Here is a 144,179-nt window from a genome sequence, read left to right on the forward strand (position 1 = left end):
AAAAGCAATGTCATAGTATAGTTTCTGACCTTGTTTACACATCATTTATTTTGATGTCATACAGAGGTGAAATCGTTTCCCGATCTCTGGAAAGTTCGTGTGTCATCAAAATTGCTGTATACTTCTATCAGCTCTTGCAGACACTTTGCTAATCTTTACTGTATTTATTCTGTGCTGTTACTGTCTTTGTCATTAGATGGTTAGTGCAATAGGCAATTACATGGAAAGGGGGTGTTTTTTTCCCACAAATAACTGCTGATGATTTCCTCCTTTTATGAGGAAAAGTGTGAATGAACTGCCGCCACATGGAAGAAAATGTAGTTTTTATGATGATATCACATAGCTGATGCAACTGTCCTGTGTCCAGGTACAGTTGCATTCACCATGCAAGAGTCCACTTGAATCGCACCTGAGATCACCTCCCCAAGTGGGTTAGGGCTGAGTACCCAGGTTTGTTACACTCAGACTGACCAAAATGAACCAGAATTTTGACTCAAGGGCACTTGGATCCAGCACCAGGCTCCTAGGGTGAAAGCCACCTTAGTGCACAACTCTTTTGTGAAACTTTAACCAAGCATCCCATGGCCCATTTGCCATGTGATCTCACTGGCGAATCCATCTTGCAAAGCTCCTGTCTGAACCGTTTGGGCCCGGTTAGAAAGTGACAGGACCAATCAGCGACCAGGGGCAGGTCATTGAGGCGTGGCGGAGTCATGACGTAAGCAAGCAGTAACAAGAGGCCGGTGCAATTATGGTGGAAGAGATTAGCGTGGATGCTGCTAATGCGCCAGTTTTATCATAACTTGACAAAACATCTTTGTTAAAGGAAGAAAAATGAACAGCAATGAGTTGTTTTGTTTTCAAAAACAACTAAAGTCATGCACTAACATGTCTATAGTCGCCATGGTTTGTGTTAATCCTTGGTAGCTGCGCACATCTCGGTCGCCTAAGTTACATGTTTTGTTGCTCTGATTGGCCCGTAAAAATGTGACAGATAGAACATTCATCCAATCACACTCCGAGGTTTTTTTTTTTTTCATATCCTCTGCCCTTTCCCAAACGCTTAGTATTGAAGGTTTTCCAGGCATGTCAGATTAGGCTTCACCGAGAAGCAACCATATTCAAACATATTTACGTAGCTCCACTGACTACTGATGAGAAAACAGCAACTAAACCATGATTTCTCAGTGAATGATTCTAACTCCAAAGTGTCACACATTTCCTGTGTTTTCTTGTTTAATATGAGCACAGATAAATGCCTTAAAGAGACTTTGATCAGGGCTAATGACGCAGGTGTGTCATCCAATCCAAATATGTTTTCTTGTGGGCATTTCAACAAAGTCCAGTTGTTTTCTCTGTCACTCTTTTTTTTTTTTTTTTTTAAGATTTTTTTTTGGCTTTTTTGCCTTTATTAGATAGGACAGTGGATAGAGTCGGAAACAGGGAAGAGAGCGGGGAGAGACATGCAGGAAATAGTGCCACGGGCCGGATTCCAACCCGGGTCGCCTGTGTACATGGCGCGCGCCTTAACCACTTGACTACCAGCGCACCTCTGTCACTTACTCTTACGAGCTTGTAGCAAATGGAATCCATTCAACTCAGGTGTGGCGTCATTCCTGACATACGACTTTTGAGGTAAATGGAACGCAGCAGATGTCCCCGGATGATGACTTGGTGCAACATTTTGAGATTTTAATGAAAATCAGTAGGTATTCATGATATTTTCATGGCACCAGTTTCAAACCAGTACACCCAAGAAGTCATCTTAGAGGTATCAGGGCCAATTGGAGCAACGGTGTAGAGTGCAAATCAACACAGACAGACAGACAGATGCACAGCCAGTTAAAGTGGTAAGAGATCTTCTTCATTACAGGCACAAACATCCACTTTGGCTCACTGATGAACTACTTAGATTATAGTGTGAGGTTGGTTGGCCTAATGTAATGTTGCTTATGAATGTAATGTATCAGGGCACTGTGAGGAATTTCTGCAAACATTGCACTAATGTCTGCTCTTACTTAAAGATGACTTGATTTAATCTTAGAGAACAAAGGCCAAAGTCAGTAGTCCTCATGTTCCTCCCTTGTTTACGTGGTTTCACACACCACACTACCACAGAAAACACTCCAGCCACAGCATTTTAGCATCCTACTCATGTCAGAGTAAAATAACCTTCTTGTAAAAATGTTGAGGCTGGGGCTGGTTAAAGAGGATAAAAGTGCGTTCTAAATGTACTTCTGGCTCCTGAAAAGAAGACGGCGATGGCCGAATGATGAACTCAAGGATATGAAACTGCAGTCCTTAAAGAAGGATAATCTTTTATGGTGTCTATATCCACTTTGTTTTAAAAGAATCTGCAATTTCTCTCAAGTATCTCACTGGGGAAAGAGAGTTGTAATATCCTGACTGATTATAAGCCCTAAATCTTTGCATAAAAAATCAGTGAGATAGTTTCACTCCTAGAAAACATAACTAACGCAGTAGAGGTCAAATAAAGTATGTGCACATTTTATCAAAGGGAAATCCACCCAGGCCCGTTCACTGTATTTTTGCATTGACTGGCTTTTTACACAAAGTGGCAGCATCATTTAACACAGATGAAGGTAATTGGTTATAAAAAGGAAAGCAGCATTTGACTGGAGGAGAGTCCAACAATGACGTTAGCAGCAGAGGGGCAGAGAGCGGCCCTGTCTCCCTGACAGTATTAACCGGACTGAGGACGCTTGTTAATGGCTCGTAGATGATAGATGAGATATCGTCTGCTGAAAAATACAGAGGGGGATGAAATCAGGCCAGCAATATTCACTCCATGATTCATTTTCCCCCCCTGCTGCCATCCATTTTTTGCACAGAAAGATTGCTCCCTACAAATCATTCATTAGGAGATTTAATTTTACTGGAATATATCTGTACAGGATGTAATTTTGTTTCGTCCGAGGAGGCTATTCATTAGAAAAATCTTTTAAAATAGATGTCAGCCGCTGGTCTCCTGCCAGAGCTGGTTAAAGATTTACTGTTTCAACGTTATTGTTGCTGACTTAAGAAGTTAACTTCTGAATGTCATTGCTGGGATGTGGCTCCAGTCCAAAGCTACATGTGTGCGCGCGGGGAAATTAGGCAGGCTCATTGTTGCACACACAGACAATTACACCTACCTGTGACCAATCATCTTTATCTAAGCTGCACACGCAGAGGAAGGGAAATTTGCAACCAATTATGTGACAGTTTTCTTATCTAATTCTCAGTGTTACTATGTGTGAGCAGGCGTTTGAACCTACACCTTATAGCAATAGGAAGACGGGCAGCTAATGAGCTGACAGGGGGAGAGGGGGGAGGCGACAGTGTGCTCGTGGCTCGGGTATCGATGAATCACAATTTTTCCCATGTCTACTCTCTCTCATAAGCAGCTACAGATTCAAAAACGGGACCAGCATGCTGGCACAGAAGCAAATGGTTTGATTTATTACATGTGACGCGTGTGCTCGAGGGTATGTATATATGTAGAGTCACTCAGGTAGACCCCTCTGCATTCCTCACAGCTCCCATCACTCTGTGTATGTGTTGGTATTCTGCACGGCTGGCATCACCTCAGATACACCGAATCAATTGCCTCCACCCACAGCAAGCATCCACCCCCATACTCATATGTGAAATTAAAGCCTCTGGGACTGAGTTTAAGGCAGCCTTGCTCATTGATTGCAGTCTATTGTAACAGCAATGGAAATATATTCAGATAATTATCAGGCTCATTTAGGTGTGTGGCTCACTTGTGAACCTGATGCTGCTTTGGAAAAAAAGACAAGGGAGACAGAAACAGGGAGACAGGGACAGAGAGGACGAGAGACAGAAATAGAGGAACGAAGAATATTGAGAGACAGAAAGAAACAAAGACGAAGAAAGAGAAAAGGAGCAGATAGAGAAAAAAGAGGATACAGACTGAGAGAGAGAGAGAAAGAAGTACGGACAGAGACAGACACAGTCAGTATGTTTGAATACAGTTAGTATGACTTAAACTGGACTTAGAAATGTTTGCAACAAAAATATTCCCCCTCTTCAAAGTGGCTTCTCTAATTTAACAGAGATCCAGCCAGTATGTGCTAGTAGTCTTACAATTAGTGAAATGGGGATCATCTGAGTTCAGTGAATGTGTCTCAAGTGACCGTATTAAGACGCCTGTGTCTGGAAGGTCCAGTCATTGGTTAATCAGTATTCCTGGCTACCATTACACCATGAAGACAAAAGAACACTCCAAGCAACTCTGAGAAAAGGTTATTAAAAAGTATAAGTCAGGGGATGGATAAAAAAAATGCCTAGGCAGTGATCATCCCCTAGAGTTCAGTGAACTCCATCATCAAGAAATGAAAGTAAAATGTCACATGAGTAAATCTGCCCTGATCAGGTTGCCTCATAAACTGAGTAACCGTGCAAGAAGGAGACTAGTAGGAGAGGCCACCAAAAAAAAAACCCTTTGACTACTCTGCAGGCGTTCCGACCTTCAAGCTTCAGGAGCTGAGATGGGAGGGACTCTGCATACACATTAAAGAGTTTTTTGTGTATATTTGTTTAATAATAAAAAAAAATACCCATTGGTGTTTTTTTTGTCAAAAACCCAATTATATTGACCATGATTGATTAATAAAATCAATTAAAGTGTACTTTGTATTCACTGTACACTGATAAAGTATCTGGAGGAGGCCCTCATTTAGGCGGGCCTGCATGCTCCACAGTGGGTTTTGATCAGGACATTGATAAATGGTAAGAATAGCAGAAATCATGTTGTCTGTGGGTATCACCACGAGTTAGAGGGATGCACTTCCATCACTACTTGTTTGGATAAATGTGTTTTTTCCCCAGTATTATAAAACAGAGATGAATTTTTTTGATATTCGTTGCACCCAGGTTATTTATCTACATCAGCCAAACTCATGAAGGTATCCTGGCATGAAGTGAAGCCACTGGCAGTACAGATGAATAGATGTGAATTAACCACGAGCTAAGAGGCCAGCTAAAATTACAAGTGAGTAGTAATGTGTCCTTCACAAAAAAGCCAGTTCTAGGAGCTGGCTCTTCATTGTGAGGAAAAAGCCCACAGTTTCTTCTTTTGTTGAAGATGGTCAACAGAAATAAAAGGCTTAAAGACCGACTTTGAGAACTGAGCTGAGGCAAATAATCTGTCTCTGTAAAAAGAGCCAGAATTCAATCATTATGTGGGAGGCTGGATTGATATAAATAAGTGCTGAACTACTGCAAATCATGCCAGCTGACAGGGCTAGTATACAGAGTATCTGCACCAGTGGTTGCCAAAGGGTCAGTGTGTGCCTTGAGGCAAGTCTGTGTGCCTTGGGAATTTGTACACCCATGACATTACACTACAGCTATAAAACATTTGTTACATGTGTTAAAGAGGCTGTTTTGCATGGAAATGAATATGATATGTCCTGACATGTTTGATAAATTGTGTGCTTTAGGTAAAAAAGTTTCTAAACCACTAACTTAAAACCAATGCAGATGAAGGCATCCCACACCCATTCTGTGTGCAGCGATTCAACATCAGATCATGCTGTGTTTTTACCTGGTTGATATCACTTGTGGGGATTGCATCATTGTCACAGTTTTATATTATTTGTTTATTATGTCTTGTAAAGCATTTTGTGATTCCTTTCTGTGAAAGCACTAGTCCATCCATCCATCCATCTTCTTCTCCTTATCTGGGTACGGGTCACAGCGGAAGCAGGCCCAGCAAGTCAGCCCAGATGCCCCTCTCCCTGGCAACATTTTAATGCTCTTCCTGGCTTATTCCGAGGTCATCTTAGGCCAGATGAGATATTTAATCCCTCCAGCAAATCCTGGGTCCGCCCCAGGATCTCCTCCCAGTTGGACATGCCAGGAAGACCTCCACAGGGAGTTGACCAGGAGGCATCCTGATTAGATTCCCAAACTACCTCAACTGGCTCCTATTCGAGGTGAAGGAGCAGCGGCTCTACCCCGAGCTCCCCCAGATGTCTGAGCTCCTTACCCGTTCTCTAAGGCTGAGTCCAGCAACCCCCCTGTGGAATCTCATGGCACCTGATTGAACTTGCGATCTGATTCTTTTGGTCATTATCCAGAGTTCATGACCATAGGTGAGGGCTAAAACATAGATCGACCAGTTAATTGAGAGCTTTGCCTTCTGGCTCAGCTCCCTCTTCTCCATGACGGTGAGGTACAACATCAGCAGTAACACTCATGCTTCTAATCCGCCTGCCAATCCTGGTCCATTTGATAAGTTAATAGGACTCAAAAGTATTAGAGGCATCTGATTGCCTAAAAAAGAAATAAGCAATACTCACAGACAAAACTATTTGTAAAGTATCAGGTACTTACCCATTTAAAGGTATACCAACTCAATTTCACTGTTACATTACCTGACCTTACCTTACCTGACACGTCACACGTCCATCTGGACAACCTTCAATACTAAGCGTTTGGGAAAGGGCAGAGGATTTGAAAAAAAAACTCGGAGTGTGATAGGATGAACGTTCTGTCTGTCACATCTTTACGGGCCAATCAGAGCAACAAAACCCGTGACGTACCCACTACCGAGGTGTGTGCGTGTGCGCAGCTACCAAGGAATAACACGAACCATGGCAGCTGTAGACATGTAAGTATACGACTTTTGTCGTTTTTGAAAAGTAATCAACTCGCTGCTGTTCTTTGTTCTTCTTTTAATGAAGAAATGTCGTCAGGTTCTGATAAAACTGGCGCATTAGCAGCATCAATGCTAAGCTCTTCCGCCATAATTGCACCCCGGCCTCTTGTTGCTGCTTGCTTACGTCATGACTCTGCGGCGCCTGACAGTACTGCCCCTGGTCGCTGATTGGTCCTGTCACTTTCTAACCGGGCCCAAACAGTTTAGACGGGAGCTTTGCAAGATGGATTCGCCAGTGAGAAACAAGGAAATGGGCGTATCCATCTGCTTTGCAAGGTTAGGGTAAACTTGAATCTGTAAGTATCACTAAGCCTTCCTACACTTAAGAATTATGTTTAATTTCAACTTATACAAATGTTAAAGTACTTTTCTCGAAGCTACATGATTGTCATCCCCAGCAATTTTTAGTTGTCTTACAATTCCATACATTTAAACTTCAGTGTCAATAACTAATGACTGGACGGTGCATACTGAACCAGAAGTGCTCTTCTATTGTATTCAACACTATCGATAGTTAAAGGTAGAGTTATTTCTCACAGGCAGGACTTCTCTAACTGAGTGTGCAACTTCACCCATGGTGCAACAGTGTCTACTGTCCAAAGGCATTTCGGGGAAACTCTGCAGTCTGTCGAATAACGTTCGTACAATGACGAAAACTAGTTCAAGTGACTGAGTACTGTTTACTTAAACCTACAAATGAGTTCCATCAACTCATGAAATAGAGCTGAATTACATATTTTGGATTTTTAATGTTAACACAACTCTTTTTTTTTTTTTAGATCTTACTGTTCAGTCTTACAGTGTACTCTTCTCATCATTATGTACGAATATTACCAAAATGCAAACAGGGTTTCAATTATGACAACATACTCATAAAAAAGAGGCTAACATCAGGCTTTAGAATGATACCGAGTACAGTATCTGTATGTTTTTGAGTATGAGTACTTAGGCTTTGTACTTGTATCGGAATTGGTGCATCCTTAATAGAAAAGGCATGTCAAATTTCCCCTATGAGTTATTTGTAATTTCATGCCATTTATTTGTGTTGCCCTTGGTGTGGAAAGGTCTTAAGACTAAGATTATTTTATTATAGTCTCCAAAATCAACACTGTATAGATAAAGAAAAGAGACAAAGGGGGAGAGACAGAAGAAAAACAGAGAGATGACAGAGACAGTGAGGGACAAAACCAGAGACACAGTCTGGTAACAGAGAGAGGTTTTTTTCTCTAGCAGTAGCTCCAGAGAGCTTCAGAGCTGACAGTAAATTCACTCATCAACCAGTTTCGTTCCAGTGTGAGGTGAAATTATCCAATATTTCACGGTCTGCTCCTTTGAAGGTGGCATTACTCAGCAAAGCTCAATGTGCCACGGAGCCCGAACGTAACAGCGCTCAAACTCTCGGCATATTTTCATGGGTGGATGGCGAACCTGTCCAACTTGCTGCTGCTGCACGAAGAAATGATTTGAAAGTTGCCTTTTTTCATTGTCAAATCTGCAGTAAACAAATCAAGAGAACAAGCAGCTTCATTTCACACCCCTTTATCTTCCCGTGGCGGATAGAAAAAAAAAAACAAAAGAAGCGCGGTCATGCTTGTTTTCCGAGGTCAAGGTTTATCTGCACACCAACATGCGGGAGCTCATTGATCTCATTAAGAGTGTGCGAGGAGAATATCAGAAAATGATGAGAACTTCATAGGAGGTCAGCCGAGGATCAATATTAAATCCTATCTCATTTATAATCCTGCCGAGCAGAGAGGCTCCGCGGGGCTTAGCTGCTTAAAGAAGACGCCGTTTGACAATTCACTTTAATGCTCGTATGAATAAATGTAATGGCACACAAGCGCTTTGAGACCATTTTTTTTTTTATTGTCTGTTTGCAGGCACTTTAGTACTGTTTGGTTGTCAACAAACGCACTATAAATACACTGATGGATGATGGAGAGAAGAGGCTCATGATCAAGGAAAGCAGTGACGTAGAGGCAATATGAAATTAAAATCAATTCAACATGTCCTCTGCTATTTTTAAAGAGATTTGGCATCTCTTATCTCGCTATCTCCACCCTCTCAGACGCAGCATCTTCAGATCAGGGATTAAGCTTCTCATTATACATATCACTTAGAGGATTAACCCTTTCCTGCACTCTTATCTCCTCGAGTTATGAATCTGACCGCTGATGGATGTAAAATTCGACATGGAGCTTTCGTAAGATTGATTTTGAGACTGATTCCATCAGGCAGCTGCGATAAATCTCCCAAACTTTGTGTCCTCCTCTCGCTCCCAGATCCAGGAATTTAACCTCTGAGTTTGTATGTTCCTGAGCCAATTAAGCTGTGAGATTTGTTTGAAGTCCTAGATTGAAAAGAGAGAGCCCTAACAGAGAAGGGGAGACCACAGGGGTCCAGGTTCCCAGAGCCTGCATGTGTAATCCGGCCTAACATGCATGCAAATCTCATCTGTGCCCGCACACAATGGCTCGTCTGTGTGCAGAGAGGGGAGGAAAGGGAAGGGAGAGAGTGGAAGTGTGTGCCATGATACTGTTGCAGACGGAGCAGAAGGCACACTGAGGTTCACAGACTGGTAGGAGGCTTTTATCGGGCTTGATATTTAAACATCTGCATAATTAATCCAATATCTGTGCAGCTCTCTGAGGAGGAAGAAAAACACAGCATCGCCTGTGGATAGGAAAAAAAAGAACATTGTAAATTCTTGGCAGCGCTCTGAGTGCAGCTCTTCTTCTCCGCCGTGTAAAAACAAAAGTTGGCAACCCAGATCTCGAGGGAAATTAAGAATCTTTGTCTTATCCAGCCAATTAAATGAAATACACCTTTTTGTACATGGCTGGAGCTGCCCCCCGGAATCTATTTATGACTCTGTTGTGGATAACACTTCTACAAGCTGCAGGAAAAGGCTTGAAATCTGGGGGTGTAGGCTGAGAGGCGTTTTATTTTCCCAGAATCAGAAAGAGCGAAATGACTCTCCATCTGTCTTGATCATATAGATTTATAGGATTAGATTCTTTCATGTGAAACACTGGATTAGATAGTCAGGAATCCTTTGTTTGTGTCGTCTGCTCTCCTCTTAGAGCTCCTTTCTTTATCCGTCTTATTGTGAGCGAGGGTGCTTCTGTATGCACGCCACGCCTTGAACTTTATTACATTTCGATAACTTCATACATGTGTATGCGTCTATTCTCCCGAGCTAGCACCTCTGCTCTATTGGGACCCCCGCTGGTAGACCATAGCTCCGCAGGGGGCCTTCACTCCAATTTGCCATCGTTTGTCACCATTTGTTCGTCCTGACAAACAAAATGTTGGCCCTCGGTCCCCCTCCTGTTTGGGCTCAGCTGCCGTCTTCTTCTCATGCTTTTATTTTAGCGGGATCTTTTGTAGGAAGAATTCGGCCCTTGAATGCCAGCGGAGGCAGACGTGCGCTTAAAATAGGCAAAAATCTCCATCTAATTATTTCATCTGACATTAATATTGTATCATGTAACTGTTGCATTATTGATGGCATGTTTGTCTCTGACTATGATATGTTAATTAAAAGATAAACTGGAGCTGTGGCGGTTTGACAGTTGCTTTATCCAGGAGTCGAGAGATTTCTTTTCTCCGACCTTGTCTTCTTTTCTTTTGTTGCTTCATCCTCCTCCAGACTCTCTGTGCTCCCAAGTATCTCTATTACAGACCCTTACAGTTCAAGGTAATTACATAATGCACTGTAAAGACGGTGAACTCCAGACTTCATCCATGGTAAAGAATGTTGTTTAGATGTTTCAGGCAGATATGAGCTCCTGCTCACAGCCTCCTCCATGGACAGATAGCTGAAGCTGACTTCCTGTCTCATATCACGTACTTGCATCTCAGTTGGTCTTGCAGAGAAACTCAAACATGTTAAATTGCTCTCTGCATCCATAAAAACACAGGAAGGTCAGGCTGTTAAGGGGGCTTTTTGAGGCTTCCTGGAGGAGTTAAGCCCCTCTCTGGATGGTTTGCAAATGGATGGGCCGTAAACTTTAGGTGACTTTACGGCGTTAAAAGCAAGGGGCGATCCAGTGGGGGGTTTGTTTTACCCTCCTTCTCCCACTCCTCTGCTCTCAAAATTTTTAGCAAGAGTCAAGAGATGAACCAACATGAGTGGCAGGATGTTTGTCTGGTCTGTAGAGCTGTGGTGACAAATCAGTCAGCAAATGGTGTTTCCACAAATACACCCCTGAAAATTCAACACATTTAAAGAAAATTTCCTGCAAATCCCCCTAACATTTTAGTAGAGTTAGTTAATAGTTTCACAGTTGGTATGTTTATAGGCATAGTAAAGTGGCCACAGTGGCTAAGAGCTATAGTTAGAGCCCTGTTAAACAATTTAAGCAGACTACTACCCTTGACCCTGTATACACACACAGTGGGAGAATCAGAGACTTGATCATATCCCCCTTTCAGCCATTAAGTATGGACTTTCTCTCAGTTGATCTTTCTAACAAGTTAGAAGACAGCTTGCCAGTTATTTGTTAAACTGTGAAAACATGCACAGACCTAACAGCTCCGTACTTTTTGTACGCACTCTGTGCTTAACTTTTGGTACAAATGACATGAGCGCCAACCTAAGCTTATACACTGTAAGACTGAACAGCTGAAGGTTATTAAAAAATGATTTGGGTTAGCTTAAAAATCCAAAACAGCTATTTCAGCTCTATTCTTCAGAGTTAATTAAATACATTTTTAGTTTGAAGTACTCAATCACTTAGTATTTTTTCTTAATTATGCTCAACATGAAAACTGAATTTTAGAAATTCACCTTGCCTGGAGTCCACCTGTGGTAAATTAAACTGATTGGACATTATTTTGAAATGCAAACACCTCTCAATAGAGGGCCCCACAGCTGACAATGGAGCAAAATCAAGCCATGAGGTCAAAGGAACTGCCTGCAGAGCTAAGAGACACAGATCTGGGAAAAGCTACAAAAAATCTGCTACACTGAAGGTTCCCAAGAGCACAGTGGCCTCATTAATTCTCAAATGGAAGAAGTTTGGCACAACCAGGACTCCTCCAAGAGCTGGTTGCCCGGCCAAACTAAGCAATGGGGAGAAGGGCTGAGTAAGAGAGGAAACCAAGAACCTGATGGTCACTCTGAGAGATCCTGTGTGGAGATGGGACAAAGTTCAAGATGGACAACCATCACTGCAGCCCTCTGATACAAAACACATGAAACACACACAAAAAAATTCTGGACTTTATGTTCTTTATTTACTGATGAACAGAACTCGTCCTGAACCCTGACCCCAAAACTGAGGTACGAACTGAACCATAACCTTTGTGAACTGTTACACCCCACATAGCAATCCATATTTTTACAATATAAACAACAAAAAATGACATGCTAGAAAGGAGAAAACATGATACAGCCGTTTAGCATGAAGTTCACTATTTCATGAGTATCTCAATCTCATGTGGTGTGTTCACACCTTCGCATAACTCGTGAACACTTCCGGAAATCTTCAGACAAACTCAGACAGTTTTATTTTTCCCATAGACTTTACCCTCCATTTTTCCTGTTTTCTTGTGAATTTTGTGCATCATGTCAGGGCAGACTGATATGATAACGCAGCTGGAAGTATTTTGTAAAATTCACCAAGAATAAGAGGGATGAAATGGCAATATTTATTCTCTGCGACCAGCAAACGTTCATAGACATAGACATAGCACAGTTCACATGCACAGTTCACATGCATGTAATGAAACTGGCTCACTGTGTTTCCAATTTACTGCTACTCTCTGCTGTTTACTGATACTGTAAATGTGTTAAATGGGAGGAAAGAGAGATAAAATTTGGCATTACAGTAGTCTGTGGCTTCATCGCTCCACCAGTCTGACAGCAATAGTCTCCTACTGTGAGGCTGTTTGCCTGGGATTACATTGAATGATTAGGAGTTGTACTGTATGTATGTAAGCACTCTGGTTGAGGAATGAGTCTACATATGACCATAGCATCAGGCTGAATGCACGCTTCTTTGGTCAACAAGGCCATGGCGACGAACAAGTTGGCAAAGATTTAGATAGGAGATTCCCTGGTATGGAGGCCCAGACTGCTTCCTTTCACTCTCACAACAAGGGACGAAGAGCAGATGTCTGCTTTAAAGCCACACACTTTCTCAAGCTGTAATTTTTGTTTGAAGTGAGCCTCGAGGAATGTCTCATTTTCAGCCCTCGCATACCTTTATTCACATCTTGAAGACTCTCATTACGTGAAATGAAGAGTGTCAGATACGGAGGAAGCTATTAAGGAAGAGCAGCGAGCCCAGTGGTCTGTCGTAATTGGAGACACTAGTGCTGAGATGAGCTTTATATTACCAACACCGGAGTAAATACTGACCTTGCTGTTTCCATGTTTGTGGCCCTGAGGGTGTTTTAAGTCTCCTGTTGTGATTCATAGATATTTAATGGTGGAATATAAATTTAGTGCAAGGGAAAATGTACAAATATGTTGGCTTTTGCCCACAAGGAAGAAAAATAAATACCAATCATTAAAAGGATTTATGTTTAGGATACTCAGGAGCTGAAAGGATAAAGTCAAGGTGATATATTATAGTTTTTTTTTTTTGGTGTTAACAAATCCCACTGTAAAAAAACGTACACAACAGTGAGCTGCAACATTAAACTGGGTGACATATTTTCCTTCATTACAATCAACATGACCACCATGGCTTATTCTGAAACATACTGTCACGCTTCTGTAAATAATCTCTAGAGCACCAAATGTGTGATAATCCACTCGAGAAAATAATCCTTAATCCTGCTTCACTGAAATATGGTAAAACTACTGTGACCCAGCTGTTTTGGGACATTTCATAGCCTAATTTAACTGCAAGCTAAAGAGGTCAAAGTATTCAGACAGCGCTGTTTATCAGCTGTGGAACAGTTCAGATATCTCCTCTGACATCAGATAAGGTGAGCTATGTGGCGATTTCCCTATCTTTCTGAACACAACAAGCAGACTTCTGGCTGTAATTTCTGAACTATGTTCCAGACAGATGTTGGTGTTTCTTTCTTAAGATCTAATTTTTCATTCTTTACTTTCAAATGCCAGAAAGATTGATCAAAGGGAGGGTGAGACTGATAAATATGCACCCGTAAATCTTTCATGTTCATGTCAAAACAACGAACTGGAAACTGAAAAACAGTAAAAATTTCTTTCATTCTCAATTTATCAGCAACTTAAATGGAAGTGGTTGATTGCTAACATCAGCGGTTGTCACCTATAATGAGCAAAATATGTTGTTTGTAGCGGGCTAACTGTAATCATTAGCTCAACAAGGCTTTTAAAAAATAGCAATCAAGCTTGCTTACTTTAGCTTACATCTGGGTACATGCTAACATTAGCAGTTATTAGCTTTAGGTCACTAATTATTTTAACCTGCAAGCAGATTTTTTTTGGGTTAAGGCTAACAATATCTGTAATTACTTAGAAAATCTGTTTTCAGTTGCAGGCTAACTGCAATCAAGCTAGGAAGTGGTTGATTCAAATATTAGCTGTTGTCTTGTGCCAGCTAGCTATCAACAAGGTTTATTATATAGTCATGCAGCTAAGTGTGGATCCAGATGGACGCTAACATTAGCAGTTGCCACAGGGTTTCCTTTAGTAACTGTTGTGACCGGCTAGTTAGCAAATTTTGGAAAAGATTTAGTTAAGGCTAACATTAGCCGTTGTCTACCTGTGGATAATGACCTGTGAAATAATGTGGTGAGAGTGTATATGGGAGGGTATTCCCCTGGATACTTGGGGGTGTAGCGACCCCTTGAACCCAAGAGCTGATGAACTGATTCCTCTCACCTGTGTAGGGAGGTTAGGGAGCACCACGCTACTTTTGAAAGCTGCAAGGCTTACTGTTGTCTGGGGCTGTGGCTCAGGGTGTGCAATCTCAGTGTTGCTAGAAGTTTTAGATTAAAATAATATTAATAATTCAACTTTATTCATAAACAAAGTCTGGCAGTTATTCATGAAATAACCACACTGCAAACATCACAGACCAAGAAACAAATCCAGGATTTATTTATGTATCAACCTGTTTTGGAAGTAGTTAGCATAGCTAACATAGCTATGCTAGCTAAGTAATTGACATTATTACATAAGCCAATGTAGTTAAGTAAGCTTTAGCAACATGAGCTCTATCAAACATAGCTTCTTAGATAATGAGCCACACAGCTAAAGTTATTGCTTTGTGAGCTAAGCTTTAGCTAATTTAGCTTTGTAGTTATAATCCATTTAGCTTACACAACTAACAGATCTAAGTAAGCAATATCAGTCCATCAACTCGGCTACAATTTAGTTTGTCCATGTGGAGTTGCTGTAGATAACATAGCGTCATCAGAAGGTGTAGGACCCTGGACAATACTGGCAGTGTGGACACATCTGGTCCCTGCAGTGGGTGTGGTTTAATCCTACTGATGTAGCTGCAGCAGCAGTTTTAAAGACCCCGTAAAGTGAAAATAGATGTGTATTTAGGTTTGTTTTAGCTTCAAAATCATGAAAAATCAAGGCAGTAATATCTGTTCCAGGATGGTTGGCTGTGTCTGTTGAATAAGCTGAAGCCCCGCCCACTCAGGAGAAATATGATCCTCTTAAATCAAAACAATGCTACTATCTGAATTGAGGAAAGCCTGCCTTTTTACCTTTTGTTGGCCTTAGAAGAATATACGAAGTCAATTTTCTAGCTCAAATCTCTGTTACGATACTTTAAATGATCCATAGACCACTGTGGCTGATAGATTTGACAAATTTACCTCACAATGAACAAAAAACAGCATTTAACTAAGTGTTAACTTTCAATAAAGGCAGTGACATCAGCTAACTACAGACTGTACTGAGATGAACTGCTCTGTGATTTTATATTGTTGTGTTAGAGGGGCGGGGTCATTCCCCACTGTGGGCTCGTGACATCATTGGCCCACATATTGGCCCCGCCCAGATTAAATCCAGCCAGGAAAGAGGTGATAAGCTTTCTAACAGTCTAAATCCAGATTTCAGCCACATGTAGATCTCAGTGTTTTCACATGTTTACAGCAACCATATTCCATCATATCTAGTGTGTTAAAACAAAAAGTCTGGATTTCACTTTACAGGGTCTTTAACAGAACTGGTGAAACATGTCTAAAAGAAGAGCAAAGAACCACACAGAAAACTTTTCTTGGCAGAAAAGATGTTTTTGCTCTTCTCCCTACTGGCTTAGACAAGAGTTTTATTTACTCACTGGCTCCTCTGGTAGTTAACAAAGTTAGCAGCTGCCTGTCGAGCTCTCATTATGTAATTAGATTACTCCCTGGGGCTGTTCATGCCTACTATGTCTCATAACTGTCACTCTGATTGGTCCGTCCCTCTGGGATTTTTTTTTAAAGGTTTTCCTAGATAGATGTGAAACGTATGGATATGTGAAACAGTATCTGGTGTATCAGGTTATGTTGTGAAAAACTTGCCATTGTCTAGTGATAGGGGCCAAAGCATTTCCTGTACACCACTTCAACACCTGACCATGGTTTTATACCATTTGAAATGACTTAAAGCATTAAAAACAAGGGAGCATCAAAGCCATCATGGTAAGAGTGGAGCCAGTTTGAAAAAAAATCTAAATATCCATTTTATAAATGATGTGCTGAAGAGGGAAATGTCCGGTGCTCAAGAAAATAAGGGATTTCACCCCCTGGGGACCATGACTGTCTGTTGAAAATTTCAAAGCAATCCATCACAATTATAGGTGATATTTTAGTTTAGACCAATGTAGTTAACACTGCCATCCAGAAAGCAGCCAAGGCTCATAAATCAAACCTTATACCTATTTATGACTCATTTAAACAGATTAACACCTTCAAAAGGAGCAAAGGGGCTCGGGGCTGAGAGCTTCAAAAGGGGATGGAAACCAAGCAGAAAGTGCTGTTTTTTTTGTCATTTTTCATCACAAAATAAATGCTGTTGTTATTTTATATTAATAATATGAACCTAACTTTTATCTTTTAATGTCTTTGAGTAATTAAAAATATAGCAGATGAAACTAAAGAAATTCTTAATGCATCTTTAATGCTTTCCAAAACCAGGATCCTCAAGACGATCACTTATCTCTGAGTGAGCAGTCGTTTGATATGAAAACCCTCCACTTTGATATCTGAATTATTGATTTAAACGGCTGTAATGAAACATCGTCAGCAAATTCACTTTAACAGACAGGAACAAGCAGCTCGTTTCGTCACCCTTTAGTTGATTAATGTGTTAGGTTGATTTTATTGGCATGGAGGCCCACCCAGGGGGTTATTATGTGGAGTGATCTCACTTTTTAACACCCCCACCACCCTCCTCAGGGAGACTGTTTGGATTCAGGGTTTTGAAGGTTTGTCTTTTCAAACCACACGGCTGCCACAATGTCCTCAATCTGATGTAAGTCCATGAAATATTGATACTACTGGATACACAAACCCTCAAAATTAGTGCTCTATTTAGAGGATTGTTGTGTAAAGGTAGGCTCTTTTAGGTTGAATACTAGCCAGTAATGAGAATTATAATATATTCGCCTGTTTGTGTCAGTGTCAAAGGCTCTTTTTCAGGGAAGAGCAATCAGTGAGTCTCCTACAAAACACTTCTAAGTTGAATTAGCTGAGGTGTTTCTCGCCTTCATTTCATAACCATCCACCATTTTATAATCAAATGGCTTTCATCAAGAGCTCATCTAGTTGTTGCAAACTATGTTAATGTGTTAAAATGAGCAAAGGATCCACCAGCGTGCTTGCAATCAGCACAGACTTTCATTACTGTATGTTCAAAAGTAATGGGAAGGCACTGCTGAGGAAAAAAAAACACAAGGCGATTATACAGTAAGTCAGCACTAGGAAAGATCTGCCTCCTAATTAAATCAAGCGTGCCCTTCACTTCACTAAACTTCCATATCTTGTTTTCATCGTGAAGCAGCTGCCTGTAACCTGCACAGGACTTTTTGAAAAATTTAAGCTCACAGAATTAGATTAAACTCTGGTCCTCGCTGGATTCATAAGCATGCCTAAATGGAAATCACTCAAGAAAACGTTGTCTTTCATAGAGACAGCAGGTCAGCTCAACGTGGAACTCTAACTGCAAACTGCAAATGTTAGACAGACTTCAAATAGAAGCTTAACCACTGCTTTTCAAAAAAGGCTTAAAAACGTCATCTTATTTTTACTCACTTATGTTCAGGGAAGGAAACATTAAATTGGAGCACATTTTATATGAAATGCAGCACATCAGAAAAGGTTATTAGAGAGCAGTGTAAGAGTATTATTGAAGGACAATGAACGAGCGTTTTGTTGTCTGCCTGCCTGTTAGGACGTGGTGGCAAATCCACTTTACATGGAAAAGTGGCTGGTAGCTTTGGTTTCTCTTCTTTTTCCAAAATAAAACATAGCTTGTTATTCAAAAAGAAAAAAAAACGTTATCAAACTTTCCTGTTCTAATTCAACAGAGGTTCAGCCAATTGGTGCTTGTAGTCTCACAGTTAATGAAATGGGATCACCTGACTTCAGTTAGCTCATCTCACATGATTAAACACCTGTGTCTGGATGGTCCAGCCACTAGATAATCAGTATTCCTGGCTACCATTACACCATGAAGACAAAAGAACACTCCAAGCAACCCTCATGAAAGGTTATTGAAAAGTATAATCAGGGGATGGATGCAAAATAATTTCCAAGGTTCGGAACATGCTCTGGAGTCCAGTTAAATCCTTCATTTAAAAAAATTGAAAATATATAGCATATGTGTAAATCTGCCTGTATCAGGCCGTCCTCACAAACTGAGTAACCATGGAAGAAGGATACTAGCAAGAGAGGCCACCAAGACCCCTATGACTACTCTGAAGGAGTTGCAAGCTTCAGCAGCTGAGATGGAGTCTCTGCATACAACAGCTGTCTACAACACCAGTCAAAGCTTTATGGGAGAAAACCACTGTTGAAGAGCAACTATTAAATCTTGACTAGAGTTGGCCAAAAAATGGTCAAGTGGTTTTTGTGCACATCACCACAAGTACACCATCCCCACTGTGAAGCACGGTGGTGGCAGCATCATGCTGTGGGGCTGCTCATAGATATTATATACATAGACGCCTCATTGACTGTGTTTGCCCGCTGCCGCTATACATCAACGTGTCCACCATATTGCCAGAGGCAAGACCGTTCCAAAAACAAATGCAAGTATATTGGGGAGGAAGGATTTTGTTATTGTTTGAAATGTTATTCCACGCAATCTTGTCAGCACCACACAGCACAGGAGTGAGGCATCTTGCCCAGGAATGCCTCTGGTAAAATGGTGGCGGCATTGACATATGGCCCACTGGCCAGTGCGGCGTCTACGTATATTATGCCTATGGGGTTGCTTCTTGGCCTTGGAAGGCTAGAGGGTAAAATGAATACAGAAAAATCAAATAGACAATCTTATTCAGTCTGCAAGAAAACTACAGCTTGGTAGAGGATTATTTTTCAGCAAGATAATGACCCGAAGCATACAGCAAAAGCTACACAGAAATGGTAGACAACAAGGTGAATGTTCTGGAGAGGCTGAGTCAAAGCTTGGACCTTAAAACCAATAGAAAATGGATCGATTTTAAAGCAGTCATTAATTTTCCAATAAATTTATTTGTTCAATCAACATTACTGTAGAAATGTTTTTACTTTGACATTAGAATGGATCATGATTTATTTATTTATTTTTGGGCCTTTATTAGGTAGAGGAGGAGGACAGTGGACTCAGAAACAGGGAAGAGAGTGGGGAAAGACATGCGGTAAAGGGCCACAGGCTGGTTTCGAACCCTGGCCGCCTGCGTAGATGGTGTGGGCCTTAAACCACTCAACCATCTGCGTGCCCTGGACCATGATTTATTTATAAAATTAATAAAGGGTAAAACACCCAAGGGGGTGAATACTTTTTATAGGCACTGTAGGTCAAATGGGATAGCACCCATGCAGGTTCTCTAATCCCAAGGTAGAAGTATCACTTAAGCAAATCTCAAATTTCTCTCTATATATGTTTTGAGACATAAATGATGATGTTTCAGATTGAAGTGTGTCAAATGACACCCACGTTCAATTTAAAATACACATTTGTGAATGTAGTTCAACCTTGCTTGAGTGCCTTCACAGAAAAGAGGAAGCCTGGAGTGGCTCTCCCCTTTAAGGACCTTGACTCCTGTGATTTAGTCTTAAAGCTGCATCCCCTTATTTTATGTACTTTCAGAAATTTGGAGGATTTATAGAGATGAAAAAAAAACCACTTTCAAAACTCAAACAAACATGGGTCCTGGTTGAGTTCAGCCATTAAAGTGGGTGCACTTTTGTTTTTACAGATGCCAAGTACTTGATGCCCAGGGTTACTGGACTCACAGCTACGTTTATTGTTTTTTTTTGGGGGGGGGGGGGGGTTTGTGGTCCCACTCTCTTGCAATGTGTCCTTTCTCTTTTTGGCTGAATAAATGCAACTGGCCAAAATGTAACCTTCTTCAAATGCAGCTGAAAAATGTGGCCTCCTTCCCCAAACCAGTGAATAATAGGACATACCCTGATTGTCACTGAACACTAATTGAAACAAGTTGATGGGGTCAGATGATGATCCTGAAGACCAGACCATTTCAATTTCAATTTATATGAATGCCAGGTCCTTGTAAGCTTGGTCTAAGGATAATACTGAATTGGGTGCACATGTATGGCCTATGCTCACATCGTGGCCATTTTGTACTTTGTCCACCACTGGGAAGGGGTTAGGATACCAAAAGTCAAAAAAGTGATCCACCAAACCTGATTAGAGAATGTTGAAAAAGTTGAGTAAACAGTCTGCTTATAGGAAAAAGCTTGTCCTCCCTGAAGGCACTCTATCACAGCTAACGTAGCTAAGAGTAAAGCTAACAAAGCTAAAGTAGCTACGTACGCTACATAGATAACAGCTAACAGCAAAAGTTCACAAAGCTAAGTGAGTTTCATAGATAACGTAGCTTACATAATTTTCCTGGTACATTGTTTTATATGTTTTTGAATCAAACTTCATTCATAAACAAAGAACTGCACTGTGACATTCATGAAATAACTACAGTACAGATTAAACAACATTTCATAAATAAAACCAAGGAAAAGGTCAGAGGCCTAAGCCGCAATAAATTTCATATAGACCTGTTTTAGAAGAAGTTGGGCTAATGGTAGCTTGCTCTAACTTTGTAAGCTTTCGCTAAAGCTAACAAAGCCACACTAGCTACATAATTAACATTACTACATAAGCCTGGCTACATTAGGCTGCATTAGCTTTGGCAACATGAGCACATTGACATGAAGGAGGCTTTATGAATGTTCATAAATGTTGTCATTAAGTGTCATTCGGCCATCATGTCCCCTTTAATGCAAAGTTGACATCCCTTGTTCTGTTTTGGTTCTTTGCACCATAAAGCCTCGCAAAAAGACTGCAAACAATAGGGCGTAGTGGGGTAAGATCCAGTTTTTACTTACGTGGCTCTCCAGGAAAGGAAAAAAGCTGCAGGGCAACTAGACAGAGGGCAAGGTATACTGAAAACTTCCACTCTTGATTTGGGATACCCAGTTGTGTAGTGGTGTGTGTAGAAGTGAGTATACTCTTCATTTATTGCATTAAAGACATAATTGACTGAATGACACTTAATAACAACATTCATAAACATTCATAAAGTCTCCTTCATGTCAATGTACTGATGTTGCTAAAGCTAATGTAGCTTTGTAGCTATTGTCTTATGTAGTAATGTTAACTATGTAGCTAGTGTAGCTCTGTTAGCTTTAGCAAAACCAGAAACATTCATAAGCTCCTTTAAGGCAATGACAGGTATCATGTCATGATTATGACAATGTCATGTTAGTCATACCCCTTCAAATAAAGTGTTACTAAAGTAGCTAAAGCTAGCATAGCTATATCCGTTACGTAGGTAACATAGCCATATAGATCCATGAGTTCTAGCAAACATAGCATAAGGTCATGTAGCTAATTTAGCTTTGTTAGCTTCAGCTACGTTAGCTATCTAACCTATGTATCTTACATAGCTAATTCAGCTACATCAGTTTTAGCCTTAGCTACTTTTGATGGGTTTTCATGGAGGACAAGGTGATTTTCTGTAAGCAGACTGTTTACATGCTCTGCTTTATTACATGTTTTTTCATATGGTTTTGCAGGTCAGTTTTTTTTTTTTTTTTTTTTTTACTTTTGGTATCCTTAATTTAACTCTAAACCAGAATTTTAATCATATTTTATTCTGAAACTTTAGCATGTATTCCTGTTCTGACTGAGGCAGCATCTCACAGTAGTTGTCTGCAAGGGCAGGCATCTAAGATCTGTGGTCTGCAAACTCCTCTCTCTCTCTCTACTTAATATTTGCAGCTCCACTGGAAGCATTCCAGTCTGTCCCCAGCATGTACCAGAAGCACCAGATATGCACCGGGTCTGTTTTCATCAGAGGCCACTGCCAAAACATGTTAATCTACACAGAGCAGATCCAGGATGTCCAATCAGTCGGAGCAAACTGCTACGTACCTAGAATGCAGTGCAGGGGAGTATATGGAATTTAAGGGTTACTCTGCAAGCTGCTGGAGTGCAACAAGTCAGCCAGTTATTTGTTGCAGTTCATAGACAGTTTGTGTTCTTGATGCAAGCTAAGGTTCGATTGAAAGCAAGCTGCGACAGTTTCTTTGCAGTGATCCCTGCTCAGTTGGTTTGTAATGAAACAAAGTTTGATTGGTGTGTTCACATGTGTACAAAGAGAGAACACCCACTCGTTCTGGAGCAACCTCCCCAAACAATCATAATATATAAGCGATGTATAATGTGTCACTTCTTTAATGGAAGTGTGGTTGTAATGATAATACCAAAGAGTTGACCGAGTCCATGGTAGAAGGGCCTGATGTGGTAACTAGTGCTGCTATTATTGTTTAATTATAGCGATGAAATAGAACCCAAAGTTAGGGTAAAAAAACAGACACTTTCTTCATTGTTCATAAAATCACCCAGGGGTTTACAAAGAAAGGTTTATTTCGCAAGTTCTTCTGTAACAGATGAACTTTACTGCTGCTTCGTGCTATTTTCAGGCTGACCAGCGCTCAGTCTGATGTCCTAGTTGGGTCAGTCTTGGCTTAATACCAGGATTTCTCAGATGGACACCCTCTACAGGCTTTCTGATACAGCTCTGGAAATCTCCTCCATCTGTGTCCAGCAAGTGGCAGGTGAAACAACCGAGTCACACATTGCATGCAGTCTGGTTTACTAGAGAGAAACGTATCCAAAAGAAGCAGATTTTTGATTCGATTTAATTGCAACAAGCAGACAAAAAGAATGGCTAAATAAAACAAGGTGAAGAAAAGTTAAAAAAAATCCTGCGTCAGGTCTGTCTGCAGGACCAGATATGCTCTTGTGTTTTGATTTATGAACAATTCATGTCAACAATTTCTGATGAAATTTGAGGAAAACTGGAGAATCTCTACACGGGACGGCTCTCACAACACAACATCTGAAAATTTTATGTTTGAGTCAAAAATACAACTTTGTATTGAATTATTTGGGTCAAAAAATGAACACATCATGTCATCTGAGTTGTTTGGTAATATATCACCTGTAGACAAGTGCCCTGTTGACATCACTGTGACATCATCAAGGTTATTAGATAGAACGGATAGATCTCCTGCAACAGAAGCATAATACAACATTATACAAGCAGGGTCGAACTCCCATTGACTAGCAAATTTATTTGACATTTTAAATATTGGATTACCTCTTAAGGCTGACCTATAATAATCAATATGACACCAGATTATTATAAAATGTACAAAATATGACTACAGAGGCCATAAGGTTAATGTTTTTATGATTACTTTTTGTGATTTAAAAAGCTTTATCTTCTTTATTCTTCCTCTTTACCTCTACACATCCGCAGTCACACTCACACACATACATTGCATACAGTATATAATCACTCCCACTGTCCCTGTTTCACTGTCTGATTGCTTACAGAACAGGAAAAACAGCAGGAGCGTCTCTTCTTCTGCAGCCCTCTAAAATCAGATTACAGAGCATCTGAAATCCTGCCAGTCCTTTGATGACAAGCACATGAAAACTCTCAAAAAACTTTTCTTCTAAGAAGCGTGTGTAAACAGAAAAGCTATTCAACCTTCAGGTGTCTTGTGTTGTTTAAAAAACAAGGATTAATCCAGCAAACTATCAAAAAGACAAGAGAATGTTTCCTCCTGATAATAGGCTGTTTAACAAAATGGACGGAAAATCAGTCACTTGGGAGTGAAGCCAAAATATGAGAGTACAAAATTAAAATACATGTCAAAGAAGCTTTTATCAAACCCAGAAACTGTACTGATGGTTTGTTACTATCATGCAGATTTATGTCAAAGTATTATTTGTGCATATTTTGATCTCGTCAAGCCACAACCTTTTATCTCTAAGTATCTACTTTTCACTACTTTTTGAAGGGGGTGGAACTCAGGGGTTCTTCCCAGGGAAACCTTCGACAATAAAAGTACATTTTAAGGGTATCTAATAAACTCTGGGTGCACTGATTACATTTTAGATGCTCATCCTAATTATTGAAATAAATTTTGATGTATCCTAAACCCCAAATCATATGGTGCTGGACCGTTGCATGGTGTCATAAAACACGCCTCTCTTGCCAAACCTAGCACACACTGGCAGCAGTCAATGGCAATCTCCCCACCAGCTACTGCATAGCCAGGTGCTTGATACCAGACAGGGCTGGACTGCCAGTCTGGCCTGGACAAAGGAATGTGTGTAACATTATGTTATATTTTGACCCACTGTGAGGGGCCAGTCCGAGCCAAAAATGCCTGGACAGAATTTTCTCCCCAGTCCAACCCTGTTACCAGATTGGAAAGCCCACTTGGTGATCAACTCCCTGCCTCACTGGGTAAGTAAAAGAAAAAAAAAAAAAAACAAGTAGTACAGCGGGACCTCTCACTTGGTACACACCTCAAAAAAAGATGGTGCTAAATGTCTTGTTCTCTCTTGTTTTCTCTCAGGAAAACCCTCCACCAGCCATACCGGGAATTATGGGCGTAGCACAGGGGGGAGAAAGGGTACTGATTACCCAAGCCCCCAGTAGGGAGGGACCCTTGAGAAGCCTGTAATGAAAGGAGTATTTTTATTCATTTTTTCTTGGTAATTGGTGTCATTATTGACTCAAAAGCCACTAAATCAGTCAACAGACTTAAACATAAACTGTGGGGCCCTGCTGCTCCCTCCAAAATGCCCAAATGATGTAGTCCAGCACTGCGAAATAACTCAAGTAAATTTACTTAAACCATATTAAAAATATTACTCATAAATGTAGAAATTATGGTTCAAAAGTACATTAAAATGGATAGATATTTGTAAAAATGACACACCATTTGTTGCTTGGCTGGCCAGTTAAGGGGGGGCCCTGTGTAAATTTTTTCTGGGGGCCCTAAATCCCTAGCTATGCCCCTGCAAGGAATAGAGCGGTGGTGTAAAGTGCTGTGGCATGGCGTGCCTGCTCGTGTCTGGCCACTGCCTACCTTTGCCTTTTGGAAAAACTTAATAAAGTATCTATACGGATCAAAATAACACAGACAGCAAGCCCTGTTATTGGTCCAGGGTAATACTGGTACCGGACAGTCTAAGATCATTGCTTACAAGCATATTGTGAATATTCTAGATCAGGGGCTCTCAAACTTTTTAGCCCACGACCCCCAAAATAATGTTGCCAGAGAGCGGGGACCCCCTATTTTTTTCCTTTTTTACATTACTTTGATTTCAGCATAAATCTCACTGAAGGACCGTGCTTTTATTTTACATTTAATTTGACATTTCACTGATTTTATGCAAATATTTTTATTTTTTTGTCTTGTGGAAAGCATCCAATGACCCCCCTAAAGGGGTCCCGACCCCCATGTTGAGAGCTACTGCTCTACATTGAAATAAGTAACTGCAGATAACAAGACAAATCTACTTGCTGTCATCTGAAAATATCAGGCGTGCATTTCCTCACCCATGTCTCTGTCAGTGGCTGAACGACTACAAAAAGTTCCCCATCCTCTGCCTGTCATGTCCTCCCATGTCTCCTCTCTTTTTTTCTTTGTTGTAACTGCAGTATAATCGCCTCAGTATTTATCAGCTCAAACATGACATGCTTGTTTCAGTTGCCATAGTTTCCTGTACACAAACAAGTAGGAAATGTGTCGGTGGGATCGGGAACTGGCATTAAAATTGCACTGTCAAGTGTTGTTTGGGTTAAGGTTGTGGAGATGCATCAACTCACAAGTATGGTGCTCACAGTGGTGGAGGTCACTATGGTGTAGATTTGACACAAAAGTATAAACCAGGCTTTACATTGTTTTCAATCAGATTACTAGAGTAAAGGAGAAAAGAGGAACAAAAATTGAATCAAAACAAGTCAGCCATTGAACTTTCCATTAACATATTTATATGCTTAAATCAACACAAGAACCTGTTTTGCTGTAGATGGTGCCAACATAAAGGATCTTTGATCTTTTATCACTAATGTGAGCTCTTGTCAGCAGGAGAGGGATGGCCTTAATTCCACTGTTCCATCCTTTCCATCTTTGCTCCAACTGGCATCACCAGTCCAATGCAGTGCCTATATAAAGTACTTCCCCCTTTACTCTTTAATTGATTTTAAAAATCAATCATGGTTAATTTATTTAGCCTTTTTTGAAAAAGTGAATGCATAAATATTCACCCTTGTTAAAGTGACAGACCTAATTTAACAGAGGTCCAGCCAATTGGAGCTAGCAGTTTCACAATTAGTGAAATTAGGATTACCTGAGTGCAGTGAATGTGTCTCAAGGGATTGTAGTGTAAAAACCCTTGTCTCTGGATCGTCCAGTCAATGGCTAATCAGTATTCCTGGCAACCATTACACCATTAAGACAAAAGAACACACCACACAACTCAGAAATAAAGGTTGTTGAAAAGAATGAGGGGATGGATACAGAGACAATGACCCAGAGTATACAGAGAAAGCTACACAGACATGGTTTAGACAACAAGGGGAATGTTCTGGAGTAGCCTAGTCAAAGCCCAGACCTCAATCCAACAGAAAATTTTTGGCTGAAGTTGAAATGGGCTGTTCACGCCTGATCTGTGTGCAACCTGACAGAGCTTGAGCAGTTTTGGAAAGAAAGAAGAATTGCAGTGTCCAGATGTGCAAGCCCGAAAAGTGCGTCTACTCAATACTGACTTGAAAGGGGTAAAAATGTTTGCAGTTATTTTAATTGACTTTTTTAAATTGACATTACTTTGTAGAAATCTGTTTTTACTTTGGTGTTAAAGAGGTTTGATGTTATTTTTTTGTCAAAAAAGCAAAATTATATTGGCCATGATGGATTTATAAGATCAATAAAAGAGGAAAACATCCATGGGCTGAATAGTTTTATAGGCAGTGTATGCCACCTGTCTGGGGTGTATTTTGGATGTACTGTGTGCAACAAAAGGAGCTGAAGACCCTGTCCTTTTTAGTACAATGTCAATGGTCCAGTCTGAGCATCTTTTTTATAGTCAGCCTTGTAAAAGGAAATTAAACGAGGTCCGCCACAATGGAGTAGCATGCAACTTCATTAACATACTGAGTGTAAATGATGTGAAACAGTTAAACCGGTTTAATTATCTTTAATTAGGAAAGATTTAACAAGTTTTCAAGCATATTGCAAATTGGAATAAGGCCTTATTAGAGTGAAATAGATTATAAACTGCGAACATGTCATGCATTATAATGCTTTCCAAAATATTATGCACTTTCTAAAGGCTGATTGGATTAGCTGTTTGACCTACAGAGGAAGTCAGCAGCTGTGCGTGCAATATGATTTTAATGAACGTTACAGATTATTCTTTAGGGAGTGTATACATTTACTGGAGGCATTATTAAAATGTTTTGTTTCACTTAAAAGCGTGCTATACTGATGATTCTGTTTGTTAATAAACTGTGCTATTCAGCTAATAGCTCAGTAAGTGGGTCTAAAGGGACACATGATGCAGCATGATTCTGCCACACAGATGAAGAAGGATCTAACAGAGACTGAGACAAATATGATTGTAATTAGCACGATCGTTGTGTGTGACATAGTAGTGCAAAACAACATGACACAACTGTTAGTTTACCATCTGTAAAAGGCAGCTATTATAAAGTGAAAACACACATTAATGATAAAAGCAGATAGACTTATTTAAACACGTCCACATATTTGTGCTCTATTCAAACATGAAGCCTCTCTGTGCTTGTAAAAACACAAATCCACTGCATTTAAGTGTTTCTACTTCCCCTCCCGGCTGTACAGTTTATTTTAGTGGGAATTTACATTTTCATTAGCATCGCGAAAAAGCCCATTTACATGTTTCAGTGAAGTCAGCTTTCAAGTTGGTTGTGTTAGTTCACTTAGCTGAGTCAGTCTGGCTGAGAGCTTGAAATCATATTTACTGTTCACCCAAAATATTATGCTTTTTAAAAATCTTTGTGCTGTATAGTGCACATTGCAAAGCCATATGTTTGTTTTGGCATAAGATTAACATTTGGGCTTTAATCATGGAGGTATTTTCGTACTTGCAGGACATGTTTTCAGCCAAAAACAAGTCCTCAAGTCCCTCTTCTTTCTCTTCCTCTTCCTGCTGAATCTCCCATCATGTCCCGACTTTTCATTATCCTTACAAATCTCCCAGTGTGCTAACAAGCGGCTACGCTCTGTGAGTGAACAGACGGAGCTCAGGGGGGAGAAGAGGATCAGAGAGACTTGGAGCTCTTGGGTTGGTGTGTGCTTAGAGATTCACATCTTTTTTTTTTTTTTGCTCCACATACAGCTGGGGCTCAATTAGTGTCCATTTTTTACTAATTAAGAACACTCCGGCTGAATCAGTGGTGCAAAAACGAACGTTGTTTGTGAAATCAGATGCTGTATCCGGCGTGCTGCCCCTGAGGCAGGCTGGAGGCCTTTTTACTGTACACTCCTCTTCCTCTTTTTCTCTCTGTTCTTGTGTTGAGAGACGAGGAGAGCAAATAAGCATTCCCAGCGGTTTTCTATAGCCAGGACGTCTTTTCTTCCTACCCTTGTTTACACAAAATCAAACTTGCAAGAAGTGCAGTTTTTAACAAATTGGGGAAGAGCGAAAGTGTCAATATTTAATTTGACGTCTCATGTCTTCCTCTCTTTTTTAAAGTGGAGCCCTTGATGCTGAACGTCTATTTCTGCATGACATCCATTACTGTAGCAGCGTGCTAAAGCCCTGCTAAAGGCATGGAAGTGCAGTTTTGTGCATATTTCCCTAACAATGTGAGGCAGAGTAAGCTTGGCACAGCAGATAAATCCTAAAGGACTTGAAGAAGAGACCCACAGTCACAGACATTTACAGTGTGAAAATACCCTCTCTGGTGTCTGAAGTTAACACTTTGTAGTATGATATGTGTTAAATTGCTACCACAGAAGAGAGAGCTGGGTCCGAGGCTGTCAATCTCTGCACACCATCTGCGTATGGTATTAATTTCCCAGACAAGACGCCGGTCCTTCTGCAGAAGGGTCAGACTTCTCCAAAATGATCTGTCAACCCCTTCATCCCCTGTCGCACTCTTATCAATGCTGCACACTTCCCTCTACACTGTTGCCATGGCTACGGTTTTGGCAGGGAAGAGCGGTATCAAAAGCGCTGTGGAGTTTAGTGAAGACTCCTCTCCACACTTACCTCTGTTATGTTGCTCTAATCCCTTCCTTTTGATCTTCTTTTGATGGAGACATTAAACCTGGAGGAATTCAGGATGTAGCTTACAGAACCTTATGCTTCTGTTTGACTGGATGAGACGCCGATTCTCTGCAGACCGGCGCTCTCGTCCGGCCGCGCTGCTCTCTTCCTGCTAACAGATATGGCCTCATTATCTGCAGTCCGTAGATAGGGAACCCCTCACAGTCCTCTTTCTTCTGCTCCAGTCTTTGAAGCTAAAGCAAAACAATGAGCTGCAAAATTTCAGCTTGAAGAGCTCTTTAAACAGTATCCTCCTCCTACAACCCAGATTCCAAAAAAGTTGGGGTGCTGTGCAAATAAAACAGATGGAACATAAACAGAATATCAGATGTTGAAAGTGAGACGTTTTAACATTTAATGAAAAATATTACCTCATTCTGCATTTCATAGCTGCACCACATCTCAAAAAAGTTGGGACAGAGCCATGTTTACCATTATGTGGCATCCACTCTCCTTTTAAAAACAGTCTGTAAACATCCAGGAAGAGAAGACACAAGTTGTCCAAGTTTTGGGGGAGGAATGTTGTCCCATTCTTGTCTCATGTTGGATTCTAGCTCCTCAACAGTCCTGGGTTTTCTTAGCCGGATATTTTTTTTTTCAGATGGGCCAATTGTTGTCGTTATTGTCAATCGGTTAAAGGTTTGGACTGCAGGCACCCAGACTCTTCTACTCTTAAGCCATGCTGTTGTGACTGATGTGGTATGTGGTTTTGCATTGTCTCACCCAGCTATGCAAGGCCTTCCCTGACAGAGACATTGTCTGGATGGGAGTGTATGTGAGAGAGGTCTATCTGCAGCCCATCCATCTCTGACAGTTACTGTCATAGACCGTTCCTAACTAGCCACTAACCTTGATGAGCAGATGGATTGGCCAGATTCCAGGGTTTAAGTTGAGTTTCTTAAGGCCAAGCTTAAACATTTAGATATTGTTCTTGGGATCAGTTAACTCTTGCATGTCTGTATGAAGTATTGTACAAGACCTGAATGACTTCCCTCTGAAACTGCACTTGTTTGCATATCTGGATTGGCTTCATTTCTCAAAACTGGAGGATGCTGCTTGCACATCCTCCACAGTTCCTGTGCCAGGTAGGAAGTTGAACGGCATAATATCAGGAGATATGAAAGAAAGCAAAAATAAATAAAAGCTTCAACAGGACGAGTACTAGAGAAAGAAGCAGGTGATTTTAGATGGATGAAAAGACACCATCTATGTTGTATAAACTGAAAGAAGTAACCACATTGGAGTTCAGGGATGGAAAGAGAAATTTGATTAAGTAAGTGCTACATGGGTGGGGAAAAAGTTTTTAAAAATCTTGAAACAAGTGTGTGTCCCTCTGGTGCTCTTCAGTGTGGGGATCCAACTTAAAGTCACTGAGGAGAACTAAGGCATTAAGAGGGATTATTGATTAAAAATCCTTTATTTCAGCAGGGCCAACATGTTTCAGCTATACAGACCTTCATCAAGGCAAGTAGATGTCCTCAAAATTGAGTAAAAATTTGAGGATCTTCAAAAGCTCAAAGTCTGACCAAAAACTCATGATCGTAGACCTGTTGCCATATTTAAGCAAAAAGTTGAAGATGCCAGAAATGCCAAAATTGTCATGATCGCTGAACTACCGCCTAATTTGAGTGAAAAATCAACATTTGCAGAAACAATACAAAATTGGACCAGGAAGTTATGTTGCCAGATTTGAGTGAAAAATTGACCTGGATGGAAACTAATCAAAATTCGACGAAAAAGGCCTGACCACAGATCTGTGGCAAATTTTCAATGAGAAATCAACAATGGCACAAACGACCCAAAATTGGATCAAAAGTCATGACTGCAGATTTGTCGCCAAATTTGTGTGAAAAATCAATATTGGTGGAGCAGACCCAAAATTACCAAAAAGTTATGACCACGGACCAGTCACCAAATTTGAATGAAAAATCAGTGATGGCAGAAATGACACAAAATTTGACCAGAAGTCTTGACTGCAGACTTGTCACCTTGAGCAAAAACATTGACAATGGCTGATAGGCTCTTACCTTGCTGAGCAGATGGATTTGCCTGTTTCTGTGTTTCTCACCGGGGAATCCATCTTGCAAAGCTCCCATCTGAACAGTTTTGGCCCGGTTAGAAAGTGACAGGACCAATCAGTGTCAAGGGGAGTACTCTTGGGTGCAGCAGAGTTGTGACATAAGCAAGCAGGTCGGTTCAATGGTGGAAGAGATTAGCGTGGATGCTGCTATAGCATCAGTTTTATCAGAACCTGACATTTCTGACAGAAGTAACAAAGAACAGCACTGATCTGATTTTTCCTTTCAAAAACGACAAAAGTCTACAGTCGCCATGGTTCGCGTTATGCAGCTCTCTATGGAGTTTACTCCTCGGTAGCAGTATTACACCCTGGTAGCAGCTATGACATCATGTGCTTTGTTGCTCTTATTGGCCCAGAAAGATGTGACGGACAGAACATTCATCCAATCACCCTCCAAGTTTTTTTTTTACAAAGGCATCCAGATGGGTGTGTAAAGCACATCCATCTGATGTGTCAGGTTAGATAGACTCACTTTATTTGACCAAAAAGTCATGACTGCGGACCCATGGCCAAATCTGTGCGAATAATTGAAATTGGCAGAAACAACTCAAAATTTTACCAAATGGTTAGGGCGTGTGGACAGCCTAGCGGTCTAAGGCACTACCCATGTACGTGGGCGGCCTGGGTTTGAATCTGGCCTGTGGCCCTTTACCACATGTCTCTCCCCACTCTCTCCCATTTCCAACTCCATCCACTTTCCTCCTCTATCAAATAAAGGCATGAAAAGCCCAAAAATAAATCTTAAAAAAAAAAAAAAAATTACCAAAAGGTCATGACCACGGTCATCGAATTTGAGTAAAAATCGGCACTGGCGGAAACTATTCCAAATTTGACCAAAAAGTTACGACAGCAGACCTGAAGCCAAATTTCAGCAAAAATTCAACAATGGTGGAGAAAAACTAAAATTGTACAAAAAAGCACGACTGTGGACCTGTCAGAAAATTTAAAAGAAATTTGAAAATGGTGGAAACAACTAATAGTTTGACAAATAAGTAACGACTACAGACAGATGGCCAAATCTGAGCTAAAAATCAAAAATGGAGAAGACAACTCAAAATTTGACCAAGAAGTCATGAGTGAAAAACTGATGTTGGCAGAAGCAACTCAATCTGACCAAAAAAGTCCAGCATACATGCCCTGATGAAATTACCGAAGAGTATTAGGGCCACTGAAAAAAAAAATGTTTTGAGATGATTTTTTTTTTCTTTTTACTTTAATCTCAGAATTCTGATTTTTTTTCTCACAAGTGAAAAAAATTGTCTCATTTTTTTTTTAATCCTGTATGGCACAACACTGTTGGGATGTTTTTATTAGCCTGTAGCCCTGATGAGATAAAGGCTTTTATTAATCAACAATGCCCCTGAGTGCCTTGAAATCTCTTCAATGACTTTTATTTTATTTCTTCTAATTTTTTTTCCAAAGAATTACATGTCTTATATAACCTTGATTTTGAAAAGTGCTCCATAAATTAAGCTGTCATATTTTTTGTTGTTATTATTTAATTATTATTAGCACCATTATTATTTTGCTAATTTTGGAGTCTTGCACTTTGCAACATTACACAAGCAAACACTGTTTTAAACTCCACTGCATTGATTTTACAGCTTTAGTTACTATAATTATCCTTCTCCTTACACTGCTGTTTTTTAACCTATGCTCTTTCACCGCTGAGAGCTGATTGCCATCCAGCATCATGCTAAACCCTGAACACCTCTCTCTCTCTCTCTCTCTCTTTCTCTGCCCTCAGACCCAACGTGAAGGAGTGATGAGAAGATGTGTACGACTACATCCCACAAATATTTCCTCTCTCGCGCTCCTCTCCTTCATTCTGCGCCCTGTAGCCCTCTGTGAGAAACATCAATATCACTGACAGATGGTTCAAACACTGCCAGTGTGAGGAGAAAAAAAGGGAAATAATAACATGCAGCAGGACTATTTGTGCTGTATGTGCAGCCTCATCAAGACTAATCTGAATCCTGAGAATTTCCCTTTCTGCTTGTGTTGATACCAAATGAGGCTCTGATTCCTGAATATTCATACACTGACGCTGCATGCACGCACGACTGCCTGATATAAACTATTGCAGCACATTAGAGTCAAAGGCATCGTAACAAATTCACTCTCACCTGTCACATTAACGCTAACGACTCACAATTAATGTTTGGGGAAGTGCATGATGCAAGCATGAAGCACACACACACATCCGGAGCAGACGTGCAGCTCTGCTTTAATGACTGGATTTGATCTCAAACGCATCATCGTGCACCGACATGTTAAGTGTGCCTATTTGTCAGCAACGGGCTCACAAAACAAAGTTGCCTGTGTGACTTGTTGTGGTGAATATGTTGGAGATTATATGGGCTGCATGATGAATAGCTGGTGTCAGGTGTTACCATGGGGATGATTACTTGAAAGCAGCCAAGGCAGTATAAGCATTTGGGATTTCTAGCTAACCCATCAAACGCTTGGCAGGCCATTTATTTCAAATATACAGGTAGTTTCAGGGCGATAAGATGGGCTCTGTGTGCGTGTTTGTGTTTCTTTGTGCTATAGACAGAAAGAAATCATTTCAGTCAAACAGCCTTTTTTTCTGTTTAATTACAGACCAATGCTGGCACATATCAGTGTCAACATCAGCGGCGGTGAAGCCCGTAAGAGGACAAGTCAGAGCAACACATCGACTCGGAGAGGGGAAGTGTTTTTATTCCTTGTCTCTCCTCATCTTTCCAGCGAACTGTGCAGCCCTCCACATGTAGACAAGAGTCCCTGAAGCCGGCCTTTCCTTGCTCTGCCTTGTTGCTAACACGCTCCACAGGCCACAACAAAGGGGCGGCTCTGACAACAACCTCTCCAAACTTTGACTGGCAGCCCTGCGGTGTGATCCGCCGCCATGCTCAGCACGGATACTTTTCAGATTTAGAGAGATAGGAGTTAAGCTCAGGATCCACCAATCCCCCCCTTTGGTCTCCTTTTCTTTTCTTTTCCAATTTGGGACATCTGCTCTGAGACCACAGCATCACACGCACCCCCCTCCCCCCTCAACACCACGTTTACTCAAAAGCCTAAAGTCTAACTCTTCCTGCTCCTCTCTATCCCTGGCCTTTCCCCTCCCCTGGTGGGGGGATTTGTGATTCAAAGTGGGCTGAGGGACATAAACCCCTCTATCTCATCAGCAAACATACAAATGCATAATCTGTTCATTCTTCCCAGCCCATTCACATGCATGCTAATGATCTCTGCGAGCCTCCTCTTTTCAGGAGAGCTCCCTGCTCTCTTGCTTTGAAACACACCCCAGCAGTCACATGTGGTCACTCTGATGCTGCATCAGGATGGATTTTGTTTTGGTTTTACAATGGACACTGTCACAGTTGTTCTTTGTTTTTTCAACACAGAGCAACATGGCAGCGCTGTCCTGGCCTTCTAGCTGAACACTAACATAGCTCTGATTTATTATGTCAGTTCAGCAACTGTTCAGTTAGAAAAAGTGGATTTTTATGTGTTTACTCCTGTTGCAAATGATTATTTGTCCAAATAATATGGTGTGCAGTGTCAAAATTATTATTTCACTGCTCCCTACTTTAAAACCAAACAAGTTGAAACACTCAAAATATTTGTTGAAACTAATTGCGTAAAAGTTTCAAAATAGTGAAAATAAATTTTTGGTGTATGACTCAAGTTATAATATGTAGTTTACATGTTTCTAAACCACTTATGCCTTGAACACTTATGTCACCTAAGGTAAGATAATTTTATTGGCTACATGTAACAAGATTGAAAGGTGCACTATGATTGCAGAATAATTTGAGTACGATAAAAAATACGTAGAGTGATCAAGCACTATTTACTTAAAACTAAAACTGTGTGGGCAAGGGTTAAGGTAATGTGAGGATACAAAAAGTTAAAAGTCAAAAACCTGACATGCATGACCTGATAACAAAAAGTTTAATCAAGATGAGTAAAGAGTCTACTTACAGAAAAAAGGCTCATCCTCTATTAAAATATTATAACGTAGCAAAGGTAGCTTACAAAGCTCTGTTACCTGCATAAGCTATGTAGCTAACGTAGAAACACAGCTAACACAGTTAGAGACAAGCTCACAAAGCAGCTACCTAAGCTACGTACTGTAGCTCCATTATCTACATACCTAAATTAGCTTAAGCTACATTTTCAAAAGCTCATATTGCTAAAACTAATTTAGCTATAGATAGCAGAGCTATATAGCTAACATAGCTATGTAGAAATTGTCAATAAAGCTAGGCTCACAAAGTAGCTACCTAAACTACGTACCTACATTATATATAGAGCTATGTTAGCTTTAGCTACATTTGCAAAAGCTCATATTGCCAAAGCTAACTTACATATCTACATATACATATCTATGTAGCCAATGTAGATAAAAATTAGCTCACAAAGCAGCTACTTATATCCCTTATCTATATAGCTATGTTAGTTTTAGCTACATTTGTGAAAGCTCATATTGCCAAAGCTAACTTACCTATAGATAGCAGAGCTACATAGCTTACATATCTATGTAGCTAATGTAGATAAATATTAGCTCAAAAAGCAGCTACTGATCTACCTTATCTATATAGCTATGTTAGCTTTAGCTGCATTTGCGAAAGCTCATGTTGCCAACGCTAACTTAGTTATAGATAATGGAACTACATAGCATAGTATGTAGCTAATGTAATTAAAGCTAAGTTTGCTGATCACAAAGCAGCCACTTAAGCTACATATCTACATTATATATAGCTAAGTTAGCTTTAGCTACATTAGCAAAAGCTCACAAGCTAACTTAGCTATAGATAACAGAGCAACATAGCTAAAATGGGAATGTAGCTAATGTAGGCCAAGCTTAGCTCACAAAGCAGCTACTTATCTATATTATCTATATAGCTAAGTTAGCTATAGCTATATTTTCGAAAGCTCATATTGCTTAAGCTAACTTAGCTATTTATGATGAATCAATGTAGCTAATGTATCTAAGTTAAGCCTAAAGAACATGTCACCGTGCAGGTAACGATCTCAGTCTGGAAAATAACTGTAGCACACCAACACATGCATTATGTAGTCTGTTTCTGTTGTGTTATTTAAGTACATTTTCAGTAAAGTTTGGGTTTATCTTTGGAGACATGATTTTTTCATCTGCAGAGGCACTTTCTATGGGTAAAGAGGTCTACTGCTGAAAAATCATACTGTACCATGAGCTAATATATGAAAGTATACAAACAAAACTAAAGTGTCCCTGTTTGGAGGTTAAAAAAATACTGTCCCTGTGTTCTAGGATGGGCTGCCTCTGACAGAATACCCACAGCAAACACTGACAGCAAGCAGACCAGGGAGCGTTATTGCGTAAGCAATGTCTTTGCATAAACACTGTAAACAGTGTCAAAAAATCTTCACCATAGAAGTATTTAATAAAGGTACATTTTCAGTGGCCTGAAATGCCATTTGTGTGTGCAGAAGGTCAAAAACGCACAGAAAAACCTCCATCTTCAAAAACACCTGCCTATGTAAACTAGGGCTGAGTTTGCTGAGTTGTGAAAAGTGACGTTTTTTTTATGTTACACAAAGGAAGGTGGCAAAATGACATAAATGAAAACAGCTTGTCAAACAAAAAATGTTAAAGAGGAATACAAGCAGCAGTTCAGTCTCATAAGAGGAGAGTTAGTTTCAGCTTCACAGATCCTATAGCCAATATTCTGGTTGAATAATGGCTGACTGGTGGATTGCCATAAAACAGTTCTACCAGTTCTGATAAAACTGTCTCAACCTCAGTTGCTTTTGTGCAGAAATAAATAGATGAAGCGATGATATCTTTTACAAATGCTCTCTATAGCTTTAAAGCTACTGGGGATTTTTCAAAAACATATCCTTGATACCACAACATATTTTCCTCCTCACATTTTTCTAACTTTGATAATATTCTCGGGGCCAGATGTGGCCGTGGAGATGCCAGCTGATGATCACTCTTCTTCGGGGGCCCCTTTTTGACAATTTCAAGGGAGCACTTTAAGTTTTTGGGCATGTTTAGGCCCCAAGAATGTGGATTCAAAGGAGAGAAAAAAGATTAAATGGACCAATTACAATAGAGTCCTCACAGTCTGGGTCCTCAGGCTCCATTAAAAGTCCTTCACGGTGACTATAAGCGTTTTCCCTGCACTGCTAAAACACAAATTGTCTTTTCACTTTGGTCTTAGAGCCAGTGTGACTTCAGAGAGCTGAACTTCTGACGTCAGCTCTGTCTGTGTTCCTCCAGCTTCTGTAACTCAATGCAATCTCTTTCATCAGTCTTTCTGAAATCTGAAAGCGGTTCTTGAGGTTTTATTTCCATATTCTGAGGCAAATCTCCAACCACTACAACGTTCTTTTAATCAGACACTGAAACCTTTATAAGCTCACACAGTAATCTTTATTTAAGTCCATTAAAATTACAAAGCCTACAAGAGCAATTAAATCTTACAATGACAGAAGTGGTGGTGCTTGTGTCACCATAACCCAGTTTGTCTTTGTCCATTATATTCACCAACAAGCTCAGTTAAGATGAAGCTGTGGCTCTTCTCCCTGCTGTCTTCAGCACTTTTCTGTGGCCTGCAGTTATTACAGACATGTTAGAGATCGTCTCTTCTGTTGAGCCGTGACAGCTAACCTGTGATTTTGAAGGGCTTAGGGCAAATTAAGTTTTATAAAAATGTTTCAAACAAAAGGAAAAACGAACGTAGCTGCTCCTTCATATTTTGTATTTAAAAACATTCCTATCCGGACATTTGAAGAAAGCCCCTGAAAAAAAGCTGAATTATAATATTCAGTTTTAGGAAGATTTTTTTTGTTTGTTTGTTTTACTAAATATTTGTGGATTAATTTTAGCTTTTTATTCTTTTGATTATCATGAAAGTTGTTCCATTATTTTTGCTATTATTCTCTCAATGTAAAATCCTAGTCCTGCCTCCTGATCATCAGTTGTTCTTTTATTTAGAAAACAGTTTTTTTTTTTTGTATTGACCTTTTGCTTGAATTTTGAATGAAAGGTCATTTTCCTTATTTTTCTCTGCATGCTCTGCACTTACAGCTCATCCTGATGTGTTAAGTGCTAAATGAATGCATTCTCATTGGTTGATTTATTGATTAAGGTTGTTCTGGGGAAAAACAGCTGGGACTCCAAGAAAATTCTGGTCCCGGCCATGGAAAAATCAAGCATATACTGTATTGTTAAGGGAGAGCGGTCTGGATGCAGACCATAGACCTCAGATACTCCCTCTTGCAGACCATTACTTTGAGATACCACATCTGTCAGAACGGAAATACAGGCTTAAACTTTCAAAATAAAATTGGGTTAAACTTTCTGTTGGAGCGCAGGTGGCCGAGTCGTTAAGGGCGCGCCCCATGTACGCGGACGTGAGGGTTCAAATCCAGCCTATGGCCCTTTACCGCATGTCTCCCCCTCACTCTCATCCCTGTTTCCAACTCTATCCACTGTCTTCATCTATCAAATAAAGGCACAAAAATCTCCAAAATAAATCTTAAAAAAAATAATAATAATAATTCTGTTAGGTTAGGTTAAGGGTTAAGATAATGGTTAGGATACCAAAAGTTAAAAATTGAAAACCAGATTGCAAAACATTTCATAAAGCCAATAAACAGTCTGCTTACAGGAAAAAAGCCTGTCCTCCATTAAAACACTAACATAGCAAAATTAGCTTCCGTAGCACCCATGTGGATAACGTAGCTACATAGCTAAAGTAGCTTACGCTAAGGCTCACAAAGCTCATGGATATACTATCAAAGCTTCCAAGCTAATGTTAGCTTCATTAGCTTTGTAGTTACGTTAACCACATAATTTACATAGCTACATTACCTTTTGCTACATTTTCTAAAGCTCACATTACTGAAGCTAACTTAACTACTCTGGCTTAAAAAGTAAGGTTAACTATGTAGCCAGCGTAGCTACGTAAACTTTAGATAACGCTAACAAAGGTGAAGCAAGCCCCCGCTCGGGTCAGACCTTTGAATTTTTCTGTTTTATGTATGAAATGTTTTGTCTGTATAGTTTGAAATGTGGTTATTTGTTGATATAACTGCCAGATCTTATGAATAAACTTGAATTGAAAAAAAATCAAAACCGGAAAAATGTTATATCTGCAAATTACAGACTTCTGTTTTGACAAAGACGGCATCTCACAGCAATGGTGTGTGAGATCTTCCTATGGTCTACAGTCAGACTGTCTAGTGTTAAATTTTTCGATTATGCATTTATAGACTAGCACCCGGGACTGTTGAGCAGCTAGAATTCAAGATGAGACAAGAATGAGACAACATTCCTCTCCCAAAATTCCAGCAACTGGTCTCCTCACTTCCCAGATGTTTACAGACTGTTGTTAAAAGAAGAGGGGATGCTACATGATGGTAAACATGGCTCTATATCTACTTTTTTGAGATGTGTTGTTGCCACCAAATTCAAAATGAGCTAACATTTTCATGAAATGGTAACACGTCTCAGTTTCAACATCTCATATGTCGTTCATGTTCTGTTTAGAGATTAGTAAATTATTGCATTCAGCTTTTTTTTACATTTTACGAAGTGCCCCAACTTTTTTGGAATTGGGGCAGTATTAAAAATAATAAAAAAGTTGCTCACAAAAGAAAGGAAACTCTTCTCCAGCCCTGGCGCTGGGCTAGCAGCCTGCAGCCACTTTCCTGATCTGCAGCCGCCCGTCCTTCAAACCAGTCTGAGCACTGACACCCATTAATCATTGGCTCCGGCTTCAGAGGCCATTTAATGGATCACACTCTGCAGAGACAGAGCCCCAGAAGGGCGGAGGTGAGGAGGTCTCTGTGAACGCAAAGTGCACAGTCATGCTGATCATCAGTCCCACTGAAGACCTCCAGGAGGGGCGAGCAGGAGAAGTGGGAACGAAGAGGCATGCTTTAGCATCTCTGTGGTGTCTGTGTGCATGTTTATTGTGTGTAAGTGGTTTGTGCATTTTTAATTAAATGTGAGTAAATCATTTGAGGGGAAAATTGAGTATTTCTATAATGAGATATTTTAATGTTTAATTTTAATTTAATCTATAATAGATATTTATAATGTCTATTAGACATGATGCTGCGGCAAAGATTACAGCTGTGTTCAGTGCCAGCTGCTTCACTCAAACATTTAGATATAATACTAGACCAGGGTTAGGGAGTGACGGATTATCTTTAACAAGATTACAATAATCTGGTTAGAAGAAATGGAAAATGTAATCCATTAATTTGGATTAAAAAAAGAATAAGGTCTCATAAACTGTGGCTTTATAATGAATTATAGATTTAGTGTAATGTCAGAGGAAAGCTGTTCTCTTTTTACATTGTTGTATAATTCCATGTATGTTTTTAAGTTTGAGACATAAACTCCTTCAAGTCTGTTGGTACAGATCTGAATCATTAAAGTCTTTGTTAGCAATGAAAAAAGATTGTTTTTTAGGTTTGTTGTATGAAATAATGATGTGTTATTAACCAGCAGTAATGGAAAAACATCTTTAAATGTTCAAAATTAAGCTTCAAAATAACAAAACATGAAGCTTTAAATCTGCTCTAGGATGCTGTAAGTGTGTCGGTTGAATTTGCTGAAGCTATGTCAACTAACATAAAAGAAGATCCTCACTCAAATTTAAAAAAAAAAAAAAAATGCTACAAACTGAATGCTGCTGGACCTGTCTGCTCCATGTTTGGGTCACAATCACAGAATATTTCTCCTGCTGTCAGCGGTGAAATAATAGCTGCATGATCCTTGTGATTAAGAGACACCAATTTTCTTGTTTTTGTCACTGGCAGGCCGTCGACAGAAGTATGTTCAGTACCAAAATGTTTGAAACTTAGACAGCGTGTAGGAGTTTGTCTGCAGAGTTTGATCAATTCTTCTCCAACGCAGCTATCATGAAAAAGATGTTTTTTTAACGGTGTTGGATTTTTTTCTGTACTTTCAGTACCCTTTCATGAAACAACAGATTGTGGCTTAAACATGGGAACATTTTGACAACCTTACAGCAAAGAACATCACAAGGTAATGCATCAACAATAGGAAGGTGCCTTTAAACTGATTTAAAGCTGAAATTCTGAAACAGAACTTGGTCCAGACCAGAGTGTGCCAGTCCAGGCAGGTACAAACATTTATTTGCAACACCCCATTCTAAAGGTGCAGTGTGTAAAATTGGGGAATGTCAGTAATATCTAACTGTCAATTTCTAGATGCAGCGATCACTTCTGGTGGTAATTGTGTCAACCAGTGGAATTAAAAAGGAGCATTTGTTGTTTTTTACCCTCTGTGCTTCTGTAGAAACATGCAAGATGCAAAAATCCAAGATGGCAGACTCCATGAAGGGGACCCTCCTTACAATAAATGGTTTATTCTAAGTTAATAATAAAGAAAATTTTATATATTAACATGATTAAAAGCTAATTTAGGTAGGCATATCAGTTTATATTGTTCAATTTTACCAAGTTTGTTCCACTAAATGCTACATGGCTAAATATTACACACTAGTGTTGTAGTACTCGAGAACGGTCTTGTTCTGAAGACCACATTTTGAATGTCTTGGTCTTGTGTACAACTCGTGAGCAGTTTTACTCAGTCTTGTAACAGTCTTGGTCTGGCTGGGCTCATGATTTTCCATAAAGACCAGTTGAGACCAGTTCTGATCTGCTATTCTTCGACTTCATTAATGTGATAATAAGGAGAACTTGCTAAAACAACAAATAGCTATACCTGCAAAAACTCATCAGTCAATCTTATTTCTTGTCAGAAATACCTCTGAACACTTACTTTAGGCCTCATTCACCTGCCAAATCTAAAGAAACATCTCATTTTCAGATATTTAAAAGAATTCTGGACTTGTCAGTGGCTTTAACATACATACACCGCTTTCCACATTATTAAGTAAATTACATTTTTCTCTTATTTTCCTAAATATTCATGCAAATGACAGTCAGAGTATTTTTCAAGTCATCAGCCATTTGAGCATAATTCAAATGTTTTTGAATAAACTTCATAATGATAACTGTTATTTTTTTAAAATAAAACCCCCAAAATGCACTTTTCCTCATTATTAAGCACGACAGAGTTTTAAAACATTTTTTTGGTCGTAAAGAACTGAAAATGGTCATTTGTTGAATTTGCAGCATTAGGAGGTAATATTTACTGAAATCAAAAGGTTTATACACGACTGCAAGCCTCTGGAGGATCCTACACCGTGAGGTTGGTGGGACTCCAGAGGCACCAGCAGCTTCAAATGCCTGTTTGCTGCCTTGTAATGACATTTTAGAAGCTGCTCTCTTAATCCGATGAATTTGTCTATCAGAAACCTTCCTCATTATGCCTTTATCTGCACGAACCTGTCTGTGCTCTGAATCAGCCACAAATTTCTTCACAGTACGTTGATCACGATTAATTTTTCGTGAAATATTGAATGTTTTCATTCCTTGTCCAAGGCATTACACTATTTGACACTTTTCTGCAGCAGAGAGATCCTTTTTCTTTCCCATATTGCTTGAAACCTGTGGCCTGCCTTATAATGTGGAAAAGTGCATTTTGAGGTTTTAATAATAAAAAAAAAAAAAAGGTTACCATTATGAAGTTTATTCAAAAACATTTGAACTAATTATGCTCTAATGGCTGATGACTTGAAAAATATTCTGACTGTCATTTGCATAAATATTTTGAAAAATAAGAGAAAAATGTCATTTGCTTAATAATGTGGAAAGTGGTGTACAAGGGTTATTCTTTATTCCTTCTGTAAAAAACAACATTTTAACATCAGGTGTTTATGTGACTTTTGCTGCCAGCCTCAAGTTGACACCCAAGGAACTGCGTTTTTTTAAAGAAAAGTTATTGCTCTTAAGCACTGGCTTCATTGCTCAACACTGGAGAGTGCTGCTTGGATAGTAGAGCAGGTGTTAGCTGTACAGGTTGAGACCAAGGTTAACCTTTATCATGCCACTGAAATGCAGCTGAAGTATTTCTTGAACATGATTTGCACAGTGTTTAACTATGACACAAAAGCTGGCATGTGGTTGGACTTACCTCACTGCCTCCCACGGATCAGAACCATTCCCTGCTCAATCATACATTATATGGTCAAAAGTATTTGGTCACACTTGTTTATTATCTAATTCAGGTGTAGGACCCATTTCCACAGGTGTATGAAATTAAGCACCTAGCCATGCAGTCTCCTTTTCCAAATGTTTTGATATAAATGGGTTGTTCTCAAGAGCTCAGTGACTTTGAGTGTGGTACTGTGATGGATGCAACCTTTGCAATTAGGCGATTCATGACATTTCATGGATATTCCAGTCAAGTGTGAGTGATATTATTAGAAAATGGAAGCGTTTAGGAATAACAGCAACTCAGCCACAAAGCAGAAGACCACGTCAAATAGCAGAACTTGGTCAACGACTGCTAAGGCGCATGGCGTGTTTAAGTTGCTAACACTTTGCTATTTCATAGCTCAGTGGTTCTCAGCTGGTCTAGCCATGGGACCCACCAACACCTCCATAACCTGAAATCTTGACCCAAATTTCCAACCTTTTTTAACCATTAAAATTAATTTGATTAGAAATGTTATAGTTTGGATTCTTGATAAAGCAAAACATTTACCCGAACAAAAATACTGGGCAAAACTTGGGGAGGACATGCATGCAAACATGTCATTTCATTCAGTTTTGAATTGAATTTATCTTATTTGATCAGGACGATGCAGCACAACATAGTTTTATAACAGAGCATGAATCTGATGTGCTGCACAGAGAGTTTAAAGCAATTGCTAATTTCCAACTCTTGTCCCTAGTTGGGCCTTTAAGTAAACATTTCATAACATGAATAATAGTTAACTGCATGATGTACAATGATAATGTAGATTTTGGTTGTGTTTTTAAATATTTTAAAAAATGAAGACATCCTCATATAAAAATCTTTTTATGATAACATTTCTCTCTAAAATAACTAGATAACTAAGTCCAAATCTCAAGAAAACAACCAGAATTGATTACTTTTCCAGTAAAACAGAGTGAAATAACAAATGGAAACATGTTGACCTAGAAGTTCTGTACATCTTTGCTACTTTGCTGCAATTTGCTTTTCCCAGTTCATGACCCAATGACAGCAGCTTTGTGACCCACTTATGGGTTCCTACCCACCAGTTGAGAACCACTGCCATAGCTGGAGCATTCTGAACCTCCACTGGCATCGATGTGAGTACAAAAGCGACTCCTTAGAATGGGTTACCATGGCCGATCAGCTGCAAGCCCCACATCACAAGTTGAATGCCAAGCATCTTACGACACTGGACTGTGGAGCAGTTGAAACATGTTCTGTGGAGTGACGAATCATGCTCCCCTGTTTGGCAGTGAGATGGGCGAGTCCTGGTTTGGCAGACTGACTACATTGGGCTAACTGTGAAGTCTGGTGGAGGAGGGATAATGGTATGTGGCTGTTTTTTAGGATTTGGACTCAGCCCTTTATTTCCAGTGAAGGGCAACCTTCATGTTTCAGCAAACTTAGATATTTTGGACAACGCTATGCTTCCAACCTTGTGGAAACAGTTTGAGAAGGGCCCTTTTCTAATCCAACATGGCTGTACCCCACAAATCAAGGTCTATAAAGACATGGCTTGGCCCACACAGAACCCTGATCTCAACCCCACGAGCACTTTTGGAATGAACTGGAATAAAGATTGCAAGCCAGGCCTTCTCGTCCAACATGAATGGGCACAAACAAACACTCCAAAGCCTTCCAAGAAGAGTGGAGGCTGTAAAAGCTGCAAACTCCATATTCAAATACGTGTTTGAATGCACTGTAATTACAATCCCTGTTGGTGTAATAGTCAGGTGGCCGAATACTTTTGTCCACATAGTGTATGTCAATACCTTGTATATTAAGTGAATCAATGAATCTCAGGTGAATCATTTTTCTGACTGTGATCTCTGTATGCACTGCACCATGACGCTGTACTGTATCTCAGAAGATTCAATTAAAATACAGCCCATTTTACATAAAAATCACTGCTGAAAAGACTTTGATTTCCATTTGTGCTTGCGGTGCAGAGATGCAGAAATTCCTCCACATTGAGGGCACGTCGTTGTTAAAAAGCCCTGATATTTTTGTGTGTGTATGTGTGTCTCTCCTCACAGTTTGGGCTTAGTGCAGCGTGCCGCTTCACCATAAAGAGGGTAGTTTTCCATTGATGAGCCGGCGCAGGCAGCTTCAGCAGCAGAGGCAGCAGCAGCAGCAAATCACTACTCTGTTAAAAGGCCCTGATGCGTAGCAAACTCTCCTGCCAAGCCTCCTCGCTCCAAATCTGCCTGCTTGCAGACCCCCTGTAATTGGAGGCATTAAACTTGCTTTGGACAGGATGGCAAATGAGGGCTTTGAGCTTTGGAGGAGAACACACTGGTGCATTCAGAAGGGGTACACAAGGAGAGGCAGCTAAATCTGAGAAATCCCTACCAGTCTAGCAGAACTGTGTATGAGTGAGGGGTGAAGAAGAGTGCATGGCTATCTATGTGATCGTGTGTTTGCAGTGAGTTTATGTGTCATCTTTTTCCTGTGTGTCCTGGAGTTAATGTGTGATCATGTCCATCCGGTTTAACAGTCAAGCTGCTGTTAATCTTGCAGTAATCGTGGGGATCACTGGGCCGATGATGCACGGATTTGACGATGAACTGCACACTGTCCGGTCAGTGACGAGCAACCAGCAGCCATGAAATAAAACCTGCTCTGTCATCCTGCCATCACATCCTCAGCTTTCCCTCCACCAGGCACGCTCATTAAAATCTCTGTGAGGAACTGTCGCTGCAGATTCCTCATCACTTAATGGTCTGTAATACGATAATGAGATATTTTCCTTTAGGTTTGCTGCCATTTTGCATCATCTTTGAGTTTGCAGCGGGGGAGAAAAATATGTCACCCGGCTCTGCTGAGATGTGCTGTGAGCCAGAGCCAGAGTGTCCTGCAAAAGCTGGAAAAGCATCAAATGTTTAACGGTAAACAGGATGCAAAATCGCACTTTTGACATTGTGTCAGATCTCAGGAAAATACCAAGCAAACACATTTTTAAAAAGGCTCCTCCTGTGTTGTAGAGCTCATTAAAAAAGCTGGAACTCCAACAAGATAGATGTAAAAAAAATACAGCTTTTCACTGGAAGACTTCCTCCTAAGAAGCCTTGTGTGCATATTATTCATCTCCAAGGTCAAGCGCGTCTACACATCTTTCTCTATGAGTGGCGACACCACCACAGAGCATTTATCTGCGATCTAGCCACGAAGCTTTGACACAGATGATAAATGTCGAGCTTCCAGAGTCACCGAGGGGAATAGCTCTCAGCGTCGCATCGTTTGTGTATAAACACATTTCGTTCTGCTTCTGAAGGCCTTCATGACCTGGTGTATGTGCATCCTGTGAGAGCAGCAGAGATGATTAAGGAACATGCAGAGAACACGACGGGACCAGCGCTCCCTTCGGTTGCTGATCATACAGCCACAGTGGGAGCAGAGAGTCCAAAAACGGGAACCCCCCAAGGCCCCCAATAGAAGAGCATCCGCTGTGTCAATAAAAACAGAAGGTGACAGCTTCACTCATGTGCTCCAGTTAGGGAGAGAGACCCAGTTTGTGTCCTGGCTGGCAGATTAAAGCCAAAACAACACTGACTCTTGGTGTGAAGCCAGATTATCTTTGCCTCCTTGAAGCTTCTCCAGCGTAGACTGAAATCCCCAGAATAGTCCTGTGGTCTCGCTAATTGGTGAGCTGTGTTGACCATCCTTTGATTAACCTTAAATCTTAATGAATTCAATCCGGAGCTGCTGAGATTTTCAGACTTAGGAGGCGAAACCATCTCGCTATTCCCTCTTTTTATCCCAACGCCCGGGTAAACCTGAAACTCGAGCCTTGGTGAACCCGCTGAGAAATCAAAGAGAATACCAGAGATCTGTTTAATAATTTATTTGCATATGATTATCGTAAAAATACTGAAAGAGAAATGCTTATTTTTGTTCTAGTTTTCCAGCATTATTTTTTCTTTTTACAACCTAATACACCTTTAATTGCACAGGAAAAGTCTGCCCTAACAGACACACATTTTCTTCTTTCATTGTGACATATAGTTTCAGATATGTGATGATCATTAAACTGGAATTTCTCCATTTGTTTGCTCCTCCACATTAAACAAACAAGCATATAAATGAGGGTCATAGAGAGGCCACAGTCAGGTCCGATTGCTGTGAATGCTGAGCCGACTGCTCTAATAGAAATATTATTTACAGGCAGTTGTTATAGATAGGAACTGCTCTGACAGCTGAAGAAAACACGTCAGGAGAAATGAACCAATGGGTGAATTTGCTTTACATAAATGTTTGTAGGTCAGGTCAATATTAAGGATTCAGACTTGTTATGTGGATAGTGACCTTTTTAATCCCACTGATCTGCGACACATTTACACCACAGCACTACCACAGCGCCTTTTCTTTTTAAAAACAGCAATCTCCACAAAGTCTCCATAGGTAATTACCGTCTTGCAGAACATTTTCCCATTAATTTGCTCATTCATGTCTGTCTGTTTTTAATGTGTGAAAAAACAAGCAGTGTAATAAAAAAGTTAAGCCCCAGTGCTTGTAAAAAAAACGCACAAAAAACCACCTCTTTGCAATAATAAGATAATAACTTAGCATTCAAAAACAATGCGTATATGAATCAAACAAGGTTAAGAAAAACCTGGACGTTCAAGTCCGTTCAGCAAAATGCCACCAAAGCAAACAGCGAATGTGGAACTTATTTGTACTTTTCTCATGAAGAAGTTTCCACTTTGGCATGCACATGACGTGTCCCGCACAGTGTCAGTTCCATCTCTGCTCCGACCCAGAGACGGTGTGAAGACTCGGATGCTTTGTACACATTTGTAACAAGTTTGTCTCCCAGTATGTGTGGAAGACAGAGTTGAAGAGGAAGCAGATGAAAGGTGTGTTTTCCTTGTTCCTTAAAATCAACAAAATAAAAGAACAGAGTTGGTTGGGTTTAAAGAAAAGAAAAAGATCCAAGGTGTACAGGAAGGTTGTCTTTAAAGTTCATTTCAAGCAAATGCTTGCTTCATCTTGGCACTGAGTCCTCAATCTGAGGGCAGAGAAAAGGAAAGACTTACTCCCAACCAGCAGAAAACACATGCAGACATGCAAACACAACCTGAGAAGGGGCAATAGGAAGTTTGGTTTATGTCAATAGTCACAAATCCACAAGTGTCAAGTAATGAACACACACACTTCGATAGAAAGTCTCTTTAAATGCACATGAAACCCCCAGTTGGAAGAGAAATCTCCAAAGTCGTCCTCGTTCTCCGTCTTCCTTCTTTAATCTTCTTTCTATGTTACATCGGGCTCTTGGCATCAGAGTTTTTCAGGTAGTTTTTATCCGCTCCGTATCCTCGGCTCACACTCGGATGGGGAGAGTTTGACTCATCTGTTGCCGAACGATTTCCTGACTGCTGTCTGGACTCTTCCTGTTGTGTCCTGGCAGCGTCCCCCCGAGCCGCAGCAGGTCCCTGCCAACACAAAGCACCCGCACAGGTCAGCAGCAGGTTCACAGGCACTTTAAACAAAAGATACAGCTCATTATTACTTTGCTAAGTGCTCTCATTGAAGGTGGATAAAGGTCTAATCCATCTTAGTGTCAGTGTCGCTAAATTCTGCAGAGTATTTGCACCTTAGACCTCGTGGATATATACAATAAAACACAGAGGGCTTTAAATCTGCTGATCTAGACCTTCATCTGCGATAAATAAAGTCCAACTCAAATGCCGAGCCAAATCTATTCATCACATCTCCAGTTTTAATAAAAGTTCAACATATTTCTCAGCTATCTTGGAAAAGACGTCGCAGCCTGGAGTGTCCTTTGTTCCTCGGCCAGTGTCCTTGTTTTTAAGGCCCTGGTGGCTGAAGATACTCTACAGATAGTACTGCATCTAATATCCTCTCCCTCCTTTTGTTATCTGCCCCGACATCAGCCAGCAGCCAATGGCAGGTGAGCTGGAGATGCACACACAAACACGGGGGCGCTCCCTTAATCATGCTCTGACAACAAGATATGTTCCCTCTCCTTTGCCCGCTCTGTCTATCACTCTGCTGTTGCATACAGACGAAGCCGAAAATTAATCATCGGCATGTCATCTGCAAACGGTGACATGTAGCAAAAAATGAATACACCGTATACACACAAATATTCCCTTCCTATTGGCCCATCCCAGCATTGGGCGCACCCTTCCCTGATGCATTAAAAAGCTCATTAGCAACCTAATTAAACACATTCCTCTCTTTTAGCTTCTCCTCAATCTCCCTTATTACTCACACTTCATCACCTCCTGCTTTTCCACATCAGCAGCTCTGGCTGCTGTCTGTCCTATCACCTACATTCCAGCATCCAGCCAAGTATAGAGGGAATTAAACCGAGGTCAGCCATTACATTTCCACACACAATTAGCTTCAGTGAGCCCGAATCCTGGCATAGGAGTCGCCCTTGGGGCTCCGTGTTAGAGTGGAACTGTGAGCCAAGGAGCTGGCACCAGACCTGGATACTGTATGTATGAATTCATCCTTTTGTGAAACAGGAAGCCATCGCACAGAGTTGAAGATGTGTGCTTGATTCATTATACATCACTACAGAGCTGAGGATCCTGCATCTAAAGCCGGCACTAATCACACTGTTGACTTGATGCCAGGCGAACAAAACTCAGAACAAACACGTCAGTAAAAGTGGCTGCAACACTCAGAGTCTCTGCGCACAAACAAAGTTAAAAAACAATCGTCAGCTTGAGGACAGCTACCTATGAATAAGTCAGCTACTTCACTTCTAAGTGAAAAAAAAAACAGGCAGATGTCTGTCTGGTAAACCAAAAAAAAAAAAAACAAAACAAAACAAAAAAAACCCAAAAACAAAAAACACTTTAGCTCAAAGAAAAAATCTCTAAACTCCATCAGATAGCATGAAACAAACCAAACTCAACAAGCATGGAGACATTCAACACCACTCAACTCTGCACCATGAGGGGTCTTCATCCCTCACTTCACTGCCGTCGTATGCAATACAGAGGACCATCTCATACAATGTGAAAGGAGTGAATTGCATCATCCCTCTTTGTGTTAAAACTATCCTGCTGTTAGTGGAAAAAAACCTCAAAAGCACTTGGTGCTTATATGGAGAGCCCAGTAGCAGAATAATGCATATATACTTTCAACAAAGGTCAGCTACAGTAGCAGCCAAAACTTCAACAAAAACACAGCCAGCTCATGATGAAAGTTTCTGTAAATTTGTTATGAAATATTAAAATATTTCTACTGAGATTTTGCTTTGACTCTAAGCTCTGTTTGCTGTTGTGAGCGGAGTTTTTTTCCACAATTGTCCCTCTTTACATAGCCTTTAAACCCAGAGTTTTATGAGTTTTTGCTGCAGCTATTTAAAAAGTAAATTCAGCAAGTTTGTCTGAAAAGTTACTAAATCTCACAGCAAAGTTGCCAAGCTGGCAAGAGAGAAGTGCCTTTCTCTTCTTAAAAGGAACTGAGATAACAAAAAAGTAACAGTTTCTATCTACCCTGAAACTCCATTAACTTCAGTGTAAGAAGAAACTGTGGCACAAAAACTGGAGTTCTTTAGTTTGACAACAGTGGATGCAGTTTCCTGTATGCCTGCAGACATACTCACCCTGAGTAGGAACTGGTCACCACTTTTAGGCTGGCAGCGTTGCGGAGCAGCTTGTCCAGGGTGCTGACGATGCGGGAGAACTTTGGCCTCAGGTTCCTCTCCTTCATCCAGCACTCGAGCATCAGCTGATGCAGCACCATGGGACAGTCCATGGGCGGGGGCAGCCGATAGTCTTGCTCAACTGCTGTCATCACCTGAGGGACAGAAAGGTCAAAGGTCTCTATCATAATATATTTCCTTATACAGAGTATGTAGATAATAAAATCTATCTATCTATCTATCTATCTATCTATCTATCTATCCTACATTGCAAGCAAGCCAACTATCTGTATAGATAAAAACATTACATAGCTATCAGTCTTTCTATTAAAATTACAAGTATCTAGATAGTTTTCCTAATTTTTATCTGGACAAAAAAATTCAAAATTTCTAAATAACTGTACTGTTGTCTATCTTTCTAACTAGCTCACTAGGTTGCTAACTTTCTATTTACCTAAAAAAAACAACAACAATCTTTCTGGTTAACTAACTAACAAACCAATTAACTAACTCACTGACTAACTAACTGGCTTTCTTCCTATTTAGCTAACTAGCTATCCTTTAACTGAGTAACTAACTAACTAATAACTTACTTACAAACTAGCCTTAAGTAAAAAAAACTAACTAGTAAGCTAATTATCTATTTAGCTAACTGCCTTTCTATCTAGTTATCTAACAATCTTTCTATTTTGCCATCTTTCTCTTTAGCTAACTGACAATCTCTCTATTTAGCTAAGTATCTTTCTTGATGAACCTTTCTATTTAGCTAACTATATTTAGCAAAGTACCCTTACATTTAGTTAAGTCTCCTTCCATTTAGCTCTCTCTCTTTCTATTAAGCTTACTACTTTTCTTTATGTTAAGCTAACTACCTTTCTATATAGCTAACTGTCTTTGCATTTAGCTATCTAACAATCTTTATATTTAGCTAACCTTCTCTGTATGTAGCTTACAAACTATCTTTATGTTTAGCTCACCAACTATCTTTATTCTTAGCTAACTACATCTATATTAAGCTGTCAAGCTACAGTTTGTTTGCTCATTGTAATATAGTTTAACTATGTTTGTATTGACCTCTTTTTATATTTAGCTAAACTAACAATATTTCTATTTAGCTAACAAACTACAGTTTATCGGGAAACTAAACTAAATAGTAATATATTTAAACTACCTCTCGATTTAGCCAACAATCTTTCTATCGAGCTGACTATCTTTTTATTACGCTCACTGACTATATTTCTAGTTAGCTAAGTATCCTAAAATTTGGCATACTATCTTTCTATTTAGCTAAGTATCATATTTAGCTAACTTTCTTTCTATCTAGCATGTAACTTTATTTGTAGTTAGCTAAATTATTTCTAACTAGCTAAGTAGCTTAATATTTTGCTAGCTAACTTTATATTTAGCAAGCCTTCTTTCCATTTAGCTAACAAACTATATTTATATTTACCTGACAGTTTTTATATTTAGCTATCTATCTAGTTATCTTCCTATTTAGTGAAATTTCTTTCTATCTTACAAACTATTTTTATACTTAGCAATCCCACTTTGTTTACATTTAGCTATATTTTTATTGAGCTAACTACCATCCTTCTTTGTAGCAAACAACTATTTTTCTATTTGGTAAACTACCTCCTATAGCTAACTATACATACTAACTTAGTATCTAGCTAACTGTCTACCAATCTATGATCACATTGAGTAAAATGTCAAAAAATGTTCTCAAATGCCTGGGAAAGTAAGAGTTTTTGTCATGTTGTACTTTAACACCCAGAGTTTCCTGCGAACATCTTTATTCTAATTAATAATGAAAACGTTGAATAAAAATATATATCTGACATTAAAAAAGAAGCAGGAGAAAAAAAGGCAGTTTGATCATTGTCAATTCTGCTAAATGCAAAATAGCAGTTAAGACAGCAGTACCCTGTCAAAATAAGTCCAGGGTACTGCGATAAAGTCTACTGCAGTTTAGTAATAATGGAAGAATGTGATTTAAAACACATTTATTACTTAAGTTTAACGTCAAAAAGGTTAATTGAATATTTTAATGAATGCATTAAAGTGTCCTTGTCATCCACCTAGTCATGCTAGCAGAGAGAATAAGTGGCATTAGTAATACATTTACAGTGCAATATTCAGACCCAGACTAAGTTGCAAATACAGATTAAAAAATTTTCATGTGGTGCTTTAACAAAGTGTCAGCATTTGCCTCTGAGTCATTTGTATTATGCTCACTCTGTTTGGCCTTTGTTAGTGCGGTGAAAGAAAAATCTTTAGTTTCTGTGGTTATTATGTCCTACTTGAGAAAGTGTCTTGGCTCATACTGCCTCACACTCCAATCTTCTCTTCAGCATCTTTACAAAACTATGAAAAACAGTTTTCTCAAGGATTCTCAAAGTTGCTCCTTCAAAACTGGCTTGATTGATGGGAGAAACAATAAGTGGAGGATGAAAACATTGGCTCATTGATTTGATTTCGCCTAGCAACTGCTTTCCCCTCAGTAAGCTCTGTATGGGTTTTAAACTCCCCACAACAATAAAAAATTGCCATTTGGGAACAATAAAACATTTCTGCTGCACTCCTCTCCTCCTGCTGCTTGTCCTTTGATTTTTATGTCGCGCTCCTAGCTGGCGAGCACCTCTGTTTATATCTCACATTTGTTGACTCTGTTGCTTATTGAGCGATGACTGAGGCACAAAAGGCTATTGGGAACAACAGAGGGCCTTGACTTTGAAGCTTTCATTACTGCATGCGGGTTTTGTTATGAAAGTTATACATACATTACCGGCATTTTCATCCTAGCTCCTTTTTTTTCTTTATTGCTATCAGCTTTTACAAGTTGCTTTTTGAAGCACAATACAGAGAAGGTATTCCAGTGGGAATAAAGGTGGAGGTGTACACATTGCTTCAGTGCTTTTGTTCAGGGCGGAGGAACCAGGAGGTTTCTTTCCTGAGCTTGCTGCTGTAGTTGGGATGTCTGTGCGGTGCAGATAGCCTACAGGTAACAACGCCTGAAAATAATAATAAAAGCTTTTTCCTGAGCATTTCTTTGTTTGTGTGAGGAGTTTGGCTTTTCAGTATGGATTTGCAGAGTGAGGAAAGGCTGAAAATAAGAAGGTAAAATGTAGAACACAGCTGCAAAAGCATCTGCAATGAGGAGATAAAGACAACAGGTCCAACATGCACTCTAGAAATCAAAGTCACAGAAGCTCAGCAAAACTCTAAGCTGGACTGAAACTTTAGAGTCTTTCACATGTGCACTGAACTCTTAAGCAAGACTAGGTTAAAACCTATTTGGCTGACTGCATCTGTCTGGGATGCCTGTGGAAATGCCTGACTGAATTGTGTGTTCTGGCAGAATGACTTTTTGTTGGCTCCCAAATGGCTTTTAATTTGATACCACTTCAGCTTTGACACAAAAAAATACGCTTTTTTTGAGCCGTGACTGATAAAACTTTATGTTATTTTTTCCAAAAACTGTTGGACTAAATCCTTTTATTGTCAGAATAGCAAAAATTTTACATAATGCTTGATTTAAAAACACATTTTTTTAGACAATCAGGCACCAGTTCTACGACTTTTAATATGTTGAATGCTGTGATTTTGTTTTTAGATAAAAAAATAAAACAGTGTGAGTAGTCTTCTGTTATTTCCATAGAAATAAAAAAAATAATTAAATAAACAACCCTTCTTTATCAAAATATTTCCTAAATAATCCCTAACTCTAAATGGAGCATGGGGACAGTATATAAACCATAAAACTGAAAGAATGACTACATTTCACATAATGTTACAACCAGGCACCATCCTTATTAATATGAATTTATTGTTACTGGTTACTTAAACGTATATGGTTACATTTTCTACTCTTTCTCTCACTCTCTGTGGAGACTGAAGGAGCCCTGAGTGGAGACTACACGGAGCCCTGAGCAACATCACCCCCTTCCCCGATTTTCTTTCAGCACATCTGATTGGCTAGACAGAAACACGTGCCCAAACATAGACACATCTAGCCAGCCACAGCGCTGATGTTGGCAGAACGGTGAGTACATATCCTGACTCTTTTCTGTGCTGTTTTGTACGGGGAGGGGACATATCACTACAGGAGACACGCAAAACATCCAAGACAAGCTGGCTGGTTTTGAAAAGAAAAGGGGTCCAGGCGTTCCTACAGCGACATCCAAGCTAACTGTTAACGCACTAGCAGGCCCTGTAGCCCATCGTAATGGTTGGAAACTCATACCAAAGGCGATTTGGAGTACAGCGAAAAACATCTTTTCTGTAATGGAAAGCTTTCAGTGTTGCTCTCTGTGCATGTTTTAATAAAGACATGTTGTCCAGACAAAACCGCCGCTGCAGCTAAGCCCAAGCTAAGCACTAGCAGGCCTTGTATATAATCACCCACAACAACTAACCCTTTCCACGTAACTATTACATACTTGTGCCGAAGCAGGTCGGCAGAAGAGCAAAAACATTGTTTTCTGTCGCGGAAAGCTTTCCATGTTGCTCTCTGCGCTTGCTTTGATAAAGGAATGCTGTCCATTTCTGACAAAAGTGCCGCTGTGGCTTATTTGAGCAAAGCACTACCCTAGCAGGCCTTATATACAAGCACTCACACAAGTAACCCTTTCTGCCTTAACTATCACATAGTCATGCCGAAGCAGATCAGCAGGAGAGTGAAAACATCTTTCCAAACATGAAAAGCTTATAGGGGTGTTTTTATCTTTCTGTCATACAGAAACGTGTCAAGTTCTGGTAAAAAGGAGACAATGCCAAAGCAAGATCTGAGGTATTTAGCCCAGTGGAGGCAGCCATTAGAGGGCCGTCAGTCCAACTAAACCCCACCTGTAGCCCAACTCTGTACGTATGACTCTATTTACCACAGTGGAGGTAGCTATTACCGATGGCTTTCAGTACAAGCAAACCCAGCTCTGTATGGTAGGACTCTGAAAGTAAGATCAGTCAGTCAGTCAGACACAGACAGAGCCATCTGTAGGGCTCACCTCAGCGGTCAGCGATAAAATGCATCGTTTAAGTACAGATGTTCAGATATGTTGACTTGAATTTATGCCGGCTTTTAATAAAACAGCAACAAAAAGTCTGCATAAAACTGAAACAAATCAAAACAGATACATGATTTTCCTTTGCTTACACCAAAGCAAAACATATCATAGCCATGCTTTAGAAATCAGAGCAAGCTTATGGATCAGGCTCAAGGTTAATAACACTCTTTTACTTTGAGCGTTAGAAATAATGTTGAGAAAACAAGTTGTTTTATGGAGTTTCTGGAGATGGAGAAAAGAGGCACTGGAAAAAAAAAATTCTTCATGCCAGAACTGCAATTATGAATTTATAAGGTTCTGAATTAATCCAATATGTCCTAAGATCAATATCTTCAAACATACTTTATTTCATTCTAAATACTAAGAATGCCCCAATTAACTGGCTGATTTTGATCAAAAATACATGATTGCATAACCTGACACGCCAGATGGATTTGACCTACTCTTTTTTCAGTGTCAAATTTAAATCACATTACATTATTTTGCAATTAAAAAAAAAAAAAACGCTGCCTTTGTTCTAGACTGTCCTCTTTTTATTTACATTGTGGAAATCAACTGGTTAAAAACACTACAATGCAGGCTTAACCCTTTAAAGCCTGATACCCCAAATAATAGCCAGAAAATTCTCTCTTTTTGGAACTGAGAAGTTTTTTTAACCTTTTAACAAAATCCAAAAAGAAAAGTTTCCATAATTTTTCAGATATATATTTTTGTATCAAATATGACACATGAAGCATTTTTTTAAACTTATAATCGCTGAAGGGGAATCTTTAACCATTTATCGGATTGTCTACAAAAAGTTTTTTAGAGAAATTATTGATTATGTTGATTAGAGCGGGGACTTACAAAAGTGTGTATCTGATATGATACAATAGGCTTTAAAAGATAAAAGGATATATTATCTTTAATACATTGTAATATATTTCTTAATGTCAAATAATAATTTACAGCTCTCTAGTGCACATAAGCAGTGATAATTTTGTTGACTAAAACCAGAAAGAATGGGAAAGTTCAGACAAAACTTCATGGAAAAGGGGTGGGGGGGGGGTCTGGGCTGTCTGCTCTGATGGTGTCAAAATTAGATGTACATGTATTTGGTAAAGTCATGAGACCTGTCCTGAAAGATGAGTAAAAAAAGAGGATCTGCTGATTTTTCAGAAAAAGAAGTCAATTTTTATGAGTGTTTTACATTTATATAAATTTTACAGTATGGTTGATTTAATTAGCTCAAAGAAAGTGAATGTCTTGACTTGAGGGGACTGTGGATCAGTTGGTAGTCAGTTGTCCTGCAATTGGAAGCTTGTGGGATTCGATCCCCAGCTCCTGCCATCACATGCCACTGTGTCCTTGGGCAAAACACTTAACCCCAAAGTGCTCCCACTGGTTCGTTGGGGGTGTGTATGTTGGTATGGAAGCATTTAAATGGGATACTAACGGCTAATTCTCCAAAGTAACCTCTGCCATCATTGTATGAATGTGGTGTAAAAGGGTGTGAATGGGTAGGTGTAGCGTTTTAAAAGCACTCTGAGTAGTCAGATGACTAGAAAAGCACTATACAAGCCCAAATCCATGTGTCATCTTTCAGGTAAAGACTAGAATAAAAGGACTTTTTACCGACTGAAACTTGAGTTTTCATCAACTAAAATTAGACTAAAATTGTTAATGACTTAAATGTGACTAAAAGTCAAAGGCATTTTTTATGTAAAGATTGTGAATACAGTTAAAAGCTGCCAAAATTAACAGTGCAGCACAAACTGGAGTAAATCCTGATATAAGAACCTCCTTTTAACAAATAGGGAATGTGTTGTGAATCAGGAATAGGTTTAAATCAAAAACTGATTCTCAAATCAAATAATGACCTCCAGAATCAGAACCAAATCGTGAGATATTGATAGATTTCCCAGCTCTGTTGGAAATGTCTGTAGAAACCTGTTTGCTTTGAATATTTACTGATATCATAATAATGAGCATATTAACCTTGTGACTGCCTCGGGGCATCTTTTTTGTTGATTTCACTGATACTTTTTTGTTGCAATACTTGAAAAGGTATGTTGAAATTCTGGACATATCATATAAAAGAAGTTAATTCATGTGCTGCCATACATGTTAGAGAAATATGCTAGTATTAGACTGTATCTGACCGTAACAACTAGAGCCACAAGGTGAGTAAAGTTGCAGCCATTTTCTCTGTGTTGCTCTCTATTTTTTCACCACAAGACTGCCCTTCTTCTGATCAAAGCATGCATGCGTGTTGTATTATGACATGATGACAATATGTACCAGTGCTCAGGGCTGCTTGGGCCTGGACCAATGTGAGTACAGGTCAGCGGGAGACTGAGGAAAGGGGGCATTCATGCTGTGGCACAGTATGGGGCAGGAGCCCTGGTGTGAGTGTAGATCGTTCCAAGTTTTGAGATTGTGATCAATCATACCACTGAAAGGTAATTCTAGAAAAATCGTTGCTGAAATTGTGCAGACTTCATGTGTAAAAGGAGCTGTAGACACAAAACCCACAGAGGGAAACCTAATGTTTGTTTGTAACATGAAAAGCTCACTCACATCCTGGTTGCTCATGTCCCAGTATGGCCGCTCTCCATAGGACACCACCTCCCACATGACGATGCCGTAGCTCCACACATCGCTGGCAGACGTGAACTTCCTAAAGGCGATGGCCTCCGGCGCCGTCCACCGGATGGGAATCTTTCCTCCCTGCTCACAGAGTGGGGGTTGAAAAACTACAGTCACACAGTAGTCTCATGACAGCAAACACAGACATGCAGAAGCTAATGCAAATTTCACACAAGGCTTTGCACGCTAACGCAAATATTGGCACACATGAGCAGTCTCACATGCTTCCATATGTACATGTGAGACGAGTGAAGGGGACAGAATTAACTCACTCAATTAAACATGTATACAAACATGCAGCCACACACAAATACTGACCAGGGAGCTGGTGTAAGTGGGGTCAGCAGATGTGTCGTCCAGAAAGCGTGACAGGCCGAAGTCTGAGACCTTGCACACCAAGTTGCTGTTGACCAGAATGTTCCGGGCAGCAAGGTCTCGGTGGACGTAGTTCATATCTGACAGGTACTTCATCCCAGCGGCGATGCCACGCAGCATCCCGACCAGCTGTGTCATCGTGAAGCGCCCGTCGTTCAGCTGCAAAAACATACAGCAGCCAGAGACAGAGCGGGGAGGAGGGGGATGGGGAAGGAAGAGAGCGGGAGAGGAGGTTAATGAAGGAGGCGAGGGAAGAGAGGGAATGAGAAATGAGAAAAAAAGATTGGTTGAAATACGAGGAAGAAGACGATAGGGAAGAGTAAAGAGGGGAGATAAGGAGAAAATACCAGAGAGTCGATCAGTCACCGAGGCCACATAAACATGACATCTGTCATCATGCTCCTGACAGTCACTGACAGCTGACCTTTTCATGCACGCTGTCCAATTAGCTGATTAATTAGAGTTTTTACTGTCGGACTAAACCCATTAACACTCAGTGTTGGCTCCAATGCAAAAACAAGGAGGGAGCGGCAACAATCACAACCAGGCAACTGAAGGAATTTCTCTCATTCTGAAAGGTGGAGGCAACAATAGGCAGTCTTAATAATAACATTATATCAGTGAGGACTATTAAATGTAGGGCTGAATGAAAGGGGGAATGGTGATGCCCAAATATAAACTGTGATCTAAAAAAGCACAAAAATTATTCCATATAAATTCAGTGGGTTTATGTAGGCTTGACAAGGGGAAATTTACATTTGATTCAGACACTTTTGAGCTTTTGAGTCTGTTTTTGTATTTGAACTTTGTGAAAATGGGTCAAAATTATGTGTAATAACTAGTCTGTCAATTAAAAAACAATCTAGTTAATCACCAGCTTTGTAATCTATGTATCAACAACATGCAAAGGATTGCATTAATGTTAGATTTCATAATAATCCCGTGAAAAAATCTGAAAGAGTCCATCCAAACTTGATGTAGATGTAGTTTCAGTGAAGCTCAACACTTGTGTATGCATCTATGTTTTATATGTGTGTATCTCACCAGAGACAAACAGGCACAGCAGGAGGAGAAGCTGAGGGCAGGTTGTCTCATTGTTAACTGATCTCCAAAAGGTGTTGATCGTAAGAATGGGTAAAATCATGCAATTAAGAACATAAACTATTTTAGCATTTGTTTTCATTAAAGTTACAAAGCATTAAAGCTGTGTGATGCTTCAGAGTGCAATTCATCTGCATACATGTTTAAACCGCATCTTTGATCTGTAATTAAATTAATCTGTAATTAAATAAATTAAAAGGATCAAACTTTTGACAGTGCTAGTAATAAAATTGTTCAATATTATGATAAGGATATGAATGGGATATTCTAAAATACAGGCCTCCAGCTTGCTGAGTTAGAAAGCTTTGCTTCTATACATTAAATGTTTTGTCCTATTTACTAAAATTATGTCAGACTTAGAATGTGTTCACTGCAAAGGCTGAAATTGCAATAATGATAAAACTGTGGTACACTGTGAAGCCCTGATTAAAAAAAGTCATTTGTATGAATGCAGCCTCACAACACCCTCGGCCTACTATACCCAACATATCATGGCACTCATTTTTATCACAATTATTATTACTATTTTAACAAAGACTAGAACTGAAGTAATTTCATAAATAAATGTGATTATTTGAATCTAATGCCTTGAAAAAATGAGGCTACGTCCCACCTCTTTTGCTATGAATATAAATTTTATTTAAATAAATATTTGTTTATATTTATTTCAGTGATGTAATGTAGCTACAAAGACAATGCCTATTTTTGCATTTTAAAATGTGACACTTGTGTCTCCCAAACGGACCTTTGAAAAATTCCAGTTTTAGGAAAATAATTTTAAAACATGTGGCTAAAAACAAAAAAATTACTATATATACAGTATATATATATATATATATATATATATATATATATATATATATACATGTATATATATATATATATACAAATATATATATATATATATACATGTATATATGTATATATATATATACATTTGTATATATATATATATATATATATATATATATACACATGTATATATATATATATACAAATATATATATATATATATATACATATATATATGTATATATATATATACATGTATATATATATATATATATATATATGTATATATATACAGTATATATATACACCAATAGCAGATACCTCATCTTCAATTTAGCAAACAAGGCTTCATTTTTCAAAAAAACAAAACAAAACAAAACAAAACATCTCGCCAAATGCTGTTTCAAGCTACAAGTTATGAGTTGAATTTTATGAAATGTCTGAGTGCTGGTATGTGCCAATGGGCCTTCCCAGTAGTAATCTTTCAAAATGTGAACGCATGTGTGTGGAACCAGTAGCATTGGTGCTAGCATTAATAGCTAACAGCACATTTGAAGCTGAAAAGTGTGTCTAACTATTGGGTCTGATGTCGACACAGTTTAATCTTACCACTTCTAACCCATTTTCACCATATTTTTTGCCACTTCTTACACCTTACTGCTACTTTTCACCAATTTTCACCACTTTTCTGTCACTTTTTAATTCTATTTAGCCCATTTCAGCTACTTTTTGGCACTTTTTAACCAATTTTCACCACTTTTTTGGCACTAATAAACACTTTTCAACCCTTTTGGCCACTTTTGACCTCTTTTTGCCACTTTTGTGGCACTTTTACCAATTTCTGCCACCTTTTGCCTCTTTAAACAAATGTTCGCCACTTTTTTTTCTTACTTATAACCATTTGTGACCCATCTTTGCGGCATTTTGCAATTATTATGTTTTTTCCACTAAAGTTCTCACTGTTATATCTTCTGTATTTTCTTGTATCCTGACGTCTGACAGTACTTTACCAGGTGGTTTAGCTCAGTGTGTCCATCTACATTGTTATCATTACCCAAAAAAGGTCATTTCTTTTTTAGAAGAGTGGTTTTGACAAATGTTTTTTTATTAATAGATGAAAATGTTTATATTTTTGTTGCTCTGATAAAAGTGGTTATATTCATGTAAAAATCAAATATGGTTATTACTGCTTAAGTTTAAAATGGATCATGATTTTGATGACCTCCGTGGGCCCCCTATTTGGCAGGGCTCGAGGAAACTCTCCCCTTTATCCCCCCTTATGGCCGGCCTTGCTTGTGTACGTTATCTGAGACAACTGTCTCATATTGTCCTCTCATCCCTCGGTAACAGAGGCAAAGAAATAATCACATCATCCTGTTTGGGGTGTAACAGGTGACTTTCATACATTTTTATATCTCGAGGTTGCTAAATCATCAGTATTAGCATCTTTTTACTATGGAAAAAACGTTTTTATAGATGGCACCAGAAGTCAATCTAGAATTCACGCATTGCATTATGGGTATAGGAATAAAGTGGATATATGTTCCTTATTTGTATCAATTTTTAATGGTTGTGTTATGTATTCATGCATCCGCAATCAGTTGTTATAGAATACTTTTCCAGATACAAGTGGTTCATGAACACAGTAAAATAAAACTATAAAGAAAGAGAAAACACAAATAAAGAAGACAAAATCATTGGGCTTTTAAAGAAAAAGCTGTGTAAAGTAAAGAAAACTTTTGTAAACATAGGACAAAATTTTAAAAAGTTTTTAAGATAAGATATTCCTTATCTTATCCGATCTTATCTTCAAAACTTTTTAAATTTTATTCTATGCTTTAGAACTCAAAATGTAGGAAAAGAAGGGTTTCTCTCCATTTCAAGTATGTTTTAAGATGGGGATTTTATGCAGGTAAAAATCGCTGAATGTGCTGACCTGATCCTGATTAAACAAAAAGCTTTGTTTGCATTTCTCAGCTTGAAAACATTAAAGCAAAAATCCTCCTGCAATTATAAATGCATGTTGCTCAAAGCTTATTTTCCTCATTTTAAAAAAGCCCTTCATTTGCAGATTTTGCCCTTTCTTATTAACATTTGAAAAGCATGAAACAAAATCTGCGATCAGGGTTTGAGGGTTTAATTTCAGATTCTCCACGTTTATAAAGCGTGACATGGTGGGATGAACTGGAGACGCTTATAAATCAGGACTCCACCCAGCAAAGGCTCTTGAAACCTGATCTGTGTGGATTGAAACCAATCAATGGTGAGTCAATAAGCAATTACCCACTTTAAAAAAGAGAATTTCTGCAAACCTGAAGAGGCTGAATCTACCCTATGAGGTTTTCTTTCATGACCTGAATATTAAGCAGAGGTTTGATGGGAAAAAAAAGAAACAATTTTCGACATAATCAATCCCGTCTTTGACTCCGAAAAGAGACGGCAAAGAACACAAGATGTGACATGACAAAACCATAAACATCCTGCTTTGTAGTCTGCACACTCCACTGAAGTCTGACAGCAAAGCACGCTGGGATGGATGGATGTGTAAACAGCCATGATTCATAGCAGGCGCTCAAAGCCAGAGCCGAGTGTATGCATGAATGTGTTATTTCTCTATATCTGCCTCTAATGTGCACATGCTCTTTGCGTGTGCGTCTCTACAGCTGATGAACGACTTCCCATGAGACACACACTGACAGTTTGTCCGTAGTTTGTGTGGTTAACTCTAGCGTGTCCTCGTTAGAGAAGAACTCAAAGTTCCTCTGAGTCACAGGCTGGGTGACATTGGGGGAGCGGGGGTGAAGACAGCACAGGCCGGTGGTGTTATTGTGGGACAGCTGAGTGAGAGGAGGAGGGTGAGAAGGAGGAAGAGACTCAGGCTGGACTCTGAAGCTAATGATTGATTAATCACTTCATGTCAGGAAAACAGTAAATATTGTCCATTACAGCGTCCAAAATCCCACAACCACGTTTCCAACAGACAAATAAATTGGCAATTACCTGATAATTGTTTCATCGTTTCAGTCAGTTGTTAAGACAAAATGACAATGATTTTGCTTTCAGCTCCTCAGATGTGACGATTTTCTGCCTCTCTTATTTGACAGTAAACCGTTGGCTGGACAAAACAGGCTATTTGTAGACGCCACCTGGGGCTTTGCTATTTTCTGACATCTCATAAACAAGATGATTAAGGGATTTTTGAGAAAACAATTGTCAGATTAATCGATACTGAATGTAATCGGAGCTATTTCAATCTGCTCTCTCTTTGTGGGAACAATACAGAATCCAAACATGTTGAGTTGAATAATCACTCAGATATTGAAAACATCTCACAAGACTAAAGCAGCAAAATCAATTCTGTTTACAAAATACCCCAATGATCACTTCAATATATACACTTAGATTGATTGTCAAAATAATTTAATTCTAACTGGGTATTATGAAGCAATTTGCAACATGGACAAAACATGTCAGCAACTTTAAGTATCTACAGAAGTTTGAGGTAATAATCAGCATTGTTTGCTGTCAGGAATGAGAGTATGCATACACTCAACTATATCATACTGTCATGGAGACATCTAACATTAGATGAATTTCACATTTAAGGATTTGAACATGTTTTTTGTCCTCAATTTGAGAATCTTTAGTCTATCTACTGAGGTTTATCAATGAAACTATGGTGCACATCACAGTAGGAGACTATTCTTGTCAGATAGGAGGGGGTCTGAGGTCTCAGGAGGCAAGACATGATATAAAAGAATGGTCCTGAAGTGGTGCACAAGGCAAGAGAATCTGCAAAGCAACATCATATTGGGAATATTGTTCTTCACAGATGAGGAAAAAATTATTAGTCCCACATTAAGATTTCGTTTTTTCCTAAGTATTTCCCAAGTGATGTTAAACAGAGAAAGGAATCTTTAACGCTGTGTTTCCAGACATACTAGTCATATTTTGGATACTGTGGACAGAGAAATAAAATTATTTCACAAAAAACACCAGGGTCAAAATAATTAACCCCTTTAGAACTGACCTTTTTTGTTGAGCTGTAGCACAAACTGCTGTTGTGCAATGATGTGCTTTATATTTGTAACACTCAAAGCTTGTAAAATCAAGTTAAAAACTGAGGGCTGTTTTCTCATTTACACACAGTGTAAAAACTTCAGTAAGGGTTTGAAGTGTTGTTTGAGAAAGCATCATAGAAAAAAAAAAACCAAAAAAACAAAAGAAATCAGTTTAGACTTGAGAAAAAGAATTGCTGATGCTCCCAAAGCAAGGGAAGGATCTACAAAGTTATCACAGTGTTTCTAAGTGTCAAGAACTGGAGTGAGAAGTATAATCAAGACATTTAAAGAGAGCCACACAGTTCAGAGCAAGCCTGGAAGAGGCAGGAAGAGAAAGATTTCAGAGAAAGAAAGGAAACTAGTTAGAGATGTGTCTAAAGACCCCAGAACAACTGTTAAGTGAGCAATTGTAGTCTCAAAGAAGACAATCACTAGAGACCTGCACAGGAATGGAAAGAGAGGTTGCAGACCAAGAAAAACTCCACTTCTGCAGAAGAGACACCTTCAAGCCAAACTGAAGTGTACAAAGGACAACCTTGAGAAGGATTATGAATACTGGAAGCATGTCCTTGGTCAGATGGAACTAAACTAGAGCTCTTTGGCCAGAGACGTTGCTTATGTTAGGGGAAAGAAGGGAGAGGCGTATCAACCAAAAAACACCATCCCCACAGTGAAACATGGTGGTGGGATATTATGCTGTAGGGATGCTTCAGTGTGTCTAGAACTGAGAATCTCGCAAAGGTGGAAGGAATCATGAAGAAAGGATATGTGGAGATTTTGAAAGAAAGCCTGAAGCAGTCAGCAACAAAGCTGATCTGGGTCATCGCTTTGTCTTCCAGCATGACAACAACCTAAAACATACGTCACACCTGGTGAAGAACTACCTCCAGAAGACCAAAATTAGCGTGATTGAGTGGCCGCACAAAGCCTTGACTTGAATCCCATTGAAAAACTGTGGGGTGAACTGAAGACCAAGGCTCATGTCAGAAGACCATCAAATCTTTAGAGATTCACCAAAAAAGAATGGGGTGGGATTCCTCAGCACAGGTTGCAGAGCCTTGCTAAGCTGATTGATTGGCCAGATTTCACGTCGTATTCAGGCATCTATCTAGCAAAGCTTTTAGCTGAAATACTTGCTTCCAGTCAAGAAAAACCTGAACCAATCAGTGTCACTGAGGGACAAGAGGACGTAGCTACAGACGTGGTGTTGTTGTGGTGTAAATTAAAAAAAAACAAAAAAAACAGCGAGAATCATGTACTGACTAGAAAACAGCTGCTTTCAAGCTTATACCCCTCCTCGGAGGTACCTGCCTGCTACGTCAAATGCGTTGTTGCTATGATTGACCTGTAATGAATGTGACAAAGACAATGTTTGTCCACTCACCCACTAAGATGTGAAATTTATTTCATGCCATGGACATATCAAACAGTCTAACTGGTGTGTCAAGTTAAAACAGTTCACAAAATGTTCACTGTACGGTCAGTGGTCTCTGGCTGGTTGCCAGATATTTGTGATTTTCCAGCATACTTCTGAGTTTATGCAGAGATTTTTACCAGGAGGCTGGCAAGAAATAACTGCTCATACTGAAGAAGTTTTTGGGTGTTCTGAGCACATGTGAAAATGTTCGTTTTTTATAATTTTAAGAGAATTTAAGAACATTTTCATCTCAATTTTGCAAAGTTCTGGGGCCAAAATATACAATCTGTAGGGACAAATAACCACCACAAGCAGAAAGTCCAAAAACTTAGAGAAACAAGAACTCCTGGAAATTTGTCAAAATTTCTGTTTGGTTGAACTGCTTATGTGCAAATCTTTCACTAAATTTTTATTATTTCACAAACAAGTCACTCCTCTCATATTATTTATATTAATATCCATGATTCACGTGGTCACCGCTTCAGGTAGATTAAAAAGAAATTCTGTCTTAATTTCTGAAGAATCACATCCTTAAGGTATTCAGACAGTAAACATCATGTTTAAAACACCACAGCTGTTAAAGACACATTATTACAACCACAAAAGGAGCGACAGTTAGCCTATCAGGACTCAGACATTTCAGATAATATAACAAATTTTACAGTTTGTAATGAAGCAGTATTTGCCAATGTGAGGATGAATTCCTTTCAAAAGAACCGCCATTGGTGTTTAGCCACTATAGTTAGCCACTGGGAGCAACATTTTTTTTTTCGTCTGTTATATCACCAGAAGTTCCATCAATAATCACATCCACAGTAGAGCCCCCAGAAAAAAGGTGGATATATTAAGTTTGTTTTGTGGCATGAGTCTTATAAATCAACCAAGTGGTCTTATATCCTGACAAAACAATGACTTTAAATCCACATTTCAGCACAACTTCTTTAAAGCAGTCAACCAAATTTGAAATCTGTTTTCCAGTTCTGTCAGTCTGCAAACCCCGCCCCCCTTACCAGAGCGCTGTAACACACCAGTATTGGAATTTTGCATGTCTAAAAACCCCTCTGTTTCAGCCCTGCTCAGAACAGGCTTATGTGTCTGCGGCTTTAAATGTTAATGAGCTGTCTGACTCCGCCCCTCTCAGGAAATGGACGTGGCTCTCCTCATCATCAGCTGAGAGGAGGATCAGGAGTGGAGGGTGAAAATTTTTTCCAAGCGGGGAGGGCCAACCGAACCTGGGGGTGGGGCTAACTCCCCACATGACATCATGAGGGGGAAAATCTGACAACGGTTTGTTTTGGCACACATTTTCTGAAAGATAGAAAAAGAGAGGGTGGGAGGGAATGGTTTTTCTGATTCTTTGGGGGGTTTTGGACTTGCCAGGGGCCCATATTTTTGCCAGAAAAGCCTGAAAAAGTGTGTTTTGTATAGTATGTGACCTTTGGTGAACTGGTGACAATACATCCAATGTGTATGGGATAGTAACATATTGAAAACTTAAAGAGCCCTTTTTTTGACTTTTTCATTAAATTTATATATCATAAGCGTATCTTAGACATAATGGTAAATGTTTAGTGTTTTAACAATGTTGTAACCTTGACAACCGCTGACACTTTCAGCTGAAAAGTCACCAGTTAACACATACACTTGTTACAACACCCCCTTTCCTACAGCATTGCTTACAGTGTAGGCTTTAGATTTATGAAGTTTTGTTCTGCTGATGAGTCAGTGATTTCCTGCTTGAGGCCAGACATTAAATTCATATTAAAACATTTTTTAATTCAAGCACAAATTACTGTTTTTCTTGTTATTATTGTATTTGGTTGATTAAAATGCTATAATTATGCTTAAAAGGATTACTTTGAGCACATTTTATTTAGCTTTTTAACTTCAAATAATTCCGAGCCCCTCAACACTCAGACTGGAGCCGATGCTACAATTATACTTCTTTATATAAAAAAAGAGGATGTGTTGTGAATCAGGAATTGGTTTGAATCGAAAATCAGTTCTGAATCAAGTTGTGAGACACTTAAAGATTTGCATCTCTACTCTTTAACATCCTTTTCTAAGCGTGTTAAATAAGTTATTGTTCCCTTGAAATTAAGTCTCCCCTCACTGAAACAGATCAAGGCAGTGGAATAACACATTAGTGACAATGGAGTCAGCAACGTTAGGTACTTTGTTTGAGAAACCTTTATCAGCATCAGCTGAAATGTGTCTCCTTTTGAATCTCAGGCATAATGGTCTCAGTAAAGCATTTTCTCTTCAATTGTTAAACTCTTTCACATTTGATTTTAAGAACTTAGCAATTCATGGCTATAGAGATATGAAAGACATACAAAAAAAAGACAGGCAAGATATGTAACCAAGGTCTACAGTCAAGGCGACCCAGAATTATAGCATCTACCCTCCTAACAAAGAGATAAACAAGCCTGCTTCTTTCAGTGATGATCCAAAAATTCTCAACCTCCTAACAATCAGCTGCACAACACTTAACAACCAGCAGAAAGCCATCGATCCATCAAACGCATTAAACAACCTCATCCAGCAGAACATTTACAGTAAGTGGACTTTTTCACAGCACAGCCACGCAAGAAAACACGTTGACTGGATGTAAATGACATGTAATGGCCCCCACGCAGCTGGAAATGTACTGTGTGACACCTCATTTCTCACCTCGCCTTTGTTCAGCAGTTTGTGTAGGTGGAGGTGGTCTGTAACAAACCCTGATCAGTAATGTATTCTGCAGTTGCACAAAGACTCTCTAATACAGAGCCGCGAACGCATCCAAAGGTCTGCTGTGTGACAGTTTTCCACCAGGAGTTTGAGCGTTGCAAAGCCTGTCAGCATCAGTCAGTCACGTCAGGCAGAGACACTATGCCTGTCTGCAGGCGTTATATTGCACATTTAATCTCTATCACTCAGCAAGCGAGCGCCTCGGGGTGTTTTACAGAGAGTAAAACATTCCGATAACCCAGAGGTGTCGTGAATGACTGTCTGCGTGTGTGCTTTGATACAAACAGAAAGTAATCTTCTCTGTCAGAGGTGTCGCCGCGGCACACGCCTCTCGCCAGGCTTACCCTGAGGAAAGAATCCAGCGCTCCGTTCTCCATGAACTCTGTGATGATGAGGACGGGGCAGCTCCTAGTCAGGACGCCCTCCAGCCGGATCACATTTGGGTGGTCAAACTGGCCCATAATGGAAGCCTCTGCAAGGAAGTCCCGCCTCTGACGCTCGGTGTAGCCAGCCTTCAGTGTCTTGATCGCCACGACTATCTCTCTGCGGCTGGCCTGTTTGAGACGTCCGCGACACACCTCGCCAAACTCACCTGAATTGAAAGAAAATGGCGGGGGAGGGAGGGGATAGGAGGAAGGGGGTGAGGGTGATGGGGCAAAAGGGGGCGAGTGAGAGGAGGGGTGGAGGGAAAGTGCAGGGAACGTTACTGGTTGGATTCAGGAGTGAAGGAGCTGAATTTGAGAGAGTCGAGGGTCGGCTTCAGCTGCAGGAGAGGACTTGAGAAGAGGAGGGGAGATCAGAGGTCAAAAATGTTGGGGAGAGAGGGAGTGGCAGGGATCGGTCGAGTGTGCAACCTGGGAGCGGTGAAAGGAGACAGAGGATAGGCGAGGAGTTTTGGGGGTCTGTATGTGGTGCCTGAGTGTTTTCAAGGAAGAGAGAGAGAGAGAGAAAGAGAGAGAGAGAGAGGGAGGGTTGGACGAGCAGGACCACACTGTCATTTTAAGGTGAAGTTAGGACACAACATGCCGCTGGAGACAGAAAGAAAGAGAAAAAATGGACTCAAGGGAGAAGAGCGAGCGAGAAGATTTTCACTTCAATCCTTCCCACCGGCAGCTCTCATGCACACTCTGAATCCTAGAGAGGGACTTTCTTACAGAACAAACCTCGAGGCTTGATGGCACACTCTTGTTCCAATAAATGATTAATAAACCTGAATCTTCTCAGCCCTCGTGGACAAAAACAACCACGCTGTTTACCTGCACCGATGACTTCTTCTATTTTCACACAGGAGATGTCGATCTCTTTGGCAAACTCGTGAACGGCGTCATTGGGGTCCTCATAGGTGAAGGGGTCAATGTAGACTTTGACCCCTGGAGAAACTGAACAGAAGAAAAAGTCACAGAGAAGTTAGCAGGCAGGCCTACATCACAGGCTTATAGTGCCTATAAAAAGTATTCACCCCCTCAGATGTTTCAACCTGTAAGTGATCTTTATAAATCAATCATGGTCAATATAATTTGTCTTTATTGGCATAAAATAACACAAAAAAACTACAAACTTACAAAGTAATTTCAATTAAACAAAAATATGCAAGGTAAAATAAGTGCAGAGGTCCAGCCAATTGGTGCTAGTAGTCTCACAGTTAATGAAATGAGGATCAAGTGAGTGCAGTGAATGTGGCTCAAGTAATGTAGTATAAAGACATCTGTGTCTGGAAGGCCCAGTTACTAGTTAATTAGTATTCCTGGTTACCATTACACCATGAAGACAAAAGAACACGCCAAGCAACTCAGAGGACAGGTTGTTAAAAAGAATAAGTATGTGGGTGGATACAAAAAAATGCCAAGGCACTAAACATCCCCTGGAGTTCAGTTAAATCCATCATCAATAAACGGAAGGATGTATAAATCTGCCTAGGTCAGGCCGCCTCACTAACTGAGTGACCGTGCAAGAAGGAGACTAGTGGGAGAGGCCAACAAGATACCTATGACAACTCTGAAGGAGTTACAAGCTTCAGCAGCTGAGATGAGAGAGACTCTTCACCTGTCAAAGCTATGAGAGACTGGCAAAGAGAAAGCTACTGCTGTAAAAAACTCATATTAAATCTTGACTACTGTACGCCTAAAGGCATGTAAAAGACTCCATGGTGAAGTGGAAAAAGTTCTTTGGTCTGATGAGACCAAAATGCTTCTTTTTGGACATAATATTTGGCTGACACCAAACACTACATATCACTACAAGCACACCATCCCCACTGTGAATCATCATCATGCTGTGGGGATGCTTCTTGGCAGCCGGCACTGGGATGCTTGTACGGGTATACATTTTTCAAGTTTGGAGTAACTAGTTTTCTCCTTTCATATTCTACAATGTATTTTAATGAACTATGTTCAGTAAAATATACATTTTCTTGAGTAAGGAGATGCTTAAGTGTTGGTCCTATTAATTCTGCCAGGTATTTGAGGATTAACTTTTCATCTTTATTGTATAAGAAAGGAAGGGCCTAGCCTGCTAGCACATCTATACCAACCATTCCTGTTTCTGATGAGTAAGCTTGTTAGCTTAGCTTAACATAAAGACTGACTTGGGCAAAACAGATGGCACAGAGCAACTATCTAACTACCATGTAATGATGCTCCCAGGCAACAGTTTCCTTGACCATTCTAGAGGAAAAAGTCCTAAGAAAATAGTCAAATTCCTTACAGGGTCATTGTGTCGGGGTATAATGTAAGCCTGAAATGCTGTGTAGAGTGTGGCTAACATTAGCAGTTAGCTCCATTAGCCACCGTTTTTTTTTTGCAGACTAATACTGTGCTTAATGTGGTTACTCATAGTAAGTAAACATGAGTATAACCCTCAACAGCTTACATACAACTTTACTTTCATTTTCTAGATTAAAAAAAAGGTCATATCGCGCTGTTCCTATGACATGCTAACCCTTAAGCTTCTCATGTTTACATCTGGCGAAGTGCTGAGGAAAGCTCTGGCAGGAAGTCAGCAGCCACCACTTGAAGCTACAAAAGAGTATAAAAGAATATATGACTGGGATTTCTGCCTGTGTTTATAAAAAATGATAGGTAACTAGTTTAATCGACTTCTAAATCACAAGTACTGGCTAATTTGCCATATGAATCTAACCGTTTAGCCAGCTAACTGCATGCATTCCTAATACTAGTGTTATTGTTTTCCTGTTCTTCCCTGCTGAAGCTAAAGTGTAAAAATGCCGCTTTGTGCTTCATGGGGTGTAGTTGGACTGCAGCCTCACACTGAAATTATGACCTTGTTTTCCTACAAAGTCCATCACTGAGAATCTGGGGGTAGTTTTCACAGATTTATTACATGTTGGAAGGAGTTGGGCTACCTTGCTCCAAGTCTGCATGTTAAATTCAGCTAAGTTATGCTGCCTGTGTCCTTGGCCTTGTAGGAGATAGGCGTTTTCTTACAGCCAGAGAGTAAATTAAAGGAATATCTCAGCAGAAACTCCACGTACTGATTAATTGCCACTCATTATCGAAACATTTGTTGACTTTTTATCTAAAGTCACATGTGATGTGTCTGATCTTTATTAATTTTGTTTCTAACTTCATTAGTTTAATGATCGGGGTCATTGCTTATTAATGAACAGAAAACGTGGACTGTAAGGAACACAGACTAAAGCATGTGGGGGATTTTATCTTGTGACAACCCCCTTCCCACATACACAAAAAGAACTGTATCTTACAGTAAAGCTCACATACAAAGAGGAGTACATGCATAACAAGATACAGACAGAATGCTAAGGATTTCCTCTGTGCTAATAGGGAAATGGTCCTGCTTCAATCAGGTGATTGGATAATTGATTAAATCAGGTGGATAACTGCAATAGCATGACCAAAGGAACACAGGAGCAACAGTTCCCAGGGTATACACTAACTTACTGTATTGCTGCAGTTTCTCTGTGTACTCCAGCTCTGAGCCGCTGCGCTGCTTCCTGTAAACAAGATGCACATAAACAAAGTCACATTCACATAATCAGACCATTTCAGGTACTGTGAATAAAACATCCGTTTGGTCTGAAACTCGCAGTAGAGGTCTGTGTTTTTTCTTTCTGCAGAGCATCTTTTTGAAGCTAAAGGGTTAGTATGCACCCTTTGAAAGCATGTTAAAATTTAATGAGCCTCTTTGTTCAGGCTCTAACTAACAAAATGAAACATGTACTTCAGGCTGTCAGCAATAAATATCAAACACTTACTTAAGGCAGACCACAGCGATAACCACCATGGCTACAATAACCACCAGACCCGCGGAGGCAGAGCCGACAATGAGGGGCAGCTGGTCCTGCACCGACTTCTGAGGGTCACCTGGACAACATAACATGCGGACACACATGAGTAAATAACACCAGAAACACCGCCTGAGAGATTAAAGGTTGGCCTGTGCTGCAAGTGTAATGGCTACTAATTAAGGCAGCCATAAAAACCATCGGCTGTAACCCTCATTATGAAAGCTAAAGCTAAAGGCGGTAGATTAAAAAGATCAGAATTAAAGCAGGAGAGTTTGTCCGTACTGTGGAGGCTGGTGCTGAAGTCCATTGGGTTGCTGTAGCGTCCGTACCCAGCCACAGTGCGAGCTCTGACCTGTACCACGTAGGGTGTAGCAGCCTTCAGACCCTCCACTTTAGCAGAGCTGTGCTGGGATGTAACTGTGTGGGACATCACCTGGCCCTGAGGTGAAACACAGCATCAATAACTCTTCTACCATGATAATTCTACTTCTGTTAGAATGGGCATGGTGACAGTTCATAAAAAAAAGTGCTGTTATGGTGAATATTTGCACCACTGTGAGAAAGTGAGCAACTAGATGCAAAAAGACATTTTTGTTATAGATGTTAAAATATTTTGTCATGATTCTTACACAGAGAATTTGCAGATATGTGATAAAAGAAGATAATTATTGTCCTTGTAATATAAACTCTATTTCATTCTTCATAGTGTTTTGGACATCAGAAACTACAATGAAATTCATTGTAAAAATCTTCATGACTATATTTAAGAAGACAGAACCATGAAAATCTCCTGTAGACTTTTAATAATAACAGTTATTTTAACATGAATCAAAACGAAAGTGTCCTCTCTTTGGCTGACATGAACGAGGGGTATGGGTTATTTTAAGGGGTACTTTGATGCTCAAAGCTAATGGTGTATTCCATTCAGAGGTGGATCAAATTCAGGGTTTGTCAGTCAGTAGTAAGCCTCAAGATGAAATTCAAATTTTAAGAAAAGACAGGCAAGTTTTAAGTCGAATCCAAAATCTTACACTTTGAATTTAGAGCCCTAAACAACTCATAAACACAGTTCACATAATGAGTTACCTTTCCCTTTAGTGTCAGATAACTAAACTACAACACTGTAGTTTCCAGCTTCACCTATTCAGTTATTCAGCTATTAAGTTAACACTGTCTGGAGCATTATCTCAACAAACATTAGCCTTACCTCATATCTCTGTGCAACTTCAAATGTTGAAAAAAATGATTGGTTGAATTAAATTATTCTGGCACTTTTTGATAACATGCACAGGTTTAAATCTCAAGTATTTTCAAGTCAAAGGTCATAATCGCAGGGCTAACATATAGAGACAGACAACCAGGCACACTCACATTACCACCTACGGCTAATTTAGAGAGATCAGTTAACCTAATGAGCTGATTTGTGGTAGGAGGAAGCCGGAGTATCCGGAGAGAACCTACGCATGCACAGGGTGAACATGCAAACTCCACACCAGGGACCTTCTTGCTGTGAGGCAACAGCTCTAACCCCTGTGCTGCCGTGCAGCCCAGCAAACTGTTAAGTCAGCTTTATTAAATGTTTCATAGTTAGGTTTTGCAGGTCAGGTTTTTAACTTTTGGTAGCCTAACCTTAAGCTTAACTCTTACCCTAGCCCTAACCAGAAGTTTAATCTGACTTTATTTTGAAAGTTTAAGCATGTATTCCTGGTCTGACACCTGGTCTGCAAGGGGTGTCTAAGATCTGCAGTCTGCAGCCAGACCCCTCTCAGATTTTTAGCTTTTGAAAATAATAAAGCACAGATTTTGTTGACCAAACTTTACATCCACCAGAAATAAAAACACCTATATAACAGTTCTTTTATGCCACTAGATGTCAAATAAATCCAGGTTCAATGTGGTCCACTGTCAATCAAGCAAATGCATTTGTTTGTCAAAGCTGTATCACTGAAACCAAGGAACAGTTTCAATCTCCAGTCTGAAGAGCATGCAAGGATTTGTGAGTCTATGTTTTTACCATAAAGTCTGAAAAACACATATCATACCTATGGCTTGATAAGGTAATGTGATCCAAGCACTGAAGCAACATTTACATCAGCAATTTCTGAGTCTGACTTGCACATACTCTCCAACAACAGACATTTCTAAACTAAACCAATCCCCAAAACACATCATATTTCAGTGTTACATTTTCTGCACTCCCAAAAAGGCTCCTTTAGATACAGGGTTAGAAAAGTTCAGATTCTATAAGGCATTCACTGCGACCTAGATAGATGTAACAGCCAAAAAGTAAGAGCTTACCCTCTCATGGTATTTAATTTCATAATCGAGGATGACCCCATTTGGTTTCTCAGGCGGCAGCCATGACAGGCTGAGAGTGTCTGAGGTGGAGCGCATCAGATGGACGGTGGGCACGGCTGAAGGTGCTGCAGTGAGACATCAGAGAGGACACGGGTTACTTTTTAAGTCACTTCAGAAGTCACAAACCATCAAAGAAAGATAATGTTATTCAAAAGCCTTCAACTTGAAAAATGGACCATGTTTCACCTTCAGCGTTCTGCAGTTTATTGATTAGTGAGGCCTGAAAGTGACTCAATTGACAGTCATTGTCTTAGGTCCATAAAGCCCAGAAAGCTGGATTAAGTGCAGGTTAACTGGGAGAGTAATTACAGTCCGTGGAAAGGTGCTGAGCAGTTTTGGTGATGATGACGCTGCAGTTATTATGAGGAGGTGTTGAGAGGTGACATTGTCAGAGACGGTTGACAGAGTGCTGAGTGCTGACAGCAGAGATATAAAATATATTTATGATTTAATCTTCCCTTCTTATAATTCCTTTAGAAAATCTCTGTCTGGGTTTTTTTCCCCTTTGTGTCACTCTCTCTCTCTCTCTCTCTGAACTTGTTCAACAGTGTTTACTGTGAGTGTTAACACTGCTCTGGATACTAAAAGTCATTAATACACTCATTGACATTGACTGAACGCGGGATCCACTAACCAGCCTGCTCCATCGTGATGTTAAGTGGTATTGATCCCAGCTGCCCTAAGAATTAACTCAGTTTGTGGACACATTAAGTGTCACTGACTGTTCTACTAACCAGCTTGGTTGGTGGTGATGTTGACCGTTGAGTAGCTGGGCGAGATGGGGTTTTTCCCGGAGACCCCGTTGACCGCCTGCACCTCGAAGCTGTAGCGGGTGTGAGCCTGCAGGTTCCTCACCACCACCTTCCTCTGCCTCAGCCCCAGGCGGCGAGGCGCGATGTCCACATTGTCGTCGCAGCGCGTGCAGGGGCTCCGGTCTCGCAGGCATTTCTTGCACACCACGTTGTAGACGAGGTCGCTCCTTCCGCCCGTGTCTTCAGGCTCGTCCCACTCTAAGGACAGCGAGGTCTCGTTCACGCTGGAGATGACGTTGCGAGGCCTTGAGGGGATCGCTGCACAAACAAAGACAAATGTAGGTGTTGAATAGGTGGGCAGGAGGAAGAAAATATAGAGCAGAGGCTTTAGTCATGCTCGCTATGCTGTGCTCATGTTATCTTTGAAGAATGGTGCATTAACCCTAAAGAGGCTAGAAATCCAAACACACTAGAAAAATCATGAGCTGTCAATCTGACTGCTATATCACACACTCTGATGGAAAATCAATACTAACAGACGTACATAAATGAATTTAAAAAAAAAATGAAATTACACAATGTAGACACTCTCAAAACATGAAAATAACAACTGGTTGTATCTGATTTGACAGTGAAACATTAAATTTTGATCCCCTTTTAAGGTTAAATAATCATATACAAGTCTCATGAGCAAACTGTCTATAGAAAATATATATTTTGGGGATAGAACTGTTGTGCTGATCACTGGAAAGTTAGTGGACTTTGCTCTCCCAATAGAAGAGCAAATGCTCAGATTTCACGTCATTAATGGATGCAGCACTGATTATGTCACACTACAAGAACTTAACGTTTGACAATAAGCTGCAACACTGCAGGCTTCCCAAAATCTGGCTGAATGTGTGTAGTCTGAGGCAGCCTTAAAATAAAAAAGTAAAAGAAACTTGCAACCCTGTTGCTAAAATGCCAGCAGTATAAAAATATTCAAAGCTTGAAAATGAAAGCAATCCATCAGCATCTGAAACGTGGCTGTTTCGTGAGGTGGTAGCAGTAGGGCTGTGTTCGATACTACCAATCTGATCTGATATATCTTAACAAAAAGCAACAGAATACGGTGATTTCACTACAACAGAGGTGATGTCTGCTACACTGATGCAACATAAATACCATCAACAGAGCAATAAGGCAAAAAGAGATAAAAGAAAAGGCGACTGAGTTGCTGGTTTCCTAAACAAGAACCTTTGCCTCATTTTAAGGTATCAGTGGGGAATTAAATCAGAGTGAGGGAGGAAAAGTTCTGTAGCAGCACCGGCTGAACTTAAGAAATGTCACTGTGATTACAAGAGTGGCTTGTATTTGATATTCAGGTTTTACTTCAATGTTATTAAGTGTTTTGGTTGATGTCTCAGATTAAGCTGCTACATTTTAACAGGGATTGTTTTGAATCTGTCTGATTCATTTGTTTCTGATTTTATGCCTTTTCAAGTCAAACTGTTAAACCCACTCTAAGGTGGAGTTGTTTTGAATTCAATTTTTGAGTTCAGTTTTTGTTGTGACTAATATAGTCAAGCTAATTATACCACTAAAAATGGGACTGTTGTATTTCAAATAAATTTATTAAAATTATTTGTTATTATAACTGAAGCTGTTTATTCCACTTTTAAGTGGAACTGAGGTTATTTGAGTTCATTTTTTGAATTCATGTTTTGTTGACTGGTCAGGTCTTTCAGCTGTTTTGACCACTTAAAAGTGGATTTATGATTCTTGTCTGATTTAATTCAAACACTGCAGAAAATTGTTTTTCTGGTTTTTCAACATAACTGTACTAAGTGAAATGGAATAAACTTCAGACATCTGGTAAAAAAAAACCAAAACCTTAAAACTCTAATCTAGGCAAATATGAGAATCAGATCAGGACTTGGAATCGGTAGACATACAGTAAAAATCTGGTCAGGATCAGAGGCCAAAAATACTGATAATACTGAAATCCCCTTAAAATAATGGGCTTTAATGTTTAAATCATGAGGTTATTTGGTTTATACCAACCAAGATGAAATGTTTGATGATAGCCAAAATGGTGTTTTCTGACGTGTCTTCTCCTAATACCAGCTGGAGAGAGGAGATGTCCCTGTAACTTGTTATTTAAACCAGCCCTTGATCAGCACCACAGAGCGGCATATTCATCCTGACTAGTAAAAGTCTGAGACCTCCTCAGCCTGGTTCAATTAAACTACTGGACACCGACAGTTGGTCTGGGGTGATGATGGCTTGGTGGTAGGTTTCTCATCCTTGCTTCCAATTCTATCCACTGTCCTCCCCCTTTAATAAAGGCATTAAAAACCCAAAAATATGTCTTTAAAAAAATTAGGTCCAATAAGCACTGCAGAAAAATATATCAAAATTTAAGTGCAGCAAAATGTGTGAAGTCAAAATGACTGCCTGTGGTTTGTCTAGGTAGCTGTGATCATATTTTCTTTGCCTTTTGTGCGATTTAATTGAGCAAAATTATCCATATTACAAAAGTAAAAACAGTCAAAATGATTGCCGCTGGTCTTTCTAATGTTGATGTAATATCTCTCTAGGGAGCGAACAACACTGGGTACTTCTTGTACAGAATCTAATACATTTGCATGAAAAAACTTTTAAATTGCTTCACATGCTCCCAACAAATCCTTTAGATGGAGAAAAGTTCAAAAAGGCATGTAAGACCATTATGATGAGGAAAAATCCTTCTCGGTGCTGACAAATAAATCAACATATTCAAAAACAGCAGGATAAATGCAGCTTGTTATGCAGCAGTGTTCATCACTAAGTAATGTTCCTTTATGAAAAGCACAATCCCACACAGCTCTGCAGTGAAACCCTCCTCCATTCTTATGTATGTGTAACCCCTCGTAGTGCTGCTGGGACTTAATCCACGCTTGATAGGAATTCATGTTCTTGTATCAGTAAAAGCTAAGTCCTCCATGTTTCTATAGGCAGTGTTGCGTATTGAACGGAGAGGGTTTGAAACCTGGATAAAGAGTGATAACCACAGAGGGGGGCAACAAAGATGTTTTTTTCATTTTTTTTATCCTATTTCAGTGAGAGAAGACAGAGTGCTCTGACTCTGAGCTTCCAGCTGCAGCCAGTCTAACCTGTGTCAAAGCTGAGAGAGAGAGAGAGAGAGAGAGAGAGAGAGAGAGAGAGGGGAAGACTCAGGCCGTCAGCTCACATCGGCCAAAACTGCCAGTCCTCTGAGTTCAGCTTGCCCTGAGCTGCATTTCACTCGTCCTGTCCTTCCTAATTAGGCCTGCACAGTTCAGAGTGGAGGCTCTTCTAATTGGACACCCGTCTAAAACACACGCTGAGCCCAAGCTGCCGGCCATTGACTGGCTGAGCCGCTCTTGTGCAACACAGCGCTCCGAACACAAAGCACAGGCTGCCTGGCACAAACTCTGACAGACCGCAGGGACAGAGCTGTCACGCCTGTGTGTGTTTGTGTCGGTGTGTGTTTTTGTTGGAGGTGGTGCTCGTGTCCCTTCCCGCCTGTCTGCGTACGCTGGTCAGCGTCCACAGTGTTCCTGTGACAAGGATCTGGGGAAGACAGTTGCGGTCCGTGTGTGTCATTTAACGCGGCGAAAGGCCCCTGGGGGGTGATTTTACACGGTCAAGGCAGCACATGTCGCTCTCCATCAGCACGACGGCTGGGACTTCTCTCTCATGCAGAACAAGCACAGACGCTGCAGCCAGCATCAGACACCATGAGTTTGAAATGCAGCTGCAGATTTCTGACAGAGTTATGGGTCCTATGCAGTTCTTTAAGAGAGAATATCTACAATCATGCTGCAGCTTTAGTGCAGAACTTTCTTTTTTAGGATGACCATAATCTGCTTATTCTAAACAACCTTTAAGCCTCACGTTTGTATGTGACAGACATTTCCACCATGCACCTTACAAGAGAAAGAGCTCACTTACATGAAGAAAGAGGCGTTTTTCCTCTTTCCACAAGAGGAAATAGAGCCTTATAAGTGACTCGAGACATCTGTCCCTTCATAACATTGAACATTTGGGAGGACCAATTATGTTGTTAAGTTTGTGTCTCACTCTGAAAGTGGGAACTCAAACCACAGATGGGATTAAAGGCAAAGAGCACTGACTAACAATGTCCGAGCCCCAGTTGGTTAACTGTGAAGTGATTTTAGTTTTTTGTTTGGTATTTAGACGGTTGATACTGCATCAATCAAACAACAAGAGAACAAGTAATGTAAAAGATGTCATCACAGCAGAGCCAGTTACACGATCTAAACCACAATATTTCTCAGTCACTTTGAGGCAGAAAAGTTAAGACCACAACACGGACATATCTGCTTCCAAACTGATTCACCTTCTTTAAGTTCTGTCTTTGGTTTTTACCAAATGATGAGGGAAATATCTGACTCTTTAGCTGCTAAAAGCTCCAACATGTTAGCAGGTTTCTGCTCACGGTAGAGCACCTGGAGAGCTGTGTTAGAATTGTTTTTCCTGGAAGTATCTGTAGACTATGACTTACCCTGTGATATGACTGCAACATGAGAGAATCTAAACAGTGTTGCTGGTAAAATTTGCTCAGATAAGCAAAGTGAACCAAGAGATTAAAGGGATACTTCAACATTTTGGCAAATTCGCCCATTGCCATAACTTTTCCACGAGAGCGTTTTGGAGTTGTTGGATTGTGTATTTGATGAGTTTGATGAGGGAAAGTAAAAAATTCCGTCTGCGTCCATAGCGTTAGCTGTGCAGCTGGTGTATTGGTCCCCCCAGATCTAGAAACAGCTTGCACTGACAACTAAAGGAAACAAACCTATTGCTAAGACTATAGGAATTATGGCAATGGGCAAATTTGCCAAAATGTTGAAGTATCCCTTTATAACCTCAGTAAGTAAAACACTACTAATAACCACTTTCACATGCTTTGATAACATCTGTTTAAATTACCAGACACATTTTTGGTCATATATGTTTGAGTTAACCAAAATTTGCCAGTTAAGGAGGTAGCTGGCTGGCATCTTGGGGCATGTGTGGGTTCATAAAGAATGGACAAAGATCTGCCAAATCTTTTTAAAGCTCTTTTTTTACACTTTTCAATAGTTAGTGTTTTAGATAGTCAAATTTTGACTCAGTCAAAAATGTTTGCAATGTGGTTAATCAATGAATGTAACTGCCAGACTTTATTTATGAATAAAGTTTAATTTAGATACAAATCTAAAACTGGAAATGCATTTTACCAGCACATTACGCCATATCCTTTCTGAGCGTTACGGCGTAAGATTGGCCATCAGAATGGTATGGTCTGCAGCCAGACCCTTCTCTCATGGTAGGGCCACTTTTATGTAGGGATGGAGATTGAAACCAGGGTCCATAAGGCAAATAGATGATCATTTTAAGGATTTTATGGAGGCCTGTACAATTTCAGAGGCCCTGGTCAGCTATGGCTACCACTAGCTCCACCCTGAAACACCACAGATACTGCTATTTGCTGCCATAAGCCATTAGGGCATTATAAATAAAGATACCAAGAAATTCTTCTTACCATTTTTTTTTTAATTTGTTACGGGCTAAACATAAATTAACCATTGGCCATAATTGGCCCCCATACCATAGTTTGAACACCCCTACATTAGTTTATTGTTTTATTATTATTTAAGACATTCATACTCATTTTCAGTTTGTACAGTTTGTGCGGCTCTCTCTGTCTCTCTCTGTCTCCAGCTTACAGTTTATCAATCTGGTATTAAATCTGGCTAACCACCTGTGCTGGGATGTGAACACTTTCTGAGGCTTTTGGGGGGTAAGAATTTGGGAATAAAAACTGAAGTTAACTTGGGTATAATGTTATATCACAAAAAACTTTTCAAACAATCTAACAAATGTTGAGATAACCTCCTCATTAATCAGTTACAGTGTCTTCACTGTTTAGCCAACCTCTCATCAGCTGCTAATCCCCTCCTCTTTAATCATCTACTGCTGCTGTTTTTTCTCTCAGCTCTCCGTTCCACATCTGCAGCTGTCCATCTATCTGAACGGAGAGCACCAGGCAAAAGAATGCAATGCAATCCCATGATAGTGCACAAATCAAACACAAGACCAATGGCTTTACTTTCATTAGTTACCTTATTCTGAGAAATAATGAGGGTATAAACATCATACTGATTTGGAAAGAGAGGTTGTGTTTCTGATTTACCATCTCTCCTCATGCTCTTACTGACAGCAGCAGAGAGAACAGAGAAGACGGTGTTATGCTAGCCTGAATCTCATTTCCTGACCTGATATTCATATTTAAACAAATATCTCTGCACTGATCAGTACAATACTTTTAAATAAGAAACTTTCTGTTCAGATGGCAGAGGTGCTTGAGACTTTTAGGTCAACATGTTCATGGTCCATGAACAAAAGGCAGAGGCTGCTCTTTGTTCATGGCGGCCACCTTGAGAATAAAGTGCTGTGGGAAACACTGAGGTCTCATACTTAATGCCAGTATAAGTAAAATGACATGCCTCTCAAGGGAAGGTTTAGAAAGTATTCAGATTTTGACTCAGGGGAAAAAGTGATTTAATGTGTCCAAAAAATAAAGCTCTGAAAATTAGTGCTTAAAATTCTGAAATGCATTTAAAGCTACTTTTGTTCCATTTTGGACCTTAACTTTTTGTTTAAATACAGACCTGCTTTTATTTTGAAAGAAAAAAAGGAACTTTGGGAAGATCAAAGATTATGGAATGAACTGAATCATGTAAAAAGGAACTTGTTATGGATTGAAAAGGACATAAGGGAACACAAAACGGGTCAATGTATGATAACACAAGGTACAGACGACTCCTGACTAAACCACCGAGCTGTTTGTGAGTTATTAAACAAATAACGTGGGTATGAACCAATGTCAGTAGCAGTAGTAATAGTATATGATCTGTTGTGTCAAATCAACGTAATGACTTATTATTGGACTGAGGATGTGACCTGTTGGTGAAACTCTGGTCTGATGATGTTAGCGTTTTGGGAGTGTTCCACCAAAATAAGGCATTAGAAATACATTGGCATCTGTATCGTGTGCTAAATTGTTTTTTTTGAACATTCGGCATTGCTCCTGTTTTTTAAAATCATGCTGATACGTCATATGGAAGAATGTAACATTGGTATGTTTTTTCTTCATACGGCTGTTCTACAGGGTGCAGGTAGCCTAGTGGTTGGGTTATGCCCTGAGTATGAATGCTACTGTAGTCTTAGCTGGCTGCTCAGGTTCAAATCCCACCTTCCTCACTCTCTCTCTCTGATTTCCTACTTTACCCAGTGTTCTACCAAATAAACCCCCCCCCCCCCCAAAAAAGGAATTAAAGAAATAAAGAAATGAGGAAATAAGGCCAATAAACTGCCTACTTAATTTATGTCCACTACTGCCTCCAAAAATGATCAGAAGTTTTAACCTTCGGTCTCATGGACTCATCATACTGTAGATAATACACACACTTGCTTTGTCTTTGGTAAAAGAGCTTGAAGTGATTTTGCTCCATCATCCTGGTCTGACCAGGATCACTTTAAACGTAAGAATTGAGTTTGAAGATTTTAAAGCAGGATTTAAGGATCATTTGACCAGTTAATGCAAAAGTGTTACTGATGAAGCTGTATTGCCTTCTGTCATTTTTTTCTTGTTTTTGGTTTGTTGTCTGTTCTTTGTGTGAAACTTTTTCAGCTGCTGTCTTGGCCTTGGACACCACTGAAAAGGAGATGTGTGTGTCTTATTGGAAAAAGGTTTAAAACCTATCATTTCTAAAAGCATAGTTCAGCCCAATAAAATAAAAAATAAAGAAATATCGTAGATATGTTCATTTCAGAGGGGGCCGTCATTGCAGCTGTGCTTATCATGATGTTAGATTGAATCTGGAGTTGATTTTCTACTGTATGTTTTTCAACTTTTAAAAAAAGGACCAAATACATTTTTTGAGTATGTGCAATGGAGGATGACTTACTGGTGCAGTCTGAGTCAGGAGGGTCGCTGTCAGCTCGGTAAAATCCACTCTGGCAAGGACAAATACTGGCTCCTCGTGCACTGGTGCGGCTGTTGGTCGGACAGGGCGAACAGGATCCCTCCCCGAATTTGGATTTGAAGGTCCCAGGAATGCAGGCTGCATGAACGGGTAGAGGAGATAAAAAGAGACAATGAGGAGAGAAAAACAAAAACAAACGCTAAGCTGTCACTTATCTAAAAGACAAGCTGCTGTCATATCTGCTGCAGAACAAAAACTGTACCTTTGAAGTACCTGTGATGCTCGATTTTTGTGTAGAAAGCGCAGATAAAACGTGAGAAATGGCACACACTTCAACATAAGGTCTTATCTATACATTTGCATCTGCTCTTTCCTTCTCACTCCCTCTTACAGGTGACATTAATCTCCCCTTAAAGAGACTTGGGTTGACAGCTAAGTTTCATGTTGAAGAGGAGGAGAAAGTAGGATAAAGATGAAGATAGACTGTTGACAGGAGATTGCTGTTGTCAAACAAACAGGGATGGAGAATGCTTTCAGAGACGAGGGATACACCCCAAACCCATCAATCAGTGTCTGTTGGGTCCAAAACCACAGCGCTGCATACAAACAAGGCATCCACATGCATTCAGAGCAGCTCCATAATAAGCCAATAAATCAATTCAAATGAAGGGACATCAGAGTGGACGTAAATTAGCCAAGGAGGGTTGTTAGGAAAATATACAAAACATATGGTAATCTTGCACGATGTGTCCAAACGATTAATTTGAATTCTAAAAGTGTCACGCCGAAGGTTGCCTGATATCGAGTCTTAAGGATAAACCAGCATAAGCCCGGACTAAAGACGGATTCAGATAAAGGGGATTAGCAGCAAAAAGGCCTGGATATATCTGCCTCCAGAGCCCCATGTTTTACTGTTTGCCACATTCCTAACTGGTGCTGTAAAAAGTGGGGTCTCTGGCAAACATCTGTCCTGTCAGCGTGAGGGCTCCTAAAATTCAGTGGAGAGAGAGAGAGGGAGCGATTAACCAGTTTAGGCTAAGTGGTCTTTCCGTTTGAACTCCCAACAATGGCACTTTGAGGAAAATCTGCACAGCAAATGGCTGCACATTGTAGCTCTAAAACCGTGCAATAAAAATCCAGCGATGATAAGATGCCTCTTTTTTTCCTCTAATAATTCACAAAGACCTTTCAGCTGTCCTCTCTGATCTGATTTTTGTCTCCTCTCTTCCACAGAGCATCATCGTTTTCTTTTATTTGTTTGTTTTCATTGCACCCTTTCAAAAGGACGCCCAATCCACCCGATATCTGCTTCAATCCTCTTCGCAGCGCAGGATGAGTCTCCTGTTTTGACTGTTTCCCTTCTTTCTATTGTCTCCTTCTCTCTCCCCCCCCCCGCCCCGCACAGCATTTGGCTGCAAGCATGGCGAGACTAGAGGTAAGAAATGAAACGTCTGAGTGATTAATGTTAGCGTGGCAGTGTTGGCTCATGTTGGTCTGAATGGTGTTAATGAGTGTGGCCGCCTGTAGATTAACTAACGGGAGGCCGCTGAGGAAATTACACTTCCTCATCGCAGCGGCTCGCTGAAGCCCCTGAGAGCTTTTTATCAGGCTTTGGCGGCAAGCTTTTAACCTTGAGCCGCCAAATGGCAACGAATGAGCTCTCCAGCGCATGTTCGACACTATTTCTCACGCCCAGGTGAAAGGAGGCTTCGTCTGTCTGTCTTTGACTTCCTGCAGCCCCTCCCCCCATCTCTTTTTATTCTTCTCCTTTTGGCTGCTGTTCCCATTCCATCTTCAGCGATTCACACCTTTTACCTCACACTATCTCTGCTAAATCATCTTCTCTGGACTTCCTTTTCCCTTCCATTATCTGCATTTTCCTCTCTGCCTCTCGATTTTGTGCCTTTCTTGCTATCTCTCTCCCTCCCTCCCGTCCTGCTCTCACAATATTTGTATGCTGCTCTCCTCTGCAACACCTCATTAATTCATACTCTCCTCCACCCTCCTTCACCCCCCTTTTCAGGAGCCACACAATAAATGCAGAGAAGAGGGCACACACTGAGGTGACTTGCACAGAGCATATAAAGGAGGTTTGGTTAAATAAAAGTCCAAATGTCTGTTAACCACACGTACCCTGGCACTGCGTGTCGTCTGCAGAGGGTTCAAAGCCGGCGACACAGGTGCACGAGCCCACAGGAACCATCCATTCCCCGTCCCCGTTGCAGTAGAGCTTCAGAGGAACAGAAACTTCCATGGCGTTAGTCACACAGGCGCCAGGGGCAATAACTAGGGAGGTGGCTTCTGCCCCCGTAGCGGTCTCAGGGAACACGGCAAAGTTGGCGATAGTAGTGGAGCACTTTTTGAAGAAAACCCTGACAGAGATGAGAGACATGCATGCACCCAGGTCCTGGAACGCCAGGTAGAATCCCGCCTTAGAGAGCGGGCCAAAGCTGCGTACTTTGGTGTTGATTCTTCCCGCCTCCAACAGAGAGAAACTCTCATCTGGGGCGATGGTGTCCACCTTTACATAGGGGTTCTCCCTCCACAGAGGGCTGGTGTCTGTCGCTACGTCCCCTTCAGACTCATAGTAAAACAGATTAAAGGTCTCTTTGCAGGAGCCGGGGATGTTGGGGATGCTGGCACAGTCACGCACTGAGAACTTAAGCTCCACGTAAACTCGCAGAACGCCCTTGCGGGGGATAAAGTCCGTCCTGAGCCAGTTGTTCTGGTTGGGCTGTCGGACGTTGCACACCTGGTAGGTCCTTATCGGGCTCATGGAGTCGTCATAGCCGCTCACTTCTTCCCACTGTGGAGACAAAAGAAGGACACTGTGAAAGAGGAAGAAAGAGGAGCGAAACATATTACAAAACAATTGCAACATTCTGTTATATTCCCAGTTTTTCACCTGTTTTTCCAACACTGATGCCACAAATTATTTCAATAGCAATACAGATAATATAACAGTATCAGTACAGATAATAAAAACAGCATCAATATCAGTACAGGCACTGATATTAACACTTGAACAGATACAGATGCTAATACTAATACTATAAGGTGTTTGCAGTCATGATCCCGATGCATGTATGTCAGATGGGGGCAGGAACTGAAGAACACTGGTTAGGACTGAATGGGAATAGGGACAAGTTAGAGCATTAAAACTCTAAATGGACCTGTTAGTTGTAGTCACAGTAGGGAGATTTCTATGTACATTAAGTATGATCCCTACACTTTACAGTGTGTTTTTTCCCCATGGGTTAACCAATTCACCTGGCATGGAGGCAATAGATTTCCCATTTTACTCAGTCCTGCAGACTTCCTACGAGACATGTCATGAATGTTGATTTAGATGTTTCATGAAACTGTAAGAAGTTCGTTCACCTCTTTGCTGGCTTGGTTTCATTTGGGCAGGGCAAAACTCTGAGCCAATGACATCACCAGTCTTGATGGGGAATTACCCCACCCCCCCAAAGCTAAAACAATATAAAACCACAGAGCAGTGCTTCTCAGTACAGTCTGTTGTTAACTGATGTCACTGTCTTCATTGAAAGTTAACAGCCAGCCACACACTGTGTTTTTTGTTTATTGTGAGGTAAATTTCCGAAATCTATCAGCTATGGTGGCCTAGGGGTCATTAAAAGTACCATAACAGAGAGATTTGTACCGGAAAATAGTCAATTGAATCCCAAACTTCTGTCTCTCTGCTCTGACACAGAGCCAGGCTGCTGTGCTATGATCAGAAGCATTGTTCTTAATTTAAGAGGACTGTATTTCTTGTGAGTAGGTGTGCCGTTAACTCTAGAGAGAGATTTGTACCAGAAAACAATAAATTCACTCAGTCTCTCTGCTCTGGCACAGAGCAGGCAGCTGCACTCTGATCAGAAGCATTGTTTAAAACTTGAGACGGTTGGATTTCTCGTGAGTGGGTGTGGCTTGGACTCATTCAACCAACATACCCACACCATCCTAGAGCAGATTTACTGCCACATTTTTCAATGTCTCATGTTTTCATGACTCAAATTCGACCTGGAGGTTCATAACACAGTGGCTTGTCATACAACAAACCTAAAATAATGTTTTTAATCACTTTATGGGGACTTTAAGTGTCACAAATGTGCAAAAAAATAAGAAAGCAGGAAGGGGGCACTCATTCAGAGAACTGGAAATATAATAAAGCAGCAGAGTCTACACAAACCATCACATTTTGGAAAGAGAATAAAAACTTACTTTACACAAACTAGGAAGGCTTTATCAATTCATCTTTACAATCATTTGTGTCAAACAAAATTAAATCTAACCTGACACAGCAGACAGATGGTTTCATATATCCATTGCACAGAATATATTTTACATTTAACTGGCAAACCTCTCATACAAAGCATTTAGGAAGGATAGGACTTTCAAAAAATTTCCCAGAAAATTATTAGACAAATGTTCTATCTGTGACATTCATTACAGGCCAATCAGAGCAACACGACAAAATGAGGTAGTAGGCATGTACAGTGAGTCTGGTGGTAATCTTAGCTTGGCATGTAGTTGTTGTTGTAGTTTATGAATGGTGGAGCTTGTTGGTGGATAAAACGCATGCAGGAAAAGTGCAAAAACCCATCTCTGGCAAAAAACCTTTCAGTGTAGCTCTTTGCTCCTGTTTTAATACAGAAATGCGGTCCAGTTCTGATAAAAGTGCCACCACACTAACACTACATCTGAGCTAAATGCTACACCAGCAGCAGCCATTGCTAATGGCTTTCAGTACAACAAAACAACGCCCAAAGCTACAAACTCGTTCTCCTAAATTGGCACCAATTAGTTATGTCTGATTTCAGGTGTGGCATAATAGTTTGGGATTAGAGTTCTGCAAGATAGATTTGCATGATGACAGACGTGGAATCTGGCCAATCCATCTGCTTTGCAAGGTAAAAGGATGTCATGGGGGGGATGGCAGAGTCAAGCTTGACAGCACTTTTTTTGCTTCAGCCTTTTCCCCCCTGGTGATAAGGCCGGAGACCTGGCAGTTTTCTGGCACTTGGAACATCCACAGCAGGTACTCATTGCAACTCTAGTACCTGTCCGGACGGTATCCTTACTTGCCTCATCCACCCCTTACTCTGCCCTAAAAGTGTGGAATTTGTTATTTTTGTCAACAGATAATTTTCTCATGGCCCTGTTAATATGCAAGGACATCCAGAGCATGACCAGGGTTGTGTCGACCCTCATTCCCTCTCAGTAGTGCCCTCATGTGGGCCATTACACACCTTACTTCAGACTTTTAAGGCAAACATGCCTTAAAGTTCTGTACAGTGCAGTATGTGCATCGTTTTCTACAAATATAATGCTCCAAAATGTTTAATGGGATTTTCAAAAATATATTTTTGTATTAAAATGGAATTTTTATGTTGTACAAATACAAATACTGACTCCAGTACTGACTCCATTTTGGATACTGGTACCAACCCTGATATAAAAGTGAGGGAAATGCGAAGGGGAAATAAACGGGCTTTAAGAAAGAAAAGTTGCATTTATCACTCATGCATCAGAGGAGTACCTTGTCCAAACCAGGCATAAATATCTATGAATGTATAAAGGGAAAAAAGTCTCAGAAGGTTTTATCCCTGCTGACGGAGACAACAGCTGTATAACAGACTATGAACTAAATTTCATTGATTATCTGATGTGTTTCCTTGATGCGACAACAGCTCTGTTTCTCATTCAGCAATGACTTAGCTACGGCAGAACCCCACTTATCAAATATGTTGTTAATTAATATTGAGTAATGTTGAACGTAGCGCATCCTGATACGAAGCATTCAAGCATAGAGGGCATTCAAAACAGCAACGAGTGAAGCATCGCAGAATATCAAAATGCAGCACACATCTTCACAGTGTTTATTGTGTACATGTGGCCTGTGAGGAATAATTTGCAGCTAAAACGCTTCTAATTGCATGAATCATTCAGAAAATTCCAATCATTACAGACTATTAATAGAAAACATTTTCCCATTAAAGCGCATTTCACGCTTTATGCCTGTTTGAGTTCTGATGCTGATCACGTGCTGCAGGTTTGGAGACAGAGGGATGTTTTGCGGCTACAAGATCATCACAAATGTCTTGGTGGACGTACAGTGGCTACTACACAGTCTGCGGACACACATACAGAGAGCACACATTTCTCTGAAGCTGCTGCAGTGCAATCGAAATCGCCTCCAGAGGAGATTTGGTTTCTATAACACATAAATTTGTTATCTGCGCTGACGGGGATAAGGGCATAAAACTGTACATTTCCACTTATATCTATAATGCAAACAGTGAGTTATTTATTAAAATGCCCATCTAAATGCAGTGCTGTCAGTGTGATTGCACTGTGGCAGCACTCCTGAGCACTTCAGGTTACGTGGGTAATATATTATATGTATTTTCCAGTGCCTACACATATAGCCTGAGAGCAGATATTAGCATCTGAGTGTTTTTTTTCTGCAGCTCTGAAAAGAATGATTTAAAGACTAACATGGCATTCACATGACTTCTCCCTGTGTTAATTAAGAGAAGCTGAGAATAAAGCTTTAAAGTGGTTAATACCACTCTTTGTATGTTGAAGTTAACCTAACACAATATGATAAACGGCTTCACTGGTCAATATATTTAGTCCATTAGGAAATAACCTTGTGAGGAGTCAATCTTTTTTGATTTTTTTCCTTATTCCCTCTTGGACCGAAAGCTTCGTTTCCATAACAAATGAGCTTCCCAGAAATTGATTATTTCAACTGGAAGAAAATAATGCATAACTCATCTCACGTCTGCGATCTCCTGCGCAATTTATTCCCAAACGATGAGCCCAAGAGTCGGCATTAGGCGTCATAAATCACCAGCAACACGTTGATGCACTACCTGACAAATATGATAATTGCCGGCCCACGAACGTATGGGCCTGTCAGGCTGCTGGGAGAGCGGCTGCCTCGCCCGGTCATGACATATGACTTCATGGATGCTAGGACATTCAGAGCCGGCCCTCGTAGGGAAAAAAGGGAAAGAGGAGGGCTGCCGAAGATCGTTTCCATGGAAACCCACTATTTCCATTGACTGACTTTGCGCTCACGTAGCGAAGACAAATTACACTGGCCAGGAGTGGGGGAGGTCTGTCAGGCTGTTAGCCCCGGGGTCAAATTCATGTTGTTTTATTTTCTCACCATTCCTACAGGGGGGATCAACTGAAAACCTTAATTTCTGTCTGTAATGCGCTCTTGGGCCTATAATATAGAAGACACAGACACATGCTTTCAATTATCAGGCTCTCTATCCTGTGGAGACACGCAGAGGAGAGCCTACCTAAAAGTCCTTACGCACTGTGGGGATTTGCTTTGAGTGTCTGCGTATTTGCTCATTTGTTTGCCTGCTTTACGTGTTGTCAAGCTTTTAGCATTTGCTAAATACTGAAAATCTTGATTTCATCCACACATTGTGTGTTCCTCATTTGTTGTTTTAAGTATTGAAGAAAGCAAACATACACAGCAAAAACAAAGATATAAAACAGTGGGAGGTGTGCTGTTCAAGGCAGACTGGGCTCTATTAACAAGCAAATGGAACAAATGCTGTTAACAGGAGAAAAAACAAGGCAATGCAAAAGAAAAAACACAAACACACACGCAGCTACTCACCCCACTCTCTGGGAACGTGGTCCATGCCAGCTCTGTGGTTGCCCACCGACTGTCCATAAGGGTTTCTGCAGAGAAAAAGAGTAGGAGGAAGGTTGACGAAGCTGAAATAAAAGGTGTGAGGAGGACAAATTGTTGCATTAAGGAGCGTCACAAAAGAAGCAGGTGAAACTTCCTCTCCCTCCTCTTTCAAAACCTGCACCCACATGCACTCAAGTTTTTGAAAGCACTGACAATCACGGCATATCTCTGATTCGGCCTAATTAATTCTTCTTCTGGGTGCGCGTGTTTGCAAATGCACTCCTTTCAATATTCATTTGTAGAGCTAAGAACAAAGCCTCCTCCGAGATGCCTTCAGTGGGAAGTATTCCATTAAGAAGCAGCAGTTCAGAGAGGTCAAACATGCACAGGGAGATTTAATAAATCATATTTGTAAGGCAGGTTTTTACCCAGAACACCCAAGTGTGACGCCTCCCTGCTCAGATATGTCAAATCTGAGAAAACGGGTGATGCGAGCAGTTGTTTTCTTCCCCTGGCTGTTTACGACTCAACAAGGAGGTGAGAGTCGGGAAGAAATCAGAGAGCAGGAAGGAGAATAAAACAGCAGCAGGATCAATGAGCATTGTTGTCAGGCTGTCAATCAGTCGTCACCTGAGAGGTGGTCCGGGGAGGTTTATTTTGCACCTTTTACGAGAAGCCACCCGTCCCCGGGTCTCTCAACATGCAGCTGCGGCCGCGTCGACTCCCATTGTTCTGTTGTTGTTAGCACATAATTACTGCAACAATTACACTTTCTTCACGGAGACTCAATGACACGACGCCTGCTGTGCACCATTTGCTCGCGAGTCGTTGGGAACGGCGCTCAAGGAGGGTGTGAGAGGGTAAACAAATAGCATGTTTCTGCATGGAACAACAGCAGCACTCCTTCCAAGAAACACAGCTTTGTTCTGCTGTGTGATAAGAATAATGTAGGTTTATGTTGGGCTTTAAAGACAGTAGGGTTGAAAGTACAGTGTGTCCTTGGCTGTCTGGGCGTCAATAAAAGAAGTTGTTTGATTGAGTGAGAAGATGACTGGTCCATCTGGAGCTGCTGAGCTTGAGATGAGGGTCTACAGTAAGAGCTGTGTATGCTTTAAAGAAACTACAATGGCTTTCCTTCATTTTAGAGACTAAGAGATATAAACCAAGCCATTACCAAACAGTTGGTAGCACTAATGATTATTGCACTGTACTTTCATTTGTCATTTACACAGACAGATCTGCTTATCTTCCAACCTGTAGTGAAAACTGACGTACCAATACACATCCTATTGTCTCAGAAGTATGTTTTCACGAGGCTAACCACCAACCCTGGTACTCTGAAACAGTCATGAGGTTTGAACCAATTTGCCATTTGCCAAATCTAAAAATACAACATGTAAATCCCTATCCTCTGCTGAAGCTGCTTGAATCTGACCCCAGATCATGCTAGTGTGTTCTATGCACACTGCAAAACCTGGGATCCCTGCTTTCTGCACTGTCCTTCCAATGTAGCTAGAAAGCCTCTGTGCTACAATACTAAAGAAAATCCATCCTGTATTTCACAGTGAAATTGTTCTAAACTGGTTTAGATCAGAGGACTCCCTCTCCTTGGGAATCAGGATTCCCTGCTACAACAGGCTCTTGGAATAGACTGTTTCACCCATACTAACCTTAGGGTGCGTTCACACCAGAGCTGTTTGGTCAACTTTAACCGAACTCTGGTCCGTCTTCCCGGATAGTCCAGTTCGTTTCGAGTGGTGTGAATGCTCACATGAACTCTGGTGGGGACCAAACAAGCGGACTCTGGACCGCCTGAAACAGGTGGTCTCTGTCCGCTTCCTAACGAATCCTGGTGCAGTTCGTTGGAGGTGTGAACGCAAAGCAGACCAACTTGTGAACCAAAGGCAGGATGAGGCATAAACTGTAATGATATACAAATTTATATGTGATTCAATACACTCAAATGCATGTCGGTACCTCACTTCGCGTCTGAGTAGCCATGGCAACACATCGTAGTCCGTGCTGATTTATTCGTCTTGTGTAAAGGACGACATGCTGGACAGCTCACCACCTTGCCGGCTGCTCATAATGTCGAAATGCAAGAGCAGAAACCACAAGACAGCGTAAATTCTGTGTTTTTTCATTATGTGGAAGAAAATACAGGCGGAAGGAGTTTCGTCTTCTTCTACGCCTTCTTTTCTTCTTTGTCGCCGAATTGTTTGTAGTGACAGCGCCCCCAGCGGACAGAGGTTGTAGGTGTGCAGACAGCTTGGTCCGCTTGACCAAGAGAGCAGTGTGAATACTAACCAAACCAAAGCAAAGTGCAACAATGTTGCCATTTCTGTTCCAAAACGGACAGAGTCCCCGGACTATCAGATGTGAATACGACCTTAGAAATCACCACAGAGATCGAAGGACATCAGTCGCACTTCTATAGACTCCATAGGTGACTCCATTTGGCCCTGGGGCCAAGGAAGCTTTCCACCTTGATAGTCCCATACTTAATATTTTTTTCTCTGAGGGCATGTCAGTTTTAGTTTTACCCAATCATGAGAAAAAAAATCGATAGAGTAGACAAAGAAAAACTGGAAAAATTTCAATTTTAGAAGCTGGAATGGACAAAATATTTGTAATTCCTGCTTGAAATGGTAGAACTAATCAACTTTCTGCCTACAGAGTTTTATCAGATCCATACATTAATAACATTAGTAAAGCTGTCAAAATGTATCCTACATCGATGCTTTGATGCCATATCTTTTAAAATGATATAATCTTTGATACTGTAATGATCACTAGTATCAAAAAAAATACCAACACCTTTAAAAATGTTATTCTGTTTCAAATGACAGTTGTGTAGAGGAGAACTGAATCCATCAATAATTGCAGTTAAACACTTTCAGGAGGGCAGGAGTTTTCTTGCAGTTTTTTTGTTAACGTAAAACCAGGAATAACCCAGTATTCATAGCTTTCATGTGACGTCAAACACTCATGAACTGCTCCTCAGCAGGCAAACTGCTGTACACTATGAAGAAGTTGACAGTCTTGGTTGCCACCTACTTGTTTTAGCCAGTTTAATTTCTGTTTTTTTTTTTGTTTGTTTGTTTTTTTTGATTGACCAAAAGCTGTTGTTCAACTTATTGTGTCCAGAGATTGTATCAGGTTAGACACATTGAGTTAAAGCACTCAGTTTATGAATGTAGATGTTAACCTACAAAAAGGATGAAAGGCCAGCAGCGCTAGCACTATTTATGCTGTTAGCCACATTGGGCAAACTAGGGATGAGAAGCTTGGCAGTTAGCATGTCAGAGCAGGGCTGTTGGACAGTTATTTTAACTAGAAAATTGAAATAAAGTTGTATGTAGGCTGCTGAGGGTTATACTCACGTATAACTACTCAGCCGAAGTGATGAATAACCATGATAGTGAGAGAAAAGCTGGCAGAGCTAACTGCTAATGTTAGCCAAGCGTCACACATAATATCAGGCAACATCATACCCACTGACACAATGACTCTGTTATGAATTCAACTGTAGTTTTCTCCTCTTTCAACTAGTAAATTTAACATATATCTAATGGGCATTTAGCAGAATAGGAAAATAGACATCTAAGAACGTCCATGCTGCAAACCAACTTTGCAATGATATGGTGTTAGGTTGCTTTACTGTTGCAGTGTGCAGTTGGTTATGTATTCACTTCACTTTAGACAAGTCAGCTAACAGTTAAAATTTGTGTTTAATCAGATCAAAAATCATACGCCTGCAGAAAAATATCCATAGTTTTGTAGATAATGATCCTGATGGCTGTACAAGGACCATTAATCTCCTCTACTGTAGACGCATCGGTATTGATAGGGAAAATCACAAAAGCAACATTCTGACTGTGACTTTTCTGTTTATGCAAATCAAAAATAGTTTAATAGCATCCTTAAAATACCATGGACTGCAGCTGCACACAGGAGGTCAGTGGTGCCTGCTATTGTCCTACGCTCTTTTTGCCCTCCAGGCCTCTGTGGCGGTCATATGACTGAAAAGCTATAAACTGGGTGCCTGGGAGTTCTGTGCTGGTATGGTATCCAAACAGATATTTCTTATGTTTGATTTTTACTGGTGTCAGCTAAAATTTTAAACTCGAGTAGTGCCAACTCTAACAGCTCCAGCTCTAAATTCAGCAGGTCTGATTACATCTGTTAAGTTCAACTGTGAGTCAATCTAAGTAATCAAGTTTTAATACTTTTCAGTACAAAGGGTTTCAAAACAATAGTCTCAATTTTTAATGACCAAAAGAATTTAAACTGTGAAAGCTTTAAAAATGACACATTATTAATTATTAGGTTTAATCGCAAGCTATTACCAACTTATCTTGTGCCATGACAGCCCTACTAGTAAGAGTAATCTCTCCTGACTTTACCCACTTTTATTCTGCAGTGGCTGGAAGTTAGTAGTAAAACTTCCTGCTCCTTTGTTTCTATGCAAATGAGCTTCTCTGTGTGTGTTAATGAAAACAAGCTGACAAGAGCTGACAGCTTGTGTTTGATGTAAAGTGATCAACTATTTATGAAACCTTCTCAGAGCCTTTTGTTCTCCTTCACAATAATGTCAAAACTGACAAGTCAATACAAAAATAAGCCATACTAAATAATGAGAGAACAAAAGCTTTTAAAGCAATAGTTTGACGGTTTCAGGATATACGGTTATGTGTTTTCTGTAAAGAATTAAATAAGGTAATTGATACCATTGTAATGTCTATACACTACATATGAAGCTAATATTAGCAGCTAGTGAACTTATTGAAGGATAAAGAATGGAAGACAGGTCAACCGCTAGCTTGACCAGCTAACATAACCTGCCTACCTGAATGTCCAAACTTCACATGTTAAAATGATATTTTGTTGATCTTTTGTTAAGACAAAACTTACGCTCTGTTAACGAGCAGTTAGCAAATTTATCAGACAATAAATATTACAAAAAAAAACAGGTTAAGCAGCTAGCTTGATAGGCAAACCTGATCTGCCTACCAGAACGCCACAGCAACAAACTGCACAGGATTCTTTCTTTGTTTGTTTGTTAAAAATGTAAAATATACAAACCCCTTTTTAAGAGTGACAATTTTGGACTACAAAGTAACATTGTGACCTGCTGGAAATGCATTTTCTCCTTGTTCAAAAGTTTTTGTGCTATGCTATGCTAACTTGTTCAGGGCTATAGCTTTATACTTAGCTGACAGATACAAAAGTGATTTAAGCTTAACCCCTTAAAGCCTGTTAACTCAAATAACTACCAGAAAATTCTCATTTTTTGTAACTGAAATATTTATTTAACCTTCTACTCAAATCCAATAAAGTAAAAATTGCCATAAATTTACATGTATATTTTTTGTCTTACATTTAATACATCAATGCGTTTTTGGAAACCAATAATCCACTGTAGGGCTTTGTTAATAATTTATCTGCCTGTATTAAAAAAATTTTAAGTAATTGATTTATCATTTTGATTAGATAGAGATCCCATAAATTCATCATAACCTTAGATTCATCATAACCTTCTGGTTCCACCTTAAAGAAATGATCGAGATACTATAGGTTGAATTTTAACTCTGAATTTACTGTTTCAAAATAAAATGACAACACCTGTAATATATTTTAATTGAACTGAATCTTACAGTTACTTCTAAAACTGTTTTTCTTTAGATGTAGTGTCTGTACACCCCTCTTCTTTGGCTAAAAGTGCTCTTCACTAAGAAACAGACTATATCTGTACCATAAATCAATTAAAATTGCCCTTATTTGTGTTTACTTTTTAACTAGATCAAAAACCAGTGATACAAACATATGAGAGTGTATTTATTGAGAAATAAATCACTTTATGAATAAATTGTGTTAAAGCTTCTCTGAGGAACTATGTTTTTGGCGCCCTCTGTGGCTGAGATAGTGCCTCTTTTCTACTTGCTGATCTTTACTTGTACTCTCACTACTGTTTCATAGCATTCATTATATCCTCTTGTCTTAAAGGTGAAATGTTGATCTCATTGGAAATCCTTGCCATGAAAATGTCCTTCTGCAGGGTGCTGTATCTCACCCTGTCTGACAACTACCCTGCAGTAGTGTTAACAAGATGAATTAAAAACCATACTGTGGGGAAGTAAATCTTCTCCCTCATAATCTCATTTGTTTTTATAGGTCAGGCATAACTTTTAATTTCAGTTTAATTAAACACTGGCTAAAAATTTCTCAAAGGAGCTTTAACATTAAAGCTTCTGACTGATCATTTGATCTCATCGCTGTTTAAGTATGTCTATAACAAGAGCACGAAGAACCCTGCATTAGGAAAACTATGTGATTTCTAATCAGGCCTTTTGATTAGCAGATAAGTGTTTTTCAGAAAAGGTTTGAATAATCACATTATGAGTGATGCATAAAACAAACATTTTTGTTCATTTTAGAAGAAATAAGTGGCTGCTTCTATCTTTTTAGACAACAGAAATCACATTAACCTCTGCATAATATTTAATGAGTAATATTTATGCAGAAAGCAAATGTAAATTTAACAAGTCATGTCATTCCTTAAAAAGCACTCCTGGTGATCTGTGTGTGCACGAGGACTCCAGCAGCAGTAGTTAAGAACTTTGCTTGTCAAGCCTGAATCTACAGCTTCAAACAAGGTTGTTCTACTGATGAGTACAACTTATCAGTAAGTTCCTAGAGAACAGGAACTAATCAGTGAAATCAGCATCCGTCTTCTTTGCTTGGCTACACTCGGCCCTTTGAGGCGCACAGCTGACTGACGGATCGCTCCTGGACTGCATGCTGCTGATCCTGCTTGTCCCCTGGGTGTCTGATCCGCTGCGTCACCCAATTCCCTCTCCTTTCCTCTCCTGGTGCCCGGAGGCAAAAGACAGACAGAGCTGCTCATCCTCAGCTAACCACAGGTCTGAGCTGATGCTCCTTTACAACAAGCTTCACCTCTCTCCCTGCTCATGCAGGGCCAGCAGAGTGGCTGTCCTGCATCTGTACAAGTCAGGTTTAAGGCCCCATGTGTGCTGGATTTCAGCCTGCTGAAGCAGTCCTGGGTAGGACACTGAACTCTAGCAGGTCTAGAAGTATTATTCTGCAAGCATGATGGGACTTACTTCAAGAAGCAGGGGATTTTAGTGTTGGCTAAAAGTACCTTCACCAGTAGTGACCTGTAGTTGCACCTCGTCATAGCAAAAGGTTTTGGATGAACTAACTTGTTACTAAGGGCGGGACAAAATATTGATGCTACAATATATCATCATCCTTACTAGTGTGATTCACACTAACGTGTTAGCTTGGTTAAACAGAAGGGCATCCGTGGTGAACTAGCTGAAATGAGGTATATCTCCATCCACTTATACATACAGGCTTTGCATGTGTACTGGGACAAGAACAGTTGAATTGCCTACTTGTGCTATTACCTTAGCTTAACCTATTAATGTAAACATGAGTGGCACCTATGACATGAATGAGGGTAACATGGCCAAAGAAGAAGTTCACTGTGGCTTCAAAAGAAGATGAAGATTGCAGGATAATGTTGGTGAAACAGTGAAAATGTATTAATGGATGAGGCATAAATTTGACCCCAAATCACATTGAATGAGACAAAAATTCTGCATTTTAGCTTTAAACAGGCATTTTATCTTCAACGCTGGATTTCTGCCAATATCTAATGTGTGATATTAGTAAATTCATTTTAGCCTATACTGATATTGATGCCAATATTAAAGTGTAGTTCAGACCAAAAACTTCAGCCCTTAAAACACACAACTTAAAGTTTAAGAATAAACAAAAACAATAATTTCAGTCCTTAAAACTCAGTTAAAAGTGGAACCATGAGGACGAACAAACAAAAAAGAGCTGAAATTGGTCTGTTAGTCATACTCAAAACTCCACAAAATAATTCATTCATATGGCTAATATTCAAGAGCTGATGTAGGCTGATATTTACAACTGATATAACCTGATATTTACAGGTGAAAAAGGCTGATATCGACAGCTGATAAAGACTAATAATCATGCTGCCAAAGGCTGATATTTACATCTTATACTACCTGATATCTACAGCTGATATTTATATCTGATATGTGCTGATCTGTACATTTCATATAGGCCATGTATACAGCTGATATAGGCTGATAATTACTACTGACGCATCAGTATTTATATTGATGGAAATTTTAAAGATTTTCAAATCTGCTGATACTGATAATTAACAGGTTAAGCCAGGGGTGCCAAACTAAGGCCCGTGGCTAAATGCGGCCCATAGTCCATTTTTGATTGGCCTGCAGCAAATTCTAGAAATAAAATGAAATATGGCCCACATGAGATGATGAAGCTTGGGCTCAACTGTATTGTACTTTTTAGTTTCAGCACTAGGCCATGTTACCATGTTGATTCTGTAGACAAACATTTTGACAAGAAGAAATATTGATTGATGATGTCCTGATACATTATTGCAGCAAATGGCAGCACCAATAGCATTTCAGGAGCGAAGCCAGTGGTAGCCAGGGCCAAACAGGCCCCCCTGAAATCTGATCGGCTCCCCCAAATCCTGAAAATGACTGTCTATTTGCCTTGTCAGCCATTAACAAGCCATTGGGGTGTTTTCAATCACTAAGTATGTATAAACTTACACTGGATTGGTCTTACTTACTTAAATATCCTCAAGGTGAGGAAGATGAAAATGGCCCCATCATTCTTAAATATTTCTGTATGTGACCCTCTGTGGAAGAAGTTCGGACACCCCTGGGTTAAGCTAATAACTGTGAGTACTGATGTGTTGGTAAAATTGTGCATCCCTGATTCATCAGTTTATCAAATATTGTGATATATCATTATTTGATTGTCTTGAGTGTTCTACATTGCAGCATCAAGATCTCATGATATTATCTTTATTGTGGCTCAGGTATCAGAGCATTACATGACATTACATGTGGCTTGACTTATTGAACTGTGAGTAACTACAGTTCCTAACAATAAGCAGCTCTACGAACACTGGTTTGCAATGCTTCCCCTACCATTCTATTAGGGGGGCGCCCCGTACTTGTTTTTCACTATTACTATAACGTAACATGCATGATTTGAGGCTTGACAATCACGAGGGAAGAAAAGTTGATGCAGTGATGTTTACAGGCACTTGTCCTGCATTTTTATGCATCCACTGGCCGTGGCTCCACAGAAAATACGGCACTATGCCTGCACCGGTGAACCTACGCAGATCTCCAAGTTTACACGCTGCCTGCATGACCGCTGGTGACTTTCATAAACTTCTCTGATTGTCCTGTTTTGGTGCCCCCCCCCTCACTCTCTCTCTATTCATCCCAAATAATTTGATAAGACTTATATTGATAATCAATTGACTCCAATAAAATGGAAACATGCTATTGCCACAGACAGTGACTGAGACTAAATAGGTCAAAGTTCATCATCATATAGTCAGGATTCACCAGGTCACAGAGGCAGCTTTATCCTTTTAAATGTGTTCTCCATGTCAGTGGATGGTCTTAAAAGGTCATATTTTTATGGTGGATGAACTCACAAACAAAAAAATTGTTCAAAATTAAAAGTGAACACCGTTTGAAAAACAGACCATACTCCTGTAATCTAAAGGTTCACCTTTCAGACATCATCAGGCTGCTATGTGAATGATGGAGCTTTGTTCTTGCTATAATGTGAAATATTACATTCATGCATAAAGTAGAGAATGTTAAAATGATTAAGTGTCCCTTTCCTTTAATGACAAATTGGAAAATAAATATAAACTATTATAGAAGAAATAAATTGTTGGCACCCAAAATTTCCTGGTGGAGGATCCCTAAAACCCCAAATATGGGATAATCTCAGGGTGCGAATTGCTGAGGGGGAAGGGGGATTTCCCCCTGTCTGGTTCTGATATCTCCCCCTCTGATGATAAATTTTTTGTCCCTGGGGGGGATACATTTTAGCCCTGCCTCTGCTCTGATTGAATACTGGGCCACTGGCACACATACACACCGCTGACACACCTGCATTTGCCCATTGCAGCACAGTGGCATGTGCATATTTGCATGTGAAATTATACATAGTAACTTATTACCGCTCTCCCCGCTCGGTACAGTCTGCCTCTTGTAAGCACAACGAGTAGCTGACAGACATGTCAATCAATCAGCGCTTACAGCCTCATCCAATCCTCGCCACCCGACTCAACTCTCACGAGCCAATGACTGCCTGGTTTACTGATACAAACTTACCTGTTGTTTGTTTACAAAGTTAGCTGGTACAGCAGCATGTCCAAACGACCAAAATTATCTACATGTGACCAAAAAAGGATATTACTATTTAATTTTCATTTTCATATTATCATTCAATAAACTGGTGGACGACCCATTTTGTCTTTTTATTCCTCGCATGCATGTTTCTCATAGTGCCTGACGCTATTGGCGACATTTATGATCATTATTTACGCTCCTAGATAAACCTCGTCCACATGCAGATTACAACAGAAGCTCTTCAACCTTTAAAAGTGTAGGAGTATTGACAAAAGATCACACAGGAATAGACAACAGGAGGAGACAGAGACATGCAATATGAGAGGATAATAATAGTGAAGAGAGGGAAAGTGAGTAGATAAAGTCAATGGAGGAAAATCAATCAATATAAATGTGTTATACGTTAAAACAAACAGTTTCCTAAATAATTTTTTGGTTGTTTATTTGTTAAATTGTTCAGATGTCAGACTCATTTGCATGTGGGGAAGCCTTTTTGACAGCATAGGTAAACTTTACACTTCATATTGTTATGATACAGTCCCAAAGTTACTCCTGATGTGGCAGGAAGGCAAAAAATTTTAATTTCCAAACCTGTCATTCATACATGTATTACAGATAGATAGATAGATAGAGAGAGAGAGAGAGAGACAGAGAGATAGAATATTGTATGCTGGAATTTATCAAAGAATCAGATGAATACAATGGTTCCTTAAGTGTTTCTGTTGTGTCCTGCTGCCCCCCCCCCCCCCCCAAAAATGTCCTTTTAGCTTTTTTTTCTGTGATGGTGTCAAAGTAAATTGGTTTCTGTATCAGTCTCTTACAATGCCTCACATTAAAAGTGTGTAAATACATCAGTCAATGCAAAGATGTGGAACCACAACCATGTAGCCTGTGTAAATCAACAGGCTGCAGAATAATTAACCTATGACTTCACCTTACATCCACAAGATTGTGCTTGCTGCAAATAAAATGTTCACAAAACCGTGGCAGCCAATATTGCACCACTAAAATTCTTAACACTCTGTCATGGAGAGAAAGCTGTGCTTTGACTAAGGTCCAAGTATCTAAATCAGTATCAGGAGTCAGAAAAATGCTTTTAACCATCTCCTGTCATCACTATATGATCCAGTCTGCAGCTGTAGATCCTACTTCTGGGCCCTGCCTGTTGTTTAAAATCTAGGTTTGAATCTAAACGGGACTGTGTTTTTCCCATGAGGCCAACTCGGCTTTGATACAACCTGCCAGAGACGATCAGGCTCCAAGAATCAGTGACATATTTTAAACTGCTTCTAAAAGACACAAACTTTTTTGTTCTAATTTTTATCTTTCATTGCATTTCTATGTTCTTTCTGCTACATTTTCATATCTTTTGTCATCTTGCTTTAACTTTTTGTCTTTTGATATTGTATCTGTGTCTCCCTTGCTGTCTGGGTTTCTGTTGTGCTTCTTTTGAGTTTTTTATGGAAGATGTAATGAGAGACTTTAAAGTGACTAACCTAATTCAACAGAGGTCCAGCCAACTGCTGCTAAAAGTCTCACAATTAGTGCAATGGGGATCACCTGAGTGCAGTGAATTTTACTCAAGTGACTGTAGGCACCTATGTCTGGAAGGTCCAGTCACTGGTTAATCAGTATTCCTGGCTACCATTACACCATGAAGACAAAAGAACACTCAGAGCAATTCAGAGAAAAGGTTGTTTAAAAGTATAAATCAGGGGATGGATACACAAATATTTCCAAGGTACTGAACAGCCCCCAAAGTTCAGGTAATACCATCATCAAAAAATGGAGGGAATATGGCGCATGTGTGAATTTGCCTAGAACAGGCTGTCCTCTCAAACCGAGTGACTGTGCAAGAAGGAGACTAGCTTCAGCAGCTGAGATGGGAGAGACTCTGCATACAATCAATGCCTGGGTTCTTCACCAGTCAAAGCATGATGGGAGAGTGGCAAAGAGAAAGACACTGGTGAAGAAAACTCAGATTAAATCTGGACTAGAGTTCCCCACAAGGCATGTGGGAGACTCCGTGGTCAAGTGGAAGACAGTTCTTGCCAACATACAAGATGCTGTTTGGTGGACACCAAACACTGCACATCACCACAAACAAGCCATTCCCACTGTGAAGCATGGTGGTGGCAGCATCATGCTGTGGGGATGCTTCTCAGCAGCCTGCCCTGGAAAGCTTGTAATAGTAGAGGGTAAAATTCTGCGAAATATAGGAAAATCCTGTAGGACAGTCTTATCCACTGTGCAAGAGAAACACAGCTTGGGAGAAGATTTATTTTCCAGCAAGACAATGACACAAAGCATACAGAGAACACTACACGGAAATGGTTTAAAGGCGACGAGATGACTGTTCTAGAGCAGCCGAGACCTCAATCCAATGGATAATTTGTGACTGGGCTTGAAAAGGGCTTTTCTCACCCGATCCCAGTGCAACCTGAAAGAGTTTGAGTATCTAAAAGAAGGATGGAGTAAAATTACAGTGTTCAGATGTGCAAGCTTGATTTGGCCTTCAGCCAAACTTGATGTATGCACTTTATCTATGCAGTCACTTATTTTAATTTTTTGTACATTCTTTGGTCTAAGAAGCCAAGTTATATTTACATTGATTGATTTATAAATTCAATAAGAGTGTAAAACATCCAAGAGGGTGAATACTTTTCTATAGGCACTCTACCATTTGTTATAATGATATAAGACTGATGGTAATTTATGAACCATTTTGTTTTTTCTAATTCTCTAACAAAAATGCAAAATATCCTTGACTTTTGACAGTACTTTGAAACAAAAAGGGGTCTGTTTTCTTAAATTAAAATGTTTTTTTGATAAGTAGAACTATTATTAGGCAGCAGAAGGGGCTGACATCAGATATCCTCAAGCTGAACATCTGAGTCCCCGCTTGCATCTTGCTTTAAACCCCTCAAACTTCAGTTTTAGAAAGGTTCTTCCAACAACAACTCTCTTCACCTGAGGTGCATTATCGTCATCTCACTAAATCCTCAGATTGAAAAAGATCCCATTTTGTTCCACAGTTCTCCCCCTCCCTGTAAATTTACAATGCCTCTGAGATGGCCTGGCTGCTATAACTCAAATCCAGAAATCTGCCCCCCTCCATAAAACTACAGCAGCGCTGGAGTCTTTCTGCCCCCGGGGTAAGAAAACAATGCTGCAGTGGGAACTTTAGAGCACCACCACCCGTGGCATTTAGGGCTGTTTTTTTTAATATTCCGATCACCCACTGGAGCCAAAATGCCACACAACTGTGCATTCTCAGTGCGCTCTGGGAGCTCACACATGCTAATGTTTTATTCACTTTGTAAGGGAGCGAGTGCAGCATGAAAGGGAGGCCTTGCCTTGTACGACGCTGACACTCGCTGCCAACAAGCAAACATATGAAATATTAACAGCCAAACATCATCATCAACAATCAGAGGATGATCAAATGCACAACTATAAATAGGTGCGAAAAAATCTGGTGTTCCAGCTTTAAAAAAGTGACTTGTGAGCTCGTTCCAAGCAGAGGTTCATTTGTATTTTGGAGCATGCCTCTCTCTATAGAAGCACAGTGATAACAGTCGGCAGTGATGCTCAGTTGGACGCTTGATGAGCTCTTTTTGAACAAGTCAAGCTGACCTAATTCAATCTCTCTTCAGGGCTGCTTGCATCTGCTTTCACAGGTCAACAAACAATCATTCGTGTTGATATCCTGATGCAAAAGAAAGCGCTGAAATGCTAATAAAGCTCTCCATTCATGTGAAAACCGTCTGTAAACTTGATGCATTTTCCTGCTATGACACGCATAAACATGCTGTAGATGATTTTATAAAGCGCTTCCTGAGCAGTCGTCCATCTCCTTTATGAGCTTTTTAAAATAAGAGTACAGTAAACGCCGACTGTAAATGAGAGTAATACAACATTAAAGTGTCACAAGTGCTGAGGCTTTTACTGCAGTCTGCTGGTGTGAGTTGGAGATAAGTCATCACTGTATCAGCTTTTGTAAATACACTCTAAGTTGCTGTGCAGCTTTCAAAAACCATGCGCACATGCTTGCCAATCTGAAAAAACTAAATCCAGATCCAAGCCATGTGTACAAATGCACTGAGTAAGCAGCAAAAGGCCGTGCAATCATCTGCCCTTCATGTTGATCCTCAGAGGACAAACATTAGTTAACCCCTGTGCTTTGAGTAACACTTAGCCGGCTGGTTTTTAGGGGGAAACTGGGGCTGACTGTCACAGCGTCAGAGCCTTCAGGGACTTGGAGGGGGCTGCTGCCGCCGCATTGATTTACTCGCTGACACCAGAATTGATGAGGGATCAGGCTGGCCACGGTCCAAGAGAGGCAGATTGGTCCGGGAGGGAGGAGGAGAAATGTAGCTACAGCTCAGAGAGAGAGGAGTCGTCGCCAGGGTGGGTGGGAGCAGTGATGGAGGTGGTGGGCTTCTTCTTCTCCCTTGAGCACCACTCCCTTGGTGATGGAGAGTGCTTCAGGGGCTGCAGCTTACTTGTTAAGCCATTGACCTTTAATTCACACTTGTCGACTAATACGTTTCACATGTGTGTCTCTGTGGCGCTCCAGGGGCCACAATTGATCCACCTCGGGGTCTCTGTTTAAGCGTCCACACTGCTGAACCCGACACCTTAGGCATTCATCATGCGAGGAGTGTTACTCCTGGTGGACGGTGACACTGAAGGGACAAACTGGGTGTGAATCTAAGCTCCAAAAGGTGGGGCAGGTGGGCTTCCTCACTCAGCTTGTGGGTGTGACATCAACAGGGGACAATAGCAACAGGGCAGTCCTCCATCCGCAATGGAAACACTTGGATGTCATCACACACTAAACACACCACACAGGGGGAACGAGGCATGCTGATACATGTGTACATGAGCAGCAATCACAGTGCAAATTGATACTCAGCTGAATAGCCCATTTAACAGCGCTGGCTGTTTTATATTAACAGCTTTAATTAACCAAAACATGAGTGGAATCTGCTTTACAGATGTAATTCAAGGTACAGTAAGCAGCAGCAGAAACGACTGATTTAAACTAGAACCCATATGAGATAAACTGGCAGATACAAAGCACAATTTCTGCTGTTTTTCGTTTCATGTTTTTCAGTGTGTTTATGGGGATTTCTCAAGGAGACAAAGAGGGTTTTACTGCCAAATTCTGATGCATCCGGGCAGCCCCATTGTTCACCCACGGGACACAAAAGTAGACAGCAAAATAAAAGACGACATACCTTCTACAGCCAGCACCACGGGCACAATGAGGCTGCACACCCACAGCAAGTAATCCATTGTCATAAAACAGGCGTTTGCAACATGAAGAAAGGTGTGCAGACTGGACCCTCCGGATGGATGGATGGACACTCAAACACGGAGCGCCGCAGCCGAGCTTTTTGTTCCCCCTCCGATGCTCATGTCTTCGGCAGAGACAAAACACCCTCACCGCCCCATTCCTCCACAATCCTCCTTCACCAGAACCGAGCGTTTCCCGGGTCCAGTTATTCCTCCAGACTCGGGCTGAATGCGGTGCTGCTCAGTCTCATTCTCTGTATCTCACTTTACCCACACAGAACCTCTGTCCAGGAGCGCATCTCCGTGCTGCTGTCCGCCCCGAGCAGAAGGAGGGAAACCCGGCCGTGAAGTGTTCTCTCTGCCCGCGGAGGCTCCGTGTAGTCCACTCCGGTTAACTCCACGGAGCTGTTGCTCGTCTGTGAGGGATGTGCGTCGGAATGGCAACAGTAGGACCCAGACACAGAGGGGGCTGGGGGCTCAGGCAGCGCCAAGAAAGACACAATAAATGTCAAGCTTCCGGTCAAGAGTTTCAAAATAAAAGTTTGCAGTGAAACGTTAATAACTTCATACATATATTTACGGGAAGCAACAGAGAATTGTTACCAAAATAATTTTCTTTTTCCCATCTTTTATTCTTTATATTTTAATATAATTATCTCCCAGTTAATTTACCTGAAAATTTTTTTTTATTTATCCCTTTATGGCTTTTTATTATTTTCACTGCTGTTGCTTTTATACCCTGCTCAAGCTTTAACATTTTAGATTTTAATTCCTTTCATTATTTTATAGCTTTGATCAGGGGTGTAGTGAGGGATTTTGGGCCCCAGCAAAGGATGTTACACAGGTCCCCTCCTAACTGGCTACCGAGGTCAAATAATGTTGCATAATTTTTTACAAATACATATGCATTTTAATGTATTTTGAAGCATTATGTCCCAATGTATATAAGCAATGTTTTTTACTATGGTTAAACTGAATTTACTTGCATTATTTCAGCGCTGGACTATACCATTTGGGCATTTTTGAGGGAGGAGCAGAGGCTGATACAAATTTTAGTCTGTTGACCAATTCATTTTGTAGCTTTTGATTCAATAATGACACTAATAACTAAGAAAAAATAGATAAAACACACTTATTATTGCAGGCTCTTAAAGGGCCCCTCCCTAATAGAGCCCAGGTAATCAGCCCAGGTAAGATGAGAAGCAGTCATTTACATCTTTCAGTCTAGAAAGGGTTACAAAGCTATTTTCAAGTCATTTGAACTGCAATAAACTAGGGTGAGAGCCATTATCCACAAATGGAGAAAACCCGGAGCAGTGGTGAACCTCCCCTTTACTCTGGTTATCTTTGTCAAATATTTAAAGTTGTTTGATGAAAATTGAGGTGTGTTAAATATTCTTAAAAATGTCAGGTGGGGGCAATACTTTTTCAGAGAACTGTAAATGAATGCAAAATAAAAATGCAGAATATTCAGATTAACTTTACATTTCTAATTTTGTTCTATGCTTTTAATTAACATTTTAACTCCTATTTTAACAGTACTTTATTTTCTTGTGTTTTTTAAGTTAAGGTATATCTGCTCTTGTTCTTGTATAGACTTACTCTTTATCTTTGAAAAATCAATTTTCCTATATGTGATCATCTTAGAGTAGACTAAAGTCCAAGAATTTCTATGAAATGCAAGAAAGACAAACCTATCTTATCACTATATAGATTCTTTATTTACTGTGGTCAGCTATCTGCTTGATGGTTAAAACAGTCCACTGAATTAAGTTCAGTCAAACTTATATAAATGAATATTTAAAAAAAAACTGAAAGAATCATATGTCTTCAAAAAAAGCTTGGAATTTTTAAAATATATCAATTATGTCTTAATTATCATTGATTTTAAGAAATTTTTGCTACCTTAAAAAAAATCAAGGTATGACCTGGATTTTCATAGGGGCTTTACTTATATTAATTCTTATTCAAAGGTCAAACAATTTTTTTTCTTCAACATTCTCAGGCAATTTCCTAATGCAAAAAAATACCATAAAACCACACAAACGCTGTGATCCCCTTTCGCTCATTCCTTTGAATAAACCTCATTTATCGAGGAGAGATCAATAAAAAGGTGAGTCACACCTGACAGAAAACAGCAGCTGTTTACTGAGGTCAGAAGATGACCTTATCAGTGATGTCATGGCCTCTTTTTTCCCATCACCTCTCAAACTACCCAGGTTTGACGTCACTGCTTCGGCTGATGAGCTCTGTGTAATCCAGCACCCATTTATTTTAATTAACACATTTCATGCTCTCATTTTGAAATCAAAAGTTCCAAACTTCCGGGTTTCCTCTGTTTGTTTCCGGTTAGCTTGACTTAGGTAGAGGGGGGGCGCAGAGGATGAGGGTGAGGAGGAGGTGGTTGAAGGAGGAGGAGGATGGTTGTTGGCTGGTTGGTTGGTCAGCAGACAGAAGTGGCCAGCAGCCCGCAGTGTGTGTCCGTGCTGGCAGCAGGGATCGCCGGGATGGACGCTCCGCTCTCCGCCGCTCGATCCGGATCAATTGTGGCATCAAACGGACTGTGGAGGGAAACGTCGATATGAGCTCTGATAACAATGGACAGACAGCGCCTCCCGCGGGTTACTGACCGGCCATTGAGACTAATCCTGCACAATAACCACCTGTGATTAGACTTACACACGGAGCAACACTGCAAAAACTCACATTTAAACAAGTGTGTTCGCCAAATATCTGCTCCAACATATCTTATTATACCCAATATAATCAGCATTCACCAATGCAAGATAGGCTTCTTATTTTAAGCTATTAGGATTAAATTCGGGGCCTGAGATGCTTGAGTAAAAATAGCTGCCAGTGCAGTTTAAGCCTACTTGTTGAGTGTCTCCTGACAAAGCTGAACGATCTAAATGAGCTAGTTCATCTCATCTCAAGACACTTCAGAAGCAAATGTTGCTTCCCTCACTGGCAGATAATTTAAGCTCTTAGGTTTTTTTCTTTAATGTTAAAAATAAAATGTCACTCATGACTTGATCAATTTCAAAGTCAACATTAAGAGACACAATAATGCTTCTGAAGCTCAAGCCTTTGTAGCACATTAAGGCCCCATAGGAAGCCCTTATTTCTGGAACCAGAGCAAGGTTTTATAGATGGAGATTCAGCTCTTTTCAGTGAGTTGACTCAGCAATAAGAGCCAGCTATTTTGTCAAGCCATTCCTTTATCAGCACCCCAATTTTTTTAACATAGTCAAACTTTTCTTGCCTGCAGTTCAACCTTTGATTGATGTGATATATTTGATTATAACACACAAAGCTTTGTAGTTTCCCCCATTATTACTTTACATTATTTTGAAAACTTAAAGCTCCAGTGAGGAATTTTCAGTTTGTGTTGATTTGGTGCCCCCTGTTGACAAATTAATACCTCTTATGTTGTTGCATATTTTACCTTATAGCCTGCTTTATCATGCCAAAAACATCTCATCTAGTTGTCTTTAAACAGTAAAACAAATGTAAAACAAATCAATGCAGAGGTCGCGAATCTTCTTGCCCATATCTTGTTTGTTTTTATTGGTCATAAAGAGGCTTAACAGCCTCTGTTTTTTTTTTTAATTCTTTTGTTTAGTAAATAGGCATCTTAAAATGTAAATCTCCTTTTGTCAACAACAAAAGTAAAATGGGTTGAAAATTAATAAAATGGGTGAATAAAGGCAAAATATTGTGGATACAATGGAGAAATTGGACTTTAAAAATAGTGGAAATGGGTTAGAAGTGGCAAAAATCACATAAAAGCATCTAAAAATAACCAAAAAATGGCAAATATGGGTTTAAGTGGCAAAAAAAATGGCATAAACAGTGGTAAAAGGGGGTTAAAATTGCTGAAAAATGCTTTAAACTGGCAAAAATGGGTGAAAACTTGGTAAAATGGGATGAAAAATTGATGCGAATTGGCACAAATGGGTTAACTGAGACACAAAAATAGGCAGGAGTTGGCAGATATGGGCTATACCAGCAAAAATTGGTATATCAAATAGTTAAATTTGCTTAAAATGGACAAAAACTGTGATAAAATTGGTTGAAAGTGGCAATAATGGGTCAGCAGAGGCAACATTAGGCCTCAAGTGGAAAGATTAGTGGCAAAAAATAGGTAGAAAAAAGTGGTGGAAAGGATTTTAAATGGACAAAAATAGGTTTTAAGTTGCAAAAACGTGTTAAAATTGGCAATGAAATGCTGGGAAAAGTAATGAAAACGGGTTAAAGGTTGGCAAAATTGCAGTTAAGTGTCAACAGTTTAATTTCAAAAATACTGTTTTTTAAGGGCATCTGGAGACTCCCTCTCAATATCTCTCTATAAGTGACGTGAATTTACAGACTGGACCTATACATTTGCAGAACAGACTCATAAATGTGAATAATTGACCTGCAAATTTGCAGAATTGGCCGTGAATTAGCAGAAATACCTCTGAATTTGCAGAGTGGACCATGGAATATGCAGAATTGGCAAGTGAATTCAAAGAATGGACTACAGAATTTCCAGAAAGGACCCCTCAGTTTGCAGAATTGGTACCTGAATTTGCAGCATGACCCTGTGAATTTGAATAATATTGGCATTATTTTGTAGAACGGCATTTTAAATTTGCAATGTGGACTCATAATGTGAGTAGATCTGGATTGCAACATGGACCATAGAATATGCAGAATTGGCAAGTGAATTTGAAGAGTGGACAACAGAATTGGCAGAATGGACCCCATAATTTTCAGAATTTGTATGGAATTTGCAGAATGGAAGGGTATGTGCAACTTAACGGTATGGACCCCTGAATTTGCAGAGCAGCCCTGTGATTTTGTAGAATGGATGGATTGGCCAGAGTCCATGTCTGCAATGGCTTCATTTTTGCTTGAATGTAGCTGTAGCATAATGTCACTTTTAACAGAATTGGACCACGTTTCTTTTTTGAAACAAAGCAAAGAGCCACACTGTAAGCTTCTTTTGGCAGAGAAGATGTTTTTACACCTCTCCAGACAGGCCTTGGCATGAGTTTTATCCACTAACAAGCTCCACTGTTCATAAACAACGGCAGCATGTCATGTCAAGCTCATGTTATTTAAGCTGTGCATGCCTACTACCCCATTTTGTCTTGACTGGCCTGTAATGAATGTGACAGACAAAACATTTGTCCAATCACCTTCTGAGAATTGTTTGAAAAGTCCTGCCCCCCCAAAAGGCTTTGAATGGGAGGCTTCCCAGATGAATGTGAAATGCATCCCATGCTATGGACATATATAAAACAGTCTGTCTGGCATGTCAGGTTAGTAAATGTGCAATCAGGTCTGTCTCTTGTGTTGGGGGCTATGAAGGAAGATACAGTAGAGTGATAGCCTAGATCAGACAGACTGTCTGCCCTCATTAGTTCATGTCATACTTTGACCTTTTTAAGTCTCTTGCAGTCTCTGGTTTTAGGTCCCCTTCCAGCAGACCCACCCGCTCTTTTGTCCCTTAGCGGGTTCCAGTGGAGACCAAGGGAGTGTGTGAGTGAATATTTGTGTGTGTAGGTGCTATTAGCAGCTCTCAGCTCAGAGACAAGGCTCCCCTTCACACTTCTAATTCATCCCTCTGCGTGCCCCCACACCCACTGCTTCAATCCCCCTCCTGCTGCAGCTAGACACAGGAACACACACATGCAAAGTTTCCCCCCAGATTCCCTCCCCTTTTATCCCCCACACCCCTCCCTACTTCCAAGCAACTCCCCAAATCACCTCCACCCCAAAGTCTCTTTTGTCCCCCCGGCTTTGTGCGCTAATTAACTACAGTTCAGTTCCCAGCAGGCTCGGGTCAGCCTCTGCTGCTGAAACCAGTGATGGACAGCTCTCTTTAACCAGATATACACAAACCAAGTACCCTGCTCCCCCAGAAGGCCAGACAGGTTCCCTCCCAGCAGCAGCAGCAGCAGCACAGTCATTATGAAGAGGTATTTAAATAATAAGTGACAGTGCAAAACAGGCGTCTCTCCTGACATGTGGTTCTTATTTGCCTCATAACTCGCTTGTTTGTTTGTGTGTTTAAGAGGCTCCTGAGAGACTGAGAGAGTGTTTGGACACAATTTACAAATCTGCTAATGACTGCAGCTTTATAACAGTCCTTGAATTCCCCCAGTGTCATAAGTACACAGTGCAGTACATTTTATTCCTCCTTGTATTTGGAAATATCCTGACAAGCCGAATTCTGACTGTAGGAGATAGCAGAGTACACCGGGCCTTTTATATTTGCAGCTGAGTGGTGAAAAAGCCTTTAATTGTACATTACTGACAGTTAAAAGAGGTCCACAGAGCCGTGTGTTAAAGTTCATATGCAGGTGTTGTTCCACTTCAACCTTTCGCCCTCTCTAATGCGATGAACTGGCAGCTAAATCCCAAGATTTCAGCTGCTGACTGGACTGGATTGTGTGTGTGTGTGCTTCAGTTGTTGCCGCGACAGGCAGAATAAAGAATTGCTGCTCTGGAGAGTCCTCCCATCCCTGCCGCAGATGAGAAATCAGTTCTCAGGCTCAGGGGGAAAAATACATATTTTACAGAGCATGGAGAGGAGACATGACGAGCCGCGGCTGAGGTGGAGGGAATGAAAACGGGCTCTGTGGGACAGCGGTGTTAAGCTGACAAGAAGGGATGACAGAACATCTCCACAAAGCCAGACAGCCTCCTGCAAACTAGCCGTGAATTATGGAGTCCGTCCAGTTCAGGGTGCTGTGTTTATAATAAACATGCATGTGCACATCAGCAGATTGTGTACATGTAGGCGGATACTTGTAGGATTATATCTGACATACAGTATGAAGCCATCTCTCTATTAATTTTACATGAAACTCTACATCCTTTGCTACTGTGCATACAGTATGTTAATGTTTCTTTGTTTTGAACCATCTACTATCTTATGTAAAGCCTGAAAACTAAAATCATAATGTGTTATTATAGTTTCAGATCTTTCTACATGCATAATTTATCCTACATATGGATATAGATGGCTTATTAAAGCCATAGGACTACAGTATATAAATAATCAATGAGTTTAGGTTATATATTGTCTTACTGAACCTCCAGTGACTTGAGCTTTAGACTCTTATGCATTTTTAGTTTCTCCACTTATTTGGGATCAATAGGACCTGAAATGTCTAAAACCTCAGCCAGAAGGTAGTTTGGACCAAAAAGGATGTCCACAAATCTGGTGTCAGTGTCAGTCACTGAAGGAGGTAAAGAAGTGGATGATGGACCACATGATTTTTTTAGGCCAAGCATGAACAAAATTTCCACCAAAAGTTATGAAATTTTAGGAAATCTTCCTTTCCAAAATCCACGCAAATCACCATGTCTGTGAAAATGGTTGAATACTGTTTATTCTATAAATATTCCAAAGAATACCCCCCAAAAGTTCTTCAAATAATCCCCAAATGTTTCAGAGAAACTTTATCATAAAGTCTAAACATTCAAAACAAAATCCCCAAAGATTTCATGTGCTTCCTAAAAATTTTAAAGCAAAATTTCTTGTCAAAACCCCAACAATTTAGAAAAATGTCCCCAAATTCTGTGAAAATGATGGAAAATCCCCTCGAACATTCAAACAAATTTTCTGACATTTCCAGAGAGAATCTTGAAAATTTCAAAGATAGCTCCCTCACAAAATTCCCAATCAAATTTCCCAAAGCTTACAAATCATTTCCCTAAATTTCCATATACAAAACGAAAATTTCCACAAAATTTCCAAATTCCCCCAAACATCCAAACTCACATTAAAATGCAAAAAAAAAAAAAGAAAAAAAAAAAACCCAAAGATAATTTCCCCCACAACTTCCAATAAACTCCCCAGTAAAAGCAAGCATATTCCCTTAATTTCCATAAAAATACATGAATGTTTTTAAGAAAATGCCCTTAAACAGGGGTGCCAAACTCAAGGGCCCGGATTCTGGATTCAGGACTAACCTGAGGGCCTAACAGGGTAACCTTTTAACCATAAACTGTCAACCTTGTTTCACCGGTAATAAAAATACGAAAAAAAAAAAGAAAAAAAACTTAGCACAGATGATAAATGATTTGGCATTTAAAAAGTTAAAAAGCTAAGTTTAAAGGCTCGCAATCTGAGAAAGGTACATTTATTAGTTCAAAAAAGTCAAAACATGACATTGAAATTGAAAAATAATGTTTTTTAAAGGCTAATATATTAGAAAGAAGTCAAAATCTTAAGTTTAAAAGGTCAAAATATGAAACAAAATTTAATCATGAAAGTCAAAATATGTTTCAAAATTTTAAATTGTGAGTTTCTGAAAGGTCAAACTATTGGATTATGAAGTCAAAGTCGAAAATATGAGATAAAATACAAAACGACTGATTTAAAAGGTCAAAATATCACTTAAAAATTAGAATTATGAATCTTAAAGTTCAAAATATTATATGAGGAGTCAAAATTAAGAGTTGAAATGCTCAAAGTATGAAATAAAAAGTCAAAATCCTAAGTTTGAGTCCTAATTGTGAGATGCTAAATTGAAAATGTGAAATTAAAACAAATTAATTTCTTTCCCACACTCCTGACTTCTTGTTTAAATATTTTTACTCCTTAGTTTTTCAGATTTTGACTTAACAAAGATAACTTATATCATCAAGAATAAATTCACATTTTTATACTTGAGGAAATCTGCAGACCTCATACTGTTATAACAGAAATACGAGATCATCTTGCAGGCTGGATTTAACTGTTCCATGGGCCGGATTTGGCCCACGGGCCTTGAGTTTGACACCTGTGCCCTGAAATATCCAAGCAAAATCTTAAAAATTTCAAAGATTACCACCACCAAAAATTGACAATCAAATTCCAAAAAGTTTACAAAAAATTTCCAAAGATTCTGCAAAAATACCAAAAACTTCAGAGCGAATTTCCCCCAAAAAACTCAAATCAAATTCTCCAAAATGAATAATTCATTTTTGAAATGTCCATGAAAATGCCTAAAAATTTCCAAATGAATTTTCCCCAAACATCCAAATTTCTCAAATTCCCTAAAAAGAAAATCTAATTTCCCCAGAAACCTCCAATAAACTCTCCAATAAATACAAACATACCCCCAAATATGCATAAGATTGATGGAAAATTCCCCCTGAAAAATCCAAACAAATTCTCTTAAATTTCCATTAAAATCTTGGAACTTTCACAGATTGCTCCCTCCCAAAATTCCCAAAGTTTAAAAATAATGTTCCCAACTTTCTATAAAAATACCACAAAAATAAATTTTCGCCCAAAAACTAAAATCAAAGTCTTTAAAATTACAAATGCATATCAGAAATTTACATCGAATTCCAGATAAATTTCCCTAAACATCCAAATTTCTCAAATTCCTACGAAAATGTCTAAAAGAGACCAGTTTGCCCTGAAATTTTCAGTAAACTTGGCTATGAAAAAAAAATCCCAAAAATTTGAAACAAATTCCCTAAAACCTGGGAAATTTCTTGGATTGCAACCTCCCAAAATTCATAATCAAAAATTTCAAAAGTTTACAAATAATTCACCCAGATTTCCATGAAAATACTAAAAAGAAATTACTCTTTCCAGAAATTAAAATAGAATTCTGTCAATTCCATAAAAATGCCAGAAAAAATATCAAACAAATTACCCCAATCATCCAAGTTTTCCAAATTCCCATGAAAATGCTAAAAAAAAAAAAAAAAAAAAAAACAACAACAACCCAAAAAAAAAAAAAAAAAAACCAAAAAAAAAAAAAAAAACCAGAAACTTCCGATCAAAATTTCAATGAAAATATTTCGGCAAAATTCCCAAGATATCCAAACAAATTCCATTAAATTTCCAGAAGAGTTTGCCATTTAAAGAAAATTACTCAAACTCTAACTGATATTCTAGACAATTATCTAAAAAGTTATAGCAGAAGTCAGTCCTATGTTGAAGGAAAGCTAAAATGTAATGTCCTCATCTGGTTTTCATTGGCAAAGATTCTGATATGTTTTACCATTAAAGAAATCTGGAGGAGATTTAAAAAACAAAAAGCTTAATCAACAGCTGTGTGAGCCAAAACCATCAAAGTAATAAGATGCATTATTTAGTCTACAGTGGATGTCAAATCAATAAATTTAAACATGCATATATTCCATTTTAAAACTACAACAACATTTGAACTGAACCAAATAATAAATGTAGAAAGCATTCACTGCAGTGGCCATCTACACTATTCTGGTGTTTTTCAGTTTTAAAACATGATCTTCATCATCTGCTCTTCATCACTTCACTTTATTATTTATGAAACAGGCTAATAAAACCCCACAAAATCAAGAGTATCATTTCAATGGTTTTATAAAAGCTCAATTGCAACACCCAAAACCCACACACAAAAAAACTTTTTCTAAGCCATTCAGAGGTGGGCTAGCTGTGTTTTGGATAATTATCCTGCAAACAAATTAAAAATATTGTATTTGGTAGATTATTTCTTTTTTGTTACAATGCTTCTTGGCATTTAATCTTATACCACTGGAAAGCCTGTTTTTTTTTTACCCTTTAAATAGTGCCACATTTGTAATCAACATGCATTTCTGTGATGAGCCAAATCTTCTCTGCCAATGCCAAACATTTTTCTTTGCTGTTGCTATTTGACTCTTGTTTAGAGCTTCTGGTACCCCAGGGTGCTGACAGTCAGGCACTTTATTGTCAGTACCTGACGTGGACCCTGCTACAGAGGTCAGCAGGTTTCTGTTCAAAAAATCTGCATGCCATGTTTGACTGATCTGGACAGGGCCTGTGTGATAAGGCAAATTGAAGCTGGTGCTTCGCAACCAAATATTTGGAGTGAGCCCTTGTGCCATCTCCAAACTGAAAGCCAAGTTCCATACAACAGGGGAGGTCAGAGATAGGCTGGGGAGGGGGTGTCCCAAGAAGACAACACCCCCAAGAAGACTGTTTTCTCACCCTGTCAGCACTTAGGAACCAAGGCTGTCTTCTACAGATTAGTAAACGAGGTTTGTAGGACAACATGGCTGACGCCTCTCTGCCCAGACAATCTAGTACAGACTACACACATGCCATGACATGCCACGACTGCACTTCACTGTCAGGCCTATATGTGCTGATGTGGGAAACACGTGCACTGGAACCTGAATATGTGGAAAACCATTATGTTCAGTGATGAGTCCAGATTTTGCCTAAGGTAGTTGGAAGTGTGGAGAAGAAGTGGAGAACACTATGCTGATTGCTGCACTGAAAGAGAAACACCTTTGGGTGGGTCAGTGTGATGGTGTGGGACAGCATCTCCCTAACTGGAAAAACAAGGTTTGTCATCAAGAGATACTGAGATGAGATTCTGCAACCAATGGCAATATCATATCTCCACAGTCTGGCAACAAACTCTATCCTCCAAGATTACGGGGTTGAACACTTGTGGGAACAGCATGTTTGTGCCGGCGTGACCACCAAAACCACATTGGCTGACTTTTGACAAATAATGTTTGAAGAATGGGATGCCATCTCACAGCAGTGTGTGGCCAGGCTGGTGAGACTGAGGCTCCATCCACACGGAGACGAATTCAGGAGTATACGCAAAAAAAGTTATTTGGGAGGTCATAAACGCTATTTTTAGAAACCAGATCCCAGAGTGAACAAATCTGTAAACACCCATCATTTCATCTCCATGTTGACATCCAACTGCATCTTTCTTGAAACTATTATGTCATACATAGCTTAGCCCACTTACACCACATGCGCGAATCAAACCAAAAAAACAATGGAGAATTACAGAGTCGTGTTCATGCTGCAGAAGCTACCTTATTATGGTTTTTTACAGCAAAATCTGATGCTCCTTCACCACCACCGAGGACAGCATACGCCAGATGTTCTTAAATCCACCACGGAGAACAACCAGAAGGGAACCAAGAGAAAGTTTGTGGCAGTTTTCTGTAATCTTCTTCTCTCTTTTGATACATTTCTGTGGCAGTGTCACACAGTTAAGCAGGCATTTCCTGAAACGATCAAGTGTTTACTGAAAACTTTTTCAAAATGAAACGGAAAATACATTTTTCGTCTCCGTGTGGACAAGGCCTGAGACTCCAGTTTGTTAAATGAATCAACTGGGTCCTCCATCGCCCGTCTCCAGATGGTACAAAATGCAGCTGCACGTCTTTTAACTGGTATACGTAAATACGACCACATTTCCCCCATTTTAGCCTCACTCCACTGGTTGCCCATACAATTAGGATTAATTTTAAAATTCTTTTATTTGCTTTTAAATCTCTAAATGGTCTTGCCCCGCCTTACCTCTCTGAGCTTCTACACCCATACACACCCATCCGCTCCCTCAGGTCACCTGCACCTGAAGGTGCCTAAGACCAAGCAGAAGCTCAGAGGGGACCGTGCGTTTGCTGTTGCGGCTCCAAAACTATGGAACGATCTACCCCAGCACATAAAACAGGCCTCTTCTCTACCCATTTTTAAATCTCTTTTCAAGACCCATCTCTTTTCTCTGGCCTTTAACACACAGCAGTTGTCAATTTTATTTATTTATTTATTTGATATCTTTTATGCATGCCTTTGTCTTTTACTTATGTTTTATGTCTTTTAAATTGATTCTGTATCTTATATGTAGTGTTCTTTTATCTCTTGTGAGCTGCTATGTATTTGTATGTATTTTTTATTTATTCTCCTGTACAGCACTTTGGTCAACTGTGGTTGTTTTAAAGTGCTTAACAAATAAAGTTGGATTGGATTGGGTTGAAATTGTTAAATTGCTAATATGCCTTCAGACTTCAATCAGCCAATCCACCAAACAAGAGTTAGTGGCAAAATAAGCTTTATGGCAGATATGATTTGGCAAATTTATCATGGTTGCAACTCACATACTCAGCTCTGCTGCTCATCTCACAAATGCATGTTCCTTACAAATGTGGTACCATTTATTTCTATTGGAAAAATGTTCTTACAACTCAGCCATGAGTGCTATGTCAAATAAACGGCAACATGAAGTATGACAACAAGTTGAGCCTCTCAACTTAAAAAGCTTTGTTTCTTAACTTTTTTTATGTTGGGCCCTGATTTTCATTTTTCCAGTGCTTAGCTGGGATACTTGTCCAAAATACAGCAGCTGAAATAGAGGCACATAAAAAAGTCATTTTTCACTCAGCTTTTTGAATAAACAGAACTATAAGAAATTCATTACTTCAGGTAGACTACTGTAAGCTTTTGTTTGTCTCTGCACTAAGCTAAGCTAAGCTAGCCAGCTGCAGGTTTACCGTATGTACTGTAAAGACGTTAAAACTGGTATCAATCCTCTTATCCAGTTCCCAGCAGGAACAGAAATAAGCATATTCCTCATAATGTCAAACTGTTCCTCTAAACACAACACGTTATTTATGAAACTAAAGCTTCAATATGTCAGAGTGAAAACATGAGCACAACCACAAGGCTACGCTGAAAAGAATCTGGCCATAAAACCAGCAGATCCTCTCTCTGAACAATAAAAAGTTGTAGTTAATCTATTTTCTTCTGGGCTACTGATGTGAGAGAAGCAGAAAATGATGTGTCAACAAACACCGGGGGACAAAGTTAATGGGCAACAACACAGACAGATAATGAGGGAAAAACAGGAAAAGATTTCGCCAAAGGAGTTTCCACATTATTCTGCATACATCTGAATATCTGTCACTGTCAGCCTGAGCCTCATTCATTCGCTAACGAGGCCAAAATGAAGAGCTCAGTGTCCTCACGAGCACATGACAGGAAAAAGTGCAGGAGTGGCGTTTGGCTTCATTGATTGGAGAAGTAATGATACATGATTACGATCAGACGGGGAGCTGGCTGTTAGCTGGTGCTCTGGGGCACGGTCACTGCTGGGCTTTTCACAAACTGCTGCCAGCGTGTGGCTCGCCGCACGGCTGATTGATTAAATATGAATGGGTGTTGGTTTTTTTCTGGAGCTTCCCCCGAATCTACACCTCTCGCTGTCAGCCACAGCTCCAGGTACGCCTGCACTTCCTCTGACTCCTAAACTTCACAGCTAATCAGTGGAAAGCTGTCAGTTATTGTGCAGGAGCTTGCATAATGTTGGGGGGGATTTCAGCGGGAGATTTCAGGATTGCAGCTAATCTCAGGCACAAATGAGCGGAGGCTTACTTCTGAAATAAAGAGTGCTCATCCGAGGAGTGAGGCAACACACAGCAAAAAACTAATTAAGAACAATTCCATTTTAGTGGGCACAGACAGTTTCAGCAGAAGTCTTTTTTCCTTCAGAATTATTCACAGGAGGCGTTATTGATGATTCGCCACATTCGGCAATTTTCCCACCATTCTCCTCCTCCATTATTCATCCACCTCTACTTTTTAATCTCCTGTGAGCTGACTCAGAACTCCACTTCCATTTGCAGACTGTTCCTCCTCTATGCTCATGTCTGTAGCATTGATTAAATGGACCCCAGTGGGCAGGGGATTACATCGGGGTCTATTTGAAATGGCATTTCTACACTGTTTTTCCATTACTGAGCATACTATTGGAATTTAGATAAACCAGGTCTGGGTAAGCTGTGTTGATTTCTGAGTTTATTCGCCTGGCTCACACGGGGTCCATTTGCAGCAATTTAACAATTACAGGCTTTGGCGTGTTTGCTAATTTTTCTATGTTCACATCCCTCAGCAGCCTAGAGCGCAGCCAAGCGGGCTCCCACAGGAAGGCAGAGGAGAGGACGAGGGAGTAGTGGAGGCAGAAAATGAATACACACGATTGTTTTTCATCAGCTGAGATGGCACAGGAACATGATCAAACAGGACTGAGACAAATGAGATAACAGAGTTTAGAGAGTGAAAGACAGTGTGCCTACTGTGTGAGTCTTGTAAACATATTTGTGGTTCTTAGCGTGAGCTTAACGCTACTTTTTTAGGCCTAAATCACGAGAGAGAGAGTGCTGCTGTACTGAATATCAATATAACTGTGCTTTGGTCTTAGAAAAACACCGCAGTGCTGATGACTGGGGTGTAGAGCAGCTTGTTAAACAATGAGACTGATTATTTTTTATCTTTATTCAACCAATCATTTACTACAAAGACAATGAGATAAATGCAGATGTGCTGCTTTTCTGCAGCAAATCAGGCAGCTGCTTGGGACCAGTAGGGGACCCCTGAGGGCAAGAAGGGTCTGGCTGCAGACTGTACATCTCTGACAGCCTCTTTCAGACCATTTATCTGAGCCATATATCTCAGAAAGGAAATGCCCTAATTTGTTAGTACTGAAGAGAACAAAAATCTCCAGCAACACTAGTAGTTTAGAGAACAACTTTACTGTTGGAGATTTCTGTTCTCTTCAAGACTTTCTTCACCCTCCATGCATCTTGGAAACTGGTGAAGTTGTGTCAGTTACCCACTTCTAATTTGCTAATACAATATATTTCCAGTTTTAGATTTGTTTTTAATAATAAAAATTTAGTCATAAACAAAGTCTGGCACTTACATTCATGAAATAACAACATACACGTAACGTAAACACGTACGTAAACATTGCCAACGAAGCAACATTTCATAAATCAAACAGATTTAAAAATCAGAGGCCTAATCTGGGATTAAATTTTGTATAGACCTGTTTTAGACATAGTTACATGATTGTTTGCTTGCTTTAGCTACCTTAACTTTTGCTAAAGCTAACATAGCCAAGCTAGCTATGTATTTAACTTACTACAAGTCAATGTAGTTAAGTTAGTTTTAGCAATGTGAGCTTAAGCAAATGTAGCTAAAGTTAACATACGTAGATACATACATAGATAATGTACCTACATAGCTTACGTAGTTGCTTTGTGAGTTTAGCTTTAGCTAAATTTGCTGCATAGGTATGTTAACTACGTAGCTCCATAGCAAAGTTAGCTTAAGTAACTTGAGGTTTAGCGAACAAAACTAAAGATATGTTAGCTACATTGATAATGTAGCTTATGCAACTACTTTGTGAGCTTAGTTTTAGCTCTATTATCTATATAGCTCCAGTATCTACGTCACTTACGCAGCTAACAGAGCTATGCTATTTACACCAGCTGATTTGGATTGTTTCATGGGAGACAGTATTTTTTCTGTACTTTATTACATTATTAAATGTTTTGTGATCAGGTTTTGCAGGGTTTTTTTTCAAACTTTTCACTTTTGGTATCCTAAACCTCACACTGGCCCTTAACCTAACCCTAAACAGAAGTTTAATCCAATTTCCTTTGAAAAGTTTGAGGCTGACAAAGTTTCCAAGACAGTGTGGCTGCAGACCATACATCCCCTCTAACTGTGGGACATCGTCTCTGTCAGAACTGAAGGGCAGTAATTTGTTGGTATGACGTTTTTCCAGTTTTAGATTTTCATAATAACAAATTTATTCATAAACAAAGTCTGGCAGTTACATTCATGAAATAACCACACAGCAAACATTACAGACTAAACAACATTTCATTAATAAAACAGAGAAAAAGGTCAGAGGTGTAACGGGGTAAGGAGGTAAGTTGTGTGTAGACCATAGACTGTAGAAAGAATTGGGCAAAGCCTGTGTGACATCAGCGGTTTGATTGCAATAGGTGGACTCAAACACCTTTCGAAGCCATTCCGTGGTGGCTTCCATATTGAAATCGCCGTCTCAACCTTACGGCAAACAAGGGCCCGCCCACTGAGCTTGACTTCCTGTCAGCCAAGCAAGCACTAAACCCGGCCTTCTGGATGTAGTGTCTGCCTGTCAAGCTATCTGTCAATCAAATTAGACGCACCAATCAGTGTGCAGTGAGGTTTTTCCTAAATATAATCAAAACGGTTGTGATACAAAAAAATTCACCCTGTGCACAGTGAGAGGACATGAAGACATTAGCTAATGAGACACGTTTTGTGTTTTTGAACCAGGCTGTAAACCAGTTTATTTCTAGTGTAAAAACAGCTTTTTTAACGTGTGTGTTCCTACAGCCTGCCTCAAGTGGACACTCGCCGTATTGCAATTTTTTGCACTTCCGCATCGGCTTCATTTTTCAGGACCGGAGGTTGCTGCTTGGTATAGACACAGGCATAGTTTTAGAAGCAGATAGAGACAGAGTAGATCCACAAAAGGTGGCTCCCTGCAGCTTTGTTAGCTTTTGCTAAAACTAATACAGCTACACTAGCTAGGTAGTTAATGTTACTATGTAAGCAACGTAGCAAGGTTAGCTTTAGCAGTGTGAGCTTTAGCAAACATAGCTAGAACTAATGTTAGCTTGTAGAAAACATAGCTTTGTAGCTCACACAGCTAACATCAGTTTTGTAGCTTCATTACCTACCTATTACATATACCTTTTATTTGTACTATATTTCTATTGTGTTTTGCTCTGTCTAAGATACTTTTTGCTGCTTTAAATTAGAATTTCCCCTTGCCAGACTAATAAAGGAATATCTTATCTTATCTTATCTTATTAGTACAGGTATCATGAGCTTTGTGAGCTTTAGCATGGGCTATGTTAGCTATGTAGCTAATGCAGCTATTAAAGCTACTCAAGCTACGTTTGTTAGAACATTTTCATGGGGGAAAATCTTTTTCCTGTAAGCAGACTGTTTACTCAGCTTTATTAAATGTAATTAGGCCAGGTGTTTGACTTTTAACTTTGGTAACCTAACCTTTACCCGTACTCTTTCCTTAACCTAGCTTAAAATATTAACCTGATTTGATTTAGAAAAAATAGGATTGGAGTTTAAGTGAGTAGACGGCCATACCAGCTGACCACCAGAGCAGGAAAACAAGATGGGGAAAGGGAGACAGGTGAATAATACGTTTTTATAAAGTGTTACCAATGCTCATTATGTTACATTGAGTTATTCACATACAGAACAACTGAGTAAACATCCGGGTGCTGTTTCCTCAGTATCAGCACTCAGAAAATGCCTCTAAACCAATCAACAAACAAGACAGATCCATGTATTATATGATAAATGAATGTTTCCCTCAATCAGGACTTTAAATAAGACATGGTTTCACTGTGAACATGGTGTTCTTTATAGATTACCGTTTGCCCGCTGAATAAATTGTGCATGCTAGAGCCTCCATCTTGTAATTAATGTTGTGGATGAGAAACGTGACAACCAGAGCTTTTCCTGCAACTATTATTAACACATGCTAATGCTCTGTGGCCAGGAAGCTCGAGGCACTACTGACCTCTTCATCATGTCATATTCCTCCACAAGTGGCTCCCCCACCTCCCCCCACGGGTGGAGTAATTGGGGTCAGATGTTTTTACATCTTACTGAGTAAAAAAAAAAAACCTGCCTGTCGCTCCGGTGTGTTCTCGCTCGGTTTGGCAGCTAAAAAGGAACACAATTTAACAGAGTATAGCCTCACCCTGCACAACCTGTAAAATGATTTGACTCCAGCAGCAGCATCCTTCACTTCAGGCTCTACTCAAGCCCCAAAATGATCAACCCCCCCCCCCCCGGGCTTCTTCAACCTGTACATGCTCTGTGACCTTTTCTGTTCAAATGTTAGACTCATAATTAACAGGCCTACCACAAACAACCTCTAAATATGATTCTTCAAGTGTCTGTAATCAGGCCTGAATTTCCTTCTCAGTAGAAAACAAGACAATGCTGTTCAAATTATTGAAGAGGTATTTAATTAAGTACACAAGTTCACAATACAATCATAATACTGTTCACATAAAACTAAAATACTCTATTCATATTTTACACAAGCCCTGTGGGGACAAACATGCAGCCATTTTTTCTGTACTCTGTGATGATGAGCAGCTGCAAAGATCTGAACTAAAGCCACGCTTACGTGCCAACAATCCAATGAAATAACAAGTGATTTCTACATTTCTATTGGATATAATTTTACATTGCATTTTTGTTGGTTTAGGACCTACAGTATATGTTGTTCAATAGTTTCCTCAAATACATGCCTTTGATTTTACCATGCAATGTTTGATCTTGAAATGCAAACTGTAAAGTCATGGAAATAAACTTAGCATATTACCCAGATTTTTGTAATGTGTGCATATTTTAAACAATCATCAAACACTCATACACTTTGGCTTTTTTGTTTTTTGAACAAAAAAACCTATAAAAAACTCTTCAGTGTCAAAGTGAAAAAAGATTTCTACAAAGCAATGTCAATTAAACAAAAATGCAAGGTTAAATAAGTGACTGCATAAATATTACCCCCTTTTAAAATGACAGCCAACTGGAGCTAATAGTTGCATAACTAGTGAAATGTATAGTGAATATGGCTCAAGCCTGGAAGGTCCAGTCACTGGTTAATCAGCATTCCTGGCTACCATGACACCATGAAGACAAAGGAACACTCTAAGCATTTCAAAGAAAAGGTTATTGAAAAGTATAAGTCAGGGGATGGATACAAAAAAATCCAAAGCACTGAACATCCCATGGAGTTCAGAATGTGGCAAGTGTAAATCCAAGAAGAAGACTAGTGAGAGAGGCCGCCCAGACACCTGTGGCTACTCTGAAGGAGTTACAAGCTTCAGTAGCTTAGATGGGAGAAACTCTTTATACAACAACTATTGCTTCACCAGTCAAAGCTTTATGGGAGAGTGGCAAAGAGAAAGACACTGTTGAAGAAAACTCAGATTAAATCTGGACTCCATGGCCAAGTGGAAGAAAGTTATTCTGTCTGATGAGACTAAAATGGTGCTTTTGGTCTTCAGACAAGATGCTATGTGTATGGCAGGTACTAACCACTAAAGTACAGTGATGGCAGCATCATGCTGTGGGAATGCTTCTCAGCGGCCAGCCCTGGAAGGTTTGTTATGGTACAGGGTAAAATGAATGCAGGAAAATAAAGGAAAATCCTGGAGGACAATCTTATTCAGTCTGCAGGAAAACTCCTGTTTTTAAAGTAGATGGACAATGAGGTGAAGCTGCTACTCCAAGTGAGCCTAAACTACATAACTACAGAACTCAGGGGTCCTCCGTTATTGTTGCAGTGGTCCACCTACACTCATGCATGGCTATTCGCTGGATCTGTTAAGTTTCCTTTTTTTCCATGGGGAACTTCATACTGCCAGCTCACATAACAACCAAAACAACAGAGTTTTCAGAAGAAATGTACTCTGGAACAAATTTTCAAAATGTTCAATTTTCAGGACTCCCAAGATGCTGATGTCATGTCAATAAACGGCCAAAAGTAGAACAAAAAGTTTCTGTTTTTGTATGAAATCATTGTTATTGAAGTGGCCCTGTTCATATCATAATCTTGAGAAGGCAATGTTTTGTTCCAGTAGTAACAGGTTATTTTCTCAAGGATTTGAGAAAACAAATGAAATCCAGCTGCTACAACAAGAAACACTAATAATATCTTTGCACAAAGGCAAAAACAAGTAGAGATCTAGAAAAAAACATTTAAAAAATATATGGCTGCTTTCCCTTTTTGGTTGTCTATACTATGTTCCAATAGTGTTACAGCTAGTGTCTCTATGATAGTCCTTTGTTGGTGCGATGGTTTTTATGGGTTTTAAATAGTTGGGGCTTTTGGTGACAAAAAGCAAAGAGGACTCCAGGATAAATTTCTGATGCTCTTGATAAAAAAAAAAAAAAAAAAAAAAAAAATTGGCATTCAGAAGAAAGATTACAGTCAGGAAAAAAAAACATGTCTGGCATCAAGGACAAACACTCATAACTCCTGTGCAAGCTCTGCCTTGTTGTTGGATAGAATCTAAAGCAGAAAGACTGCTCTTGGTTGGTTGCTGTTTGAATAATTGCTTGAAAATCTATTTCTATTAACCAACATGAAGAGAAGAATCCAGGCACTCCAAACATGAAGAAGGAAAAAATGAGGAAATGAATACTTAAATATAGAATAATTCATAAATTAAATAAGGCTATGTATAAATCAATGAAAAAAAAAAAAGAGAAGTAATAGGATGAAATAAAAGTCAGTTCAAAAGCCATGGCTGTAAAGGCAGAGTCTTGAGTTTGTTGTAAAAGCATTGACATTGTGTGCTGCTCTCAAGTCTTTAGGTGAACTGTAGAGGTTTAGAAAAAAACATGTTTTAATGTTGTGCTATTAAGAGACCACCTTCAGAGGACTTGAAGGCTCTACTGGGTCATAAGTTAAAAGCAAATTTGATAAAAAGGTGGGAGCAAGACCCAGGGGCGGCCCCAGGCAGAGATCAGTGTGAAGCCCTTCCCCTTTAAACTCTAAAAATCAAAGAGAGGCAACAAAATATTCAGAGACATCTATTTAAGGTAGGAAAGGCCAGAGAACTACAGAGCAAATCTAAATACCTAAATAACAAACAGTTCTTGCTCTTAAGCTCTTCAAACTCACCACTATGTTATATTTGAACAGACTAGGCCAGCAAGGTGTAACTTACTAAAAATATGCTCACTACTGGAGTGGAATTTATTTATTGCATTCTGCAGTTTTACCACACCGTAACCCACCAATTCACTGCTTCACTATCAGGGACCTACCTAACAAGAATTGGCTTAAAGGGGACATATTTTACCCTTTTAAGACAAGATTATATTGGTCTCAGGGGTCCCCAAAACATGCCTGTGAAGTTTGCTCCTGAAAAAATACTACAGTATAGGATTTCTGTATGTCTGAAAACCCCCACTGTTTTGGCCCTGCTAAGAACAAGCTGTTTCTGTGTCTGTGGCTTTAAATGTTACTGAGCTGTCTGACACCGCCCCTCTCAGGAAATGGATGTAGCTCTCCATGTCGTCTCAGCTGCCGGATGAAAAGAGGTCAGGGGAGGAGGATGGAACCTTCTTTGAAGCAGGAAGGGCCAACCAAACCTGAGGGCGGGGCTAACTCCCCTCACAACATCATGAGGGGAAAATCTGAGAACGGCTTGTTTTAGCACACATTTTCTGAAAGGTGGAGAAGGGGGGTATGGATTTTTCTAATAGCTAAGGGGATTGTGGAGTAGCCAGGGACATATATTTTAAATAAAAAAAGCCTGAAAAAGTGATTTTTGCATATGTCGCCTTTAGTATGAAGACATTTTGGGGCCTTTTGAGGAATTTGGACCTTGCTGTTGGGTCCAGACAGACCATTTAGGATAATCAAAATCTATTTGATGCCATTTTACTCACTCTTAGCTCCTTATTTACATCCAAAATACATCTCGTAATTTGAACTATACTGACGCAAGTTAAGGCAGTTTGTCAAATGAAAAAATAGTACATGGTAAGACCTCAAAGAGCTTTGTAACAAGCTGGACAAAAATAAAATTTTGCACTTTTCATAATTCTGACAGAGTTCTGGTTGACACAGTGCAGTCGGAGTATGCAAATACTGGTGGAGTGATATCTTCATATGCTTCAGTTGCCAGCCATACCCAGGGCCGGAGGCATCATGTTCTCAGGTCATCTGACAGGTTGCCATTCTTGTTAAAACAATATTTCAAGAGCACTTTGATGGATTTTCTTCAAATTTGCACAAATGTCCCCTCTGACTCAAGGATGAGCTGATTCAATTTTGGAGGTGTAAGGTTAAGGTAAAAAACCAGCCCCAGTCATTCTTCTTGACCCACCACTGCACTCTAACTGTCCACTAATTGCACACCTCACAGAGGCAACTGACCGTCAGGCTGATACTCTAGACAAGAGGTGTGGACTATTATTCCAGGGGCAGTTTTGACAATTTGGAGGCCTTAAACAGAGACCAATATGGGACCCTTCCTCATTTATTATAAAGCAACCATAACCAGGGAACAAAGTGTCTTGTAACATCTCATTTCAGGTAAAATCAAGAGAAATACAGGACATTCACAGATCTGAAATATGAATAGCCAAATAGCCAATGATAATTGCTCATCACCTCTCACAAGAGCACCAGAGTTCAAACTTACCACACTGCTGTATTGTAACATGTCTCTAGACCAAGTAAAACTTGTAAAAGTACACAGCAAAACCAGGTTGTATTCTCAGTGTTAAACATTTCAGGGCTGATTTTAACTCTGAAAGTGTAATTTCCGTGGTTGATCTTAGCCTTGCAGTCAGCGGATCAATGGATCATGCTGCCAAGATAAGTGAACTGTTTTACAACTTCCCCATGCTCACCATTCACAGACACAGATTTGATGGCTGCATCCAAGACATCCTCAAATGCTAGATCTTTGTTTGGCCCTGGAGACATGCATTCCCAATGTTTCAGCCTCCTCACCCATTTAGTTAAGAGCCCCACAAGGACATCTACAGTCCCTGCAAGGATCACAGCATCATCAGCAAAGTCAAGATTGGTGATCTAGATACTGCCTATTGGTACTCCACAGTTCACTGACTTAGATATTAAACATTCTAACCCAAATGGTATTTTGAACCAGGCTGTAAAACGTGTTTATTTCGCTTGATTTTACTGCACAATAATCCGCTAATTCATCGTTTCATTTGAAGAAATTCTGGGGGCAAAGGTCCTCCTAAGGGCATCTTTTGGATAGCCTAAATCTATTCCCATATTTTATTCACTCATTGCCCCATATTTACATTCAAAATACACAACTCAATCAGTGGAAGTATTTTAGCCGTATACATCATATCTGATGCACATTTAAAATGACTTCATGCTGAGGCCCCTTGAAGCACAAGGCTCCAGGCAGTTGCCTTTTTGCTTAAGGGTGAAACAGCTGATGATCATTACACAGAGACAGACATTTAAATATGAACCAGGTGTGATGCTGAAGTTCCCCCATGTTCTTTCTTTAGGGTTTGGAGTGTTAAGTTTATATAGTGACAGTATAGTCAAACAATCCAGTGCACAATGATTGGCCTGTGTCCCGCAACAAAATACGTACTTCTACGTTAGCTACAACCTTATAATAATCAAAGACACATTCTTTACTTTTGGCTCATTTTATAGTCTAGGAATATCCAATGTTTCTTCTTTCATGAATCTTTTTAGATATTGCAGTTTATATTCGAATAATATCATAAATATTTCCTCCCCTAACGGTAGGGGCATCATGCTGCCATCTTTTTCTCCCTGGGACTCACCAAGAATAACCTCATGGACATCAACCAGGAGTACAAAAGTCACTCTCAGGGTCAAACACTCTAAAACCTTTTCATAATGAGGTCAGGATGATGCCGTGTGCTTTGTATGTGCGTGAGTCAAACACCTTGAGTAAGGTTCATTTCATGTTTGAGCAGATTAGTGGGACCAAACCCCTGCGAGGATTTCATGCTGCAGAAACTTGTGTGGAGCAGAAACGACTGCACAGCCAAATTTAAAGGTAGTGGCGATGATGAAGAGGGGTTGTGACTGTCTGCCCCCTCCGAGCCCTCAACTCCTCCTCATCCCTGCTACGGGTGGTGACACCAAGCGCGGAGAGGGAGCCGGCCGCCACATAAACAGAGATTTATCTGGCACGAGGATGGAGGGAATGTTACATCATGATTCAACCCTCTGTGGGCTTCAGCAGGTAGGTATACTGTAGTCTTCAGAATCTCCCTCTAATGGAACAGGAGCTCCTCCTAGTGGTAGAAAGGTGAAGTACAACAACTAAACTTCATACTTATTCTGAACAGGTTTTTAAATGAAGCTCGTTTACACCAGAAAATGACTACTGAATGACAAATAAGTGAACAGTGAAGAACAGGAAACAATGAGTTTGAATAACAGACCCACTTGACTTTTGAGTGTGCATAATGTTGCCCATCATTCAAATACACACAAGGGAACAAAAGAGGAACTACTCACATCAACATTCAGAAGTGGATGGTGCAGGGCGAGGATGGGTAAAGAGAAAATTATTAGTAAACAACAGCGTCATTTTCTCAATAGATCTATTACAGTGACATTTAAAAGACACATATTAGGCTGCTTGAAGATGTTCAGAATTTAACAGAATGAAAAATCTTCGAAGACCACATACATGAGAAAATTTTCAACATATTTTTGTTTTTTTATCCTTCAAATGCACAAGCTAGAACATTTGGTCAGACCAGACCGAGACTGCTCACCTGCTTTTGTCACAGTGGTGATTCCACAGATAGACGATCTCACAGAAACATGTACGATCACACCACTTGAGAGAAAAACAAATATAGAGGGTGATTAACGTCCAAAGCTGGATGTTTTGATGTGTCTTCTGTTTTGCAGTGAAAAAAATTAAAAAGAAATTAAAGATGTTATAGTTGTGTTTATGTGTGTGAGCTGTGTAAATGTCTGATTACACTTCCTGGTGTGCTGCTCTTATTGGGCCCTGTGGGTATCAAGGTCAGTATAGTTTACTTAAATGGGTACATTTTATTTTTATGGGCCCTAATAACAAAGTAATCTTATAGTAATAAATGTTATTACCAGTACTTTCTCAAGAAAAATACAGTAAATACCTTATAACAGGTTGGCATTTTAAAATCAATAACTCAGAGGACACTTGTAATATTGTGTCAATTATCTGATAGTTAGGTGGTATTTTACCCCAGAATAAAAAAAATACCTAAATATCAAGCAATGTTTATAAAAAGTTAGCACCATAGTTCTTAGTATTTACTTTGTAAACACCTGTAAAAGTGGTAAACTGCTACTGTTACTTGTTACGAGGGTCAGTGTTAGAGGGTTAGGGTTAGGGTATAAAACCACCTTACACCAGAGAAATCCACATTATTATGAAGGTTAGGGTTGGCGATAACCCTTTCTGATATTTTTCAACCAATCAAATTTATTTAGTGAAAAATAGCACAGTTTGGACCTCACAGTATAAAACATGAGGAAAAAGCAAAGAGACAGAATAAAACATCATTTTTTAAAAGAAAGTTTCATGGATTTTTGGCACAATTTTTTCCAGTCATGCATTTGTGATGCACTGAAAAGGGCTGTGTGAACTACTTTGGGGTTCTTACCCACCAGCTGAGTACCTTGGCATTACAGGACTTTAAGAGACTTACATCTGACACCCTCTCTGAGCGAAAGACGATGTGCCAGTGACTCAAAGGTTTTTTTTAGTCACAGACCAGGATTTTGCATGTCTGAGGATCTTGCAGAGTCACTTTAATTATATTCCTTTTTAGTTAACATCCCATCATGCATCTGGTCAATGTGTGAAAGTTATGAGTAATGATTCAGTGTAGTTCCACCAGTTTCTCCTCCTTTTCTGTGCAGGAGAACTAAGCATCCCTTCAGCTTTGAGGCACATTTATTAGTTTGCTGCTTCCTTAAAGGGAAACTTCAACATTTTGGCAAATTCGCCCATTGCCATAATCCCTATAGTCTTAGTAAAAGGTTCCTTACCTTCAGTTGTCGGTGCAAGCTATTTTTAGATCGGCACTGCCGAGTTCGGACCTGCTGTGCCAACTCAGTGTAAGCAGACGGTATTCCGGCTTTCCCTCATCAAACTCATCAAATACACAATCCAACAACTCCAAAACGCTCTCGTGGGCAAGTTGTGACCTGCACATTCACCACGCTATGAAATAATAACGTATAATTATGTAACATTACGACACATGAAACAAATACTCAGAACTATTTCTTGAGTAAACCACTGGGCGGAGTGACACAGTGCAGCAGCCATGCCTGCAGTGTAGTTCTGGCTTTGCATTTAGCTTTAAAACATCTCCGTCTCGTAATGTTCCATGATTATTTCATATCGTCTATTAAGTTGGCACAGCAGGTCTGAACTCAGCAGCGCCGATCTAAAAATAGCTTGCACCAACAACTAAAGTTAAGGAAACTTTAACTAAGACTACAGGAATTATGGCAATGGGCGAAATGCCAAAATGTTGAAGTATCCCTTTAAGTGCTAATGAAACCGCTTCTATTTGTTGTTGATAGCAGTCATGTCAACATGGATCAATGGCATTTGCATAGCAGAAGACAAAAGACCAGCAATTATATTTAACATGTTAAACTTTACTGTAACAAGACCTTATGACCTTATGACCATCTTACACCAAACTCAAGGTCTTTTGAGCTTTGGCAACAACATCCTGTACGTTAGTCACTAAGGGATTACCACAGCAGACTATATTGAAATATTGGCATGATATACCAGATGTACTTCAGCAACCTGGCAAGTTGTTGTTAGCATTAACATCAAAATAGCATAATCCGCTACGTAGCTTATGCACCTAACGGGTCTATGTTTTCATGGAGGACCAGCTCTTTTCCCTATTCAGACTTTTTCTCGGCTTTATTAAATGTTTTGTTGTCAAGTTTTTGACTTTTAATGTTTGGTATCCTAGCTTGTTTGAGGTATACAGCGTCTCAGATGAATCGTCGTCAGAAATGAACGTGCTGCAGCCAGACTGTCTTAGCAATATCAGGTGTGTTGGAATGATTGGTCAGGTACCAAAATGTAGTCTATCCCGTCTTAAGCTCAAGTCATGGCATGTCATCTAATCTAAAACGATGGCAATCCTTGAAAAGATTATGTAGTCTGACCTCAGGCTAAAATCTAATAGAAGATCCTGGGAATACAAGTCATTTACTGCTGATGGAAACACATTTTACATTTTTACACCCTGGCACATAAAATTGGTCAGACATGTAATATGTTACTACTTCACTCATCAGTTCTGTAGTATATTGTTAAGCGTGTTAGGTAATTCTTTTAATTAGGAGACTACTGCCATTAAAAAGTTATTTGTTATGCAACTGCAATACATATTGAGAAAGGTAACAAGATTAGATTTGCAGCTTATTATACTGTCCAGATGGCATGCAGCCTTACTGTACGCCTGCTCTTGAACGTATTGATCCTACCCGCATTGCATGGCCTTCATGGTCCATTATCTGTTCCCCTGCAACCTTATAACAGGAATAAACGATGTGATAACCTTTACAGGTCGTCATTGTGCTCCAGTCAAACAGTAGATGGTATATACAGTGCATACATTAAGTATTCAGATACCATTTACTTTTTCAGTTTTATGTTGCAGCCTGATGCTACAGTCAATTATTTTTTATTCTCATTAATCTTCACTCAATACCCCATCGTGACAAAGTATAGAAACTTTTGCATTTATTAAAATTAAAACACTGAAATATCACATTGACATACGGTTGGAGAGAAACAGAAACTGTGCAGGGATTCTTATTTATGGTCACAAAAGGGAAAGAGAGTAACATATTACTTTTGTAAAAAAGTAACTTACGAACAGATTGCTTGGTGGTGCATTCCCTTTTACACTGTTGTTTTCACTCTTAAGGGAGGATTTTTACTTCTTGGTCATTTTTCTTATACAAATAGTTTTCTATGATTCTCTCCAAGCTGCTGTGTTGCTTTTACAAGAGCATCTACAAGAGCAGGCACACACCATCAAAGTAACCTGTGTTTTTTTTCTGTTATTTATGAGTCATTCAGGACAAACCCATCTGAAGGATGTCCTGAAATATCTTTCCTTGGTATTTGATGTCAGCTCTATTACTGGCACTCATGCTACATGCTCTACTGTAAACAATGACTATAAACATCCAAGTGTGGAGTTCATACAGTCAGCAGCACTGACAGGAAGTCTCAACCTCTGCAAAAGAAGGGATCAACTTAAGTCTGGATTACACAGTTTGGAGCTGCTGAGGAAGAGAGACAGCAGATTCATGCCATGCTGCAGTTTTTCTTACAGTAAGACGACCCTGAATGACTTTAAGGTCGTGTTAGGTTAGACTGCTTGTTTCTGTTCGGTGATTTCTGCTCTGACTGAAGACGCAGGCTCCATTTTGAAGTCTTTAGTCTGAGCTCCTGTCATGGCTGTATATAACTCAAACATACTGTGCAGTGCCAGACCAGCTGTCTGTCAGCCCTGCACAAATTTATGATTCACGATCTGGTATTTGTTTTCATGCAGTCAAGCTCAAATCTTGTTTTCAGGAGCTAGGACAGCTGTATGCTTTATGGGTTCACATGAATACGTGAGGTCAACATGAGGACAAGGCTCATTAAAGTTTGGTCTGACTCCTATCATAAGAGGAGCTTGAAGAGGTCTTGAGAAGTGGACTTACATCAAGCACTAAAAATAAACCTTAACTATAACAAATAAAAGTTTTTGGGATGATTAATGCACTCTAAAGGAACACAAATGCATAAATGAGAATCTTAGGAGAATCTCTTAGGGGAATTTCACAAGAAGTGGACTGAGGCTGGGATAAGTGGATCAAGAGCCATCAGACCAGTCCAGGAAAGAGGCTACGCGTGTCATGGTCTCAGTGTTGAGCCAGTCCTGAACCAAATACAATGTCGTACTATCTTACCTTGTCACACCTTGTGAGGTTGGTCCCAAATGCAGGACACAGAGTCTGAGTAGTTAAGAGAAGTAATAGATCTTTACTGTACTGTAGCAGATGACTTGAGAGAGCTCAGCTGTTGTGGAGTGAGAGTTGGCGGGCAGGGCAAGGCAGACGAGGCGAGATGAGAATCCTGGGACACAAAGAAGGAAGTGTCAGGTTCAGGCAGAAAAACACTGAGCAAAAACTGAGCAAATGTATTGGGAAAAAGTAGTTTTCAAAAAGGCTGTAGTTGTCTACCGCTGAGGCTAAAAACAACGACCTGGCAATCAGTGGATGGTGTGCCAGACTTGATATACTGTGGAGCTTGATGAGTTGACGTAGAGCAGTTGAGCCGGTCTGAGCAGATGAAGGGCATTAGTGACTGGAGGAGCAGAGAGTGCTATCAATAAGGCCCAGGGCAAGGCTGAAGCCTTGACACATCTGGGCTAAGAAAAAAAAAAAGAACTGGGTCAATGTCCTGTTTTCAGAAGAAAATAAATTTTGTATTTCATTTGGAAATTAAGGTCCAAGAGTTTGGAGGAAGATCAGAGTGGCACAGAACCCAAGGTGCTTGAAGTCCAGTGTTTTCAGTTTCCACAGTCAGTGATGGTTTGAGGTGCCATGTCATCTGCTGCTGCTGGTCCACTGGTCTTTATCAAGTCCAGAGTTAACACTGTCAGCCATCTACTCAGCTGATTTTTGGAACAATTCATGCTTCCATCTCCTTAGAAGCTTTATGGAGATACTGATTGCCTTTTCCAGCAGGACTTGATCGCTGCCCACAGTGAAACCAAAACCACCAGGAACTGGTTTAATGGCCATGGTATTACTATGCTTTATTGGCCAGCCAACTGGTCTGACCTGAACCCCATGGAGAATCCCTGGGGAAATTTTAAGAGAAAGATGAGAGACACCTGACCCAACAATACCGAGGAGCTGAAGGCTGCTATCAGAGCAACCTGAGCTTCATAAGACCCCAGCCGTGGCACGGACTGCTTGGCTCCATGCCATGTTGCATTCATTTATGTTAAAGGAGCTCCAACCACTTACTGAATGCATAGATGTGCATCATTTTCCAGGTCAACATTTCTGCATTTAAACCCTTTTTTTGAACTGATGTTTTTAGATATTCTCAAAACACCAGTCAACTCAAAAGATGCTCCCTGGGTTCGTCAAGCAGCATGCTTTGACTTTCTAGGAAGCACATGGCAAGAAACCCACATGTAATAGATACATTTATGACAATGCATATTGAGTACAATGACATTTTTCAAGAAGAAATCAGTCCATAGCATCATTAATCTAAACATGAGGGTGCAACAAGCTTTATACTATAAAGGAGGAGGCTGGGGTGGAGGAGGTTAAGTTTTGCCAGCAACAGCAGCGTGGCGCATCAGCATTAATGCAAGCACGGATTAGTGAGAAAGACATCATATTTGAATGGGCCGCTGTGTTGAGAGAAAGAGCTGCGATTGGTCGTAGGAGCTGGGAGGTGATAACTGAGATCAACTGGCTATCAGCTGATCATGGCTTGGTGTATGACTTCTGTGTCCTACGTGAACTAACGCTAAGCCTCATCTAATCGCAAAATCTGGGATAAACCCTTATAATCAAACTTATAATTGCGTAGCAGCCCTCTTTGAAAAATCTTATGGGTGTGGTTAAGCACAATATTGTCATTTTTTCAAAGTATCTTGAGGAATCAAGCATCAAAGATGTCTTTATCATCCCAAAGATGTGATTTGTATTACAGCTAGTAGTGCCACTCAACCTATGAACCACCAAATCCACCTCTGTACAGGTACAAAGGTTGCGAAAAGTTCCCTCGATACTGACATGCACAGCAACTAATCAAGTACCCTAGGAATCATGTCAATCTCTGTATTGTCAATCTTCGCCCAGATTTCAACATAAAGGTAAATTTACTGTTCTGAAGGAAACACTATTCATGAAGCTGTTTAAGACTATAATGTTTTGCATTGATATCATTTTCACATTGATGCTGATTTACATATGCACACAATGTAATTCCACAGACAAAATCGGTGAAAGCAGCCTTTAAAAGGCACTTATGGTCAGAAACTGTATTATTTGATTCCATGGTTGTCTATCCAGCAGCTTCTCCTCTGGGGAGAATCTATTCAAAAACATCACAGGAATCAGTGCTGCAGCCTCTCCATCCATAATGGATTCTGTGGTGGAGGCATGCTGCTTGGATTGGATAGGAAGGGATAGGGGTGATTATTGATTGACTCATCAACAGAGGCCTTACACTTGCTGGATGCTTCAATTTTAAAAAAATCTCAGAAATAATGAAAAATGCTCTTGAGGTCAGATTCATTCAAAAGTTGTTGCTCTTAAAATACTTGTGTCACAGCTGTGAAGAGAAAATCTAAAGAAAATCTTCAGTTTTGAAGAAGACATTCCAGTGAATGTTATAAGGAGGTATGTCTTTCGGTGGCAGGGTTCACACTCAGAGGCAGCACACTGAAAAAGCCTGAAAAAGCAGAAATCAAGGTAAATAATCTGTACTGAAGATTTCAACAGAGGCAGGACAAACAGGCAGGTATAATCAAAGTTATGTACAGTAAAGAAAAAAATCCAGTGATCTTACCTCTTGTAAGTATGAGAGTGATGTCCATATGTGATGCCTCCAACAGTCAACACTTCTTTACAAATGTATAGCAAACTGATAGAAAGTACCTGTAGCCATCATGGGGAAATGGAGAATGTTTTTTTCTTTTTTCTTTTTGCCTTTTAGTAGTTTGGAAAATTACCAGGACAACTCCAGTTTAAAAAAAAAAAATCTAATTATAGCCTCTAACTTTCCACTTGAATGTTTGTATTTAAAATTGCCAAAAGTCACCTATGTGCCACATTGGTTAAGTAATGCTTAGTTTGAATCACTGTGTTTGAAATAGGGCTGTTAATATTAACATGCTATCATTCATGATTAACTTGTTCCCGTAGTCCTCCAGCGCTTATGTTTACGTGCAGAGGGGTGAAGAGGTAAGTCAGGCACAGCCAGCAGTGATGAGTGAGGAGACAGACCCAGGTCTGCTTAACGGGAATTTCCTTTTTAAAAAGCTGGCGAATGGAAGTTGAGATGGTACCAAAATTGTAGGTATATCCTGCAGTGATGAACTGTCCTTATACCGAAGCACAACAAGTCTTAAGAACCACTCAATAGACTTCCTACCCAAAAGAAGTTAATCTGTCGGCTCCCTGTAGCGTCAAACTCTGGGAGAACAGCCGCCACATCTATGTCAATATCTTTAAGAATGTCCAGCTCATCTCATCTCAATGTTCATCTCAAGAGTTTGTTGCCGGGCAACCAGAGCAGTTGGCAGCATGAAAGATGCACTCTTAAGTTATATCTTGGACCTGTAGAGTTATTTCACAATTAAGTCGACAACATTTGTTGAAACCTGTGAAAACAAAGAAGATGGATGGTCCAGGACACTTCTGAGAGCAGGAACAGGAAATTTCCTGCTAGCTTAAAAGCTAACAACTGCCAGTAACTGCAGCAGAACACTGCCTGATCAACAGGAGACTACTGAATGCTACCTATTGAGGTAGCATGGGACGGCGCGTCAATACTAGCAGCAAAATAAAGCCCTTCACTTACACCAGAACTGACAGCATGCCCACAGAGCTTATATCTTTCCTGATGAAGATTATCTGGAGAACAGGGCCCTCGGCGACTGACAGGAGGAGGACGTGGAGCAGCACAACACCTACAGCCAGGGGAGGTGGCAGAGACAGCGCTGTGTGAGAAGGCAGAAGCGAGAAGGCAAACAAGCTGGGCTGCAGGCTAGGCTAACCTCTGACTTCCATGCTGCGCACCGAAGCACCATGGGTTTTCTCTGACAGAAGGAGAGCGTCCTCGCCCGCTGGAAGTGAGTCTGGAGCGCAGCGCTGCGGCATGCAGTCCTGATCAGCAGGAAGAGATCATGGGAGAACTACGAGTTCACGCAGGAATAGTATGTAAACAGTGGACTATTTTACCTTTTGGGGTTAATTTATCATCCTTCCAGTATAAGTCCATGATATTATTGCTTCCGCCATTCATTGAGTACATTAGGAAGTTAAAAGGTGAATGTTTGCTTAAAGGATCTGTGGTTTTATACAAAATTTTTTGGCTAAATATCCCCAAAAGTTGACTTTCCCTCGTCAATGGCGCCGTTGTAGCTCTGTGACCCACTGACCTCTCGGTGACCCTTTGCTCTTGCTGCAGGATGAGACATAATGTTAACATAGTGATGATTTACGATCCGGAGTCCGTGCATTGTGTTATTTTTAAAGAACCGGATGTTCTAAACTTGTGACTTCCATGGTTGGTGCTTTCTGATGACAAATTTACAAGGTTTGGCAGCAGCCGGTGCTGAAATTGACCTGCAGCGTATCTGAAATGAAGTGGTGAGAAGTGTCAGTTCCAGGCACGCGCCACTGCCGGTCTGGAGTGCCGGCTATGGAAATGCTCTGATAGACTAGAGATGCAGTGAAGTGCTCCGCAGCACGATTCCCCAGCTTGCGGAGCAAGCTGTATATGAAAATTGGGGATAAGAGTGGCCCCACACAAACCTGCCGTACTGAGCATCTTTCTCCCGGTGCCCACTCCCTCACCAGCAGGATAGATAACGTGAGGCTGCGGATTTCTAACCACCGCTTGGACGACTGTGTTTGCTGCTACAGAGGAGACAGCCAAACGTAATTTCGTTGCATTTTTACAATGCAATGACAATAAAAGTCTATCTATCTATCAGTGCCAGTCCACTGAGACGCTTGCCTATCATCGTACCCCTTAGATATGTTTTTAGCCGACGTAAGCAGCTGAAGGAGCGCTCAGCACTTGCAGTGGATACAAGCATCGTCAAAACAGCCTTCAGCGTAGTATTAAAGAAGTAGTGAACACGCTAACATTTTTTTTCATCAGTACACTAAATTATCTGACTGAACTGTGATAAAGCATAACCTTGCAAAGCAGACAGAAACGGGCGTATCCATCTGCTTTGCAAGGTTGGTACAGTCTATGATTAAATAGAGATTTGACTCATAACAGGTTTTTTTTTTTTTTTTTTTGACTTAGGGTTTGTTCAGGCCATCATTTACCAAGGTTAGAATAGTTTTGGGGGTTTTTATTAGCTTTTATTCTTGTTTTCTTTTTACCTCGTCTTTTAACTTTCAGTTTAGTTTTAAGTAGTTTTTCCTGCTAGGTTACTAGTTTAGTTTAGATTTATTAGTTTTAGTCTTTTTGGCAATATTGGATACCTGTCAGGGGTGAGACCCAAAAGGGCTCATCACTTTTCATTTCATTTATTCAATTTTAATGTTTGTATACAACTTAAAAAACCAAGAATTACTATTGTGTGAAGTCTTCTCCAATCAAATCAGAGGATTTTACTCTCTCCAGGCTTGGGCATACATGTTGGTTTTTATGCTGCTGTCAAAGACTAAAACTAAGGAGATACTGTCTTTGAATTAATTTTATTTTAGTTTGTTTTTGTTTTTTGTTTTTTGAAGCTTAGTTTTTATTTAGTTTCATTAACTGAAATGATTTTTACATTTTAGTTTTAGTTATTTAGTTATTTTAGTTAACTATAGCAACCTTTGTGTAGACTCAAAGATCTGGCAGACATAAATCCTGTTATGTTACATGATGCTGCAGACACAATTACACTGGCATGGAAGAAAAGTCCCGCTGGAAGCCAGAGGCAACAGCTGTGGCTCCTTTGTGAGTCTGCCACCTCACACATGATGCTTCAGCTTGTTGAATATTCTTCAGGTTAATCTGTTTTAACAAGAGCATCTAGAGCAGTCACACTGCATTTTTATTTTACACACGCTCATTAAGCAAGGCAGAGGAAAATATATGACAGAGAAGGGAAACATCAAGGCTGCAAATGTTTTTCTTAGAGATGTCAGAGCCCTCACTGAGTGCAGAGGAGCTAAAACCAGGCCTGATCCGACCCCAGACTGTGAACTGAAACGGAGCAAGTGACGGATAAGAAGCCATTTTTTTTTCTGTTTGGTGGTGGGCCAATGGGAGATATCATGTATTTAGTCGATCCCTGGCGTGGGAATACCTAATTTTTTTGACTGCTGAATATTCATTTCAGTACAAGTAAAAATAAAATTGTTGTCACGCTCACTTCTTACATATAAAGTAGCGACGTTGTACTAACTTTATTGCTAATTGGCTAATGGCTGTGTTTACCGTCACATCTATGTATATTTATATACGTTTACATATATATATACACACATCAAATTACTATCCATAAAATTTTACATTGCATCTACATGAAACAATAACGATAAATTAAAATTCCTGTGAACCGTGTTCTGGGAAGATTTCCACTGAGTGTTAATTATCTTTACAATCAAATGTTATGAAATGATGTGAAAAATGACCTTTGTACTACTCTTTCTGGAGTGTTGTATGCACACAGTGGAGACTAATGGGCCCATCACCCCATTCACAGACATAGGGTGGGGAAATTGTATTAATTCTGTTTTTCTTTGAAATGGCTTGGCATCGGGGAAGAGGCAGTAGTACGTTTCAAGCTGTTTGGGGATATACAGACTCCTGCAGCTATACCAGTTAACACTGGTTATCACTACAGCTATTTCACAAACATTAACCAGATAAAATGAACCCATAAGAGATAACAAAGGGGAGTTTTTATTCAGAGAGAGACTGTCAAACAAGGTTAGTATCAAACATTCAAGAAACTGATTCAAGGATCTTTAATTCAATCTTTAATTCAATTTGAGACTTGAGCTTTTGATCTGAAGAAGACAAGTAATGGAAAAAAGGAGCAAACCAAAGGGAAATATATTAGACAACCTTTTGATTTTTTGTAGCTTAATGTTAAAGCACAAGCTTTCTATTTGGTTCTCAGATAAACACAACTTAGATATCTCAACTGAAACTGCAGT

General features: G+C 39.9%; 1 protein-coding gene across 1 annotated transcript; it reads right to left on the reverse strand.

Moving 5' to 3' along the window:
- Positions 1-47,519: 47,519 nt before the first annotated feature.
- Positions 47,520-108,524, reverse strand: ephb3a (eph receptor B3a). Its single transcript, XM_041802790.1, has 15 exons — positions 108,018-108,524; positions 92,498-92,562; positions 86,980-87,652; positions 84,829-84,984; positions 76,835-77,170; positions 76,041-76,165; positions 74,025-74,181; positions 73,710-73,818; positions 73,396-73,448; positions 70,735-70,857; positions 69,823-70,070; positions 59,318-59,533; positions 58,931-59,080; positions 51,270-51,463; positions 47,520-49,116 (listed from the first exon to the last, which is right to left on the reverse strand). Exons 1-15 carry the CDS (start codon positions 108,079-108,081, stop codon positions 49,005-49,007), a joined length of 2,781 nt encoding a protein of 926 aa, XP_041658724.1. The 5' UTR covers positions 108,082-108,524; the 3' UTR covers positions 47,520-49,004.
- Between the last annotated feature and the right edge of the window lie 35,655 nt (positions 108,525-144,179).

This window comes from Cheilinus undulatus, linkage group 13 (genome assembly GCF_018320785.1).
Source record: "Cheilinus undulatus linkage group 13, ASM1832078v1, whole genome shotgun sequence".
Classification (NCBI taxonomy): domain Eukaryota; kingdom Metazoa; phylum Chordata; class Actinopteri; order Labriformes; family Labridae; genus Cheilinus; species Cheilinus undulatus.

What these genes read in the sequence shown, in the direction of transcription:
- ephb3a (XM_041802790.1), bottom strand. Translation starts at nt 108,081, where the DNA reads ATGACAATGGATTACTTGCTGTGGGTGTGCAGCCTCATTGTGCCCGTG. An exon ending in CCACGTTCCCAGAGAGTGGG is followed by an intron (nt 87,653 to 92,497) that starts GTGAGTAGCTGC and finishes TTGTCTCCACAG; the next exon opens with TGGGAAGAAGTGAGCGGCTA. An exon ending in AGAGAAACTGCAGCAATACA is followed by an intron (nt 70,858 to 73,395) that starts GTAAGTTAGTGT and finishes TCTTCTGTTCAG; the next exon opens with TTTCTCCAGGGGTCAAAGTC.